The 144,179-nt window shown below is 43.8% G+C and overlaps 1 protein-coding gene across 4 annotated transcripts; it reads right to left on the minus strand.

Moving 5' to 3' along the window:
* Positions 1-28,313: 28,313 nt before the first annotated feature.
* Positions 28,314-110,843, minus strand: PHF3 (PHD finger protein 3). Of its 4 annotated transcripts, XM_083177310.1 has the most exons (17): positions 110,713-110,800; positions 104,629-104,755; positions 101,231-101,497; positions 88,169-88,327; positions 78,962-80,519; positions 71,142-71,451; positions 67,210-67,390; positions 66,005-66,155; positions 63,393-63,549; positions 62,530-62,646; positions 61,973-62,101; positions 49,465-49,597; positions 45,072-45,252; positions 38,612-38,768; positions 35,200-35,289; positions 33,103-33,298; positions 28,314-32,829 (listed from the first exon to the last, which is right to left on the minus strand). In XM_083177310.1, the coding sequence occupies exons 3-17, from the start codon at positions 101,472-101,474 to the stop codon at positions 30,776-30,778; spliced, it is 5,817 nt and encodes a 1,938-aa protein (XP_083033436.1). In that variant the 5' UTR covers positions 101,475-101,497; positions 104,629-104,755; positions 110,713-110,800; the 3' UTR covers positions 28,314-30,775. The 4 variants fall into 4 exon arrangements, with proteins under 4 accessions (XP_083033436.1, XP_083033438.1, XP_083033435.1 ...); XM_083177312.1 differs by lacking the exon at positions 104,629-104,755 and having other exon boundaries at positions 88,169-88,324; positions 110,713-110,843; XM_083177309.1 differs by lacking the exon at positions 104,629-104,755 and having other exon boundaries at positions 110,713-110,843.
* Positions 110,844-144,179: the final 33,336 nt, after the last annotated feature.

Below are 144,179 nucleotides of genomic sequence, written 5' to 3' on the forward strand. Positions count from 1 at the left end.
AGGCCGAAAAGGCAGAGCTTGAAACTGGAAAGGACGGTCACTGTCGGTGTTCCTGTTTGATGGGGATATGCAGATACGCATCCTGGATGTCCAGGGATGCCATTTAGTCCCCTGGTTGTAAGGCCAGAACAATGGACCTCAAGGTTTCCATCCTGAACTTCCATCCTGGAACCCTGACAACTTTGTTCAGGATGCGATGGAAAGATCCATTGGGCTTCCAAACCAAGAAGAGGCTGACATAAAAACCTGTGCCTCGCTGAGACATGGTAAGCTATGACCCCGGACAACAGTAGCTTCTGGATGGCCTGCTCCAGAGCTATGCTCTTTTTTAAGTCCGTCGGAGAACTTGTGTAAAAGAACAAGCTTGGTGGACAACGGCGAAAGGTTATGGAGTAGCCTTGGGAGACCACATCCCGAACCCATGTATCTGTCATGGATTCCAGCCAGATGCCTGAAAACCATAGCAGGTGAACCCCCACCCTGGGATCCCCCAGGAGGGGAGTCCTCAGACTTAGATTTAGGGCACCTGGTTGCCCAGGGACGTTTGCCCTTGGCCTTAGAGTACTTTGCGGGCTGGGGCTGTTGCAATAAAATATTATTCTTTGAACGAAGTCTACGTGATAATGTTGAAACATCGGAACTCTACTTCACACATTAAATGATTGTAATATCATGTTGATTGTATATACGGGCTAGGTGGTACTAATAGAGCGCACTACTGACAAACCCTCCTTCTACCATATATATATATATATATATATATATATACACATACATACTGACAGGCAGTGAGTTTTAAAACAGTATGAGAGACACAGCACACATACAAACGCATACAATGCAAATAAAAGACTGGCACTGAGCTCTGCAAAGTACTAACGCTGGCAGGAGCATAAAATACTGTAACCTGTGATCCTTGTAGGAGAGGTAAAGGGGGACTTACCCAAGTGGTCCGGCAGTGAAGAGGTGGAATCCCATAATGGCTGAGAGCTATTCGTGTACCTCTTGCATGAGCAGCAAGTCAGGCAGGAAGAGATCAGGGAAGGAGGCCCACGTGAGAATATCCTTCCTCCTGTCCCTAGGGGAGGGGCTGTGTGGGGAAAGCCCACTCCCCCTACTAGTAAATAGCCACCAGGGAATGATGATTCATGAGGCACTGGTAAAATGGCAGGGATCCGGTGTGCGCCGCTGCCCACACCATGTAGTCTCCCTGGTGGTCCAGCGGGACGGAAGGCGGACCTGTCCGGGTGCCTGCTAGTCCAGATCCCCCTCACCATGCTGTTACAGCCACTGTTCGTGTGCACTCCCAGCAGGGAGTGTGATTTTACCTTGTGTCCAGGTGTCCAGTCGCGGCTGTTGGTCCGCCAGTGCCCGGGGCCAGCCACGGTCATGCACCCGTGAGTTGTGTCGGGCTGCTGATCCCGGGTGATGGGGTGGCAGTGCAGGTGTCTAACTGACCCCCAGTGCTGCTGCCCTGTCACTGATAGGAGTCAGTGTAAAAAGAAGAAAACAAAATCTTTAAAATCAGAAGTAAGGCTGCATAAGGCAGCCCCTATTGTGCATATTGGCTCCTGCCAGCACATCTAAAAACTGAAAGTAGATGGTCCTGGAGGCGGGGTAGAGAAGGGGAGGAGCCTGGCTGACTGGGAGCAGCCAAGAAGTTTAACCTTTATAGTGTTGGAATGGGTCACTCATCCGCTCACTACCCATTGTAAGCCCTGTGGCCTCTGATGTCTCCCGAAGTCTGTTGTTTTTGGCTAGCCGGTCATCCTTTTATAGAGCAAAATTCTATAAGAACCTCTTATTGGCACTCATTCACTCCTGGAGCTTAGTTAGAAAGCAATATGTGATTGGTATGGTGTTCTTAGTATCCAGAGCTCAGTTCCTACAGTTAAATATCAATTGCATAGTGGTGGTAGACCAGTAATGACATCTATTTCATGCAGTGTTAGCATGTGCACTGAATAAAGAAAAAGTAGAATATAATTACAGTATCCTTTATTTAAATGGTTCCACAAGAGTTCTGCAACACCTAACAAAGAGGGTTATTCAGTCCTGATCAGTGCTCTGCTAAATTGCAGAGTCCTGCGATCAGGAAATTGCAGTCAGAGTGAAAATTAGCTGGATCAGATAACAGCTGCAAATCCATTCAATCAAATGATTTTTTCAGTGTGTGCAGTTTGTGCATAGCCCAGGACTTGCTTGGTGTTTGCAATAAAAGCAGTTGGGTCGGTGCTAGAGCTGACATTATACACACTCGCCTCAAATGCCTGGGCATGCCTACATTTTCCTTGACACTGCCAAAAAATGTCCAGATACCACCCACAAATGCTGGCTATCTTTAAATCAACTTCTGTACGAGTCAACAAGTTTATGTTGTTACAGATTGATCCTAAGATGTTATGTAAGAAACTGATATTTTACAGCATGCAGTGGGATCAGGAATTATTTTGGAGGAACTAATGAATATATTAATCCTAGAATGTCCAATTACACAATTTCCCTAAAAATCCCTTCTGGTTACCTCATAACCAACGAGGGACTCCCTACTTCAGCCAGTAGGCATTTATTCTGCACTTTTTTGTTGAAATGAATTTCACTTTTTTTGTTGGCACCTGAGCATTTGGACTCCAATTCATTGTAGCACATACCCTTACATGGCTCATTTCGCTCACCATGATTTGGGCTGGGTGCCTCTCTCCAGTACCACTGTGCTCCATACGCTTTACCATTCCCAAACTGAGCTCAGTATAAAAAAGTCCCACAAATTTAGAAATCATAAAAACTCATGTACATTTTTCATGTGTTGACCATAACCATGACAACCTTTTGCTTGTGTCAACCTTTTGTCAGTGTTCACATAGTGCATATTGACCCTTTGTCAATCTTGAAATTGTTCATTTTGACCGCATGTATGTGGCTTCATTCTGAGAAATCCACTGGCTAATGATTGAATCTGACAAGAATATTCAACTCCCTAAATCTAAATTCTATGATACTCATTGTGTGGTAACCTTCAAAACTGTCAAAACAGATAGAAAATTAGGTTGCACCAAGTGCTTTTGTGTCATTTGCTAATTTTGGTAGAATATTACAAATTTGCCATTACTTACACTGTAATTGATGCTTTGTAGTGTATCAAATCCTGTACCCCTGTGGGCTATCATATATTGGTAAAACAAAAGAAAACGTACAATACTAGCCAGTTTGCATTTCAGATATTCCATTATCACTGAGAGGAGGAAATACTGCTATTGCAGCGAGAACCTAAACTTCTTTGTGATCAGCAATATAGTAATATTACAATTCCTAGTAATACCATGTGAAGATCTGAACATGTTTTCCTTTGATAGCAGAACCTTTCTATATTGTACTTTACCAATATTTTGTTTAGTCACTTAGATGTTTTCTGTTATTTTGGCGATAGTGTGCAAAATTTGGATGTGCAGTGACTTCATCCAAAGTGCCACCAGCCAGGTGAGCACTTCCGGCTCCAGGAAACGGCCTTCACATGGTGGAGCACTTTTGGATAAACAAATCTATTTATTCACCCTTATAAAAGAACCAATGCATGCCTTTCGATAACCAAAATAAACTACAGTACCCCTAATTGCTTACTCAAGAGCAGCTATATAAACAAGTGTAGAAAAGGTCACCCAACCTTTAATTACAACATAGACTTAATAAACAAGTTATCATGAAGAACTTGTTTATTATCTCTTATTACCAGTTTCAGGCATTACACTTCGGCACCACGGGTATTTAACAAAGTCTTGGTAGTAATGATGTCACAACTGCACATTCAGGGAGTAGTTACTTGGTCTGCTCCTCAAGGCCCAGTTTGCCCACAGCATTGTATTGACACACAAGTTACTCATCCAACATGGCTGGATAATCAACTTCCCAGAGTCCTATTTGGAATCAATGCAACTTCTTCAATTTTTGGGAATGATTCTGGATACGATCCTTCAAAAAGTGTTCATTCTTCTGGACAAGGCTCAGTCCATGCAATAATTTTTCAGATTGGTGCTGTGTCCTCAGTTACCTTTGTATCCATCTACTAGGCTAGATGGTCCCTGCCTTTGAAGTTCTGCTTTATGGACGCTTCCACCCCAGAACCTTTTAGCTGCATCTCCCCTCCAAATGGACAGGGTCTCACCTGTACCTTCATCAGTTTGTCTCTCTCCCCAAGAGAGAATTTCTCTTTTATGGGGGTAGCAGACGGCTCAACTGCTGGAGAGTCATCACTTCAGAACATAAAATTTGGTGCGCTTGAAAATGGATGCCAGCCTGTGTGGCTGGGGAGGGGGGGGGGGGACAGTGACCATGAACGCTCACTTTCACTGCTTGTTGACACATGAGTCATGACTGCCGATAAACTCCTGGAGCTCAGAGTGATCTTCAATTCCTTGCTCCATGCATTCCCTGTCCTCTGAGGACAGGCAATCCAAGGTCAATCGGAACAAGCCACAGCAGTGGTTTACATAAGCTAACCAGGTAAAATGGGCAGCTCACCCATCTCCCTTGGCATGGGGAGCAAGGGGGTATGCAACAACAGTTAGCTTGCCATCAGGCAACTCAGATCAAGTTACGCTACTGCATCAGGTTCAGGGGGTAATAATTCATTATTGAAACTGTGGCAGAGACAGCATACCCCCACATTATAATAATGTGGAGCATCCAGACCAAGTTTTGGAGCAGGAGCAGAAGCAAGGTTGGGTAACCAGCAGCACCTGTGATCTCCTGATATGTGTTTCCAGGGAAAAGGGTAAATGTTCTTGATGGTGAATTAGCTGCCCAAATGATAGGCATGGGTGTGGGCTATGGTAGAGACCACTGGAGTATTTGCAAGTCTGTTCTATGCTGTGATTACATGTATGCTGCTGCCTATGCTGTGACCTGCTTTTCAAAATAAAGACCAAAAATGTCATCTGAATCCCCATGTTTGTGATCCTTGTCACAACACACAAAGCAGGACAAGCACACAGGGAGCTCAGTACAAGCTGGAGAACTGTCCGCCCGCACTACATCAATGCTTGGAAAGCCGCAGCCAAGGACTAAGTATTGGGGCATACAGAGACAGTGGAAAAAAGGCTGCTTACCTTCCGGACCTCAGCTGCAGCCAGCAGTGAAGATCGCAGCAGAGGCCCCTATACACAGACCCTAATAATTCCTTTCCTTTCTCTGCAGACAGGCTGCCCAAAGGCCCAGATCCCTTTTCAATAATAAGAGGGAAAGGGTATCTCCTGAGGTATGTCTAAAATTTAAGGAAAAAAATAAAACCTACTATGTGGCCCGTGCAAAAATCACAATCCTTTTTCTCCCTTACTTCCCCAAAATCGATAAATGAGGTACCATTTTAAAGATTAAGTTCTCCGCTTCTGATGAATTGTTAATTACAATTGCACATTGTCTTGTTTGCATAATAATGGAGGTTAAAAATTGAATGTTGGCCATACAGTCCTTTCCCTGGATGCGTCAATATGGATCAGTTGTGCTCAGCTACTCAAAATGGCAACAAATTAACCGGTTCTTTTCATCCTACTACAAACCTACCTATAAAATGAATCATATTTTATTTGCATGGAAAATGTTTGCATGGGCCACCTAGTGATTAATAAGTATGCTCACTGCATAAAAAGTAAACAAGGTACAAGTATGGAGCTATTTATACAGATCAGTGATTCTGAAACATGGTACTGCAGGGGATCTATGAGCAAATGGCCGAGTACCAAGAAAAATCATAAATATGTTGACAGGATTGAAAACATACAATATATTTGTTATTTCTATGGAGAAAATTTGCATGTGCATATGTATTTACCCCCTTTGCTATGAAGCCCCACAAAAGTTCTGGTGCAATGATGGGGGTAGTGAGAAAATTGATCTTAAAACATTGGATTAAGCACACTGCACCATCCATTTTAGAAAATGAGATTTATGTCTTACCTGGTAAATCTCTTTCTTCGAGGACATCAGGGGCCACAGCTTTACAGTGGGTAATAGGAGTGGGAGAGAGCTTCAGCACCCTAGAGGATAACTTTAACTGCCTCCCAGGCAGCCAGGCTCCTCCCCTCCTATACCCCGCCTCCAGGCCAAGGACCTCAGTTTTTTTAACAAGCCATGGCAGGAGACAAGAGAGAAGGAAGAGAAGCACCACACAGAGACACATTCTGAAACATGTTAGTACCCTCAACAGAGGAGTATTATAACCAGTGAAACGTAACTTTAACGTAACTGAAGCAGGCGCGGCAGGGAGGGATCCCTGTGGCCCCTGATGTCCTCGAAGAAAGAGATTTACCAGGTAAGACATAAATCTCATTTTCTCATTCGGGAGACATCAGGGGCCACAGCTTTACAGTGGGACGTCCTAAAGCAGCCACCTATGGGTGGGGACGCGCCTGTGCCGCAGCCAACACACTCTGCCCAAAGGCAGAGTCCTGGGAGGCAAACGTACCAAAAGCGTAAAAATGCAAGAAAGTAGCAGCTGATGACCATGTCGCAGCTCTGCAAATTTGCTCAGCTGTTGCACCGCCCCGAACATCCCAAGACGCCCCCACAGACCTGGTGGAATGTGCCCGGATACCAGCCGGAACCGGAAGGGAGGCGCCCAGGTATGCCTGCCTGATGACAGAACGAAGCCAGCGGGCAATAGTCTGTTTCGTGGCCGGCCATCCCTGCTTCTGAAAGCCATACAGCAAAAAGAGAGAGTCCGACTTGCAAAATGACCGAGAGCGGCGCACATAGATGCGCAATGCCCGGACAACATCCAAGGAGGATTGATCCGGAGATGCATCTGACCCCTGAAAGGCCGGAACCACGATTTCCTGGTTAACGTGGAAACTAGACACCACCTTTGGTAAGTGAGAAGGGACGGTACGAAGGACCGCCCGGTCATTATGTAAAACCAGGAAAGGGGACTTACAAGACAGTGCAGACAGATCGGACACCCTCTGAGCTGATGCTATTGCCAATAAGAAAACCTTTTTCCAGGTGAGCCAACACAGTCCACTGACCGCAAAGGCTCGAATGGTGGTTTCTGAAGCGCAGATAGCACAAGTGGAAGGTCCCAAGGAGCAACCGGGGGAACAAAGGGAGGCTGGATGTGCAAAACCCCCTGCAGGAATGTGTGGACATTCTGCAAAAGTGCTAATCTTCGGCGAAACAAGATGGACAAAGCCGAGACTTGAACCTTCAAGGTAGATAAGCGCAATCCAGCCTCCAGGCCCTTCTGTAAGAAAGATAGAATCCAAGCCAGGCGGTAAGACTTAGGATTAAAGTGGCGAGTCCTACACCAAAAAAAGTAGGCCCTCCAAACACGATGATAAGCCCTCGCCGAGGAAGCCTTCCTCGCTCTAAGCATGGTGGAGTTTACTCGCGCATTAAACCCCCTAGATCTCAAGAGGGAGGTTTCAATAGCCACCCCGTCAAAGCCAGGCACCTCAGATCTGGATGCAGACACGGACCCTGAGAGAGAAGGTCCAGGCGCGATGGCAGACGAATCGGGGGGGCCACCGACAGAGCCTGAAGATCTGAGAACCAGACTTGTCTGGGCCAATGCAGGGCCACCAGGATCAATATGCCCCCCTCCGCCTTCAGCTTACGAATCAGTCGCAATAGAAGGGAGAATGGTGGGAAGGCGTACATCAGCCTGAACGGCCACGGAGCGGAAAGGGCGTCCACCAAGATGGCGGCCGGTTCGCGAGCCCTGGATCCGTAAAGGGGAACCTTGTGGTTGTGTTGAGAGGCCATCAGGTCCACTTCGGGTAAGCCCCACCGACGTACCAGCATCTGGAACACCTCCTGATGGAGGGACCATTCGCCGGCATTCAGTGTTTGACGGCTTAGGAAGTCCGCTTCCCAATTCTGGACTCCTGGGATAAAGACCGCTGATAGAGCAGGAATCTTCTTCTCCGCCCACTGAAAGATGCGGGATGTTTCCACCATTGCTGCCCGGCTGCGGGTGCCACCCTGGTGGTTGATATAAGCCACCGTGGTCGCATTGTCCGACTGGACCTGCAACGGATGACCCTTCAGCCAGGGTTCTGCCAGGCAAAGAGCTCGGAAGACCGCCCTCAGTTCGAGGACATTGATTTGAAGCTTGGCCTCCGATGTAGACCAAAGGCCTTGGAATGACCTCTGGCAAGTGACCGCTCCCCAACCGCGGAGACTGGCATCCGTGGTAAAAAGGGTCCATTGGTGGATCCAAAATGGCCATCCCATCGTGAGGTTCTGGTCTAGGAGCCACCACGAGAGAGAGAGACGGGTTGCCAGCGATAAGGTTATGAGATCGGAGAGAAAGATAGGATCCTGACCACTTGGAGAGGATCTCCTTCTGAAGTGTGCGGGAGTGGAACTGGGCATATTCCGCCATGTCGAAGGTCGACACCATTGAACCCAGTACCTTCATGCAAGCATGCATGGACACCCGTCGGGGATTGAGGAGCTAACGAATTCGGGACTGCAGAGTCCTCCGGCAAGTAGATCCTCTGATGGATGGTGTCCAACCTGGCCCCCAGGTGAACCATCGACTGTGCCAGAATCAGTGAGGACTTGTCCCAATTGATGATCATGCCGTGTCATTCCAGGAGCTGTATCACCACAGTCAGGTGGTCCCGGAGAAGGTCTGCAGAAGGTGCGAGAACCAACAGGTCGTCCAGATATGGGAGAATCCGGATACCCTGGCTGCGCAGACTGCTGCCCATCACTGCCATAACCTTTGTGAACACACGGGGGGCAGTGGATAGACCAAATGGTAGTGCCCTGAACTGGAAATGTTGGTCCAGTATGGCAAAGCGCAGGAACCGCTGATGTTCCAGACGGATGGGGATGTGTAAGTACGCATCCTATATGTCCAAGGATGCCATGAAGTCCCCTGGCTGAAGGGCCAGGACAATGGAGCGCAGAGTCTCCATCCTGAACTTTGGAACACGAACAAACTTGTTCAGCTTCTTTAAGTTGAGTATGGGCCTGTAGGAACCGTTTGGTTTCCTGACCAGGAAGAGGCTGGCGTAAAACCCTGAACCCCTTTGGGCCCAGGGGACGGGTATGATGACTCCTGCTTAAAGCAAACGTTGAACTGCTTGTTCTAACGCTTTGCGCTTTTCCAGGTCTGATGGAAGACTCGTGGAAAAGAACGATGTCAGTGGGCGATGCCAAAAAGTTAAGGAGTAGCCCCGAGAGACCACCTCCTGAACCCACGTGTCTGTGGTGGATTCCAACCAGATGGGAGAAAACTCCAACAGACGACCGCCCACCTTGGGATCCCCCAGATGGGGGCCCACCCCGTCATGCGGCGGGCTTGTCCGCAGGCTTGGGGTCAGGGTGTCTGGTGGCCCAGGGACGCTTGCCTCTAGGGCGGGAGGATCTGCCCCCTGGGAAGATCTGGAGGAGAAGGCCTGTCCCCTACCACGACCCTGGAACCGAAAGGCCGGCCAGGGCCGTGTAGTCGGGGTGGATGGTAGAAAGGCAGTTTTTGAAGCTGCCACCGTAGCGACCATCCTATCCAGCACGGGACCGAATAAGAGGGAACCGTCGAATGGAAGAGCTTCCAAGGCCTTCTTAGAGTCCGTGTCAGCCTTCCAGGAACGCAGCCAAAGTGATCTGCGAGCGGCCACTGCTGAAGCGGACACCCTGGAGGAGAGCGTAGCGGAATCAAGAGCTGCCTCGCCTAAGTAGAGGGCAGCCTGATGTATCAACTCTATAGTCGGTAGTAGAGTTTCTGCTGGCGCCCCCTCAGACACCCCTGCTGTGAGGACAGCAGTCCATTTAGTTAGGGCCATAGCCACCCAGGCTGACGCCAGGGCAGGCCTGCCGGCTGCTCCAGCCGTGGTGTAGATAAGCTTCAGGAAGTTTTCCAACTTCCTATCCACCTGATCCTTAAGAGACGCTGTAGGGATTGGCAACAGAGAGGCTTTCACCAGTTTTGCCACATGAGCGTCTACCCTGGGGGCTGTCTCTTAGGGGGTCCTGTCCTCCTAAGGGGGAAAGGATAGAGGGAGGAGAAACGTTTGTGAATGACAAACCTCCTATTATGGACCTCCCAAGCTTCCTTAATGACCATGTCAAGATTATCCGACTTGGGAAATAGACTTAAGGAGCGTTTAGGGCGCTTAAATATACGGCCCGACTCCGCAGGCGGATCAGCGTGGTCGTCTATTAGAAGGACCTTCTTAACCGCTGTAATCAGGCCTGGTACATCAAGGCGAGACGGGGGATCCTCTCTATGAGATGGGGGGTCCTCTCTAACACAGGCATCCCCTATGTCAGCGGCGACGTCAATGGCGTCATTGACGGCCTCCTGCACATAGTCATCATCATCATCTTGATTGTCTTGCTCCTCCTCCTCATCATCATCTGAATCATGCATGAGGAGGGGCCGGAGTGCCGCCGGTCTTTTAACTAAAGACCTGCGTCTATCTGCGGGCAATGAACCCTCCCCCTGGGCATCCAATGCTGTGGGGGGTTGCACCCGCCGCCGATGAGGACGGCACGGGCCGCTGGGGCAGCGCAGCTGAGACTTTATCAACTAGCTGCGCCATCATCTGCACAAGGGATGAGGCCCAAGCAGGCTCCTGAGAGGAGGCCGTAGGCGTGGGCAGCGCCTGCACATTGTAGCAGCTTGCGCATAGGCTGTCCTGTACATAGTCCAGGGGAGATAGGCCCGCATTACAGGCTGTGCATGACAGCAATGCTGGGGCGTCCCCCTTCTTGGACTTGCCCTTGTTGGGCATAACTACTGTAAGTACAGGAGGGCTAAGTACAAAATGACACCAAATACACTGCAGCAGCTATTGGGTTAATAAGTACACATATACAGCAAACATACATAGGCATACAATGCAAATAGAAGGCAAATGGCACTAGGCTCTTTCAGCAGCTATGGCTGGCTGGAGCACTCAGTAAATGTGACCTGTGTCCCGCAGGAGAGGTACAGGGGGGACTTGCCCATGCCTCCTTGCAGTGAAAGAGTGGAACCCCGGGTGGCACTGGAGCTTCTCCGTGTCCCTCCTCACGTGCGGCCAGGCAGACAGGAAGGGATGTCGGTGGCGGGAACTCGCTGTGCGCCAAGCACAGTTCCCTGCCTACTGTCCCCGGGGGAGGGGCTAATGTGGGGGGAGCCACCTCCCCCTGCTAGCAAATGACCCTCCAGGGAAGAGGTCCTCATGCAGCGCTGGTAAAATGACGGGGATCCGGCGCGCGCCGGGCGGCCCCGCATACCAGCGCTGCTGCCCACAAACTAGAATCCCTGGTGGTCCACTTGCTAGCACAGCCGGTGGTCACCCCTCGCCGGCTGTAGCAGCCAGTCAGTGCGCCTCGCTGCGCTATCGCACACGCTCCCGGCGGGGAGCGTGTATTACTCACAGTGCGTCCCGGTTCTTCTGAAGGGGGCGCCTGTGGTTCCCGGCGTCCGGCTGTGGCTCCCCAGTGCCCGGGGGCCGCTGCAGGTCCCCACCAGCGGGTGGCGATGCAGCGCCGGACCCGGGTGTTGGAGCCAGCAGTGCAGGGGTCTATTGAGACCCCCAGCGCTGCTGCTCTGACACTTGATAGTGTAAAAAAAAAAAAAAAAATTAAAGTTATGGCTGCTAAATAGCAGCCCCTCTTTTGGGTGCATCTGGCTCCTGCCAGCACCCTAGAAAAACTGAGGTCCTTGGCCTGGAGGCGGGGTATAGGAGGGGAGGAGCCTGGCTGCCTGTTAAAGTTATCCTCTAGGGTGCTGGAGCTCTCTCCCACTCCTATTACCCACTGTAAAGCTGTGGAACCTGATGTCTCCCGTAGGAGAAACTGAAACTATGCTACTTAACACATTATATATGGAAAGGCAGGTCACCTTGCCTGATCTAGAAACAGGGGTGTCACACTTCTATAAAAAATGGGGCCCATATATTGAAACCCTACTTAGCGAGACCTAAACTCAGATATTACGTCTGTACGAAAACACTTCATGTCTTGTCTGTCTGTTTACCCTCTTTGTCATGTTTTTTTTATTTTTCATATTATGTTATTTGCATAACAAAATATTTAAACAAAAAGTTATTCTGCTCTCAAAGGAGATGACTTTATGGAATTTGCTAGATCTAACAGCGCCATATGACACTTTTGTGTAAAGTAATGCACATATGTGAACAATTGATTCTTTAAAGTCTATATCATTTATATTACTGTCACTCTGTATGAGACAAAGGGGCAGATGTATTAAGCTTTAACAAGAGATAAATCCAAAGGTGATAAAGGAGAGATAAACGTCCAGCCAATCACCTGCTAACTGCCATGTTACAGCCTGTGTTTGAAAAAAGTCAGTAAGGAGCTGATTGGCTGGACGTTTATCTCTCCTTATCACCCTTGCATATATCTCTTGTTAAGGCTTAATACATCTGCCCCAAATTGTCAACGGCTTGATGTCTATATCCTTGGATTGTATGATTGTGACTTATACAATAAAAAATGTGTTTGGGGGAAAAAAAAGTTATGGTGCAATCAATTACCTTCAGAAGTCACATAAATAGTGAAATGAAGTCCACCTGTGTGCAATCTAATAATCTGTCAGTATAAACACACCTTTTCTGAAAGGCCCCAGTGGCTGCAACACCACTAAGTAAGAGGCATCACACCATGAAGACCAAGGAACTCTCCAAACAGGTCAGGGGCAAAGTTGTTGAGAAGTACAAGTCAGGGGTGGGTTATAAAAAATCCAAATCTTTGATGATCCCCATGTACACCACCAAATCCATAGAACATGGTATCACAACAAACCTGCCAAGAGAGGACCGACCACCAAAACTCACAGACCAGGCAAGAAGGGCATTAATCAGAGACCAAAGTTACCAGTGAAGGAGCTGCAGAGTTCCACAGCAGACTACTGTGTCTGCACATGGGACCACAATAAGACATACACTCCATAGTGCTGGGCTTTATGGAAGAGTGGCCAGAAAAAGCCATTCATGTTAAAAATAAGAAGGCACATGTCAAGTTTGCCAAAAGGCATATACCTGTATAAAAGTAAAGTAGAAACACACCAGAACATAATTTGCAAACCATGGGTGTAACTAGGGTGATGCAAGCATGGGGCCACTTTTGGTAGCAGTGTATGGTAATGTCTTCTGCTGAACCTCTTTCTGGGTGCACACAGAATCCACCTGCTCTGACTCCACCTCTGGTCTGTGCTGTCCAGGGATGGATGAGAAAAGTGTGACTAAGTAGAGGAAGTAATTGTTGACCCAGCAGCAGTAGCACTAGAAATGGGGTATGGATGGTAAGTAGCCACTTGAGCCAATGTCACTGGGTGGGGTATCTGCAGTCCAGTGGCCTTGGAAAGTAGATATGGCTGGTGCTAGAGCTGATGGGAGGCATAATTACCATGGAAACTGAAAGCCTCCCTTGCCCAGAAAGCAGATGAAGGGTGGAGGTCCAGTCAAAAGTTCTGAGAGAGAACATATACTGTGTGTATCAATGTGTTGTGTGGCATGGAACAGTTTCCAGTTGCATGTGTCAGCTGTAAACACAAATTTTACATATCTTTGTTTCAATTTTTTTTCTTCAAACAGGTGGTTTCACACTTTCTTGATTCACAGAACCTCCATAGTCTCAATTTTTTCAGGGCTCCCAAAAGTCAAAAAAGTGCTCTACAGCACTTTCTTTTTATCTTTAGGTTTGATCATGTACTAGTGGACAAGGTTGTGCTTCGGTTTATCCATATATTTTATGTCTGGTAGCCACCAACACAGGAAATGCCTTGAACATTGGGCGTAAATAATGTTTGGGACTGGACCACTAATAATTTGTTTGGGACTAGGAATGGCAACTAAGCAAGTGCCACAGTGCCCAGTTTCTGACTCACTAGTTCACAATGTACTGCCTTTATTTATTTATTTACAGTTTCTTATATAGCGCAGCAGATTCCGTTGCGCTTTACAATAGTAGACAGTGATAAGACAAACTGGGTAACAGACAGACTTGGAGGTAGGAGGGCCCTGCTGCAAGCTTACAATCTATAGCCTTTACAACATAACTTATTTTATATCTTATTAAATAAAACATAAATAATCAGGAAAAAATAACTCAATAAAGAACTATGTAGAAAGAGTTATTTAAAGCTATAAATTCACTAGCTAAATTATAAGAAAAGGGATATTTTTAAATGTGAAAAACTGCTCAAGAAGATCCTTTAATAAATGATTAACATACATTTGGGAAAAGGACTATGGAACCATCAGCATGCATGGGACTATCTTTTGAACATTGGCCTTTGGACTCTGTTAGATCAGAAGACTTTCATATTCTAATAACTACAGTCACAGTAGCAAGGTAGTGCATCCTGGTCAATTGGACTGAGAAAACAGCGCCAACCCTGGACATTGCTAAGCGGAAACTCCTGCAGATATTATTTTTTGAAAGAAAGTATGCACGGTTGGAACAGCAGTCCGGAATGCAGAAGTTTTATTTAAAATGGCTACCATTTATAAACACAGTGGATGAAAAAACGAAATCACACATTATGTTTGACATAGAAAACTCTTAAAACGCAGTGTTTATAGATGCAGGTTTAAAGGAAAAGTAGCCATTATATTGCACTTGATAGTAGTACGGGTATGGGGACTTAAAAACCCCCTTTTACAGAGGGGCCTGGGAAGCTGCCCACAGCGACACCCCCCACCCCCGCACACCACCTCCCCCACCCGGCATGCACGATACACAGTGCAGCCTGCAGAACGCCAAGCCTAGGACACAGAGGGGCTCGGCGCTCTGCAGGCTGCACTGTAGTGTGCGCTCCTGAGGAGACGTGGGATGCTGCAGCTAGGTAAGTAAGTATGAATGAAGGTCAGTTCCGAAGAAGGGGGGGTGTGGGGTGGTGCCCGGACTGAAGGTTAGTCCCGGGCCCCAACATTACTAGTGGCGGCCCTGTCTGCAATGGAAAACACCAGGACATTCTCTGCATGTTAATAGCTTCAACTTTATCTTTTTCTGATTGACAGGTGCCTAACCAAATCTCTCACTCCTCATCTGCTAAACTATGATGAGCGGGCAGTAGTATTTGAAGGAGATGAACACCTTAAACATCTCTGCCATTTTACTTTTTTCTTATCCAATCAGGATCTTTAAGAATTATTCAATTGAGCTAATTAGTGTTTATTACCTCTAATTACCTACGGTTTCTGCTCTCTAGTTTGTCTCTCACTCTATGGTACAAAAACCCGGTGGTACTGCAATGTTCTACGCTATCAATACCACTGTCTAAATGTATATGAGCAGCAGAAGGAACCTTTACTATTTTTCAGAGCAAAACCATCTCCCTGACACTCATGTCTCTATCCTCTGATCCATGATAGAGGGAAAGCAGATATCGGAGGAGATTCGGTACTTATATATTATCTGGGCTCCCATGTTAAATGCATCCCATTTTTTCATACCCCTACTATCCAACTACGCATGGAGTTGATTTTATATAGTGTGGCGAGCGCAGCGACACACCGTGCCCGAAGCGTGGCGAGCGCACGCGGTCACATAAGAAAAACGGGAGCCCAGATATTACATAAGTACCGGAGATTCTTGCATAAAGCTCTCTGTCATTTATACTATTATTGCCAATCATCCGCTTGCAACAATACATAATTCTGCCAATGTGGATACAATGTGTTCCTCTGAAACTGCAACAGTAGTTCATTCAGCAATTCAGTATTGAGTTAAGCTATAATTAAGGACAGTTATCCTCTTAACTATCAGAGCTATTTTGGCAAACTAAGAAGGTCCATTTATTTTTAATTATTTGTGTCAGTGTGTGGTCAATGTATGCCAGCTTTATGTTTTATGTTTGTTGTCATTTTCTGTGATTTTGTTCTGTATGCAAGTCCTGAACCTATTTAAGCAAATTACATTATAGGTGATAATGGACCTTTTTCTAATTGATGAATTAAAAGTTATATTTTAAAACAATCACATCCAGTTATATTCACTGTGCCCCCAACACAAGTCTTCTTTCTCTATGTACAACTTCATTGTGAGAAAAATGTAAGGTTTTGCATTTAGGGGTTAAACATACAAAATGATGTGACATAAGTAGGGAAAATTATTAAATTTAATTGCTCTTGTTTTCATAAGAGCTCTGCAAGCACTATAGTTTTCATCTTTTAGGTAAAATTCTCACTTATTCTGTAGTCATTTTACACCATGCAATGGTTGGAACACTAGTGGTCACTGGACCTCAGCAACAGAAAAGTACACACCTTTAACTCTTGGCCCCCTTACACTTGTCCAACTTGTCTGAGGGACAAGTTGGACCTGATTGATTTGAGATTTATCCTATGTGCAGGACGATCAATCTCTTGGTTAGACCCAAGTCGCACGGGATACATCGTGTCCTACAGCATCAGGAATATCAGATTTTGTCAGACAGGCACATCCAATTTTGTCAGATAAATTGGCCCAATCCATCTGAATTGGGTCAAATCTAACAAAATCTCACAAGTGCAAGGGGGCCTTTTTTATTCTACTAAAACAGCATCCTGCTGCTCGCTCATCTGCCGTCCAATGCTATGCAAACAGTTTGACAGCGTACTGAGCATGGAAACTAGTGTGCCGGTTGTCTGTTCCATCCCTCAAAATTATAACCTCTCCAAATATACATTCATGAATAATTTCCAAATTGGTGATGCATGTTATGAATAGCAATTATATTTTAAGGCAACAACTACACACATTTCTGATTGCTCATATTACTTCAGTGCATTTTCCTTAATAAAGTCCTAAACAAATTATCTCTGATGCATGCTATGAACAACAATTATATCTGCCTGGAACAGTAAAGCACAATGATTGTACATGTTACGTGTATTTAATTAATATATATATGTTGAAAATACTGCGACCTGACGAGGAGGTCACCATTTTACTTTTTTCTTATCCAATCAGGATCTTTAAGAATTATTCAATTGAGCTAATTAGTGTTTATTACCTCTAATTACCTACGGTTTCTGCTCTCTAGTTCGTCTCTCACTCTATGGTACAAAAACCCGGTGGTACTGCAATGTTCTACGCTATCAATACCACTGTCTAAATGTATATGAGCAGCAGAAGGAACCTCTACTATTTTTCAGAGCAAAACCATCTCCCTGACACTCATGTCTCTATCCTCTGATCCATGATAGAGGGAAAGCAGATATCGGAGGAGATTCGGTACTTATATATTATCTGGGCTCCCATGTTAAATGCACCCCATTTTTTCATACCCCTACTATCCAACTACGCATGGAGTTGATTTTATATAGTGTGGCGAGCGCAGCGACACACCGTGCCCGAAGCGTGGCGAGCGCACGCGGTCACATAAGAAAAACGGGAGCCCAGATATTACATAAGTACCGGAGATTCTTGCATAAAGCTCTCTGTCATTTATACTATTATTGCCAATCATCCGCTTGCAACAATACATAATTCTGCCAATGTGGATACAATGTGTTCCTCTGAAACTGCAACAGTAGTTCATTCAGCAATTCAGTATTGAGTTAAGCTATAATTAAGGACAGTTATCCTCTTAACTATCAGAGCTATTTTGGCAAACTAAGAAGGTCCATTTATTTTTAATTATTTGTGTCAGTGTGTGGTCAATGTATGCCAGCTTTATGTTTTATGTTTGTTGTCATTTTCTGTGATTTTGTTCTGTATGCAAGTCCTGAACCTATTTAAGCAAATTACATTATAGGTGATAATGGACCTTTTTCTAATTGATGAATTAAAAGTTATATTTTAAAACAATCACATCCAGTTATATTCACTGTGCCCCCAACACAAGTCTTCTTTCTCTATGTACAACTTCATTGTGAGAAAAATGTAAGGTTTTGCATTTAGGGGTTAAACATACAAAATGATGTGACATAAGTGGGGAAAATTATTAAATTTAATTGCTCTTGTTTTCATAAGAGCTCTGCAAGCACTATAGTTTTCATCTTTTAGGTAAAATTCTCACTTATTCTGTAGTCATTTTACACCATGCAATGGTTGGAACACTAGTGGTCACTGGACCTCAGCAACAGAAAAGTACACACCTTTAACTCTTGGCCCCCTTACACTTGTCCAACTTGTCTGAGGGACAAGTTCGACCTGATTGATTTGAGATTTATCCTATGTGCAGGACGATCAATCTCTTGGTTAGACCCAAGTCGCACGGGATACATCGTGTCCTACAGCATCAGGAATATCAGATTTTGTCAGACAGGCACATCCAATTTTGTCAGATAAATTGGCCCAATCCATCTGAATTGGGTCAAATCTAACAAAATCTCACAAGTGCAAGGGGGCCTTTTTTATTCTACTAAAACAGCATCCTGCTGCTCGCTCATCTGCCGTCCAATGCTATGCAAACAGTTTGACAGCGTACTGAGCATGGAAACTAGTGTGCCGGTTGTCTGTTCCATCCCTCAAATTATAACCTCTCCAAATATACATTCATGAATAATTTCCAAATTGGTGATGCATGTTATGAATAGCAATTATATTTTAAGGCAACAACTACACACATTTCTGATTGCTCATATTACTTCAGTGCATTTTCCTTAATAAAGTCCTAAACAAATTATCTCTGATGCATGCTATGAACAACAATTATATCTGCCTGGAACAGTAAAGCACAATGATTGTACATGTTACGTGTATTTAATTAATATATATATGTTGAAAATACTGCGACCTGACGAGGAGGTACTCAGAGACTTTTTTCTTAGGTGAAACAGCAAACCCATTTATTATCTAGCACCTAGTGTGTAGTTTGTTCTATCTCATATGTACTATGAATATCAATTACATTTTATAAATCAGTCTTATTTTAGCATTACAACCAGATATGACAAACCAGGTTTTTCTATCATTCAGAATCTCAGATTGTGTCCATTTAAATACCAAGAAACAACAGCTACTCACTTTGACCTCAGTGATCTGGACAGATAGACTACAATTTCCATGGAGTGGTCAAAAATTGTTACATGATCGCAAGTTAATCACCTACAGTGATGTAAAATATATTTTAGACAGGTGGGTTTGTTATCAAACCCCACACTTCTGTTTGTAGGACATTCCCTTAATTAATTATTCTTCTACAGTCAGAACTTAAAAAAAAAACAACTACAATTTCCATAAGCCTTCGCAGCTTCTTCAGTATGGTTTTTCCTGCATTTCTGAATGTGTATACTCTTTAGAACTTTCAGTAGCCAGTGTTTTTTTTAATGAACTCCATAGATTTGTCTGTGGTGCTTTTCCATAGCACATTTATCCCTTATAATCTGTCTTTGCATAAACTACAATTTCCATAAGCCCCTGTGCCATTACTTCCAGACTTCTGCTTTTATTGATGTATTAAAACACACATTTTTATATCCTTACACTAGATATGCCACCACCAATATAATGAGTTTAATTTTCCAGTGGAACAACCTCACACAATTTAATAATATAATTATTAAAACATAATTTAAAACAATTAAGAGTCCTATACAGCGATCCATTATGCAGTATGTTCTTGATGGATAAGAACTTGAAACCCAATGCTCTTCATCACAATGACTTCATCAGGGGTGAGTATTCTAAACTGTCATATACTTAGGGCCTTATTGTAGTTCACTCTCTGACAAAATCCTTCTTAGATGGAAAAAACCATGTGCACTGCAGGGGGCAGATGTAAAATGTGCAGATATATTTAGATTTCGGTGAGTTATTTTGTTTCTGTGCAGGGTAAATACTGGCTGCTTTATTTTTACACTGCAATATAGATCTCACTTTGAAGTAAAACCCCACCGAAATCTAATTCTCTCTGCACAAGTTACATCTGCCCCACCTGCAGTGCACATGGTTTTGTCCATCTAAGAAGGATTTTGCCAGAAAGAGTGAATTAGAATGGAGGTGTTTCGGGCACCCTGCTGTCCCGGTTGCCTCCTGTGTACTAAGAATTCACCTTTAACAGTCACTTTCGAAGGGGGGACTATTTCCCTCCACACCACGGTACCGCCAGATCTTACGGGTGACAATGCTGCAGCAGTAGGCAAGGTGCTGAGAGGATTAGTACACACTCCGACTAACCGTATATAGGTGCAACAATGCACAAGGTGTTACCGTGGGAAATATCCCCAAAGACAGATCTACAGTATGTAACAATACACAAGATGGAAAGAGTACAATATAAAGAGGATGCAACAATGCAAGAAAGATGTTACCAAGATATATAGTACAGGAGGGAGTGCAGCACACTGACATGGATGATGGAGCACAGTGACTGAGACCAGGACACTGGGGAAGCAGGACGCTGATAGGCACACAGGATGCTGAGGTATAGAAACCATGAACATTCTGATGCAAAGCTGCAAACAGAACTATAACCGGTGTCTGTTCCCAGCAGATGCCGGCCTTATATTTAAAAGGTGTTGCATTCGGCCTGTGATGTCAGCTGCCCCCCCCCCCCCCGCTAGGAAGTTCGGTGGGTTGCTTAGCAACAGACACAACACTTCTACCCTGTATGCCCGGGTGATGCCAGAAGATGATGGCCGCCGCCCGCAGTCCCCAAACCTCCGGCACTGTCCCTGACAGCAGCGCTGCTGGAGGGGGAACCCGGGCAGCGGCGCACAGAGTGCCTAACACTTTGTATTAGATTTTCAGCTGTTAAGTAGGTCCCTTTAAATGGGCTCTTCAAATTTTAAAGTTGATTAAAATTCCAGTGGACTTGGTATAACGTAAAAACTAAGTAATGATGATGTCCTTGTGACGCAACATGTTGGGTTTCGAGTTCTTATCCATCAAAAACTGACTGCGTAATGGATCGCTGTATAAGGCTCTTCATGGTTTTAAATTATGTTTTAATAAATATGATTTATTTTACTTTCATTTTCTAAAAGCACTAATGGGGTAATGAGTAACTGGAACTTCTCAGGACATGATATGTAACTGCTACTAAATATGTGCAAGAAAATGATAGCGCAGCATTCAAATTCAGTGGCCGAGATAGTACATAAACTTTGTTTCAGGTTCTGAAAATTTGTTTCATGCACAAATAAAATATATTTCTTCTATGATCCCCATGGGAACCACTCCGGGATAATTCCGCTCCTCCTAATTGTAGACAGGTTGATTATTTTTCTCTCTGGGACCGCCCACCTCTGGTATTTAGTCCAGCTCCTCTCACAGCTGTCTTTTTTCCTGTCTCCTATGTTAGACAGGAGAGGTTGTTTGTTGCCAGGCTACCTGACGAGGACTTGGGGGGGGGGGGGGGGGGGAAGAAGTGATGATGGCCCTATATGATTTTCCTACCTCACTTAGATATGATCACTGTCCCCATCATGGATTTGGGAGGTGAGTGTAATCGCTGGTGCTGCAGCATTTCTTCCCTTCCTTGCTGTATCAATGGAAGTGCCAATGGAAGTGGCACCAGTTAGGTCATTATTTAGACACCTAAACTGAAGTTTAGTACAGCCCATTCAGTGAACTTCCAGTGCAATTAGTACTTCTGGGTTATGGATACCCTTATTAAATCCCTGAGCGCTGTTAAGCCCTGCAGGAGAGTGAAAATGGTGTTTGTTGGTGATTGTGAGCTCTTGCTGCTGGATCTATTATGGAGCCTTCCCCCCATAAGTCTGAGTCTGCCCAATCAAGGTAAGCCTGTGTTTTTATGGGCTAGAATTATTTTATTTTTTATAGTTATTAATTACAATATTACTTCTGTCAGTGTGTCTTCCTCACCACCCAAGAAGAGGGTTTGCAAGAAGAAAGGAGTCACTGGTAACTACGTGGTATGTGACAAGGTGTTACTGACCACTGCAAAAGGAAGCAGGTGTGAAGATTGAAGCAGACCGGTGGTAAGGATGATCAGAGAGAATCATCAGAAGAATGGCAAGCAGAGCAACCAGGCTCCTCCAGTGAAGAATCGGGAGAGATTCGCGAGGATAGGAGTTCGTATGATTTGTATCTGGTCGAGTGTATGTTAAAAAACATACACAAGGCAATTGATTACAAGGAAGCAGTAGAGCCAGTGGAGGCTTAAGACCGGCTGTTTGAAGATCGATCAAGGAAAGGTAGATGTTTTCCAGTACATCGAGTAATGAATGATCCAATTCTCAAAGAATGGAGTATGGTGTAGAAACGATTGGGTCGTCTCCCCAGAATCGAGAAGATGTACCCGTTGAGATGAACAATTCATGTCCTGGTGTTCAGTTCCAAAGGTTAATGCAGCAGTAGCTGAACTAACCTCCAAGAAAACCATACCACTAGAAGACGGAGCTTTGTTTTAAGGACGCTATGGACAAAGGAGCTGAGAATTCTCTGAAGAAGTTACATATGTCTTCTGCAGTATCATTAAAGGCAGGAGTGGCTATCGCATCATCATCATCGGCCAGAGCCCTAAGGTTGTGGAGCACAGATATGCAGAAGGATTTAGAAGACAGAATATCCAGACAGTATCTGTTGAAAAGTTTGGAAACTATGCAGAGAGCCATCAGCTCTATTTGCGAAGCATCACTGGATATGGTGGCTTTTTCGGCTAAGACTATGGTGGCAAGAGTAGTAGCAAGAAGAGCATAATGGCTAAAAATCTGGAATGCGGACATCCACTCAAAAAGTCGTCTAGCGTCTTTGCCCTTTGAAGGATCATTATTATTTGGTCAAAAGTTAGATGCCATGATACAGAAGAGCACAGGGGGTAAATCTGTTTGTCTACCTCAAGACAAAAGAAACAGCCAGTTTTCAAATAGATTTCCTGAGCCTATGTCTTCACGACAACAATTCAAAGAGGCTAGAAGCTACAGACCAGAACGTCAGTATGGCAGAAGGGGCACATCAGGATGGCAGTCTTTTCGCCAACAAGACAGAGGTTACCCAAGGCAATGACTATGCCAACAGGGCTCCGGTGGGAGCGAGGCTTCTGACTTTAACAGATGTGTGTCCAGAGTCTGTAAAGGACAGATGGTTAACGGATATAGTAAGAGACGGGTACAGGTTACAATTCCGTCACCAACCTCAAAGAGACAGCTTCATGATATCCAGTCCTCCCCAAGGGAGAGTGGAAAGAGAGGCATTAAGAGCCATCTTGGATCAACTGGTGGCTACAAAAGCCGTAGAAAAGGCCCCAAAATTTCAGTGGAGAAAAAGGTCCTACTCGAATATGTTTCTAGTGACAAAGCATACCGGAGGGTTCAGGTCTATCCTGGATCTCAGAAGGCTAAACTCGTTTTTGGAGAAGAGGTTCAGGATGGATACATTGGCTTATTACCACATACCTATTACCACATACCCATATGCCACAACAACAGGAAATTCCTATGGTTTTGCCTGTTCAAAGATCATTTCCAATTTAGAGGTCTACCAATCGGCCTAACCTCTTCACCAAGAGTCTTTTCAAAAGTACTTGTTACTCTGGTAGCAAAGTTACGGGAGAAAGGAATTCAAATTTTGCCTTACCTAGATGACTTGCTGATTGCGGGCGACTCGGAGGCAGAAGCAAGGAAGAGTCTGCAGATGGAGGTAGAATATCTTGAAACACATGGCTGGATAATCAACTGTCAGAAGAGCAAGTTAAAGCCATCTCAACGGATACAGTTCTTGGTTGTCTTGATCGACATAACCAAGTTCCAGGTGGCTTTATCACCAGAAAGATGTACAAAGATACAGGATCTTGCATTAAGTTGTATGAGACGCCAGCATATAACACTAGAGATGGGAATGCAGCTTCTGGGAATGACGGTCTCAGCAATCAACATTGTTCCCTGGGCACAGTGGAGGATGAGGAGTCTAGAATGGGAGCTCCTTCCACTGGTGAGAAGCAAGAAGCATAGGTTAGCAAAGATTCCAATGTATACAAGATTAAGAGAATCCCTAAGCTGGTGGTCAAAAGGACTGCAGACAAGACCGACGTCGCTTCATCTCCCACACTTCTTAAAACCGACAACAGATGCGAGCCAGACAGGATGGGGAGCCAATCTATTGGAACTATCGACTCAAGGAAACTTGTCTCGGAAGGAAAGTTTACTCTCCTCAAATATGGGGGAAACTTTAGCAGTTTGACAGGCCATATACCACTTCCAGAACCTGTTAAGACAGACACATCTGAGAGTCTTTTCGGACAATGTGACGGTGGTGGCCCACCGAATCATCAAGGGGGTACCCAAAGCAGACCCCTTATGAATCTGGCAGGAAAAATATTGAAGTGGGCAGAAAAAAACTTAAGGTCCCTGTCAGCGATTTTTGTTCCAGAAAAGGAAAACGTGGTGGCAGACTACCCAAGCAGAAAGAACATACTTCTGGGAGAATGGGAAATAAAACAAGAAGTATTCCAGATGGTAGTAGAGAACTTTGGGGTACCAGAAGTGGACCTGATGGCAACGCGAGGATATGCACTGAAACTAGAGGGAGGAAGATTCAGGGGAAATGTGAGGAAGAATTTTTTCACAGAAAGAGTAGTAGATAAGTGGAATAGCCTCCCAACAGAGGTGGTAGACGCAAATACAGTAGTATAATTTAAACATGCTTGGGATAAGCATGTTGATATCCTTACAAAAAAAAAAAGGATCAAATATGGTTTGAGGTAACATGTTTAAAAAAGGGGCAGACTAGATGGGCCAAGTGGTTCTTATCTGCCTTCAAATTCTATGTTTCTATGTAACGTAAGCCAATTGCAAGGTGAAGACATTTTACTCCAAATTTTATCTACCTGCGGCAGTGGCGGTCGATGCTCTGTCAGTTCAGTGGAACTTCCAGCTGGGTTATGTCTTCTCACCGATTCAACTCATAGGTCGAAATCTGAAGAAGCTACAAGAGGAACAGGTTGGCCAAGGAGACCGTGATTCCCAATGATGCTGAAGCTAGCGGTTCAAGAACCTCTGGTCTTACCAGTAACTCCACATATTCTGAGTCAAGGGCCAGTTTTCCATCCCAATCCAGAAATATTTTGTCTCAGGGCTTGGAAATTGAGTCAAGCTCTAAAACAAGGGCTATTGGATCAGGTGATCGAGATATTACTTCATGCAAGGAAACAGGTGTCATCATTGGCATACTTCAGAACCTGGAAGAAATTTCTCGCTTGGATGGATGGTCCAGTTGTCCTGAGAGACATTTCTGTGGCACAAGTGTTACAATTCCTATGCCATGGTTTTCAAATGGGATTATCAGTTTTCACTCTGAATGTCAAATCTCGGCGTTGAGTATGTGACTGGATTGTAAATTGGCAAAAGAGGAACTCATTGTCAGGTTTTGCAATGCTATTAAGAGACTTTGACCACAAAGGAAGTTAATGGTTTCCCCATGGGATCCTACTATGGTTCTGAAGGCCATTCGAACCAATGGAAGACACAGAACTGAAGTTCCTTACATGGAAAATTGTATTTCTGATATCAATTACATCGGCCAGAAGAATCAGCGAGATCCAGGCTCTATGGTCTGAGGAGCAATATCTGATGATATTTAAAGACATTATTAAGAACGCATCCGGATTTCTTGCCAAAAGTGGTATCTAAGTTCCATCTTAGTCAAGAAATCGTCCTCCCAGCCTTCATTTCAGAATCAAGGGATAACAAGGAAATTGATTGGCATTTGTTGGACCTGGTCAGAGCAATCACCATATACCTCAATAGAGTTCAAGGAATCAGGAAAACCTAGCATCTGTTTATTGTTCCTGAAGGTTCTAGAAAAGGTCTGGTTCACGCTAAACAGACATTAGCGAGATGAATCAGACTATTAATTTCCTACATTTATGAGAAAGAAGAGCGGACCGTACCACCGATCATTAAGGTACAACGGCAGCATCGTGGGCCAGGAAGGCACAAGCTTCAGTTGTTGACATCTGTAAAGCCGCTACTTGGTCTTCTATCAACACATTTACCAGACACTATGCCTTAGATGTGTCTCCTCATACATTTTGGGGAACAAGTGTTAAAATGAGCCTTGGATAAATTAATATTTTTGCATTACACTGTTTCCCATCCCTTGTTTTTGGCTTTGGTATGTCCCAGAGTGGCTGCCATGGGGATCGTAGAAGAAAGGTCTAATTATACTTACTGATAATTCCATTTCTTCTTAGAGATCCCATGGCAGCCGGTTACCCTCCCTATATGGTGTGATTTTGTTTCCTCTATATTATTGTAGGAGACAGTCAAAAGACACAGAGCTGTGGGAGGAGCTGGACTAAATATCAGAGGTGGGTGGTCCCAGAGAGAAAAAAATCAACCTGTCTACAAGTAGGAGGAGGGGAAATATCCCAGAGTGGCTGCCATGGGATCTCTAAGAAGAAATGGAATTATCGGTAAGTATAATTTGACCTTTTGTGTATTTTCATGTGTTTGTTGTATTTACACAACATAAATGCATTTTGGGTTTATGGATCCTGTCCTCAAGATACCTCAATGAAATATAAAAATATTCCAAAATATGGAATAATCCCTTATACAAAAAAGCTTCTGGTTCCTTGCGTTTTGGATAAAGGATACTCAACCTGCATATATGTCTTATAGAGAAATTTGGGTACAGTACTTGTGTAGTTTCACGGCGGCAGTTACGTAAATCAGCATAGCATCCCTGTCAGAATAAAGCATAGTCAGCAGCCCAGTCAGTATCAGCGTTGTATTCCCGTAGTTAGCGTCTCTGTCAGTATCAGCGTTATGTTCCCGCAGCCAGCATAGTCAGTACGTTCGTGGCTAGCCGGAGCTTAAGTAGTTAGCGTAGTCAGTCAGCGTGTAGTCAGCACATTCACGGCTAGCTGGAGCATACTTAGTGCAGTTAACACATGTCTCATTACTGTTTCAGATGGATGACATGACAAATGTGTACCTGAAACACCCCCACTATCCACGTGGAGTTGATTTTATAAAGTGTGGTGAGCGCAGCAAGCCACCGAGCCCGAACCATGGCGAGCGCAGCGAGCCCCATGAGGGGACTTGTATTACTTGACATGTATTCCGCATCCCATCGTGGGGCATGCTTCGGGCTCGCCCCACTTTATAAAATCAACTCCACGCCGACATGGATAGTGGGGGTATGAACAGGGCGGGAGGACGCGTACCGCGTTTACTCGCCACACTTCGGGCTGACGTGGATAGTGGGGGGGGGGGGGGGGTTTGAAATGGAGGCATTTGCCAGTATGTAACATGGAGCACTGGCAAATGCATCCTTTAATGTGCATGAGAAGCACTTGCGCACCGCACCCCCCCTTTTGTGCATGAGATGCAAGCGCTACCGAACCCCTAACCCTGTGCGTCTTCCTGAAGCGGACATGGGCAGGGTTGCCGTACCCTGCCACAAGAATTGCTGAGATGCACAAGTGTATGAGACGCTCATGCATCTCAGGCAGATGGAGCGTCTGCCGCTGTGAAACTACACAAGTACCGAAATTTGCCTTCATTGGTCAATAAAAATGTAGCATTTATGATAAAAAAATAGGTAAACCGTCCATACTTATTCATATAATAGATTCAAGTGTAAACACAACAAATACTGAAAAACCATAAATTAGTCAATTACTAAAATTTGTAACTCCTAAAATAAGATAACCATAACAAATCTCACTATATTAATGAGGTGATACAACACAACAAAGCAATACATTTTCTCATATGAAATTTCATAAAATAGTTTTTGCATATTGCACATAATTGAGTAAAGCCCACAATTACCAAGAAAACACCTCATCTGGCCATCTCTTCCCAGTAGAAAACTTTTACATTCTCTTCTAACTTGAAATGCAGGTCAACATGTTCGCCAATGAAATGGTAGAAGTTTTGGAAAAGTAAGCAGATTTTTTTTCAGCATGCTCAATGACCTTTAATGTTTCATAGCAATTGTACTGTATTGTACTAAGGTTGAGTTGAAACTTTACAGTATACTGGGCTAGAAATAGCTTTAAAAAAATCAAATACATTTGAACAGAATCGATTTTTACAAAGAAAACTACATTGAAAAGAAGCAGGTTTGATTTAAAATAATGACATTTTATGGCGTTTTATAATTTAATTAAAATGTATGTGAAAACTTCATGTTGAAAATGGAAAAGCAGAAACAGAACATTATATTTGATCATAAAGGTTAACAGAAATCTGCTGTTCTTAAATACTGTACAACTATTTACAACATTGATGGAATGCTTGACATGTTATGTTTATCTTCTCTGTAAAGCTTTATTTTGATGCCTCAATACAATAAAAATGTATTGAAAAAAAAAATGAAAAAAAATCTGCTGTTCACCACTGAAAATGACATTACAAAGTAATGAATGCCTAGGTAACAATATAACAACCCAAAGTAAATAAAACAGCTAATACCTTTTACTAATGTGTCAATATATAAAAAGCCAAAGAAGCATGAAGTACTTAAAATATTTTTAATAAAAATGTAATTTTCAAGTTCCTTTCCATATAAACATTACACTACAAATAGAATTTACATTATTGAATATAATCCATCTTAAAATTAAAATTTGTAAAACATGCATTGTGTCAAGTGAAGCAACTATATATTTATATTTGATGTTTACAACGACCATTTGGGGTGTATTTGCTGAAAATATCTGCTCACCACACATTTAAAAAAAAAATCATTAACAGAGTTATAATATAATCACACAAGGTTTCTAACACCATGGGTGGGATGTAACATCACCCAAATTCGCCGAAATTGCAGGGTGCCATGGGATCTCAGAACTATTTTTTAAAGTGCCATTTATTTAGAAGGCTTGGTTTTGCCTTGCAAATGATTTACACTTTAAGAAAAAAGTCTGAGTTCATCCAACACCCCACACCTTCGGCAAATTCAGATGCTATTACTTGCCGCAGATGTCTTTATTTCACCAAACAAGATAATGTAAGACTGTTTACAATACAAATATTACATTATGCTGAATATACTACTCATGTATAGTACTCTTTCCATTGTCATAACTCTTGTGATTAGGTCAGGTTAGTTAACTTAAAATACTTTTTAACAGCTGAAAGTTTGTGAAACGTAATAGCTAGCAATTTAGAAAAAAAATAATTTTACATGACAACGTTAAAGACCTACGGCATCAACCTAACATTCCTACAAAAGCTAGGGCACCTTTAAATTACTTATGGATCAGTATGATGATAAGCTTGAAAAATCACATTGAGAAAAAAATGCCATCGGAGGGCATGCTTAGAAAAATGTAATGCAGGATGCAACCAAATCAACCAAATTAATTTCTATAGTAATATGGTACTGCATTAACATTATTTAAACAGTAAGCAATATATAAATATATTTAGAACAGTCTAACATACGTCTATGTGTTGTTTTGAAATAAAATATAGAACAATACCATTATATATCTTACAATTAAAATAAGTATTTTTTGGTAATGTTAACTCAATTATGGTAAGAATAGTTTCAGATCTGAAAACTAATTTTGAAGGTGTCTGGTCATAACATCTTCTCAACCTTTTTTTAAAATGCAAAACACTGGAAGAATAGCTAGATTGTGTACATAATGAGTGACAACTGATACTATTCTAACTTTACAAGATAAATGCAAAATACTTCAATATTCTGTTATAAGACATAGCAGAGACATAGCTAATACAACTCAATTTCACCTCTTGTCCTGATTATGAGAAGATCAAGAGAATGTTTATGTATATTAAACAAAACAAGTCACCAGGCTGGGGATTGCGGTTTTATTTAATTATTATACAGTGGCTTATGCACTATACAATTAAGGGAAGAAAAATAAATGTGCCAGTCAGCCCCGGGATGAGAGTCTGTAAGGCCATCATTTCTTTTTCAGTAATTGCAAAACTGGAAAAATTGAAAACTTTTTAAAACAAAGGTGCTGTACATATAAACAGTTGTCCCATTATAATACTATTGAAGGTAACAATAAAAAGTGCATGTCCACAGTAATTAGGTATCACTAGACTTCAGTGAATTGCAACTCATGCAAATATAACAATAGGAGCTTTGACAGTCATTTATAAAAAGGGGCCTGAAAACTATTTTTGAGCACATTTAAATTGTATGTCATTGTTCAGTGTCAAAATAGACAAACCGAAAACAAGAATAGTAAAATTTACATTTGCAAAATCAAAAAGGATAAAAATAAATCTGAGCATGTAAAGCAAGAAATACTAAAACATTACTACCAGAATTAAACACAACATTTCATACACAGGAATGAGACAAAATAGGTTAGTTTTATCATCTTTAAAATCAAAATATTCCTTACAATATGTACATTTTACAGTATAAAAATAGCAAAACACAAGAATGTACAAGCAAAGATTTCAAGTATTTAAAGCACAAACAAGATTTGTAAATTTTTACAAAAAAAAAAAACTGAAGCTTGAAAGACTAAAATATATTTCCCCATTGGCAAGTGCATTTCAAAGATATAGTAACCAAACTGCTTGTACTTAATAATCCATGATATAATCAACTCTGATTTTTAGCCATATTCAGATTGGAGGAAATGTTTTTACATTAAACGTTTGCAAAAGTAAAGTTTACAGCTCTAAAAAGCTCTCTCCAAAGCATGTGATATAGATTCTTTAATGGTATTAAAACAGTGCAATTAAAAACATTTTGTGTTTAAAGAACTTTGTTTTAAAATGCTAATACCTTAAAATGCAATGACCAAATTTCTCCTTCACGCTGCAACATTTCCAACTAAATAAAATTGTATATTTAGTAAGAAATGTATTATATTAGATGTGTAGATGTGCAATATCAACTTGTTTCTGGATAAGATGATCCAGTGACAATTTAATTTATAGTGAAGGATGGCAGTGAGAAATAAAACTGCTAGCAAGAGCTGCATTTATCGTTTACTTTTACCACTATGGTCCCTGCTCCTGTCTTTGTGGTGCCTATCCCTCTCTTTTTCCTCTTCTCTGTCTCTGTTCTTATTTTTTTCTTTTTCATGAGCACGATCCTCGCTCTTAGATTTATCGCCGTTCCTTCCATCTTTACTAGATTTTTCAGAAGCTCGAGATCTTTCTTTTTCCCTATGTGACTCATCGCGACTTTTCCGATCTCGGTCATGACTTCTTTCTTTATCTCTATCCCTACGTCTGCTTCTTTCAGAGTCTCTGTCTCCATGCTTGTCGCCCCCAAATTCCTTTTCATGCCTCTTATCTCTTGAATGATGAGACTCACTATAAAATCTCTGTCTATGTTCACTTCTTCTTTCCCGACTGAGACTTCTTTCAGAAATACAATCTTGTTTATCCCACGGATCACTATGACGCCTTTCTTGACCTCTATGATCTTTAGGATACAGTTTTTGAGGTGACTGATACCTTACTTGTTCAGCACCCAAAAGTGGTCCAGTTGTAACATGTCCAAAAAAATTAGGTACTTGTCGAGCCAATTGAAGTGTTGGGTGCCAAGCAACTAATGGATTATGCATACTGGCTTCTGCTGAATAAAACCTTGGTGGTCTTGGAAAACCAATACCTAATGGTGTTGGTAGCAGAGGTGGTATATGAGGAGTATAAGGAAATATTGGATTGCCCTGTAGAGGAAAGCTGGCAGTGTGTTGGAATTGAAAAGCTGGAGGGTTGCTCTTTAAAGGTAGAAATGGAGGTGGTTGTAACCTTAATGCTGAGAAATTACCAGCAAATGCAGGAGCAGGAATTTTGCCTGAATTTTCTGAGTGTGAAGCTTCTGGTGCTTGTGACTTATTTGCAGCCAATGCTCGTCTAAATTGTTGTAGAGGGTCTGTCTCATCAATCAGTAGATCTGGAGGAAATGGTTTAGCAATTTCAGATTTTGATGCTTCACTCATTTCAGTTTCATTTTGTATAGGGGATGAAAATGGCAAACTGCTTTTTGACCTATCACTCTTATTGAAATCATTTTCTTCATGAGAATGTTTCTTTGTCTTATCTTTTTTATGTCTTGATGTGATCTCAGGAGATTGTTTATTTTCCTCGTTTTTGGTCAAATCAAAATCATTTAAATCAGAAGAGTTAGTCTGATGACTTCTTCCAGCAGCTTGTCTAGGGTCCCTTTTAACATGCATTAATTTGGGAGATTTCACAGGGCTTCCAGTAGCATCTACAGATGCTGATGTACTGTCATCAATATCGCTTTTAGTCAAATTAATTGGAGACAAATTTGGATTTGTGGTTTGAACCATGTCCTCTTCAACAACCACAGACTCTTTATCTATTATTTGTTCACTTGAACCAACATTTATTGTAGCTAAAAATGCTTCAGTAGAAACATCAGGAGGTTTACCTTTGAGTGAAAGAACTGATGATGTTCCAAGTGTGACTGTTCGCAAAGTTGAAATGGCTACTTCTTTAGTGTTGGTAACTGTGTCCATTTCTACATCATTATCAAGTGACTTTTCAGAAATTAATGGCTCATCATTTACTTGAACTTTAATCTCTTTTAATGGCTTATCAATATTTGCTGTAATACTTGTTGATTTATGTTCAAATGCATTTTCTGTAGTGCCTAAAAGAGACTGCAATATGTCATCATCAGGTAAGGGTTTGTTTGCTAGATCTAAAGTAGACTGCGGATTTTCCCATCCAACTAGTACACCTGGGAGAAACCGTAGTGGCTTTGGAGGCTCACGCTTTATTGCCTCTGGTACAGGTTCAACAACCACTTGAGGTTCCTCTGTATCTGAAAGCTGTGGCCGGTTTCTATTCTTGTGTAATACAGCAGTGAAGGAATTAAAAAAATCATTTTCATCATCATCTTCTTCATCATCATCATCCCCCGGCTCTATTCTATTCCTCTTTTCTGGAACACTAAGTAAACCTAAGTGTTCATCATCAGGGTTTGTACTGTGTTGCCTTTTCACTTTCTGACGAATTATCAAGGCCAAAAGTAGATTAGGTCTACGTGCTTCCAGACCTATATGAAAAATACAAATACCATCAGAAGGTTCAGAATCAAACAATTATAAAATACATAATTTCTAAATTAAATAGTTTCGAAACATTGAGATACTTAAGTAAAAAAATAAAATAAAAGCCATGAATATATGTCAATCCTCTCTTACAAATAAATGTTTGGATCCAGAGGCTAGGATATGCTAAAATGACACAATTCCGCTACTAGTTTTAAGCATGTGAGATAAAATGCAGATAAAATATTGTAAAATTGCTACAGAGTGTAAAAACATACCTGGTCCATCAAAGGGTACAAAAAAATGTGGAATTTTTTCTGAGGCACCTAATGGAATAAGATACATGTCTTTCACTAGCCTCATGTTGTTTGCTACTACACCATAGCGTTTCCGGCTACTAAAGTAGGAATATAACAATGTATATGATATCTGATCCTCCTCGGTCTCTGGACTGAATCGTATTACACACGTTTCCTAAACATGAAAACAAATTAAAAAAAAATTTGTAAATGCAGCTTAAAATATCGAATATAAAGCACAAATAAGTACAATTACAGTGCGGGGTGCGCTGTGATGACATCATCACCCACTGCCAGAGCAGTGCTGTGTGGAACCTGAGCTGTGTGCACACAGGGGTGGGTAGTTTATATAAGTATGTTTATTTCTTTTGTATTTTGTACTCTGATGAAGGATAAAAAATCCGAAACTGTTAGCACCTGAAAGCTGTGTGTGGTGTCAGCTTTATCTTCACTGAGGATACTTATATGTTAGTTGGGCGCCCACTAAGCTATTTGATAAGTTTTTTGCGTCCCCTCACCATGCTTCGGGCACGGTGGTTCACCACACTATATAAAATCAACTCCATGCCGACATGAATAGTGGGGGTATGAGCGTAGTAACTATAGTGGGCGCCCAACTAACATATAAGTACTATATATATATATATATATATATATATATATATATATATATATATATATATATATAGTTATTAAAGACTATATTTTGGGGCTACTTCTGAGTTTAAAATTTCTAATGTTTTATTAGGTATGCATTTAAACTTAATTGAACACTTTGTATGGTCAAAATAGATATAGGAAAAAAGCACTTGACTACTCTTAAGTGAATATAAATTGAATAAGTGTGTCAGTTTGGACACTTAATGTGCTCATGAGATAAGATTCCCAATAATCCTATAAGGCATTAAATGCTCCAACTGAAGTTTATGTGCACGTGACACATTGTGAAAATAGGTACATTTTGTAAACAAAGCAAAAATGTTATCACAGATGGGATACCACAATTATTTGATTGTAGGATCCTTTAATAGCCGCTCGGTATATCTCTTTAATTACATGAGTCGGCAGGGTGGCTAAGAAAATTTGAACAGGCCAGGAAAATAACCAGAGGAATACAACCAAATATTAAAACTAAACATATATAAATGTTGTAAAGTTGCCTAATCAAAAGACCTTAACTCCTCATAACTGTGAGAAATGCAACTACTGCTAACTATTGGTCCCATTTGTTCTGCAGCTGATTCAAGTGGAGCAATACTGCAAAGAAATATAGGAAAAAATGAATAGCGCCCAGTTGTCTAAAGCTGGTTGAGACAGATAGATTCGGGAGCTCTTTGAACTGCATTTATACCTTATATTTAAACAAGTGAGCTGACAACTTATTTAGTCAATAATTGCATTAACCCCTTGGGTGGTATGCCTGGAAATTTTTCGGCCTCAACTGCAGCATACCACTAATGTGTAATAGGTGCGCGCCAGTGGTGTCCAGGTGTGCACCACTGGCGCACAACCTCTAGAGGCCCCCCCCCCAAATATTACCTTTGTTCGGGCTATCGTACAGCAGAGCTTCCCTGACCCACTCTTCCCCAGCCGCCATGCAATTTCCTGCAGTGACATAGGCGGCAGGCTCGTGGATGTTCGGGACGGCTCGGGGGGGACTCGGGAGAGTTCAGGCGCCCGAGTCCTCCGAGCCGCCGAGAAACATCCCCAAACCTGCCGCCTGTGTGGTCAGTGATGACAGAAAGGGGGCAGGGAAGCTCCGGCGTACTAAAGCCGGAGCAGAGGTGAGAGGGGGTCCTGTGATCTGTGGTGGGTTTTGCTGGGGCAGGACAAACCTGCCCTGGTAGGTTTGTCCTGCCCCAGCAAAACCCACCACTCAAGAGGTAAAACAACATTATGGTTTGTTGTGTTATTTTAACTCAGTAGTAATCCAATTAAATGTCATGATGTAATAAAATTAGACCTGAAAAACATCAGAGGCTGTTATGTCCCAACATACAGTATGGAACATTCTTTAGATGCTTACAAATTCCAGCATATGATAGTTTAAACTTTGGCAACATTAGCTAATAATACCTTTGTTCCAGAGGCCTTTATCTTTTCTACATAATCCCAAACAGTCTGTGGAGAAATTCTTCCACCTACTTGGATGCTATCAGGAAGGTCCTACAAGAATGAAAACATTTTATTAGGATAAAAAATGAAGAGTTCATTTGGTAAAATGATAAAATACTGACATTCACATAGTATATTTTACAAACTAAATAATGTGTCAAAAAGTTTCCTTCTAAAATGTATATAATTTTTTATTTATTTACTTGCAACAAATTTATCCCAAATATAGAGCAGGCTTCATTTACAATGTACACTTAACACACCATAAAGCACCTTTGTTTTTCTACAGTGTGACTTGATTGTCCATTACTCTACTATGAACTTGGGAGAAAGAAGCCTTGATGTGTGGAAAATAAAAATATTTAATTGCTAGGTGTGTCAAAACACTTAATTTACCTGCTGTATAACCTCCTTCAAATTAATATTGTTTTCTCTTACTTCCCCTTAACTATGGCTTAGTTAAGAATCCTTTATGTTTTAATAAATTCAGAACAATGGCACATAGGCCTCTCTATTACCTGTCACTTTGTGTCAGTGAATCTAAATTGCATTTCTCGAAGTGAACCTATATTTGTATCCACACATGTTGTTGCGATGCTTATGCATAAACACACACAACACTACTCCTTTGTAGGCTACAAACGCTCGTACCCACTGGGTTTTCAATTTACAGTTCTGCATATTGATAACAGGTGCAAGTGTATGCATGCAGCTGGATTCCTGCGACACGCATGCCATGATGCGGCAACATCATAAGCGGACACATCTGTAGATATTTATTAGGGATGCCAATCCCGGGGCTTTTTTTCAATCCCAGGATTGGGTTCATCAATATAATGACGAATTTTAGTCCCCCTCCGGTACCCCCCAAACCCAGTCTCACTCACCCAGCCATTGGTGCAGGAGCCGGGCAGTGGTGTTTAGAGGCCGGCGGCTTTGATTGGGGGCCGTGTGGGGGTGGTCTGGAAGCAGGAGTTGTGTGGGAGCCGGGGAAACGGTGGTCTGGAGGTGGACGGCGGTGCAGGAGAGGGGCAGCATTGATGGCTCGGGTACCGGGCGATGGGTGTGCATAAAGCTGCTGACGGGCTGTGCAGCGTGACCTCTGACATCAGGTCACGGCTGCACGCAGCCGCAGAGCAGCGCACCGGGGTTTGGAAGCAGACGGGCAGCGCCTGAGCTGGTCTCACCGCTGCCCAACATTAGATTTGCGCATGCGCATGCCAATCCCCAAATCCCGGGATTGGAAGCTCCAATCCCGGGATTCAAATCCCGACGTTTTTAGGGCCAAATCCCAGGATCCCGCCGATCCCGGGATTGGCCACCCTAAAATTTATATATATCAAAAATATTTAAATGTATTAACCTTTCCAAGTGCAAAGTGAATTTGTCAAAATAGGTGTGAAAATTGCAAAAGCAAACCTTTTAATTCATCATAATGACCTGTAATGTTAACCTTATATAGGAAATATAATGTTTCACACAACATTTTTTATTTGAATTCATAAAACAAATATGAGCGGCACTGGCATTTTAAGCGGATATTTTTCACATCGTTTACAGAGATGTTGGCACTCAAAGGGTTAAAAACAGTAACAGTAAATGTTACTGAAACAGTAAATGTTAAAACGAATATTAAATGTGCAAGAAAACATTTGCAGGTGCACTTACCCAACATATTATAATAATTGTAATACTCCTTAATCAGTGCAGGTACTAGGCTGCCAGGGGTATATCTTTTTGTCCAAACAGTGAGTGCAGTACTGTTGCTTCGATACAGGAATCTTGTATGTGGACTATGGGTCAGTTGCACTAAGCTTCAAAAAGTAATTCAATAGAGAGTGATAAACAACCAGCTTTTAACTATCATTTTTCAAACCAGCCTGTAACATGACAGTTAGAAGCTGGTGGTTTATCACTCTTCACTTTGTCACGTTATCAAGCTTAGAGGGTTTTTTTCTTGTGAGGGGAGACCCACTCTCTCAAGAGCTCCGGCGCTAATTAGTATATGCATAAATATATGTAAATAGTTTTTAGTGTAATTCGAACCTTAGATGGCTGCTGCAGGTGTGAAGAGTCTTGTAAATTCCAAAAAGAATTTCTTGAAGCAAGTGTTTTTTGGGGGGTACACACCGCGCTGTCAATAAGGTAATAGATTGGTATAATCTTGACCCCGGTGAACATTCTCATGAGTTGAAAAAGGAATGCTGGGAGGGCATATCTATATAATATTACGGTACTTATGTAGTATCTGGGCGCCCGATTTTTTGATTGTATGCCTTAAGTTAAGGCATACAATCAGATGCGATGCGATATCGCATCGCATGAGACCATCGGATGCGATGACCCGATTTTTCCATAGGAATCAATGTTAAAATGGACTGAGTCCATTTTAACATGGAATTCAATGGGAAAAAGGGGTCCTTTTCATACCCCTACTATCCAAGTGGGCATGGAGTTGGATATAAACCTGTGGCGAGCGTAGCGAGCACCGAGCCCGAACGTGACGAGCGAAGCGTGCCCCGCGAGGGGACGGTATTCTGTGTCCTCTCGCTACGCTCGCCACAGGTTTATATCCAACTCCATGCCCACTTGGATAGTAGGGGTATGAAAATGACCCCTTTTTCCCATTGAATTCCATGTTAAAATGGACTCAGTCCATTTTAACATTGATTCCTATAGAAAAATCGGGTCATCGCATCGCATCCAATGCGATGTGCCCGATCCGACCCGATTTCTAAATCGGACGCCCAGATACTACATAAGTACCAATATTACATATGTATATTACCCTAATAGAGATTACAATGTATATTCCCTAACACATGTGTACACACACATATTAAGCATAAGGAAGTGTAGTGTGCATATATTGCCTGACTTTTATATCTTCATTCACTTATAGTGTACTAATTATTTAAGGTCTTTTTGCAAACATATGGGGCACAGACAAACTGCCCACAGATATGAGGACACCCAGACCATGCTAAGATCACCGAGATCTTCATCAATGATGTAATTAATATGCCGATAGAGGGTCTATTCCCCCTCTTGGGGATCCACCGCAGTGTGGCGAGCCAGCTTTGGACCTCACTGCATTCTCCCACTGCCGGCATTTTAGGTATCGGGATTGTGAGAGCCATAATCCTTACTGTTGGGAAATCATACTGAACTCCTTCATTATGACCCATTGTACTGCTAATGTTTGACTAGAGATACTGCATGTCTGTATGCCTTATTGTATGCACTTATTAGGAGTAGGAGTTGATGAAATTTGCCAAACACTAAGCAGAAGGTGTGTACACATACTGCCAGCTTATAATATTTCAAACACTATAATGGCTACTATTAATGTTTCAAACAAAACATTTTTTACCTCTGTTAAATGCTCTAAAGATCCAGAAACGGGGTAAGCCTTGATGAGAAATTTTGCAACAGAAGGCATGTTAAGAAACCCTTTCCAAATGTAATTTAACCGAGCCAAGAAGGTAGATTCATCTTCAGCTGTGTCAGTAATATTAAATGGTTCAGAGCTGAAAAACAATTAATGAATTTTTTTTGAGCATTATAGTTTTAAAAACAGCTATTAAACTTTCAGTGGTAGTCTAATTATGCTAAAATTTTAGAGTACTATTATTATCAATTTTTTTACTTTTCAAAATTAATATATTTTGCATTATTTGGGAAAGGCAAACAAACATTGAATCCATCAAATAACACATATATTCATCACATTCTGCCAGTGGACTAGACAAGTGGTTCCTAAACTGGGTGCCCTTTGCCCCTTGGGGTTCCTCTGGAACTTATAAGGGTGTCTGGGTTGGTGGTCTAGGACCAATTCAAATTATTACGGTCGGTGTAACAAGCAAAACCAGTGTTTGTGGCCTCCAATCATGGGTAAGACTGCAAAATAGTTCAGCAATCTGGGGTGCCAGACAAGGGGAATGTGCTTTGGAACACAACCCCAATTATAGTCCAAGGGTATCCACCACCGCTTCAGTGGGGGATGTCAGGCACTCGCCTTTATAATACAGAAATCAAACTGTTTATAAAATCCAATTTAGGCTTTATTGTATCCAATGCATTTCAATCAGCGAATAATCACAATATTTGTGTTCCATATCTGCCCCGACGTTTCGGTCCATGTAGAAGCGGACCTTTATCAAGGAGCCTATGAACATATGGAAATGGCATTTTAGGGACCTAAACACAAGGTACCAAAATGCAAAACAAAACATTGCTTATACACAAAAAGGTAAAAAAGTTATACATTACTTGGTCAGGTAAATACTTCGGCAATCAACGGTGCAATAAATGGAGACCCATGTTGAGAGGAGCAGCAGCTACCTCACACTGCCCGGGCACGGCATTTATACCCACCACACTGATTAAACAAACGAGGACGCCGCCTCCTGCTCAGCTGAGCCACGCTTCCGGCGTCACCGGAAGTTCGGGACCCGGAAGTGCCGGCTTTTGACACGCATAGGTGGAACGCACAGGTTTCCGGGTTTCCCGGCTGCTGTGGCGTTGCTAGGTTACACAGACTCTGCAGCTGAGCCACAGCTGAGCCGCAGAGAACGCTGATACTACGTTATAATGAAGGTTAATCTTTAAACTACACAAATAACGGAACAAAGTCTTTATATTTTTAATCATTAAGGCTTCTGTTTACTATATGCTATTTGCTAAGGCAGTTTTTACAGTGTGTGGGTGAGCCGGGGTTGTGAACCTGGCACCTGGTGGCACAGTACTTGTCTGTATAATACTGCAGACAATTTATAGGTTAATGATCAACATTTATTAGAATGCACTATAAGAACCACCTAAAAGAATACAGTTACTGTGCCAAACTCTGGCCAGATATGGGAATGTCATAATCGGACATATTACTCCTTGAAGGTATAAAGTATTAACCATGGATGGAACATTTTATTTGGACCCTGTATCAGGATCTCCATGGTTTACAGGAGTATAGGTTCAAGTAATCTATTTATCTTGAATCTGCTTTTATTTCTATTTTGATATTGTATTTTATTTTAGTTTTTATTTTTATTATTTTTTATTATTTGTTTATTTTTATCTTTATCTACTCTGGAGGAACAGGTGGTTTTTTTTTGAAAAACAACATATACTAACAAGGGCTTCTGAGAACACACAGAATATTCAAAAGGGCGTATATGGAGAAAAATATATAAAAAATGTATACGTACATATTTAAGTGTGTTTACAAAAAAGTGCACACACATGTGTACTTAAGAACAACATGGCAAAAAAAGGGGGAAAAAAGGAATAGAGACTCCATTCTAAGAGAGCCATAGATTTAGACCAGGGTATCAATGATCCATTATTTGAGAAAGATGTTCAATGGGTTGTTTTTATTTAGGCCTCTAGGGGCCAATGTCCCAAGTTGATAGATCCATCGGCTCTCTTTTCTCTTTAGTAGTAGACTCCGGTCTCCTCCTCGAGGGGGTGGTGGAACCCAATCTATCAGACGACAACGTAGTGTAGATATTTGGTGATTGGCTTGTAGGAAATGCCTTGGTATTGGCAATTCGGCTTTCCCAGTCTTCAGTGCCGCACGCACAGAGTTGCAGTGATTTGCCATGCGTTCCCGAAACTTACGGGTAGTCATCCCCACGTAAGCGAGACCGCATGGACAGTTTAGTAAATATATCACATAGTCCATTTGGCAATGCAGCCGATGTTTAATTTTTATAGCTTTGCCTGAGTGCGGATGTGGGAATGTAGCACCTTGGGTCATACTATTGCACGTTGTGCAACCCGTGCAACGAAAGCACCCTGGTGCAACCAGGTGGTGTTTTGTTTGATGGTTGGGGTGGCCATTGGCCTCATTAATATTTCCTTTAAATTCAGGCCTTTCCTAAATGCCAACATAGGTGGTCCATATCTTTGCAACTTCAGGGCATTGTCAGTTGCCAGAATGGGCCAATGCTTCTTTATGCTCTTTTGGATATTAGGCGAGGCATGATCGTATGTATTCACAAAGATCATTCTCGGTGTTGTTTTTGGTCGTACTGAGGCATCCACTACATGTTGGTCTCTATTCATGTTTCGTCGTGCTTTTTGAAGACATCTGTCAAGTGTTGTTCTTGAATACCCTCTTTCAAGGAATCTTGACGTCATTTCTGCCAGTTGCTCTTCCGTCCTGGTTGGCATGGTGTTGTTCCTAATGACCCTCATATACTGTGATATGGGCAGGTTCTCTTTAAGGGCCGGGGGGTGCTGGCTTTCTACTGATAATAAGGTGTTACGGTCCGTTGGTTTCCGGAACACACTTGTCTGCAGCGCAACGTCATTGAGAGTTACTGTGATGTCCAGGAAGTGGATCTCTCTGGTTTCAATTTGGTTTGTCAGTCGGATTGGGTGCTCCAGACCATTCAAGTCTTGTATCATAGCTTGAATTGATCTTTTGAACCAGACCATAGCACGAAGATGTCATCTATAAAACGTTTGTAGTATCTGATGTGTTCTTTATACTTTATCAGTATGTGGGTGCTCTCATAGTCGACCATATATAGTCCTGCGTATGCTGGGGCTAGATTTAAGCCCATGGCGGTGCCTGACACCTGGACGTAATATTTGTTGTCATAAAGAAAATGATTGCAACTTAAGATCAAGGCCGCCATATCAACCAAAAAAGCTGTTGGAGGTTCCTGGAGAGCTCTTTCATTTAACTTCTCTTCCATGGTTAATACTTTATACCTTTAAGGAGTAATATGTCCGATTACGTCATTCCCATATCTGGCCAGAGTTTGGCACAGTAACTGTATTCTTTTAGGTTGTTCTTATAGTGCATTCTAATAAATTTTGATCATTAACCTATAAATTGTCTGCAGTATTATACAGACAAGTACTGTGCCACCAGGTGCCAGGTTCACAACCCTGGCTCACCCACACACTGTAAAAACTGCCTTAGCAAATAGCATATAGTAAACAGAAGCCTTAATGATTAAAAATATAAAGACTTTGTTCCGTTATTTGTGTAGTTTAAAGATTAACTTTTCCGCGCACACCCCCTTCATTATAACGTAGTATCAGCGTTCTCTGCGGCTCAGCTGTGGCTCAGCTGCAGAGTCTGTGTAACCTAGCAACGCCACAGCAGCTGGGAAATCCGGAAACCTGTGCGTTCCACCTATGCGTGTCAAAAGCCGGCACTTCCGGGTCCCGAACTTCCGGTGAAGCCGGAAGCGTGGCTCAGCTGAGCAGGAGGCGGCGTCCTCGTTTGTTTAATCAGTGTGGTGGGTATAAATGCCGGGCCCGGGCAGTGTGAGGTAGCTGCTGCTCCTCTCACCATGGGTCTCCATTTATTGCACCGTTGATTGCCGAAGTATTTACCTGACCAAGTAATGTATAACTTTTTTACCTTTTTGTGTATAAGCAATGTTTTGTTTTGCATTTTGGTACCTTGTGTTTAGGTCACTAAAATGCCATTTCCATATGTTCATATGCTCCTTGATAAAGGTCCGCTTCTACATGGACCGAAACGTCGGGGCACATATGGAACACAAATATTGTGATTATTCGCTGATTGAAATGCATTGGATACAATAAAGCCCAAATTGGATTTTATAAACAGTTTGATTTCTGTATTATAAAGGCGAGTGCCTGACATCCCCCACTGAAGCGGTGGTGGATACCCTTGGAATATATATATATATATATATATATATATATATATATATATATATATATATATATATATATATATATATATATATATATATATATATATATATATATATGTACTTGTTTCCTAGCACGGCCACACCGATTTACATCGGGGTGGTCGTGTCGGAAAAATCGGGTCGATCGCATCGCATGCGATTTGGTCGCATGCGATGCGATCGACGCGACCGACCCGATTTTGGACCCGATTTTTTTATTTAATGAAATGTAAATCGGGTCCCTGGGACCCGATTTTACATTGGATTCAATGTAAAATGTTCCCTAGACCCCCAAATTTAACGACGTAAACCCCACCCCACGATAGACGCCAACCCGAAGCGTGGCGAGCGCAGCGAGCCCGCGAGGGGCGGCGGTGCGCGTCCTCCGACCTTTTCATTCCCCTACTATCCACTAGGGCGTGGAGTGAGAATAGAATAGTGTGGCGAGCGCAGCGAGCCACCGAGCCCGAAGCGTGGCGAGCGCAGCGAGCCCCGCGAGGGGACGCGGATACCTGTGAAGCCCGCGAAGGGACGCGTTTACCTGTGAAGGTACACTATTCTATTCTCACTCCACGCCCTAGTGGATAGTAGGGGAATGAAAAGGTCGGAGGACGCGCACCGCCGCCCCTCGCGGGCTCGCTGCGCTCGCCACGCTTCGGGTTGGCGTCTATCGTGGGGTGACGACGGGGACATCTATAATGTGAAATGGGTCATATTGGCCCATTTCACATTTTTCACATTTTTTTAAAGGTGAGATGGACTTAATCAAGTCCATCTCATCTTGTGCCATTATAATGGCACAAGACCGACGCGATCCTCACGATTTCAATGTTAAAAAATATTTTAACATTGAAGCCTATGGGGAAATCGGGGGCATCGCGTCGGGACCAATGTTAATTGTCCCGACCGACGCGATGCCCCCGATATTGTGACTTAGCCGGCAAAATGGACCTGATTTCAAAGGAAATCGGGTCCATCGTGTGGATCGTGTACCTTAACTTAAAGGTACACGATCCATAAGATTGTGGCCGTGCTAGGAAACAAGTACCTATATATATATATATATATATAAATTTTGTTTATTTTTTTTATTTATCAATAAGAAACTTTTGGTCTAGGAGCGCCGTAAGAAAAGTCTGATGCTCTAGGGTTCATTGACTTTGAGGGAACCACTGAAGTAGACTTGAAGGAAAGACTTATGGTGTGAACAAACGCGTGAGTACCATGAGATGCTATCCCAACACGATCAGATCGCATCGGGATCGCATTGCCCGGCATGCATGCAATCTGCATACAACTTTGACTATATAGTGCAGATCTGCACTATATAGTCAATGCAGCAAAGACATTCTGCTTGCGATAAGTGAACGTGCATCGGGATCGCAAGGGTTAAAAACCCATGCGATTGGCATGCGATCCCGATTATATAGTCAAAATCTCATGCTGATTGTACCCATGTGTACACACCATTAGTTATACACATAGTGCAAAGAGCCTAGTACAGGCAAAAACACATAAAAGGTATGCACATGGCAAGCCTATAGCACAAAAAGACTTGGATAACACGGAGACCGTTTTGGGCAATACTCCTTTAACTTAACAAAACCATGTAAATTGTGATCTGCACAATACTTACTGTATATCAATTTTCTCAAACATTTTCATTAGTTGTGTCCCCAACATTTGTAAAATCAATACATTTGGAATGATTAGTATTGCTACTGGGAAGAAACATTTATGTATTGTTACAGTATATGCAAAGCAATAAATAATATTTTATTAAAAAACAAGACTGTACATAAAAAATAATCTGGAGATTCAATTGGCTGCTGTAATTTACTGCAGCTAATTTATTTGCCAAGGCTATTCAATTATACACAGCGCTTATCAGGGATTATGGTTTGGGTGTTTTAATAACCCAAAGCATAATCCAGGAAAAGCAGCACTCGGAACTATGACAACACATGGGATCAGTAAATCCCACGTGTTATCTCCTGGAAAAAAAAATTGGTACGAAAAGAAAAAATCAGCCTACTTTTTCGGATAAAAATGTTTGGAGCTAATTAAATACAGCCCTATGATGTACTGTATGCGTGCGTGTGTGTGTGTGTTGAGGTCATACTGTACATTGAAAAGACACGTAACTATTACCTTGCAGATGAAAATAATGTTTCCTTTGGAGAATCAGGTTTGTCTGCTTCCAATATATTTATAGCATTAGTGGATGATGCATCTGTTGTGTTATCTGTTTCTTCTGATTGCTTACGCATAATATCCATAGATACTTTCACTTTCTTAGGTGACAGATCTTCAGCTGGAGGTGCCATTCGACCTGGACATAAAATGTAAACCAAAACTTATTTTACTTGCCGTTACAGAAATATAATATCTGAATTAATACATATTAAAAATTCAAGAACAAAGTATTCCTTATTTTAGTACTCATTTTGGTTTGCAGACTTTCTGCTATCCCTGTAATAACAAAGAGTGTGTGCATTGTGCCATATTTTGGCCAGCAATACTCTAAGGGCCTTATTCTAGTTCACTGTTTCTGACAAAATCCTCCTTAGATGGACAAAACCATGTGCACTGCAGGTGGGGCAAATGTTACTTATGCAGAGAGAATTGGATTTGGGTGGGGTTTTACTTCAAAGTGAGATCTATATTGCAGTGTAAAAATAAAGCAGCCAGTATTTACCCTGCACAGAAACAAAATAACTCAGCCGAATCTAATTATCTCTGCACATTTTACATCTGCCCCCCTGCAGTGCACATGGTTTTGTCCTTCTAAGGATTTTGTCAGAAAGAGTGAACTAGAATAAGGATTAAGTGCCTATTGTCAAGGAAATACTTTTTTGTATTGAAATATATGTATATTCCTCAACTAACTTCAAAATTAACAGTAATGATAATTTATATTTATTATGGTACGGTAAAGTAATCCCTTGTTTGTGGAGCATAGTTATTATTACCATGGCTCTATGGCCCTTATTCTGGTTCACTCACAAAGGCAAATCCCTTCTTAAATGGATAAAACCACATGAACTGCAGGTGGGGCAGATGTAACGGTTATAGGGGCCGACTGCAACGGTCTAGGAGCCGCCAGTTGTGCAGTCAAATCTCATATGGCCTGTGTCAAATTAGAATCTTGAAAAAGATCCTTATCAATCGAAACGGGTTCATGCTGACTACAGGGAGTGAGGGACCTCATCTGTTGGAGGAAGGAGTATCAGCTGCTTGTGAACGGGGCCCCGTTTTATCTACCTACAAACTACTGGACTCCTGAAACTTTTAAGAGGAGTAACCTGCTCCCTCCCTTTTTTACTACATGTATTAGTGTCCAATAAAGATATCCTTTTACCCTAGCGAACCTTGTCATCTATTACACCAGATGAGAAATTGAGCATTTGAGGAGATCACTGACACGCCTGCATTTAATCTAATTTTGTGAGTAATCTGTAAGGGGGGATCCCCGAAATGAACATATTCAAGCTAGTTATATTGCTTTGTTTCGAAATATAAAGGAACCATACTTCTGAGTCCATATACCATACCAGTATTACACGGGGTCTGTGGCACCTCTCTGTTTTTCTTCTCATTTCATAGTAAAAGAAGGAACCAGAAAATAAGTACATGTCCCAGGAGAGTAACATTTTATTGTATTAGCGCTTTTTGCACTCAGGTGTAGGGGTTCTTTCCACACAGCGATCACAAATGCCACAATGACCGAGTCAGTGAATAAAAAAAGAGCTTCTACACCATATTGTGGTGTGATATTACCCTTGGCGATTATTTCCTTAGAATAAGAAGGGGGTTTATCCTAAAGCAGTGGTTCCCAAACTGTGTGCCGTAGGACACTTGCAGGGGTGCCCTGGTCCAGGACCAATTCAAATTATTAATGGCTAATTATTTATGAGCAAAACAAGTGCTGGTGGTTGCCAATTATAAAATGTGTATAAACAGAAGCAAATCCTGGCCTTTACCAAATAACTGACCCTAAGAATCACATATAAACCCAATCTAATAAATAAAAATTTGGCCTAGGGGTGCCGTGAAAATGTTTTTGATACTCTAGGGTGCCGTGAATCAAAAAAGATTGGGAACCCCTGTCCTAAAGAACATTACATTCTGGTCCTATCAATTTTGTCTTATTGACAAGGTTCAAATCTCAATATTAGGAAAGGGAGTTTTTCCAAAGACCACTTCAATCTGGTCGCATTCTCACTACCTTTTTGGTTTCAAATTGATTTTAAGCATTCTTAGTGTAAAGCACACTCTTCAATGTACTGACCTCATTATAAGGTATTTTTCGCCACGCTCCTGATTAAGTTGTTTTGACGAAATGCGTTGCAATTCGTTTTGAACATATATAGACATCGAACATATGAAGTATGATTGTTCCATTACGTTTTTATGATACTAGATTATTGGATAATATTAGGTGATACTTGTTGAGCACACTCAGACAACATTTGATTATATATATATATATATATATATATACATACATACACACATATATATATACACATTGTAGGGGCTCTGCACACACTAAATAAATAGTAGGGATTTGGTTCATGAATTGATCAATGCATTTAAGCCTTCAGCCCCCTTCACGGGACCCCACTTTTCTGCAGGTCCTAACACTATCGCTCAAAATGGCTTCAATACACATAGCTATCACATCAAGGCATGCTATCTGGTCTAAAGCTCACAGTAGACTGCTTTTATAGGTGAGCAGTTACCAACACACCTGTCACTAATCATCTAGGGAAATGGTTAACATAAGCTATGCACTATAGGTTAAAACAGGGTGCATGAGAGAATGTGACCACAATAAGACTAATTAAAAAAAATAATCTAATAAACCATTTTGAGCGATAGTGTTAGGACCTGCAGAAAAGTGAGGTCCCGTAAAGGGGGCTGCAGGCTTAAATGCATTGATCAATTCATGAACCAAATCTCCACTATTTATTTTCAGTTAATTTATTGTGTGCAGAGCCCCTACAATGTCTGTTTAAACAATGTGGTCACAAGCCATAGGGCACCCCAAAACTAGGAAAGGTGAGTGCCTATGTTTAGTACTATAATATTTACAGAGACCAGTGAACGTTCTTTTAGCTCGTTCGGGAGCCCTAGATAACCCGGACTTTTATATAATTGAATAATGATAAGATGCACTCTACCATCGGTATTTATACCGCTCTAATTTTTTCATTGAATTATAGGGAAAGTATCATTCCCTTTTTTATGTATTAAGGCTCTTTTTTCTGCCACCCAGAGTTTATTCTCACCCTGATGAAGTCCAATTAACGAAACGCGTCAGGTTATGACGACTACTATATGATTTTTCTGGATCAAATTATGCTGCAAAAGAATCTTGCATGATTGTTCATTCTCAAAGATTTTTATTATAATGCCTGTAAAATTGTATCTCAATTGATTTATGTGATTGATACTTACCATTGAATCCTGAGGTGGTGGTGATACACTAAGAGGCGCACTATATATATATATTTGTGTCTTTCTTAATACTTATCTAAGCTGATAATAAGTCTGATTGCATGCTACACTAAGGATCACAAGCACCGGACCCGTTGCTGATATAACCACTGAGTGCAGGACCTATTGTTCATATATATAAATACATGTTTCTTATATAGAGCAGCACATTCCGTTGCACTTTACAATTGAAAATTGTGTCCTTGAAAATCTACAAGTAGATATAATATTGACTTTCTATAGGATACCTCTATATTAAGATTATAAACTTTACTATACGTTAATATCAAATATAAATGTTTCTACGCGCGAGGAACATCACAGGTAATAAGAATACACTTAGCAGGGTAATATACTATTGTCCAAAGTTAACTCTAGGGCAAGAAAGTTATTGCACCTCTAATTATATATTAATTAGGCTATTGGGAGCAGCCTTTGATTCTATTGTTTAGGACAAGGTCTAAATCAAATACCCTTACTTGTCTCTGCAATATGTGATCTAAAAGGCTATGTTAATTATTTAACAGTACAATATTAGTTACATTGCATGTCTAGGAAACTGGTGTATTTACTGGGGAAGGTGATGTAAGCATAAAATAAAAAAATTATATTTAGTCTTTTTTATAGTGAAAAATATCTGAGGCAAGTTGGGGAGACATTTGTCAGGGCAGTTTGAGAGACTTGTGTGTTTGCCGTACTATGCAGGAATCTAAGTTTCTTTATTGCAGAGTGGCCTGTTTTCAGTAAGCCAAGTCAGGAGACATGAGCTGGTATGGTCGTTTATTGCATGGGATTAAGAAATGCTATCAATGACCTTACAATTTACCTACCCGTGGACACTAATCTGCAGGACACCGTTGCACTCTTATATTTAAAAACTTGCTGTTTTACTCTGCAGTGTAAATGTACACTGTCAGCACTAATACAATGGTTTTAAACATGCACCTGGTATCTGTCTGAGTAATCTAAAGACCAAGGTTAAAGACTTATATTAAGTAGATAGTATTTTACTCGTTTACTTTACTTGCAATACAATAAATACCTGTACAGATTTTGCAATTCAAGTCAAAAAGATGATTTTTGTGCTGTGTTGTTGTGTCTGATGTACTTTCAACAGGTATGTCTGTGTCTTTTTGCAGTTCTTCCTCCTTTTCTACTGGTTTAACAACAGATTCCTAAAATGACACAGTATAAGGCTTTTAAAACAATGAAAATTAAATAGTTAGATACCAGTTTAAATGATTTTACCTACAAAACAAGTCATTATTAAACACAATAATCATAAGCAGTATATATATTTATATATATATATATATATATATATATATAAAAATTGTTCTTACAAGTAAATTACTTTGTTGCAAAATGTTCATAATGATAGTCCTATATGGTACCGTATTAAGTGAACTTTATTGCGCACGCTTCTAGTTAGTAAAATAAATATTCACTAGGTTGTAATCTGGATGGTGAGTATCCCAACCAAGGGTTTATAACAGGGGTGGGGAGCCTTTTTTCTATCAAGGGCCATTTGGATATTTATAAAATCCTTTGGGGGCCATATAAAAATTATCAACTTAAAAATTACATTATACACACAGGCAGCGGCATATACATGTGGGCATTATACACACAGCAGCGGCATATACATGCGGGCATTGGCATATACATGTGGGCATTATACACACGGCAGCGGCATATACATGCGGGCATTATACACATGGGCAGCAGCATATACATGCGGGCATTATACACACGGGCAGCAGCATATAGTAGTAGTAGTAGTACGTTTATTTATAAGGCGCCGCAAAGTGTCCGCAGCGCCGTACATAGCAAACAAAAAAAACAAATTACAAGGTAACGTACAGGGTGTGTTGAAAGATACAGTATAAATAGGGGTATAGCTGGTAGAACTAAAATCAGCATCAGTTCAGAAGTAGGTGTCAAAATTGTCAAGGAGACTGAAGATGAAGTAGAGGAAGGGAAGAACAGGACAGGAGCACAGGTGAGGTAATGAGGTAGGGTGAGTACGTGAGGAAGGAGGGCCCTGCTCATAAGAGTTAACATACTAAAAATAGGTGGGTGGACGAACGAAATACAATAGGATAAGTAGGAACGGAGGCAGGATAGGAGGATCAAAAGAGGTTAGGAGGAGGGATAGGCTAGTCGAAAAAGTGGGTTTTGAGGGAGCGCTTGAAGGAGGTAAGGGAATCAGATAGCCTGATGGGTGGCGGGAGGTTGTTCCAGTGCAGGGGGGCAGCGCGAGAGAAATCTTGGACACGGGAGTGGGAGGAGGTGATTAGGTGAGAGGTCAGTCGGCGGTCAGCGAAGGAGCGAAGAGGACGGGAGGGAGTGTGGATAGAGATCAGTGAAGAGAGGTAGGGAGCTGTGGAGGAGGAGAGAGCCTTGTAGGTGGTGGTGAGGAGTTTAAAGAGAACTCGGAAAGGAATGGGGAGCCAGTGAAGAGATAAACAGAGGGGGGAGGTGGAGGTAGAGCGGCGGGAGAGGAAGATGAGCCTAGCAGCAGCGTTAAGAATGGATTGGAGAGGTGCGAGGCGGGTGAGAGGTAGCCCAGAGAGAAGGATGTTGCAGTAGTCAAGGCGGGAGATGATAAGAGAGTGAATGAGAATTTTAGTCGCGTCAGTGGAGAGGAATGGTCTGATGTGTGAGATGTTGCGTAGGTGAAAGCAGCAAGACTGTGAGAGAGCACGAATGTGGGGGGTGAAAGAGAGGGAGGAGTCAATGATGACACCGAGGCAGCGCGTTTGGTCGGTGGACGTGATCTCGGTTTCACCAATGCTGATGGAGATAGTGGGAGAAGAGGGGATGTTCGGGGGATGGAAGATTAGAAGTTCAGTTTTAGCCATGTTTAGTTTCAGGAAGCGTTGGGTCATCCAGGCTAAGATGGACGTGAGGCATTCGGAGACCTTGGACAGGAGTGATGGGGATAAGTCGGGGGAGGAGAGATAGATTAGGGTATCATCAGCATAAAGGTGGTAATGAAAACCATAGGAGCTGATGAGGGTGCCCAGAGAGGTGGTGTAGAGGGAGAAGAGGAGAGGGCCAAGGACTGACCCTTGGGGAACACCGACTGGCTGGGGGGTAGTAGGAGAGGAGGAGCTCGGAGTGGAGACGGAGAAGGAGCGATCGGAGAGGTATGAGGTGAACCAGGAGAAGACCGTGCCAGTGATGCCAAAGGAGCGGAGGGTGTTGAGCAGGAGAGGGTGGTCAACAGTGTCAAAGGCAGCCGACAGATCAAGCTGGATGAGGATAGAGAAGAGGCCTTTGGATTTAGCCGATAGTAGATCATTAGTGACTTTGGTCAGGGCAGTTTCAGTGGAATGTAAAGGGCGGAACCCGGATTGGAGGGGGTCTAGAATGGAGTTAGCAGTAAGGTGGCTTAGGAGACGATTATAGGTCAGACGTTCTAGGAGTTTGGAGGCAAAAGGGAGGAGGGAGATGGGCCTGTAGTTGGATGGAGAGTTGGGGTCCAGATTTGTTTTTTTGAGAATTGGGGAGACAAGAGCGTGTTTGAAGGAGGAAGGGAAGATCCCAGAGGATAGAAAAAGATTAAAGAGGTGAGCCAGGTGAGAGCAGACTGATGGACTGAGACGACGGATAATATTGAAGGGGATAGGATCGAGCGGGCAGGTGGAGGGAGAAGCGGATTGAAGGATAGAGTGGACTTCAGCAGCAGTGGTGGGGTAAAATGAGGACAGGGGTTGGAAGGAGGGGAGTGGAGATGTAGGAGGGGAGGAGGGAGAGGGTGAGGTCATGGCAGCAGTGATGGCAGTCCTGAGAGAGGAGATTTTGGTTGAAAAGTAGGTAGCAAAATCAGCGGCTACGATGGAGGACGGAAGAGCTGGAGGAGGGGGGGAGAGCAAGGAGTTGAAGGTGGCGAAGAGCCTGCAGGGATTGGATGATTGGGAAAGGATGAGGGACTTAAAGTAGGATTCCTTGGCCAGAGCAAGGGCAGAGCTGAAGGAGGAAAGAATGAATTTGAAATGGAGATAATCCGCAAGGGAGCGTGATTTCTTCCAGAAGCGCTCAGCAGTGCGAGAGCACTTTTTAAGGAATCGGGTGATAGGTGAGTGCCACGGTTGGGGGTTGGAGCATCGAAGGGGGATAGAGGAGGGAGGGCAGGCAGAGTCCAATGCCGAAGATAGGGTGTCATTATAGAGGGAGGCAGCGAGGTTCGGGCAGGACATGAGGGCGATTGGGGCGAGAAGAGGACACAGCGTGTTTGAGAAGGCAGCAAGATCAAGTGTGTTGACGTTATGCCGTGAGACAATGCGCTTGGGAGGGGGGGTGGGAGAGGGGGAAGCAGTGAGGGAGAAGGAGATGAGGTGATGGTCAGAAAGAGGAAAAGCTGAGATAGTGTAGTCAGTAAGGGAACAAGAGCGAGAGAAGACGAGATCGAGGGAGTGTCCTTGGATGTGGGTGGGAGAGGTAGTCCACTGAGATAGGCCAAGAGAGGAGCAGAGAGAGAGGAGTTTGGAGGTGCCAGGATCAGCGGGGTTATCCAAGGGGATGTTAAAGTCACCAAGAATGACAGATGGCAGGTCGGAGGAGAGGAAGTGTGGAAGCCAGGCGGCGAAGTTGTCAAGAAATTGGGAGATAGGGCCAGGGGGGCGGTAGATTGCAGCGACACGGAGGTGGTAGGGGTAGTATAGACGGATAGAGTGAGACTCAAAGGAGGAGAAAAGGAGAGAGGGTTCAGGGTGAATGACACTGTGGGTGCATGAGGCTGAGAGGAGAAAACCCACACCGCCACATTTGGGCATTATAACCACGGGCAGCGGTATATACATGTGGGCATTATACACACAGGCAGCGGCATATACATGCGGGCATCATACACACGGGCAGCGGCATATACATGTGGGCATTACACACACGGCAGCGGCATATACATGCGGGCATTATACACATGGGCAGCGGTATATACATGCGGGCATTATACACACGGGCAGCGGCATATACATTTGGGCATTATACACACGGGCAGCGGCATATACATGCGGGCATTATACAGACAGGCAGCGGCATATAAAAGTGGGCATTATACACATGGGCATTGGCATATACATGCGGGCATTATACACACATGCAGCGGCATATACATGCAGGCATTATACACATGGGCAGTGGCATATATATGCGGGCATTATACACACTGGCAGCGGCATATACATGCGGGCATTATACACACAGGCAGCGGCGTAAACATATGGGCATTATACACACGGGCAGTGGCATATACATGTGGGCATTATACACACAGGCAGCGGCATATACATGCAGGCATTATACACATGGGCATCGTTCTATACATGTGGGCATAAAAAGTGACAGTGTGGAGGAAGGGGGGGGGGGGGTTGTTACCCCCAAACAGGTTTATGTGATTATGTCTGATTATGCAGCACTGGGGAAGGGAGGTCGTCATGAGTGAGGCTGCCAGTCACTGGGTGGTTGGGACAAGAAGCAGCCATGGACAGCAGGGAAAGGAGGTGCCCCTTAACGCCGTCCACCATTTACCTTCTTAAAAGGCATTAGCTCCGGCGGTGATGGCGGCTGCCGGACTCCTCTTGCAATGCTCCCGCCCATGCAGTGCATGGCGCCAGTGGGCGCATCACAACACTTGCGAGAGCTTCCTAGTTCCTTCCCACCGCCCACAGTAATTGGCAGACGCCAGGCGCCGCACACGTCACCTCCACAGCCCGCGTCACCTCCACATATCTCCCCCTTATCTCGCTGGCGCATCACCTCAGGCTCACATATAATGAAGGCAGGTATGCGGGCAGGCGTGCCGGGCAAACTGGCTGCGGGGGCCAGATCCGGCCCGCGGGCCAGAGGTTCCCCACCCCTGGTTTATAAGCATCATACAGGAACAATTTGCTGTTCCAAGTGCAGACTGTTTAAGGGCATACAGTGCACTGAAGGGGACCATACACTGCTGCAGCTTCTTGCAGCAACCCAATCTGTCGGAATTCGGTGAAATTGGGCCAAATGCTTGGTATTTAATTTCACTGGTCTTTAGGCAAATTAAAAGTTTAATCAGCGCAGTAATATTTATAATTAATTATCTATTGAGAGATCAGCAATCACCTCTTAATTCACTTCTCCAGCTTAGGTGATCACTTGTGCCTATCATGTGCTTGGTGATTTGTTTATTAAAAACAATTAAGGAGCAGCATTACCACGCACCAAACACCCAATGCTGTAATCTAACCTGAGGTGATATCACTGTTCTTTGCTCAGACTGGAGTCACGAGGTTACAGATTGCACATTTTCTCAGCTCAATATTCAAGTTTTGTCTGGACGTCTTAAATATATTATGAACAACCCAAACTTGATATATGATCCTTGCTAATTATAAATGGCTATATTTTAGATTAGATCTGTGCTCTACTGCTGACAAAAAGGGGATTTTTGTAAGAACATACCTTTTGAACCCTTTCTCCGAGTCCAGTCCGGAGACACAGCTAACCTTGGGATGTCGGAAGGTCTGCAGGAGCCAAGGCACCTATGCTGGAAAGCATTTCCCCTGGATGCAGGCTCCTCCCCTTCTGCATCCCATCATGCTTAAGTTCAACTTAAAAAGCACACTAGGATACACAACTCAGTACAATTCCCGATATCTTATATGCACAATCATTTAACCATAACATGACACACATGAACGGTATGACTTACTGAGCGTAGGGGAGGGATCGCTGTGTCACCAGACTGGACTCAGAGAAAGGGGTTCGATCGGTAAGTTCTTACAAAAATCCCCTGGTCTCTTTCGTCCAGTCCGGTGACACAGTTAACCTTGGGACGTTCACGAGCCGGTACTATGGGAGGGTACGCTCAGACTGCCAGTTCTCATCCCTGCCCGTCCGAATGAAGTGTCCTCCGGCGCAAACTTTTGGAACCTGTAAAATTTGGTAAAGGTGTGAACAGAGGACCAAGTAGCAGCCCTGCACAACTGCTCCGCTGTAGGTCCATGACGCACAGCCTAAGAGGAAGCAACTGACCTAGTGGTATGTGCATTAATTTGAGAAGGAACAAGTCTACCTACCTTGGTGTAAGAAAAGGCAATCACTGACCTTAGCCACCTGACAATGGACTGCTTAGAAGCAGGCCAACCTCTCTTATGCACATCATACAGAACCAACAACAGATCTGTTTTGCGGATGTCCTTTAACCTTTCCTCGTAGATTCGCAAAGCGCGAACTACGTCCAACTTCCTTAATTTGGCCCTATTTTTTGCCCCTTCTGGAGGGGAAAACACTGGGAGCACAATCTCTTGGTTTAAATGAAAGGAAGAAACCACTTTTAGTAAAAACTAAGGTACTGTTCGAAGCACAGCCCTATCTTCATGAAAAATTAAATGTGGAGATTTACAGGACAAAGCTCCCAACTCCGAAACACGTCTAGCCGAAGCAATGGCTAACAAAAAGGCAAGTTTCCAAGAAACATACTTAAGGTCGGCCGACCTTAAAGGCTCAAAAGGAGGGTTCTGTAAGACAGACAGAACCAAAGATAAATCCCAAGGTGCCACCGGCTGCCTATATGGGGGTTTTAACCTGGTAACACCCTGTAAAAAGGTTAGAACTTCAGGCAAAAAAGCTATCCTTTTTTGACGTTCACACCACCTGATGTAAATCTTCCAGACTCGATGATAATGAGCAGCAGAACCTGGCTTATGAGCCCTAAGCATAGTCTGGATAACTGCATCAGACAGACCCTTCTACTTTAAGAAGGAGGTCTCATAAGCCAGGCCGTGAAACTGAGCCGAGCTAGGTCCAGGAGCAGATATGGCCCTTGTTTTAGAAGGTCCCGACGAAGAGGAAGGGGCTAAGATTCCACTGACAACCTCAGAATGTCCGAATACCATGACCTCTTGGGCCAGTCTGGAGCAATCAGAATGGCCCGTGCTTGCTGAGACTTCACTCTTCTCAAAACCCGTGGTATCATTGGGAACAAAGGAAAAATGTAGACCAGGTGAAAGTGCCATGGAACCGTCATGGCATCCACCGCTAAGGCGGTCGGATCTCTGGTCCTGGAACAGAATTTCGGAACCAGACAGTTGCTCCTGGATGCCTTTAGATCCACCTCTGGGAGCACCCATCGACTCACAATCTCCCGGAATACCTCCGGATGTAATGACCATTCAACCTCCAGCAGGTCCTCCCTGCTGAGAAAATCCGCCTCCACATTCCGAATCCCCGGAATGAATACAGCAGACAGAACCGGAATGTTGATTTCTGCCCAGGTGAAGATCCGCAAGACTTCCTGCATCGCCATTGTGCTGCGAGTCCCGCCCTGATGATTCAGGTAAGCCACAGCTGTGGCGTTGTCCGACGGTATTCTGATCGGAAGGTCCTTCAGCCAACCCTCGACCTGTTGGAGAATCTCCATGACTGCTCGAAGTTCCAAGATATTTATAGGAAGTCTGGATTCCTGTTTGGACCACAGACCCTGCAATCGAAGGTGAAGGGCAACCGCCCCCCAACCCCTGAGACTGGCATCGGTCGTTATCACCACCCAGTCCCAAGAGCGTAGTGACCGCCCCAGCTGCAAGGTCTCTATGTCCATCCACCAGAGTAAGGACTCCTTTGTCTCCTGAGAGAAATCTTTCCTGTTTCATGGTTTTCATGGTTTTCCATTGAAACTTTCTGGAATGAAACCTGGCAAACTGAAGCGTCTCGAAAGTCGCCACCATCTTGCCGAGGAGCTTCACCCCTAGCCAGACAGTAGGCCTTGAAGCCTGTAGTAACAGCAGAACTAACTGCCTGATGTCCCTTGCTTTGGACTCTGGAAGGAATACTCAGTGTAAATGGGTGTCCAGGATTACTCCCAGAAACTGCAAACTCTGAGAGGGGTTCAAATGGGATTTGGGTAGATTGAGCACCCAACCCATGTCCTGCAAGAACTGAGTTGCCACTGGTAAGTAATGCAGTAACTTCTTTTCTGACTCTGCTTTGAATAACAGATCGTCCAGGTAGGGGATGATCACTATCCCCCTTAGCCTCAGTGACGCAGCCATAACCGCCATCACCTTTGTGAATACCCTTGGTGCTGTGGCCAGACCAAAGGGTAGGGCCTGGAACTGTAAATGGGTTTCCCCTATCACAAAGCAAAGTAAAGACTGATGTTCCTTGCAAATGGGTATGTGCAGATATGCATCCTGAATGTCTATGGATGCTAATAATTCCCCTGGCTCTATGTTGCCAAGCACTGAGCGCAGGGACTCCATGTGGAAGTGATCCACCCGAAGGTGTTGATTTAAAGATTTCAAGTTTAGTATGGGTCTGACTGACCCGTCTGGTTTGTCCTCGACCTCGAGTGAACTGGCTGCCCTCGGTAAGGGGGTTGGAAGAAATCTCTGTGGAGGATTCCCCCTGAGATTTATCTGATAACCTTGGCCCTTATTCTGGTTGGTGCGGCCGGAGCCGCATATGCGGCTCCGACCGTGCAGGCGAATCCCCGCCTTCCATACGGATCGCCACGGCCGTCCGTACGCCATGTGGCGGTCCGCATGAAAATGGCGGGGGATACGCCTCCACCATCTTGGAGCAGCCCCCTGCATTCGATGGTCGCCGACCATCGAAGGCAGGGCCGCACGCTCCACCAGATCCCGCACCCATAGACCTCACGGACACTTGTCCGTGTGAAAGCATGTATGGGGGCGGGCAGCTGACATCCGGCGATGTCAGATGGCCGCCCCCAACACATGCGTCACAGCCTCATTACCATGCGTACGCCCCGCGTTTGCATGGGAACGCCCATGAAACGCGGGGCGTATGCATAGGGAAATGAGGCTAAGTAGCCCCTATCCACCCCCTTTGCGCCGGTAAAAAAAAATGTGCGGCGATTTCGCCTGCACATGCGCAGAGTGCCCTCTGCACATGCGCAGAGCGAAAACATCGGCGGAACGGCCGCAAGCGGCCGTTACCGCTTAGATCAGAATAAGGGCCCTTGTGACAATAGAAAGGACAAAGGGATACATATTTGCATATCTCTTGGACATAGACACCTTTTTATCAGGGACTTTCCAAGCTTCCCCCAACAAGGAGACCATACCGGCATCCAAAGGAAAAGTCACAGATTCTCTGTGCATTCTCTTAAAAATACAATGAGCCTGTACTTTGTCCTCCTCTGACAAATCCAAAGCCTGTTTTTCAGCCAGGATTAAATCCTCAATCCCTGGGACAGAAGCATCAGCCTCTTCCCTCAGATCCCCAGATAAATCATCTGTACAAACACCATCATCATCTGAATCTACAGGTAACAGAGGAGGTGTAGCTGAAGGCCACAAGGAGGAAGGGCACTCAGGGGTTTTTGCTAATTTTTCCATAAGTGCATTCATTTTATGTATCCCCTGTGCAGTGTCCTGTATGACCTGCAGTAATAAGGGGTCCCCTTGCGCAGGAGCAATGGATCCCATAGAATTTTGGGAGGAAGAGCTAGAGCAAGGAGACTTTATGAAGGTATCCTTTTGCCTATTAAGAGCCTCTACCAAGGCATTGATAGACTTCCCTAATGCTGCAGCCCACGCTGGCTCCGGTTGCTCAGACCCCTGGGCATGCACTTTGCTGGACACAGATTCACAAGCAGGGCAAAGGTCTCCTTGGTCCATCTGTTACAATGATAAATTAACCCTGCAAACACTGCATTTTAATAACATGACCCATGCCCCCCCCCCCCCCCCACACACACACACACAGCAGCAGCATTATCACCCGTGTGAGTCATTTTAAAACCAAGGTGTACAATGTCAGGCAGAGTACAAGGCAGTATATACATTGTACTTATCTGTCTTGCTTGCTGTAGGCGAATCAGCATCAGCGGGGATAGCGCTTCCAGGAGAAATGCTCTCTCTGTACTTGAGAAAGCTTAGCCAGGCTTCAGCTCCGCAGCTGTGGTGAGAAAATGGCGCCCACACACAGAGCAGGAAGGGACAAAGTCCCTGCTTCAGTGGGGTAGAAAGCCAGTGTTGGCGCCTTTTCCCCCTTTAGCCGCTCCTACAGTAGTTACTCCTAACCTCCTTGTGCCTCCCCCTCTTGCCGGGATCACTTGGAGTCGTCCAGCTATGCTGGACACCTGTAACAGACTTCACTTTCCTGCAGGGATTCAGTCTGCTAAAAACTCTTCCAAGATGGCGCTTGCCATAGCGGGGAGGTTCTTCCCCCACGATCCCCTTCTAGACAAGGACCCGGTTTCAGACGCTCCCAGGGCCCAGGCAAAAGTGCTGTGCAGTGGGTGCAGACAGCCCACCCATGCACACAGAGCGCTGACAGGACGCGCTTCTGTCAGCCGCTGCTGCGCTCTCAGTGTGCAGTGCTTCTTGTCAGAAGCAGCACACTGGAGAAAAAACCTGCACTAATCACTAAGTTAATAAAATAAGAAAAACCTAGAAAATATAATCCAGAAAAAAACGATCAGCATAACACCCACTCCTGTGGGCACCTACAACAATCTGCAGCATGATGGGATCCCGGAAGGGGAGGAGCCTGCGTCCAGGGAAAAAGCTTTCCAGCATAGGTGCCTTGCCTCCTGCGGACCCTCCTACATCCCAAGGTTAGCTGTGTCACCGGACTGGACGAAAGAGAAATCTTCTTCTAGCATAAATATTATACATATACAAATAAGTTAAAGGAGAGGGAAATTACAGTTGTGACCTGGAATTTGTGGTATTAAATGTTTTTCTGAAAACCACCTCGGTTTAGCGGTCAAAACTTGTTGTTAAATGTGTTCCTAATTTAAAGCTGGGTACACAATAGGTGATGTCAGAGTGTGTCCGATGGGACGACAGTAGATTAATTAAAGCATGCTAAGACTATGCATATGATTATCTTTAAAAAATAAAAGGGTTAAAATTATACCTAAAGGATATTAAAAAGGGCAGACTAGATGTGCCAAGTGGTTCTTATCTGCAATCAAATTCTGGGTTCCTATGTTTACCTGTACACAGATGCTTTCTGCAAAGCTTTTATTTTGGATACATTTCAACCTTGCCTGTAGCGTCTGCACTTGGTATTTGCTGGAGCGAGGCTTTGACAACACACTTTTAACGCTCTGTTAAATGTATGTACAAAGTATGTTTTATCTCCATAAACAATGAAAATAAATTATAAAGGCTAAGTTAAAAAGGGATCTCCCCTTTGCATGCACTGCCATATTTCTATGTTCTTCAGGACTGACAACATTCACAATGATGTTTGATTTAATTATAAAACTTTGAATTAAACAGACAGGCCATTGTAATCATAACTAGCTAAGTAAATGAGGGAGTTGCAAAATGAGCAGTATTTATTCAGGGGAATGGAGAATGTAAACTACGAGGAGAGATTGAGCACTTTGGGACTATTTACACTAGAGGAGAGATGTTTAAGGGGGACATGCTCAACATGTACAAATATATCAGGGGCCAATATAAGGAACTGTCAAGCACCCTTTTTACTGCAAGAAAGGAATCTAGGACACGAAGGCACGAGTTTAGATTAGAAAAAAGAAGATTTTGTTCCCTCAAAATAATTTTTTTTTTTACGGTCAGAGCAGTCAAACTGTGGAACTCTCTTCCTGGAGAAGTGGTGTCGGCAGACACAATAAATACGTTCAAAATAAGGTTGGACAAACATTTATTGGATAAAAACCTCCAAGGGTACTAATAAGAGTCATATTCTGTCTTTTACAAGGGATAAGCTATTAAAACCCAGGTTGAACTCGATGGACGCAAGTCTTTATTCAGCCTTATCTACTATGTAACTATTCAATGCTCCCAGTTTGCAGGGTTTTGCCGGCGTGGATCGCTTTTTTTAGCAAGAAGGTCAGTCCTCTCCTATTCAAAGCTCCCGGTTCCCCAAAAATGAACAGCAAACTTTGCCTGTTCACCACTGGGTCCTTGCCATTGTTTCCTTATGAGAAAAATTGTGCGTTTGTGTATTCAATGCTAAAACAGAAAATACTGTTCGCTTTTTTTGTAGGTATGCCTCTACATTTTGCGCTCAGCATTTTTTTGTAGGTGAACTCAACTTACGTTTTGGTGTCTATAAGTCTATTTCTTTTTATTATTTGAAGGATCCATATTATATTTTTTTCTTTAGAAGCACCACATTAATACATTTAAATTTTTTTGTGGTCATTTTATTTCACCCCATGATGCATTTTTTTTATCAGTGTTTATTCTACCCATGATTCACCTCTTCTACATCACTCCTTCGTTTGGCCTTTGAGGAGATACACACAGCATTAGCAGTCTGCTGATTTGGAATTTTTTTTAGGCTAATTTGTGTTTTTCAGCATTTCTCTGCAATATTTGAACACTGCCTACAAATGGAGCCATTTGCTCCTCGTACACCATATTGGTGAATGCTCACCATCAGGGGAGGAAAGCAGCTGACGCATTGAATAGGGTGAGCGGAAGACATGGCGACAGGTGGAAAAAAGGGCACATGCATGGCAAGCACACGGCGATTGTAAAACGGTGTACGTTGTGCTGCGCTCGCCGGAGCACTGAATACTGCCCAATGAAAACACAATGTGCAAAATGTCCAATTATTACCTCAGTGTCCATGACTTCGGGTTCTTTCATAGGAGCATCACTTTCGATTTCGATTTCACCTTTATGTGTAATTTTAGTGATTGGCCGTCGCTCGACTTCACGCTGTTCTTTTTCAATCATTTCAATGGTCTATAGATGGAATACAGAACATATGACAATGCTTTATCAGCATAATACATAGCAATTGCATAATATTGTGGTCATTAATCAAAAACTATTAAAATATTATATTTTACGATGATTATCACTCTCAGAAAATGTAGTCACTATTGGCCTATGTGCAATCATCTTCCAGCAGCAGAAACATTGTCAAATAGGACAGTGATCCGTTCTTTGTAACTGTACATGATCAGTCATATGTGTAATTCATTTTAGTTGATGTAAAAACAGATCTAATACATATCTGCAATATAAAAAAAAATTATGTGAGAAGGAATTTCAAAAGTGAAAAAGGTGTTCCAAGGAAAAATGGAACACCACATCATCAAAATGCATTTACCTGGTCTGTAATTAAAATAAGGGAATGTAAACTTAACATAACAGTAGCAATATATTACATGTCTATTTTCCCTTTGTCTCCAAGCTGCCAGTTCCCTAGAAGCCAACTCCTCTGGAGTCATCTTAATGAGATGTTCAGGGGTGATATCGCCTCTCAGTACTCTTTTGTATAATACCTAGAAAACAAAGTTAAAACAGATTATATTTTATGATTATTTCAATATATACCAGACAATTAATATGTTGAAATAATCAACATAAAGTTTGTACAGGTTAAGTATGCATTATCCAAAATGCTTGGGAACAGAAGCATTTTGGATAATGGATTATTCCGTATTTATTTTTATATTTTTACAGTTTAATGAGGTTATCTTGCATTTCTGTTGTATAAACACATCAAACATATGACATTACACAAGTATATTTTGTTTGTGCATGAAACAAAGTTTCAAAACATGAAACAAAAGTTTTGTACTATCTCAGGCACTGAATTTAAATGCGAAGCAATCATTTTCTTGCACATATTTAGTGCCAGTTACATATCATGTCCCCAGTAGTGCCAGTTAAGGTGCCCATACACTTACAAATATTGTATACAATATCACATCTCATCGCATCTCGGTTTTGCGATGAGATGAGATCTAGTACAGAAAGTATGTGCAGCACATACTTTTTGTACTAGATCTCATCGCAAAACCGAGATGCGATATTGTATACAATAATTGTACCGTGAATGGGCACCTTTACAGAGGTCATCAGTAGAGTCAGTTACATTTCATTTCCCCAGTAGTGGCAGTTACAGATGTAGCCAGTAGGTTTTTAGCAAAAAATAAAAAAGTACATTATGAAAACTATGGTTTTCAGAATAATTTGGATAATAGATATTTGGATACACAACATGTATTTTTTTTTTCAAACTTACATTGTTTTTAGGATCTTTCAGGTTAAACATTAAGCTTCGGTACTTATTTTTATACTTTGAATCTGTATCTCGATAAAATGAAAATAATTCCTTTTCAATTTTGGCTGATACTTTTGTAGCTCTTTCAGCAGGAATCTTTGAAGTTGATTCTGAAAGCCTGATCAAAGAAATAGCAATAAATCAATCTTTAGATGTGTCCTACTGATTACAAGACAGAAAAGTTCCTTAGAAGTGGAACAAAGATTCAAAATGCACAGAGAAACCATATTTCAAATATTAATGGTGTTATAAACGGTGAACTGTAGATTTTATAGGACAAGAGGTAGATAAGTAAATGGTGAAAGGGTCTTCCTCCAGAATGACATAACTTTTTCAAAAATATTGTAATAGCAGAGCACCACCATAAGTTTAAGCAGACCTGTTGTGAACTATTATGAAATGCAAGTACATAATACTAATGAGGGGTAGGCTTGTGAGTGACTAAAAAAATGAATTGTAGGTCACAGTAGCCAAAGAATATGGTAGGTTATTAACTGTTAAACACTGGTAACTATCAAACCCAGAAACAAGTACTATAATGGGGCTGCTGACACATCTATAAAAGGCATAAAGACCCTTGTGTATGGTTGGGAGATCTGCTTATGATCGGCTTTCCATCAATACATTTAGGAATTGTATATAAAAGAATAATTAAGTACGCACAAAAGCCAGAGTGAACTCACAAAAACATGCTTGATCATGATGAAAAGTAATTATCCTCCTTTGAGATGGGACCTCTGGACCTAAATTTTGAGGTCATCTAGAGAGTAGTTCACGATCGCTCTTTATAACCTTAGGTCGCGAAAATCAGATTTGACCCACAAATCTCTCTTATGCCCATAACAATATTAGTGAACAAGAAATTGGAAAGAACTGTCAGAACTTCAAATTCTTAAAAGGTTTTACATAACACTAGCTGTGACGTTGGTGGGCCCAGTCCACCCCCCGGCGCCCTGCCCGCTGACCATCCTAGAGTGAACACTATAAAAGCTAGGGTACATAAATTGATATCCAGTTCCTTGCTGATTATTTCTATTAGGCCATTATTTTGGGGTTACAATCTGAAAATAAGGGAACTTTTGAAAACAATCTAGACATTGGTAGAAGATTTTTTGCAAAAGTGACATCTGCAGACAACCTGGGTGTAAAAACATCATTAAAAGAAAAATGTCTAAAATTAACACAAAAAAAAACCCAAGAGGGATGCAAATCTATTATAAAGACCACTGAAAGATGGCAAATGAGCTTGATCATGAAATGAGGTACTCAATGGGTTAAGAATAGCTGTAGTATTGAAGTACATATTCAAAAAAAAGACTTTTTCATTTTATCTTGTTGAAGCATCCTTATCTCGTTATATACAATACCACTAGGGTGTAACTGTAGCCAATTAATACTGTACCTACAGATAGGATAAATTGTATTTATATTGTTAAAAGAGTTGAATCCTGTTGGAATAATATAATTACCTCAAGGAGTATTACCATCTGTTCAAAAATAAAGTGCTCATGTTTGTTCCTGAATGGCCCAAAACAATAGTAAGGTTCAAAGTAAAGACACTAGTTTCTATAAACTTTGGCCTCAAAAGATTTATTACGTGCAGACATGAGCTTAAAAAACAAGACATTAAAAAATCTTCTATAAAGCTAATGAAGCTTAAGCATCAGGGCCCTGTAATCCCAGAGAGACCCTGGAGCAACTTTTCTGTTTAAGGATTTTATGTTATTAAAATAAGTTTAGTGTCAGAATCATCACTTGACTCACTGGTGCATTTTAACACCAAATTTCATATGTTCACCTCTTGCTATTATGTACTGTATGGTTATTGCTAGTCACCAGGTCCATGAAAACCAAGCTTCTAGTACAGCATAGCTGCTATTACAGCTTGCATGCCTGTCATTTAATTCCACAAGAGCTGTTGGGGGTTATAGTCTAGTTTTGTGAACTGAGCTCAGTAAATAGCATGGATCTGTCTTTATGACATTGGCGGAGCATGAGAGGTCTTGTCCTAAGGTGAGAAAGAGCATGGGATAAGAAGATGACGAATGTAATCTTCCTGGTGCTGAGCGGCAACACTGCTCAACGCCAGCAAAAGTGCCTTACCAGAAGTCACATTGCGTGTGATCTGATGTTTAGTGAAGAGGGGCAGACCATGCTGTGTGGTGTGTAATCAAGTGGGGCTTTTGTGAAGTGATTATTGAAGAGAGCTCTGTAGGGTGATTTTTTTTTTTTTTTGGGGGGGGGAGGGGTATATTTTTACATGCATTTTAAAAAACAATGTGAACAAATCTAACACTGAAACCTATTGTCAAAATCACACATGAACTGAACTTTAAATATCAATAAACTTGCTTCAAAGACATCTTTATATCTCCAACCTTTGACAATATAAATTCACTTTATGCCTGTAAAAAGCAATTCCTCACCCAGCAATCTAACTTTAGCATCAGCATTATGATCTATGTAAGCTTGGTTACATTGCAACTACTGTACATTATTTTCACACACCAATGTGCTTATGCAGAGATCTACTGAAAAAGAATGCTTCTGCCTTACATTTTAGATATGTATACCTTTTTACGAATAGGTCTTTTAAAGACTGACGAACACTTTGTCTTATTTGGTCAACAGATGGCTTTGGTGCAGATGAAGAAGTAGGTACACCAGATGATGAACCCTTTCTTTCTGGTTTCTTTCTTTTAATATCTTGCTTTTCATTAACACCTGCATCAAGACAGAAATGTAATATATGGGGAATGTTGGTAAGGTAAAAATACTAGATATTTAAACTAGATGACATGGAATACACGGCTAAGACTAACGTACTAATGTTCAACTTCAAAAATCAAAACTGCCAAATTCTAAGTTACATGTTTTATTAGAAGATAAATATTATTTGCATTAAATACATTATAACTTATTACTTATAATTCTCAGTTTATAATTGTGGTGTCTTGTGTGTTTTGTGTAATTTATGTATTGGTGTGGATGTAAAAAAAAAAGTACAACGGTCTTAATACTGCAATAATATTGAATATTGCTTGTGTTATATGAAAGGCACAATGATTCTATTGGTACAATTAATGCGTGCAAGAAACTTATTTACAGATGAGATTCCCCAGGAGATAAATATGTTTACCTACATACACTGGGGTGGGCGAGATGCTTTAAAACGGTAGTGTCTCCCTGGAGGAGTATAAGGTTTGTCAGTAAAATAAAGGCCCATACACACTGGGCAACTTTGAGCTGAAAGCAGCTCAATTTACTTGTTTGAGCTGCTTTCAGCTTAAAAGCCAACCAGTGTGTACAGGGCAGGGATGAATGGTGAGCGCTGATGCACGCTCCCGCATTATCGCTGGCCCTGCCAGGTCCTGCTATGAAAAGTCGTCCATCCTGGGGAAAACCCGCTAAAACAGGCGAAAAATGCTCAGTGTGTATGGACCTTTAGTCATCTCCTTGAGAGGACCATAACATACTATCCATAACATACTTTCACAGCAATTTGTGAATTAATAATGGTCTACTGTGGCCAGATTTACCCACTATACTGTGTTTTATATTGTTTCAGATCACATGAACCAGTGCAATGTTAATTTGTAAAAAAAAAAAAAAAAAAAAGGGACAAAAGTTGTTTAAATTCAAAAGTGATTGCAAATTTGCAAATCTCATGTAAAACTAGTAAAAATGTTACATAGATTGCTAAAAGGTCAGATTCTAAGAAACACAATATATAATTTAAGAATTAATAGCATATAGAGAAACATAAAGGTCATATTACCAGACTTTGTAGTCTTTTCTTCATGACATGAAGGCGTAGAAGACTCCTTTGAAGACTTATCACGTCTCTCATCAGATACACGGTGGACAACAGTGGCAGACTGCAAAGTCTTACGGCTAGAAGTATGTTTCTTATTTTCTGAATCCTTGCTTTCAGAGACATGCCTACCATCTTTAGAGATCTAAACCGGAAATAATTTCGGAAATAAATACAAAAACAAACATTTTTATCAAGTTACTCTTGTATTACCAAAATATATTTAAAAAGGAAAAAAAACTTCAGGTGGTTAACTCCAAGATATAAGAACAGAAAGTAAATAGGTTTTATTGTGATTTGACATTTCATTGTAGAATCGCTTGAGTGTGACAGGTGAACAATGTTTCCTTTTCATGATATGCTGACTGTGTTAATGAACAACAATTAATGCAAATGCCAATTTTCTGGTAAGAAATTTAATGCACTGTAAAAAGTACTGCTCTGCCACTGCCCACTCTACAGAATGGAAGACATGATAACTGTTGGATATACGACTAGTTATAAAAAGGATTGTTAAGATAATTCAACAATACAAATAACATATTCTTGCTTTACAATCCGTACATGTTCCTAGCTATAAATAGATTTAGGCCTGAATTCAATTGGCTTCAAACTTCAAAATTAGCCATGACTGAGTGCCTGAGGCTTTTCAATTGCAGCCGATGGGGTAAATTTCTCTATACCTCCTACTGCTGAGGGAGGCTCAAACAGAAAGCTGAGTTAGGTTGGTCTTTCTGCCCTAATGCAAAAGGCATTACCAACCATGGATCTCAAGGCACATCGACAATCAAGACATCCATGCTTCTGGACTATTAGTGTGCCTTTAAGACCAAGGTTGGGACTGCCTGTGTTAACCCATAGCTTTGGGTACTTATCCAGGAATCCTTTAGTAAATGTGGATAGGCCCTGTGAGACCCATTAGCTGCTGCTAATACCATACACCATTTTGCAAGACAGTAAAACTTGCAGTGAAATGGGGTCCATGAAATGGTCTGCAAGCTTAAATACATTGATCAATTTATGACCTAAAACCCCACTGGTTATTATGGTGATTTATTTTACGTTGAGGGCTGTTATTTTTTAGTTATACAATGTAGTCATACCACTTGCATCGCAATCCTGGATTAATATTTTATATAATAAAAACAAGCACGGTGAGTATTTGTGATGAGTGCTTATATATATATATATATATATATATATATATATATATATATATATATAATATATATATATATATATATATATATATAAAAAGAAACAGGAAAGAGCGCAAATGAATCAAGTGCATTAGGAAAATTTTATGTATAGAAAAGAAACAGGAGAGAGCGCAAATGAATCAAGTGCATTAGGAAAATTTTATGTATAGAAATACATCAGCTTGCCAGCAAAGAGTATCGGGCATCCAACGGTCCTATAGAGTGGAGACACCCCACTGACGAAGTCCAATAGATGACGAAACGCGTTGGTGTGGCTTACAGTGACGTTTCTCTGACATGGACCAAGGACTGTTCTGCGGCACGCTGGTAGCTGTGCGGCTCCGGGACCATTGGATGCCCGATACTCGTTGCTGGCAAGCTCATGTATTTTTACTGAGCTGTATGTGATTCATTTTATTACATAAAATTACTAATACACTTGATTCAATTGCGCTCGCTCCTGTTTCTTCCTATGTATTCCTACTAAAGCTGTGGGCTCAACTTAAAGGAGAAAAAGTTGCACCATACATCCACTTACTTATTGGACCAAACTAAAAGATCAGCGCGCTCTTTTTCTTATATATCTCCGATGTGCGGGCCGGCACTCAGTCCTTATGAATACGTCTACTACGGTGCCTTCCAATGAAAATGGGTACAGACCTAGGTCTTTGTATGCACTACGAAATGCCTATATAAAAATAACATCCTTTTTTTTTTTATCAGTCTACGAGTGCCACCTTTCTTCAACTGTTTATATATATATATATATATATATATATATATATATATATATATATATATATATATATATATATATATATATATATATATATATATATATATATATATATATATATATATATATATATATATATAGAAATTTGCATACGGGCAGCACTCCAAATTAGCAGTACAAGCAATAAGATGAGGTGCCCTCCGTGGAACACAGTGAGTGGAGAACAAACTGCGGACATAGACGCTGTGATGGCGGCACTCTGCTTTTAGAAAATAAGACACAGGAGACCTTGTAGTTCCCAACTACAAGGTCTCCTGTGTCTTATTTTCTAAAAGCAGAGTGCCGCCATCACAGCGTATATATAGAGATAGAAGAGAGAGAGAGAGAGAGAGAGAGAGAGAGAGAGAGAGAGAGAGAGAGAGAGAGAGAGAGAGAGAGAGAGAGAGAGAGAGAGAGAGAGAGAGAGAGAGAGAGAGAGAGAGAGAGAGAGATGTGGTTTGTAGGATGGCACTCCTGGTCTTATGTAGATTAGGGATATAAGAAAACTCCCAAGATATCAAAGTTCATTTCAACGTTTCGATTTTATTAATCTTCATCAGGAATCCTGATGAAGATTAATAAAATCGAAACGTTGAAATGAACTTTGATATCTTGGGAGTTTTCTTATATCCCTAATCTACATAAGACCAGGAGTGCCATCCTACAAACCACATCTATCCATATCCTTGGAGAGGCACCGGGCGCATCAACTATTTAAACTACTAACTGAATACTGGAGTGCCGAGCGCTGGAACGAATATATATATATATATAGCCAGGAGGCTCCGCACTCACATCCAAATGTCAGGACCAAACACGGGGTGCACAGCAAAAAGTCATCCAATCCAGATGGCCAATTATATTTCCAAGTGCTTAATGAAAAGCGAGGGCACTCACCATAACAGCAAAAGTCAGCCAATTTTAATGGTCATACATAATAGTCGACGTTTCGACCCACATGGGGCCTTTGTCAAGACACACAGGGTAAGTCCAAAGGTACACCAGAGAAGGTGGTTACTTTGCCTTCTCTGGTGTACCTTTGGACTTACCCTGTGTGGCTGACTGTGTGGCTGACTTTTGCTGTTATGGTGAGTGCCCTCGCTTTTCATTAAGCACTTGGAAATATATATATATATATATATATATCTTAAACATTTACCCTGGGAGCAAAGCCAAACAGCGAGAGATGTAAAACAAGGCTAATTGAATTTATAGAGAAGTTGCCCATAGCGGCCAGTCAGCTTCGACCTATTATTTTATAGAATGTACTTCATAAATACTACCTCAAAGCTGGTTGTTAAGGACATTTTCACATGTCCACTTCTCCACTCTATTCATTGGGGGAAATTTACTAATATGTGTATTCTACTTCACATGTGATGTTGCTATGGGCAACCAATCTGAATCTACTACTTATTTATTTAGCTCCCTCTAGAAGATAGCAGACAGGATCTGATTAGTTGCCCATAGCAACATCACATGTGAAGTAGAATACACATTTTAGTAAATTTCCCCCATTGTTTGATATTCAGTATATACCCATTGCTAAAAAGCTGCAGTGGTGCAACAAATAAAGGTGCTTGACAGACTATCCTTTTTTGACTACCAAGATAAAGCAAAATATATCTGAGGGGCAGATTTATTAAGCTCGGTGAAGTGATAATGTGGCTGGTAATTTATCACCGGCCAATCAGCTCCCAACTGTGAATTTACAGGCTTGGTTTGAAAAATGACAGGTAGGAGCTGATTGGCCGGTGATAAAGACCAGACACTTTATCACTTCACCAAGCTTAATAAATCTACTCCTGAGTATTTACAACTCTACATACTGTATGTACTATAGAAAATGGTAAATTCATTTTTAATCAGAGAAAATAAAGAAAAGTATACAATAACATTTGGGTTACAATATAGTACAGTACCTTTTTAGAAATCTTAACTTTGTGTTTTATGGGATCATCCACAACTTTGGATTTTTCGTGCATTAAGCTTGGGCTTCCTGTCATAACTGGTTTATCAGTGTCCAAGGTTTTAAGATCTTCGGGTGCTTCTATGTTTTGATTAGCCCCAGAAACAATTGTCTCTACAGTATCTAGCTTTTCTTCTTCTGCACAACATTTAGCACATATGTACTCTTTGTCATCCACTTCCATTTGCTGTGCTTGTGCAAGGCTTAAGCCAACACATTCGCCATGAAACCAATCCTCACATCTTCCACAACCGACCATGAACCTGATTAATAACACCATATGTCATTAAAGTAATATACATTTATAATAAATTATAGTAAAGTGATTGTCCACTTTTAGATAAGAACATACATGTATATTTGTAAAACAGGATTCCATTTTATTATGGCTACCACTGCTACTGCTTTTAAAAATATCACAGCATGATAGGCACTTATTAATGTTGATAGTAGATAGCTCAGTTCTCCCTTAAACAAGAGTATTTCCGGTATAAGAAGAGGTAAACTGAAAAACCTGCACCGTTTCTTTTTACACTGAATGGACATATGCTGCAGTATACACACACACAAATAAATACATACATACATACACTCACATTTTATAATAGGATTGTAATACCTACCGGTAAATCCTTTTCACGAAGTTCATATGGTATACTGGGTTCTCAATACATTGGGGAAGAAGAGGCACACAGAACTCTTTACAGTGGGTCTACTGGCTCCTCCCCTCTACTTCCTCCTCCACATCCTCAGTTAAGGAAAAACTGTGCCCGAGAAGAATGAATGGATGTGAGGTAAGGATATAAGTATATGTAAGTGCGGTGAGATTCATACCAGCACATCCTTAAACATTTATAACTGGTAAATAAAACAGTTAACAACTTGTAGAACACTACAAGCAAACATCACCTAAGTGACAACCTAGGCAACAGGCCAAAATACGTCACACCTTGAAGTGACCACCAGATGCAGTAGAACTCCGCACAGAGGCGGGTTCCCAGGTACACCATATGAACTTCGTGAAAAGGATTTACCGGTAGGTATTAAACTCCTATTTTCACTATCATTCATATGGTATACTGGGTTCTATATACATTGGAGATGTCCCAAAGCTTCCAGAAAGGGGGGGGGGGGGGTACGTGCGTAGACTGCTGCAGCACCGCCTGCCCAAACTTAGTATCCTCTTTGGCCAGGGCGTCAAATTTGTAAAACTTTACAAAAGTGTGTTGAGCCGACCAAGTAGCAGCTCTTCATAATTGCAGATCTGACACACCCTGAGCAGCCACCCAGGATGCGCCCACCACTCTCGTGGAAGGAGTCTTCAAAAAAGGTGGAACCGGTAAGTCAGCCGCTCCATAAGCCTGACTTGACCAAATCCAACGGGCAATAGATTGTTTTGAGGCCGGTAAACCCTTTTTATGGGCATCATAAAGCACAAAAAGACAATCAGTCTTGCGTAGCCTGGCCGTTCTACCAACATGGCCTTAAGCGCTCAAACCACATACAGGGATTCCGGAAATCCAAAGTGACTAGATGGAACCACAATAGCCTGGTTCCGATGGAAAGCCGAAACCACCTTCGGCAAGAACTGCTGTTTTGTTCTCAGTTCTGCCCTATCTGCGTGAAACACCAGATAAGGACTCCTGCAAGATAAAGCACCTAACTCTGACATTCGTCTAGACGATGTCAGAGCCAAAATCCTTTAAATCAGTTGACGCCAGTGGTTCAAATCAAGACGACTGCAGGAACTGTAAGACCACATCAAGGTCCCAGGGAGCCGTAGGTGGCACAAAGGGGATTGAATCCTCAAAACCCCCTGGAGAAAGGTCTGTTCCTCTGGAATATTAGCCAATTTCCTTTGAAAAAAAATAGAAAGACAAAATCTTTACCTTCAAGGAACCTAGGCGTAGGCCCTGGTCCAAGCCTGACTGCAGAAATCGCATACTTTCTCCAGATCTTATGTTAATGGGAAGCCGTCACAGGTTTCCTAGCCTGGGTCATGGTGGAAATTACAGAAGCATGAAGACCTTTTCTGGCTAAAATCTGCCTCTCAACCTCCAGGCTGTCAAATGAAGCCACCCTGGCAAACGAAGGGCCCCTGAGTGAGCAAGTCGACTACAAGAGGTAGATGCCACAGGATCCCTACGACCATGGCCTGAAGATCTTCATACCACGTCCTTTGAGGCCAGTCCGGGGCCACCAGAATTGCAAGGGAATGGGAGGAAACAGGTAAACCAGGTTAAATGACCAAATCGTTGTTAGTGCATTGACTGCCACTGCCTGAGGGTCCCTGGACCTAGAGCAATACTTGTCCACCTTTTTGTTGATCCTGCCCGCCAAGAGGTTCTGCGGGTGAAGCCAACACTGCAAGGACAAGCCTTGCCTGGGCCGACAGACGTATCCACCTGTGCATCTGCAGGTGGGAACCTGACCATTTGGCCAAAAGATCCAACTGGAGTGGAACCTCCTGAACTGGAGCGCCTCAAAGGAGGCCACCATTTTGCAAGGACTGCCATTACCAGCAGTTGAATGGCTACCATCTTTTCCTCGGGCAGGAACACTTTGTTCCACAGTATCCAGAATCACCCCCAAGAACTGGAGACACCTGAATGGGGTCAGTGAGGACTTTTGCAGGTTCAAAATCTACCCGTGCAAAGACAGTACCTGCATTGTGGTGGTGATATCCTCTCTCAACAGTTCCTCTGTTCTCGCCTTTATCAGCAGATCATCCAGGTATGGGATAACATTTACCCCTTGAGCCCTTAGCAAGGACATAATTTCCGCCATCACCTTGGTAAAGACGTGCGGAGCCGTGGACAGGCCGAAAGGCAAGGCATGGAACTGGAAATGCTCCTCCTCAGAGTCAGGCTCTACAGCAGCTAAATCACATTTGCGTGACAACACACCCGCGGGAGTGAGAATGTCTACCCTTGCAGAAAGGATAGTTAAATCCTGCTGCACTCTCTGTGTCTGCAGGGAATTTGTAGTTAGTAGTGGACACAGATTCCAGCATACTTTTAATGCTGCTTGCCCAGGCAGGTTCCTGAGAGTACCCCTGTGATCCTCCACACAATTGTGTGGGGATACCAATGAGCTGTGGAGACACCCACTAGTCTGGGATGACATACAGTGTTCACAAGTAACTTGTGAAGTGGATGCAGGAACAAAACTTAGTGCCGCAAATCATACAGGTTAACTTTCTAAACATTTTAGAAAATGTATCACCCCACAACACACACACAGTCTCTAATACTTATATGTGTGCCCAGAATGCTTAACAAGCAAGTGGGGAAAGGACTCCGAGATATTGGGGGAACCAGCACACCCTTAACCTGAGCTCCCAGATTGAGGAGCTGGTTAGCAGTAATAGATATAAATACACAGAGTAAGTATGTGCAAGGCTATAAACATTGTAATGAGCATTTTATAAGCTCAATTTCACTTGCGGTCTCTGCTGAAGTTCTCTTCCACCCAGTCTGGAGCTGCCAGCACCGCCGAGGAGTGTCTGCTGCTGTAAAATGGCGCCCAAAGCATGCAGAGAGAAGCAGGAAATTGGTACCAGAGAGCTGTGTCCCCACTCTGAGTTAAGCCCTGCCCCTTACAATGGTGCTTTTACTAATCTTTATACTGGCGCTGTTGCTATTCCTAGCAAACACATTAACACCTGCCCTGATGGTCCAGAGGCAGTGTAACGCATCCAGTGTGGACAGGGGGCTGTGCGGTTCCCGTGCAGGGACACCGCCGTTGCCACCGCCATCATGCCGCACATCAACTGGGGTACCCCACTAGAGGGGACCCCGGGTAACACTCACAGCAGACGTCTTCGGACTGAGCCAGGGGTGTGCAGCAAGCTGGGGATGTGAAGCGCTGCAGCGCAATGCCTGCCACAATTACCCACACAGGACAGTGGTCCTGCAGCAGGGACACAGTTCAGTACCTTGAAAGGCCAGCAACTGTAACCCTCCCCTGGCTTCCCACGAAGCAGGGAGATGTTTAGTCCAAAACAGGGTCCCTAAAATAACAAACAAAATTAAATTAAGAAAAACTGTTCAGGAGCTCTGTAAGTGCAGCCTCTCTGAGGGCACATTTTTCTAAACTGAGAATGTGGAGGAGGAAGTAGAGGGGAGGAGCCAGTACACCCACTGTAAAGAGTTCTATGTGCCGGTCTCCTGCGGAGGACCTCTTCTTCCCCAATGTATTGAGAACCCAGTATACCATATGAATGATAGTGAAATTATTATATATACATACATACATACACACATCTACACATTTTTTTCATAACCCTTGCCTAACAGTAACCTGCAGCTACTATAAAACATCCAAACAAAGAAAATATTCATGTCTTAATCCTTTGAGTGCCAACATATCTGTGAGAGATGTGCAAATTATCTTCTAAAAATGCCAGTGTCGCTCACATTTGTTGTGTAAAAAAATATTATATTTCCTATATAAGGTAAACATTACAGGACATTATGATGAATATAAATGTTTTCTTGGCAATTTTCACACCAATTTTGATCAATTTGCTTGCCATTCAAATGGTTAAATTGATTCTGCTGGACCCACTGCCTGAACTTATAAATGGAGCTCTAATACAAAAAGAGTCGCAAACTAAAGCTAGTGAATAATATGATGGGTGTTCTTGAATTAGTTCATATTAAACTTGGTGGAACTGTTTTGCTGAAGTACCTGATTTCAATTCAACAGACATACCTACAGATGTTGCCACTCATTTAGCCCGCGATACATACGCACCATTGCAGGACTGGCTTATAGCAGCCAGCTTTTGACTATTCACACTCGCAATTAGATTATGCATTGTCTAAGAACCACGGGTGCAATTATTTGCATGTGTATACATACACGCACAAACCTAAATGTGAGTGCAAGGAGAATGGGTAAAATTTGTACATGAGAAGACTGAGCAGACCACCCATCCCAAGGACAATGATGGCTATAACCAGAAAAACGTTAATGCTTCCGCAGCTCCCAATCAACTTCAAAATAAGACTTGTAAGATAAAGATGAAGAATCAGCCTTTGCAATAGCCTACAATAGCATATACAACTAGACTGCCAGAGGCCAGTCTTCCACTAATGACAATTTGTTTACTAGAATGAACGAGGATCTTTTTCTAGAGCAGGCATGTCCAAACTATGAAATTACAAGTCCAATCATGCTTTGCCACAGTTTTGCTATTGGAGAATGCTAAAAATATGGACAGGCATGCTGGGAGGTGTAGTTTCACAACAGCTGGAGGGCCACAGTTTGGACATGCCTGGTCTAGAGGGTAGAATCATGGTTTATAAAGAGTTTGATCTGCTTCTTAGTTGCACACTTCTTAGTCACGTAAGAGATCTTTTGGTGGTTCACACCAACTGGGTACGGTGAAGCAAGTGGATTTTCTTGTGTATGTGTTTTCATATAAAGCATCCATGCAATGTTGTCATGTGCCATCTTGTCCATGAAACAGTTACTGTATCTACTATTGAGGAAACATTCCCAATAAATGAAGACCTGTGCAAACATGCATCTTGCTTTGAGATTAGACTGAGGGGATTCGGCATGAAAAGCCGGCGGTCGGGATCCCGGCGTTCAAAATCCCGACGCCGGAATCCCGACAAGGGGGGGGACGTGGATCGCCCCCCCTTGCGGGCTCGCTACGCTCGGCACACTAATTTATTCTCCCTCCGAGGGTGTCGTGGACACCCACGGGGGGAGAAAGTGTCGGGATTTCGGCGTTCGGAATTTTGAACGCCGGGATTTAAACTGCATACCGACTGAGGCTACCAATACCTGCATTTTAATGCATCTTTCCTCACACAGCAGTACGGTATTATTAAGGAATGGAGTAAAGGTGCCCATACACGTTACAATTATTGTATACAATATTGTACGCAATATCGCATCTCGGTTTTGCAAGAAGATGAGATCTAGTACAAAAAGTATGTGTTGCACATATTATACAATAATTGTAACATGTATGGGCACCTTTAAAGTGACTCTTTTCCCAATTTAAGACCTAACCATGGTCTTACAAAAAAATATATAACTCAAATATCTCTGGTCTTTACTTTTCTGGAAAATTCTGTAATCCATAGAGCTAAAAAATATGGCCATATTATTATCTTGTTTCCTTAAACCTACAATAATATAGAAAGCAGCTTTTTTAAATGTTTTTTGGTAATGCTGAACAACCAAGCAGGAAGCACGAAAACAGATAATTGTTGCCTAGGACACAACCTCAGATAAAGTTACATGTGGTGTTGCATATACAAATAAGTTTCTTGGATGTCTTTGGAGGTGAGGAATTCAACTTTATTTATTCTCATCAGAATTGACCTAATTGTTTTAATAAAAAAAAGTACTTGTTTAACATACCTAATACAAATCCGAAAGTCTTTTAATGTATGCTAACCAGCAATAGACGTGAAAACATGTTACACTCTGCACTTCTTTCAAACTGTTCTGTGTTCTATAATTCTGTGATATAAGAGACTGAGGGGCAGATTTATTAAGCTCGGTGAAGTGATAATGTGGCTGGTACTTTATCACCAGCCAATCAGCTCCTACCTGTGAAGTTACAGGCTTAGTTTGAAAAAGGACAGGTAGGAGCTGATTGACCGGTGATAAAATCCAATCAGCTCCTACCTGTCCTTTTTCAAACCAAGCCTGTAACTTCACAGGTAAGAGCTGATTGGCTGGTGATAAAATCCAGACACTTTATCACTTCACCGAGCTTAATAAATCTACCCCAGTTTTCATGGGATCTTCTGTGAGAGATCATCCATTACATTGTCCTAAACAGACAATTGCCTTTTTTCTTTTTTTTTAGTAGTCTTCTCGGGTGCCGGACGGGGTCCCGACAGTCGGGATCCTGACAGTCATTTACCCGACGTCCGGATCCCGACAGTCAAAACACAGACACACGGGTGCCCGACGGCCACCGCCTATTCTCCCTCGTGGGGGTCCACGACCCCCATAGAGGGAGAATAGAATAGGTGGTGAGCCTAGCGAGCCAACGTGCCCGCAAGGGGCTTTGTTGTGCTCCCCATGCTGTCTGGGTCCGGCTACCACACCCGTCTTCCCCTACACGGTCACAGAAAGAACACATGTGTGCGAAATCGCACAAAGTGCCCCCAAGCCACAGCATGATTTACATGCTGCAGTTGTTTAGTGTCAGGATGGGGAAGGCAACTGATATTGTTTTACAAAACAGGAATTCCTGTTTTTTCCACCACTTCCCATTACCACCCCCAAAACGGTTCCTATCAGTCACTTTGTGAATAAATCCTATCTGTGTCTGTCATTGCAACACCAGATGTGTCTTAGAAGCATCTGCAATTGGTCATAATAGCCTGACTGCTAACAAATCGGGTTTGCATGCATCTCTGAATAAGGAACTAAATAAAGTGGCCAAATATCTGTGGACCTGCACTAATGTAGAAATGCACTCTCAACAAGTGCTCCTTTTTATATATATGTACATCATATTAACCTTCAATAAAGCCTGACATAATTGTACCTATGTAGAAAAATTATTTTGATCTTAAAACTGGTCTGAATCTAATATTTTCTTTAAATGAACTTTCATTTCAACACATGAGAATTACAGTACAACATTAATTGTAAATGTGATGTTGTGCTGGTCATATATTGGCAAAAAAAAATGATCAATGGAACCAACATAATGAACATATACTGCTCATGAAGAGGCTACACTCTTCTGGTCAAAAACAATGGGCAATATAGAATTCATAAGAGCCCTACCTGTTTCCATGAAGTTTTCTGCAAGAATTGCAATGCCTGGTTGGATTCCAAACATACTTGTCAGTTGGAGAAGTTACTTCTGTCCCTTCTTTTTTTACAGTAGGAATATTATCTGGAATAAATAATGGTGGCTCATCAACAGATATACTTTTACTACTCCTCCTTTGGCGAGGCGGGAGAGACTTTTTTAGTTTGTTTTTTTCTTCTGAATGCTCAATTACTTCTTTATGTTCTCCACCATCCTTTGCCTGATTGCTGGGTTTTGACAAAACATGTTTAGTGACAGACTTGTCACAAGAATGGGACAAGTTCTTAGAATGTACATGAGATGTCACTTGTAGAGTTTCCTTTACATTTCTTTGATTATCTCTTAATGCATCATCCAGTTGTTTTAACAGTGCAGAAGAATTACTTTTTTTACCAGCTGAAAAGGGTTTCTTTTTTAATTTAGTCTTTAGAGGAACATTAGCAACATTTGTACTTTCAGGTCTTTTTTTCTTTACTTTAACCACTTTCAGTGTTTCAGATTGACTCTCAGATTTAGGAATGGGAATTGGATTTGGTTTAATTCTACCCTTATGGGATTTAGAATTAAAGCTGCTATCTTTTGAAACAATGTTTTTGGGCATATTTTTTGCAGCTATTACCAATTTAGCCGAATTAGATTTGATTTTTTTTGCACCTTTTCGCTTACGATTGACTTTTCTGCAAACATCATTCACGACTGATATTGCATTTTCTGTAGCAGATACTTCATCAGGTTCCAAGCTTTCTGTATTATTTTGAACATTTCTTTCTAAAATGGGCACTTCTGTGTCAGAAGTAAATTTATTATTAGGATTTAAAACTTCAGAAGATATGCAAGACATTTCTGCATCACTGCTCTCTTGGATAGAAGTACCAGCAGTATTTTGCAACACACATTCATCATTAATTTCTGAATGCATCAATGGTTTAACACCCAGGTTACATTCAACAACTCCAGATAGAAGTGCAAGTTCCTGATGGACTTGATCATAAATGACATCTGTTTTGCTGTGTGCAGTTTGGAACATTTCATTATTCAATACTTTTTCTTCAACAGGTGCTTCTAATACCTGATCTGCTGTTTGACCTACTTGTGAATTATTTATCTCATGTTTTGTATATTCCTCAATTGCTTTATTAGCATCAGGTAAAATAAGAGAACCTTCATTTAAAATGTCAGACTGCTCTTCTCTATTTATTATTACACTATCTGTATTGGATACAATTTCATTCACTGTACTAGAACACTCTTCATTTATTGAAATGTTTCCATCTGTAATTACTGTATCCTTAAGTTCCTTTTTTGCTATTCTTGTTGATCTTCTTGAATTTACAGGAGTAATGCTTATTTGTTCTAATTGAATAATTTCTTTGCTTTTATCATTAGTCTCCATGTGCAGTATATGCTCCTTCACTGTCACTTCCTCAGTTGCTTTATCTGGTCTGGAAGAGGCAGATTTTTTTGGACTCGAAACTTTTACCGAATTTAAAGACTTCTCAATAGTACTTTGTCTCATGATTCTTGAGGGTTCTGTTGAAAAATAAATAGATAAAAAGGTCATAAAAACATCCATCACTATTAACAATACATTTAGATGTATTTAAAACAAAGAATACCCACTTGGTAAAGCATATCAGCAATTTTGCATTACTTAGAACTACCTGTAAACTCTGGCAAGTCAGGTGTGAGGCTCTGCTATGGTTGGGCTTTTTTTTTGTATCGAAAATGTATCTTAAGCCGTGTACACATGGCAGCGATATTGTCTGAAATCGCTGGCGACCATATTGCCAGTGACGGGAGTGTGCCCCGGCGATAAATCGCCAGGTGCACACTTCAGTTTTCAGCAAAGTTCTAATCGCTGGTCGCAGGAGCTTGCTCCTGCGACCAGCTGATTACCTCTGCGGCTCCGCCGGCAGAGGTTTCTTTTCATCAGCGCCCATCTCTGGACGCCAATGAAAAGGAGACATTGAGCGATATATCGCTCGGTGATATATCGCCCCGTGTGTACACACCTTTATTCGCAACACTATGGGTAGAATTTAATTGTTTTTCACCAGCATTTCAGCTCGCTATCACCGGGTGTGGTGAGCTGAAATGCAGGACTAAACCTGTCCATAATGAGTGCGATATGCACAAAACTAAATAAATAGAACAATGAATAATGCTCCATGATATCCCATTACATTAGACAGTTTCACTAACCTAAGTGTTTTGGTTAGTAAAATGAGAAACATTGGGAAAAATTGGAATTTAATACCTACCGGTAAATCCTTATGGGATACTGGGAAACATCTTAAGACCTTGGGGTATCAGAGGGTATCCGCAGGAGACAGGCACATATAAAATTTTGAACTGGGTGTACTGAACTCCTCCCCTCTGAATCCCCACCCACGAACCAGTTAAGGAAAAACTGTGCCCGAAGGAGGATGAAACATATGAGAGAAGGATATGTTAATATCAATATCTTAACCAACATATGTGTAATAAGTGGTGAGACAGCACACCGTTCATACAACAAAAAACAAACGACCATGTTAGTGGAACAGTATGAACTACTCAACGGAGTAATCAAATCCAGTAAGACCCCACACTGCGGCAGGCACCCAGTATCCTATAAAGACTTTGTGAAAAGGAATTACCGGTAGGTATTAAATTCCTATTTTCACTATCATCTTTTTTGGGATACTGGGAAACGTCTTAAGACCTTGGGGAAGTCCCAAAGCTTCCAGAAGGGGCGGGAACGTGCAGAGACTGCAGCATTACAAGGGAATCGGTATATCTATCAGAGCAGACTTAGGTCTACAGTCATTAGGTCAACCCCGGAAGGTCGACTGGCCCCAAGGTCGACAGGGTTAAAGGTCGACATGGGCCACGGTCGACATGGGTTTAGGTCGACATGCGTTTTTCACTGTTTTTTTCCCCCCGTATGTCGACATGGACACTGTTGAAGTTGAACCGCAGCCGCTCGCATTGCTTCGGGCACTATTTTATTCTCCCACCACGCCCTAGTGGATGGTAGGGCATGAAATACCACCTGTCGGCACATGTCGGCTCAAAAAACAGTGAAAAACTCATGTTGACCTAATGACTGTCGACCTAAACCCATGTCAACCTTAAGTCATGTCAACCTTGACCCATGTCGACCTTAGGGACAGTCGACCTTCCGGGGTCGACCTAATGACTGTCGACCTAAGTGTGATCTGACAGATGATCGTTTCCCCTTACAAGACAGGGCCCCTAACTCCAAGACTCTGCGAGCCGAGGCCAACGCCAAAAGCATAACAGTCTTCCAGGTGAGATACTTCATATTCACCGATGACAAGGGTTCAAACCAAGAGGACTGTAAAAACAATAGGACCACATCCAAAGTCCATGGAGCTTTTGGTGGTACAAAAAGGGTTTGAATATGAAGAACTCCCTGCAAAAACGTCTGTACCTCTGGTAATACAGCCAACTTTCTTTGGAAAAGTATCGACAAAGCCGAGATCTAGACTTTTAAAGAGCCCAAGCGGAGGCCTGAATCCAGTCCTGCCTGCAAGTATCTAAGAAACCTGTTCAGGTTAAATTCAGCAGGAGGAAAGTTGTATTTTTCACACCACCCAACATATTTTCTCCAAATATGGTGGTAGTGATTTGCTGTGACTGGTTTTCTAGCTTGTGTCATGGTGGTAATGACTGAAGCATGCAAGCCCTTGTGTGCTAATATTTGCCGCTCAACCTCCAGGCCGTTAAACGAAGCCTTCCTAAGTCCTGGTAAACGCAGGGACCTTGAGTGAGCAGGTCGCTTCTGAGAGGCAGACACAACGGATCTTCTACTAACAGGGCTTGAAGATCCACATACCACGTACCACGCCCTTCTTGGCCAGTCTGTTGCTACTATGATGGCTTCCACCCTTTGGTTTCTTACTCTTTTGATTACCTTTGCCAGTAGCGGAAGAGAAGGGAACAAGTACACTAGGTCGTAGGACCAGCTCATCGTCAGGGCATCCACAGCCTGGTGATGTAGTAGGGATTGAGCCTGGAGGATCGCATAATATATTGCCCTCAACTCCAAGACATTGATGTGCAGTTTCGATTCCCACAAGGTCCATCGGCCCTGATAGGACCTCCCCAACGTCACCACACCCTATCCCAACAGACTGGCATCTGTTGACAGGAGTATTCAGTCCTGTATCCCAAATCTCTTTCCTGCCAACAGGTTTGGAGCGGGAGTGTCTGGCTTGACTGGACAAGAATAGCTTCTTGTGCATTTGAAGGTGTGAGTCTGACCCTTTCCTCAGCAGGTCTAGCTGGAAGGGTCTGGAGCGAAACCTCCCAAATTGGAGTGCTTCGAAAGTGGCTACCATTTTTCCCAGCAACTGAATGCATTGGTGAACAGACACCTGAGTCCTGGCTAGGACATCCAGGACCAGAGTCCAAATGTCCTCCACTTTCTCCTGGGGAAAAAACGCCTTCTGGTTTTCTGTATCCAGTATCATTCCCAAAAAGAGAAGACGTTTTGTTGGTGTCAAGGAGGATTTCTGTAAATTGAGAATCCATCCGTGGGACGTCAGGACATGTTTGGCCGTGACAATATATTGCAGGAGCACCTGTTCTGATCCTGCCTTGATCAGCAGGTCGTCGAGGTAGGGGATAATGTTTACCCCCATCCTTCTGAGCAGCATCATCATTTCCGCCATTACCTTGGTAAATATGCGTGGGGCCGTTGAGAGGCGAATGGCAGGGCTCTGAATTGGAAATGCTGGTCTTTCAGAGCAAATCTCAGAAACTCGTATAGAAATATAGAAATGTGGAGATAGGCGTCCTTCACGTCCAAGGAGCCATAAATTCTCCCACTTCCAAACTGGCCATCACTGCTCTTAAGGACTCCATTCTGAATTTGTACACCTTTAGCTAAAGGTTCAATGTCTTTAAATTCAGAATGGGGCGTACCGACACGTCCGGTTTCGGTAGAACGAACAGGTTGGAGTAATAACCCTTTCCCTGTTCCGTCACTGGGAGCGGGCCTTTGACCATAGATTTTACCAGCTTGTTTACTGTTTGTTTCAGTATTACCTGATCCTCTGCAGCTGCTGGTAATCCTGAACCTGTGAGGGGGCGGACCTGCAAACTCCAGCCTGTAGTCGTTGGAAATAAGATCCCTCACCCATGAATCCAGGTGAGAGGCATCCCATATATGACTGAAATATGCCAATCGACCCCCCCACCTCGAGGCTGTCTCGCGTGGGGGACTGCAAGTCAGGCTTAAGGCTTTGAGGACGTCGAAGCAGAGGCACGCTCCTGTGTGGCTGTAGCCGGAGCTCTCCTGTATTTTCCTCTAACGCCTCTGGCTGCAGAGGAGGCCCCTCTCGCCCTTTGTTTAGGCTTGGAAGGCCGAAAGGACTGCTGCGATGGACCTGTAAAGGGGCGTCTGGTCTGTGTGGCTGTGGTAGGAAGGAAAGAGCATTTCCCCACCGTTCCCTTGGAAATGAGATCATCTAACTCACTGCAAAACAACTTATCTCCCTGAAATGGGAGACTTTCCACACTACGCTTGGAATCAACGTCTGCCACCCACAGGGACCTGCGTCCTGACACCACCAAGGAGCGAGCGTTAATGGCCCCCAGCTCCTTCTGCGCCTCACAAAGTACCTTATCAGTGTCTTGTATATGGTGTAATTTTTCAGTAACTTCTGCTGTGGACATTTCTGCTAACATGCCCTCCTGGATCTGAGTCGCCCAAGTATGAATGGACTTAGCCATCCAGCAACTGGCGAGGACTGGCCTCTGAGATGCTGGCCATATAAATGGCTTTAAGGGTGGTATCCAACTTCTTATCTGAACTGTCTTTCAGAGTGGCGGACACTGAGACTGGGAGTACCACCTTTTTGGATAACCTGGATACCGAGGCATCCACTACTGGAGGCTCCTCTCACACATTTTTCTGCTCGCAGGGTCAAAGGGGAATGTGGACTTAAATCTCTTGGACAACTGAAAACGCATTTTTCTGTCTGTTTCCAGGCTTCTTTGAATGTGTCCTCTAAATCTGACTGTTCAGGAAAAACTATATTTTGCTTTTTCTGAGACATAAAAAATGTAATCGCCCTCCTGTGCCTCAGCCAGGGGAAGATTCAAAACCTCTCTCATAGCCATGATGAGAGGGTTCTGGGCCTCGCAGAGATGAATGAGTGTCTACTTAAGGTATCTCATCATCATCATCAGCTCCCTGCGAATCTGCGTCAGAGTCAGGCAAAATGGCGGCTGAAGCGCACTTGCGTGACTGGCCTGCAGTGGAGGTTATATTATCCACCCTTGCGGACAGGACAGATAGGTCCTGCTGCACTTTTTTGGTCTGCACAGTATTTGCAGCCAATTAAGAAGACACATTCTGCAGCATAGCTTTAATACCGGACGCCCACGCAGGCTCCTGGGAGTCTGATTGTGGGGTCCCACTAAGCTGGGGTGATGCACCCAGTTGTGGAGACATACATTGTTCACAGGTAATCTGTGAAGTGGACCCAGGTACAAACTTTGCACTGCAAATCACACAGGTTATTTTTCTCACCATTCTTGCTGAACAACCTTCCCACAACACACAGTAAACACACACAGAATATACAATAAATCAGTGTGAAGTGTACAGAAACTATGTGCGAGCTTCCTAACACTGATATGTGTGTATAGTTTAACCAGCCTGTGGGGGACGCTCAGAGATACTGAGGGAAAACCGGCACACCCTTAACGTGAACTCCCTTTTTAGGAGTTGGTTTAATTATATATATATATATATATATATATATATATATATATATATATATATATATATATATATACATACATACACACACATACATACACATATATATATATATATATACATACATACATACTTACGATAGCGATTTTATAGCGCTAAAAACACTTGCTTATCTGCTGCAGATGTCCCTCTAGGAAACCTGCCTGGAGACAATAATGGCACCATAGGGAGAAGCAGGAAGCAGTGTTGGCGCTTACAGGGTTCTTTGGTCCCGCTCTGAGCAAGCCCCGCCCTCTCTAATGGCAGTGGGCTTATGCTAATATTTATACTGGCGCTGGCTGTCAGTATCGCCCGCCTGAACAGCGCTTTTTATGGGAACTGCCCTGGTCACCTAGCATCCAGTCTGTGATGGGGGGATCTGCGCAGCCCCTGTGCAGGGACGCCAAGTCTGCCGCCATCTTGCAGCACAAATGAACCGGGGTACCCCACTGTGCAGCATGCTGGTGGTGTGTAACGCTGCAGCCCAATGCCTACGATGACAACAACCCACTCAGAACAGTGGTCCTGCAGCAGGGACAGCTCGGTACCTTTAGAGGCCTTCAACTTAACCTTTCTCCTGACTTCCCAACGAGGCAGGAATGCTGTGAAGTCCAACACAGCAAACCCCAAAAAATAAATAAATGAAACTGAAGACAAACTCTCTGGAGCTCCAGCAGTGTGCATCCTCTCCTGAGGGCACATTTTTCTAAACTGGTTCGTGGGTGGGGATTCAGTGGGGAGGAGCCAGTACACCCAGTTCAAAGTTTTATATGTGCCTGTCTCCTGCGGATACCCTCTGATACCCCAAGGTCTTAAGACGCTTCCCGGTATCCCACAAAGATGATAGTGAAAATACAAAAATATATTTCTACTGAGCTAATTAGATACTGCAAAAAATTGGGAGATTAAGAGGGCTTATGGCAAAAGCCAAAAGAACTCCTCAATCAAATACCTGGCGCTTTAATAGTTTTATGATAAAAAATAAATAATTTCTTAAAGTGGTAATGGGTCGCTGCAGCAATGTGATCAGGAGTTGCCGTTACTCACAAAAGAAAAACAAACCAAAGAAATTTTTAGAGACACATTGCGCTGCTGGCATAAAAATTAATCAGAGTGGTGGATGCTGTGCACAAAGACAGCAGACACACTGATCAAATAAACATTTTTATGTAATCAAATTCCATTAAACATAGACATCACATTTATATCAATAACAATGAAAAATATATACGTTTAAAAAAATCACATCAAATTCAAATGGTTACTGTGAAAATAATTTCAACTATTTGATGCAGATAACTCCCACTTGATGCCTATAGTAAATTAGGCCACCTGGATAGAATGGGTAAAAAAAGCTCAAGTCCCTTTCCTGCTGAATTAGTATGTAAACAGACACGCAAAAGCACAGTTCAAGCAGCAGTTGAAGAGGGGTTAATAAGCAAGTAAAGCAGTTATTTAACTTGATAAACTTGATAATGTAATAGTTCACCCGATGGTTGTAATAATGTATCTCCTTTCCACGCACTATTTATTGTGCCAGAGACAAAATGAAAGCGTAATTGCAAGTGGCTGATAATATCCCATTGATGCCAGACGCCCTTCTGTCTTGGGGAGCCGGAGAATCACCTCATTGGCAGCCAGATCAGGCAGCTGGCTGATAGACGTGCAGTGGCAGTGGTCGTATAAGCCGCACGCTTGAAGAGGCTGAAGAGGTCTGCCACATTGGCAGGTATTCAATGCTGTTTGCGAGTGGTGACAGCGAGCAGGGCTTCCTGCTCGCTGTCACCACTCACCCTGACAGTATTCAACACACCCTCCGCATACGCCAATTCCCCCTCGCTCCGTTTTTTGAGCGAGGGAGAATTGGCGGATGCGGCTCCAGAAGCAGCGAGACTTGCGGCTAAAAACAGAGCGTTTTCTGCAGTAGCCGCGGGTCTCGCTGTTTTGGGGAATTCTCGCCGTCCTGTGACGGCGAGGATTTCCCCAGAACGTTGAATAGAGCGAGCGGCCGGCGCGGGGGTTAAACAGCGAGGATCGCTGGTTTTCTGCAATCCTCGCTGTTTAACCCCCTCGCCGGCCGCTCGCTGCAGCATTGAATACCCCCCATTGCGGGGAGGCGGTCTGCCAGGAAGCCGATAAACTGGCTTTCAATATCTCTGATTAGATACTACACAATAAACCGATATTTGCTGTCCAATATCATTTATTTTAGTCTTATGAATCATAGCACACCTCCCCACAATCACAAGTTTACCTTAAATAACTCCAGTACTGATAAGTTCCTGGATCCATATATATGAATGAAATTAACAGTTCTTTTAGGGGCTTTAAAAAACAAAATATTGTAACCCTAAACTTTGACTTGTGTAACTTGTATAAAAAAAAAAAAAAAACAGTGACTTACCATGTGCTTTCAAACGTGGGGATTTCCTTACAGATTTTATAGAAGGTTCATCCAATTTGTTAACATCCTTGTTTGGTAGAATAAGTCCCACTTCATCATTGACATCAACACCAGTTACTTTATCTACACCAACATCCATTATATCATCAAGACTGACTCCTCAGAAAAAAAAATAAAAAAATATATATAAAATTACAATTTGTTTTAGAGGGAGAATCCAATCAGCAGTAGTAATTAACCAGAGCTAAAAAAAATAGGATTTTGGGTACCTACCGGTAAATCCTGTTCTCGTAGTCCATATGGGATACTGGGTTATACTATGGAGATAGAGATCCTCCGCAGGAGAGACAGGCACATTAAAGCTTTCAGTGTGGGTGCACTGGCTCCTCCCCTCTATTTCCCTCCACTAGTCAGTTAATGAAAAACTGTGCCGAAGGAGAGCTATGTGAGGAGGTATGTGAACAATAACGTAGTGAGATTTTCACAGCACACCCAAACCAAAATAATAAACATAAAATAACAAAGAGGTGAATCATAACAACTTCTGAGTTCACCATAATCCTTGAAGAAGGTCAATATATGACAACAAGGCAACAAGCCCTAACCGTGTTAGTAACAGTGTCGTTACAGCAGAAAGCCGCACAGAGGCGGGCTCCCAGTATCCCATATGGACTACGAGAAAAGGATTTACCGGTAGGTACCCAAAATCCTATTTTCTCTACCGTCCAATGGGATACTGGGTTATACTATGGGGAGGTCCCAAAGCTACCAGAACGGGGGGGGGAACGTGCGGAGTCTGCTGTAGAACCGCTTGTCCGAACTGGGAATCCTCCCTGGCCAGAGTGTCAAATCTGTAAAACTTGACAAACGTGTTACTCCCTGACCAAGTTGCGGCCTTGCACAGCTGCAGAGCCGAAACCCCTCGGGCAGCCACCCAAGAAGTCCCAACAGATCTTGTGGAATGGGCCTTCAACGCTGGAGGAAGGGACAACCCAGCCGATGCATAGGATTGTTGTATCGTGCATCGAATCCACCGGGCTATGGTCCTTGTAGATGCAGGAGAGCCCTTCTTTTACGCATCATACAAACAAACTATCCGACTTCCGGATTCTAGCCGTACGTTTAACATACGCCTTGAGGGTATGTACCACATCCAAAGAGAGAGGGATATCAGGATGTACCGCACTGGAAGGAACCACAATAGGCTGGTTCAGATGGAATGCGGACACAACCTTTGGCAGAAACTGCGGCCTGGTCCTGAGCTTTGCCCAATCCTCGTGGAATACCAGGTAAGGGCTTTTACAAGACAATGCCCCAAGCTCAGACACCCGCCTGGCTGAGGCTAAGGCCAGCAGGACAACAGTCTTCCAAGTAAGATGTTTCAACTCCAATTTTTCCAAAGGAACGAACCAAGAAGACTTAAGGAAGGTGAGGACCACATCCAAGTCCCAAGGCGCGGTGGGTGGTACAAAGGGAGGCTGAATCCTAAGCACCCCTTGCAGGAAGGTGTGGATCTGCGGCAACAGCGCCAGTTTCTTCTGAAAAAATACTGACAGAGCCGAGATCTGTACCTTCAAGGACCCCAACCGGAGGCCCAAGTCCAGACCGGCTTGAAGGAATCTTAACAGATTGTTAAGACGAAATACTGCTGGTGGCAAAGCATTTTTCTCACACCAGGCTATGTACTTCTTCCATATCACATGGTAGTGAGAAGCCGTGACTGGTTTCCTGGCACGCGTCATGGTTGTAATTACAGAGGGATGTAGTCCCTTGAGGCCTAATATCTGCCGCTCAACCTCCAGGCCATTAAACGCAGCCGCGGTAAGTCCTGAAAGACAAACGGTCCCTGGAGGAGAAGATCTTTTCTTAGAGGAAGACGCCACGGATATTCTACCTGCATGGCCTGAATGTCCCCGTACCAGGCCCTTCGAGGCCAGTCTGGAGCCACTAGAATGGCTTCTACTCTCTGGTGTCGAATCCTCTTTAGCACCCGTGCCAGCAACGGGAGCGGTGGGAACAGATACACCAGCTGAAAATCCCACGTCCAAGTCAGGGCATCAACTGCTGTTGCCCCTGGATCCCTTTCCCGGGCACAGTACCTGTCCAGCTTGTGGTTCAACTGTGAGGCCATAAGGTCGATCTGAGGGAGCCCCCAAAGATCTACCAGGTCCTGGAACACCTGAGGGTGAAGTCCCCACTCCCTGGGGTGGAGATCGTGACGACTGAGGAAATCCGCCTCCCAGTTGTCGACTCCTGGTATAAAGATGGCCGACAGGGCTTTTACATGGCGTTCCGCCCAGGAGAATATCCTGGTGGTTTCCCTCATACAGGGCATGCTCCTTGTCCCTCCTTGGCGGTTGATGTAGGCAACCGTAGTTGCATTGTCCGACTGGACTTGTACCGACCCGCCCTGCAGCATAGGCTCCGCCTGTAATAGGGCATAGTATACAGCCCTCAGTTCGAGGTTGTTTATATGCAGCATGGATTCCATCGGAGACCAACGGCCCTGCAGGCGGACTCCCTGTATCACGGCTCCCCAGCCTCTGAGACTGGCATCTGTGGTAATCAGAAGCCAGTCCTGTATCTGGAAGCAGCGACCCGCCAATAGATTTGGCGAATCTAGCCACCACTGCAGGGAGAGTTTGGTCTGCGCAGACAGGCAAATCCTCCTGTGCATTTGCCGGGGGGATCCTGACCATTTCGTGAGGATATCCAGCTGAAAAGTCCTGGAGTGGAACCTGGCATACTGGATGGCTTCGAATGAAGCATCCATCTTGCCCAAGAGCCTCAGGCAGAGATGCACCGAGACCCAAGGGTTTGATAGGACCTCTCTTACCAATTCCTGTAAAGCTGACGCCTTTTCGGCCGGCAGGAACACCTTCTGCTCCATCATGTCCAGAGTCATACCCAGGAACACCATTCTCCGGCTCGGGAGCAACAAAGATTTTGGTATGTTTAAAATCCACCCGTGGTCTCTCAACACCTACATAGTCAGATTTAACGCACTTCTCAGGGCCTCCTCCGATCCTGCCTTGATCAGCAGATCGTCCAGGTAGGGTATGACATTCATCCGCTGGAGCCTGAGAAGGACCATCATTTCTGCCATGAGCTTGGTAAAGATGCGCGGGGCAGTTGACAGCCCGAAGGGTAGCGCCTGAAACTGGTAATGGCTGTTTCCCACCGCAAATCTTAGAAAGACTTGATGGGGAGGCCAAATTGGGACGTGTAAATAGGCGTCCTTGACGTCTACAGAGGCCAGAAATTCCCCTTTTTCCAGGGAGGCAATCACAGACCTGAGCGACTCCATTTTGAATTTGAACACCTGCAGAAAGGGGTTCAGCGACTTCAGATTCAAAATGGGCCTTACTGAACCGTCCGGTTTGGGGACAAGGAACAGGTTTGAATAGTAACCCTGGCCTTGCTCCTGTCTTGGTACAGGTAGGATTACTTTGGACAGGAAGAGCTTGTGAATTGCTCCCTGAAGGAGCAACTGATCCTCCACTGAGGCTGGGAGGGCCGACTTGAAGTAGCGTCGAGGAGGGGGCCTGGCAAACTCCAACCTGTAACCTAGCAAAATAAGACTCCTGGCACAGGAATCTAGGCACGAGGCGTCCCACACCTTGCTGAAGTGTAACAGCCGGGCCCCCACCTTGAGACAGTCTCGTGGTGGGTGCACCCCGTCATGCTGCCGGCTTGGAAGCGGAACTTGGACCCACGAAAGGACTGCTGGGAGGGACCAGTGAAAGGGCGTTTTGCCGGAGTGGGTGCTGATGGGAGGAACGTGGATTTCCCTGCAGTAGCCTTAGAAATCCAGTCGTCCAGCTCACTACCAAAGAGCCTTTCCCCTGTGAAAGGTATGCTTTCCACACTCTTCTTGGAATCCACATCAGCCACCCACTGGCGCAACCACAGAGCCCGCCTAGCCGACATGGCCATTGCAGAATTCCGCACGTTTATAGCGCCCAATTCCTTCTGTGCCTCACCCGTGTCGTGTCCTGAATGTGACGCAGGTTTTCACCTATCTGAGCCACGGACATGTCCCCCAACAAACCCTCTTGGATCTGCGTGGACCAAGTATAAATGGCCTTAGCCATCCAGCAACTGGCCAATACCGGGCGTTGTAATGCCCAACTGGCCGTGAACATAGACTTAAGTGTTGCTTCAAGTCTCCTATCTGCACTATGCTTGAGGGTAGACACCCCAGGAACTGGTAACAGCACCTTCTTTGAAAGGCGGGAAACAGAGGAATCCACCTCTGGCGGTTCCTCCCACTTCTTCCTACCAACAGGATCAAAGGGATACGCATTTGTGAACCTCTTTGAAAGCTGGAACCTCTTTTCAGGGTTCTGCCAAGCACCTTTAAAAGCACTTTCTAATTCAGCCTGTTCTGGGAAATACACCGGCTGTTTTTTCTGGGTCATGAAAAAGGAATCTCCCTCAGAGGGTTCCTCCATAGGAAGCTCTAACACTTCCCTAATGGCCTTAATTAAAGCCTCAGAACAATGAACTAAAGACTGCTCCTGAACAGTATCCTGTTCATTTGCCCCATCTCCCACTTCAAGGATGTCATCATCATCATCAGAGTCAGGGGCCATTGCAGTAGCAGGCCGCTTTGGAGGCTGAGCAGGGGGAGGGGTGAGAATATCAACCCTGGCAGACAACATGGCTAATTCCCTTTACACCCTCTGCGTCTGCTGTGTATTTGCAGAGAGCTGGGAAGCAACAGAGTCCATCAGCCTTTTTATGCTGCTGGCCCAGGCAGGCTCTTGACTATCAGCCTGTGACCCATCCACAAGTTGTGGGGGCACCCCACTGACCTGAGGCAGCATACACGGCTCACAGGTAACCTGTGACTGTGAAGCTGGAATAAACTTTGTGCTGCACACCATGCATGTTTTCACCATGATGAAGCAACAGGACACCCCCAGCAGCGCACACACACACACACACACACACACACACAACACCCACACCTGATGTACTGTAACTCTACACAGTATAAGTGTAATACACCTCTGTATTACAGACTATGGTGTGTGTACAAGTGGTTAACTAGCCAGTGGGGTAGACTCAGAGCAATATGAGGAGACCAGTACACCCTAAACCTTAACTCATGGATTTGAGTAAGCTGGTAACGCAGAAAACACACAGTGATATGTCATACACAGTGTAAATAACACAGCTAAGCAACGCTGCTGCGCTGTTATAACTTGCTGTCTCTGCCGCTGCAGCAATGAATCAAATCCACCACGCCGCTGAGGAGCTGTAATGGTGACCTCTGGATGCGTGAAGAAGCAGGAAGCAGAGACAGGGCGCGCCCAGCAGAGCCTGGTCCCGCACTGAGCGAAGCCCCGCCCCCTTTACACGGAGCTGGCGCTTCCAGTATATTTAAACTGGCATAAGAAGCGCTTTTCACATAAAATTGCTTAAAAAACGCCCTGGGCATCCCTGGTGGTCCAGCGGCATCACCCTATGCCAGTGTGATGAGGGAGGGAGGGAGGGAGGGAGGGGGGGGGAGAGGGAGGGGTTTGGGTCGCGCGGTCCCTGCGAGAGGGCCGCTGCTACTGCCGCCGCCATCTTGCCGCACGGAACGGTTTGGGGTATCCCCTTGTGGGACCCCCAACCTGTACTCACCACAGACGTCTTCGGACCAGTCAGGGGGTGTGCGGCAGCTGGGGGGCCTGCTCGCTACAGCGCAATGCTGTGCGGTGACAGGCCCCACTCAGGACAGATTACCCTGCAGCAGGGGTCAGCTCTGCACCTTAAGAGGTCGGGGACTGACCCTACCCCTGACACCCTCGAAGTAGGACAGCTGCCTGGTCAAAGCAGCCCCCCAAAATAATAAACTAAATAAAATTTGAAGAAAAAGTCTGGAGCATCCAGAAAGCACTGCCTCTCCTGAGGCACATTTTTCTAAACTGACTAGTGGAGGGAGATAGAGGGGAGGAGCCAGTGCACGCACACTGAAAGCTTTAATGTGCCTGTCTCTCCTGCGGAGGATCTCTATCTCCATAGTATAACCCAGTATCCCATTGGACGGTAGAGAAATAAGTTGTAACCCACAGGTTTTAACGCCCAGGTTATTCAATTATGGCCCATTTTTCTGTAGATAGATTGTTTGTGTTTACACTAGGCTGTGTCCCTTTAGCAGCACCCTACTAAAACAGCCTGCCCATGCCTTTATTGCAGCCACGTGAATAGATGCCATGTGCATGCGTATGCTTCTATTCACATAAACCAGAAAGCTTGGGGAAGGCCCAGCACATTGGTAAGTGCACACCAACCCCCATCAGTGCTGCCCTGATTACATTGGTCATGCCGGCAGTACCAAATCAACCACATCGCTCTGCACTCATGCTTCCTCTGGGAATCAATAGGTTGCCCTGTTAACATGCATTAACCCATAGGTCTGGCAAAATATTCTGGATTCTATGAGTTAACGTGTTCCTAATGCTGTAAACAGGCCATTTAACGCATATTCTACTCCAGAAAATAAATAATGGAAAATAATCGTGGCTAATTGAATTTCCCACTCAGTCATCTTTACTGTTTCTGTGACTGGAGGCATATTTTCTCATATGTACAACACAAGGAATAAAGTAAAACAGTACTTCCTCATTTTTGCGGCCACCGCTTACACCAGTTATGTGAATCACAACTATCCCCTTGAGGGCTCGCTTCGCTCGCCTCAACTTTACTAAGGGTAATGGATGGTGGCATGGACACGGGAGGGTGGCGTGGACCTCGCGGCTCGCCGTATGCTATGTAAGTTCCACAGGGTAGGCAGTAGCTGCAAAGATGAAAAAGTACCAGTAAAACTGCACATACAAGGAGCGATTTCGATCAACAATTTGGAATATGTACAGTTGTGATGCCAAAATAATCAACAATAACACTTAAGATTTTATCAACTAAGCATTGGGTTCTAAAAGCTGGCTCTTCTGATTAGGTTTAGTGTTCGATATTTAAAAAGTTAATGCTTATCCCTAGTAAAAATATGGCTAATAATTGCATTGCTCTTTTAAATGTCGGGCATAAACACAATCAGAAACTTCAGGTTTCATAACCCGAAGATTAGTAAATAAAGCCATAACTTTGATTGAAAATAACCAGCTGTTGGTTAGAACAATAATCTTTTAAATGTATGCATATTCAGTGGGCCCACATTATATTTGCTTGGCTTGAAATTTTGAGCAATTGTATCGATCCAACTGAAAGCACATTGATATAGCCAAACTTGAAAAAGATGTTTGCTACCAGTCAGAATAGCCAAATCTGCCATATATTTTTTTCTCTTTTAAACAGAGACAAAACACACATACCACAAGAGAAAAATACAAGATAACATAGTGTGTAGGATTAAAAATTGATTATTTTTCATGGTGGCTGTAAGGCGTCATATGCAACCTCCGTGACAGGAAACATGGCGGCAATGCACCTACCTATGCAACCAGGCAGAGCAGGTAGAGTTTGACATTAAGGGGGAAATTTACTAAAGGAAATTTGTAAACAAATAGGTGTATTTGTATCCAGAAATGCACTTGTTTTTGACAATTACTATCCTGAAAATATGGCAATTCGTATTCGTATTGATGTGCTAGCATTACGAATACGAATTGCCGTATTTTCGGGATAGTAAATGTCAAAAATAAGTGTATTTCTGGATACAAATACACCTATTTTTTACAAATTTCCTTTAGTAAATTTCCCCCTAAATCACTGTGATAATGGCGATTCCTCCAATGCAGTCACAATTAGATTGCGATCATACCACCATATCACTGGGTGGCTTTGCCTTGTGCTGGGCAGACCCCAATATGCAACCGAAAGCAGTAGCACATTCTGCTATTTAGCAGAATCTGCTTCGGATACGGACTAAGGCCCTATGTCGTTAATGATGCACGCTTCAGTGAGTTGTTATCGACCCCCTCAGTTTTCTGTACATGCAGTAAAATCCAGATTATATCATCAACGACATCATTCTCATGGATGTAGCTACTGAAAGATATAGTTTGCAATATTGTTTCATTTGTATTCACTACAAAAATTTTAAAAAATAAAAGACAAGGACCGGCGAATTTGACAATTTAGCGGTCGCGTACAACAATGCAGATTCAACTTTTAAAGTAGTGAAATCTGCAGCAGCGAGGAGGTCCTGGACGATATTTCTGTCTATCGAAAATATCAGCCAGGGTTGAATAACACCCCCCCAACTCGTGAGGGTGATAAAGAAAGCTGCTTCACTTAATACCATAAAAGGTGCCTCCTGTCCAGCCTAATGCGCGTGTTGGGATTTGAGGGGGGTATATTTCTGCGGAATGGGATCATTCGTCAGACTGCATTTAGGTCTACAGTCATTAGGTCGACCCCACTAGGTCGACTGGCAGGAAGGTCGACCTGACTTAAGGTCGACATGGGCCAAGGTCGACATGACTTAAGGTCGAATTTGCATAAAGGTCGACATGAGGAAGGTCGACTGGTCATAAGGTCGACATGGGTTTTTCACAGTTTTTTGATCCGAATGTCGACACAGACATGGACACAGTTGGCAATGAGAATCGGACGCTCGCGATGCTTCGGGCACGGTGCCTCGCTGCGCTCGGCACACTATTTTATTCTCCCACCACGCCCTAGTGGATGGTAGGGCATGAAATACCGCCTGTCGGCACATGTCGGCTCAAAAAACAGTGAAAAACCCATGTCGACCTTATGATCAGTCGACCTTCCTCATGTCGACCTTTATGCAAATTCGACCTTAAGTCATGTCGACCTTGGCCCATGTCGACCTTAAGTCAGGTCGACCTTCCTGCCAGTCGACCTAGTGGGGTCGACCTAATGACTGTAGACCTAAATGCAGTCTGACGAATGACCGCATCCCATTTCTGCAGACTGAGTTCAACACTTCTAGCAATTAGTGTTTGACAAATTTCTTACCAAAAACCTTGTATGCAGGGATACGTATGTCCTATGTAGTATGTTTACATTGTGGTGTAGGAAGAATAGGGTAAGAAAGCGCATGCCTTAGCATGAGATCGAAGTAGATCAATTGCCGATACTTTAGAGCATTGATAGTAATCCAAGGGGTAAGACTTGTAGAAGAGTTTTCAGGTATAATGCTGGAGCAGAAAGTAGTTAAAATTGTTGAAGTTGTTCAACCTGTTGGGGGAAGACCTTGTAAAATTGTATCTAATAGATTATCCCAGTCTAAGGTTTATAGAGCCCACATGACAGAGAATATAATGCTGGGCTTGTGATAATGCCAATGTCAGAAAATGCTCCCTAGCATTCTGGAACGTAAAAGACCCTTTGGTGTATCTATTGACTAGCAAGCCCTCAGTATCCTCCACCAAATGGTGAGGCCTGACCATTGTTAAAATCAGGGTAAGAAAGAAAGGGAAGGTAAAAGGATTTATCTGCGTTCAACTGAAATGTGTGAAACTATATTTCCCACGTCTTCTGTGTGTGCCAAAGGTTATCTTGCAACACTAGTGGGATTTCCTGATGAGGAATACAATACTTTGCAGGGCAGTGTTTACATATAGGTCTCCGTCACACAGCCAGTCCTTAAGATACTGAAGTAAGCATCATAAGAGTACACCTACTGAAGTAAGCATCATAAGAGTACACCTACTGATGTAGCCGTTCTCATCGGCTCTGCTGGCATGTCAGACTCCCGTATCTGGTGGCTGGCACGCCAGTTTGCCCGTCCATTGCCGGGAATGGGGCATGCGAGCATCCCCAAGGTACAAGCACCACATTTGCTACGTGGTGCCTGACTCAATCTGTAGATACTGTGGAAATTAATTCCCCTATGGGCTTTAGTTTGTTGCAACTTATTTAGTCCAATTTTCCATTCCAAATAAACTTCCTAAAAGTGTAATAAATTAGCAGCACATCTTTATTCAATTGCCCATTTGGTGCCACCTGCTGGCTGCCAGCGAAAAGAAACACAATCAAGAAGGGTCTTCTACAGATGAAACATAACTACATATCTACTAATATCAGGGAAAACAGGGGCACCCTTCCTAGAGTAAGGGATTCGGTGACCCAAATTAAAAATATACTATGGCCATTAATAAGCAATAAAACAGCTGAAGCCACTGAATAAAGGTGGGCCATTTCATAAATGATATTGTCGCAATCCATGAAAACAGAATGCACAATCACGTTGTGTGCCAGCATTATGTATAACATATCTACACTTCTAATTAAACAGGTGGACTAGTTGAGCATGAAGCCCATTTGAGAAGTGTGCACTGGAAACAGTATAAGGGTGACATTCTATGGGATGAGATAAATGCGCGTTTTTTTTATCGCACCACTTCGCCCTTTTTCAAATCGCAAGATTGGCCCGTTTTTCGCATATTTAATGAGATGCGAAAAACGGGCCAAATAGTGCGAATAGGTGCGAGGTGGTGCGATGTCTTTAGTCCTGAAAATGTGCGATTTTCATGTCTGAAAATCGCACGTTTGCAGGAAAGCGCAAATAAAAAAATAAAAAAACACGCCAGAGCACAACCAGCCCCGGGCTCATTGAGCCGGTGCTGGTAAAATTAGGGTCCCCGACAAATAGGGGTCCCCTTGATTTAATGAAACCAGCACCAGGCTCAAGGTCCGGCGCTGGTTCCCAAAATACGGGGGACAAAATGACTAGGGGTCCCCCGTATTTTAAGAACCAGCACCGGACCCAACCAGCCAGCAGGGTAATGCCACAGCCGGGGGACACTTATTATATAAGGTCCCGCGGCCAAAGCATTATCCCCGTGGCTGGTCAGCATGGGCAGGGGTCCTGGGGAAGTGGGGACCCCCCCAATGAAGGGGTCCCCCCCCTCCACGACTTACCAGCCCATGCTGAAAGTCCGGGGCGGTCCCCGATGCCCCTGGGCGGTGGGCATCGGGCTTATGTAAAGTGTAAAAAAAAGGAAGATAAACTATTGTCTTATGCTGAAGAACTATGAGTCCCAGCAAGCCTACCCCGCATGCTGGGACTTGGAGAACCACAAGTCCCAGCATGCGGGGCATTAAAGGGCCCGCTGGTACTTATAGTTCCATAGTACAAGAAATAGTTAAATAAAACACACTGACACCCTGAAAAATAAAAGTTTAATACATACACAGCCCACACACACTGATACTTACCTACCTTGAGCCCGTAGGTCGGTCCCTGGATCCTGGGTCCGGGGCTCCAGGGCAGAAGAGTCCGGTTCCGGGGCTGGTCCGGGGTCCAGGATCCGATGAAGTCCACAGGGGTACCTGAGGAAGGAAATCCTACTCACCTGGTCCCCGGCGACGACATCGGCATCCTCTCCGGCAGACGCGCTGCTCCCGGCTGCTGTGGTACCCGCTCTCGGACTGGAGAGGCGAAGAGATTTTCATCTTCCGCGCCTTTCCTCCGGATGATTCTATGGGCCGCCTAGCGGCCAATCAGGAGCCAACTTTCTCGATGGAATCATTCTGAGAAGAGGCGCGGAAGATGAAACATCTCTGCGCCTCTTCAGTCCGAGAGCGGGTACCACAGCAGCCGGGAGCAGCGCGTCTGCCGGAGAGGATGCCGATGTCGTCGCCGGGCACCAGGTGAGTAGGATTTCCTTCCTCAGGTACCCCTGTGGACTTCATCGGATCCTGGACCCCGGACCAAGGCCCCGGAACCGGACTCTTCTGCCCTGGAGCCCGGACCCAGGATCCAGGGACCGACCTACGGGCTCAAGGTAGGTAAGTATCAGTGTGTGTGGGCTGTGTATGTATTCAACTTTTATTTTTCAGGGTGTCAGTGTGTTTTATTTAACTATTTCTTGTACTATGGAACTTCAAGTACCAGCGGGCCCTTTAATGCCACGCATGCTGGGACTTGTGGTTCTCCAAGTCCCAGCATGCGGGGTAGGATAAATCCAAGGGAAATCCAAGGGTAATGAGGAGAGATAAACGTCCAGCCAATCACATCCTAACTGCCATGTTACAGGCTGTGTTTGAAAAGTCAGTAAGGAGCTGATTGGCTGGGCATTTATCTCTCCTTATCACCCTTGGATTTATCTCGTTAAGGATTAATACATATGCCCCATTGTTCTTCAGCATAAGACAATAGTTTATCTTCCTTTTTTTTTACACTTTACATCAGCCCGATGCCAACCGCCCAGGGGCATCGGGGACAGCCCCGGACTTTCAGCATGGGCTGGTAAGTCCTGGAGGGGGGGGACCCCTTCATTGGGGGGGTCCCCACTTCCCCAGGACCCCTGCCCATGCTGACCAGCCACGGGGATAATGCTTTGGCCACGGGACCTTATATAATAAGTGTCCCCCGGCTGTGGCATTACCCTGCTGGCTGGTTGGGTCCGGTGCTGGTTCTTAAAATACGGGGGACCCCTAGTCATTTTGTCCCCCGTATTTTGGGAACCAGCGCCGGACCTTGAGCCTGGTGCTGGTTTCATTAAATCAAGGGGACCCCTATTTGTCGGGGACCCTGATTTTATGTCACCAGCACCGGCTCAATGAGCCCGGGGCTGGTTATGCTCTGGCGGGGGACCCCGCGCTCGTTTTTTTTTTATTTTAACTGTTTTTTTTTTTTTTTTTACACCAGAACCCTGCACAGAACATTGCGATCTGTGCAGGGTTCTGGCTAATTCGCCCATCAGAACCTGGTATGATTTTTGGGCGAATTATAGACACACTTTATACAAATCGCATACCATTAAATATGCGATTTGTATACTTTTCCATGTGAAAACATCTGGATGCGATGTGCTGCGAAAAGCAGCCATCGCATTTCCAGTGTGTCCAACTTGTTGGCAAAAATCGCATTTTTTTTCACATTTTCGGAGCTCATTAAAAATGCGAAAATGGGAAAAAATGCGATTTCGGACGTTTTTGCGAAAAAATTCGCAAAAGTCTATTTATTTCACCCCATAGAATGTCACCCTAAGTTTGTTAAGGCACAATACCAATAACACGTGTTGCAGCAATCTCTGACTACAGTCTCAAAGGGAAACATGTTCTGCATTATAAATGACTACTAGGAATGTGGAAAAATTCCTAAAATCACATTAAAGTTCAAAAACATTAACAAACCTGTTGATGGTGGTATTTGAAAATTGGGTTCAGTATTGTCCAAAACTGGTAAACAGAATTGGGTGCTTGCAGATCCAAGCATGGGATCCTTGTCACTGAGCATGTTCTTCAAGGAGTCTTCTATGACATGTTGGCTTGTGGCAAATTCGTCACAGCCTTCACTTTCCAGGTTAGTGACTAAAAATAGGGCATCATCTAAGTGTTCAGTAGGGATTAAATGGTTGAATGTGTCAACTATATCCATGAAGAATTCTGTATATTTCAATCCTATAAAATAAAAAAATAAAAACATTTCATTGCACTGATTTAACATATCTAAGGTATCAAAAAGTGTTCACATATGTAGAATTACTAAACATTTTTAAGTATTTAGGTGCATGTCCAAATAATTTTGAGAAAAGTATTTTATTCTTACTATGGGGGTTATTCTGATTCACGCGGAAAGGCACAATCACTCTATAATGGACAAAACCATATGCACTGCAGGTGGGGCTGATATAACATGTGCAGAGAGAGTAAAGCTGTGTACACACGGGGCGATTTCAGCACATATAGCTGGCAATATGGTCGATGAGCAACCATATTGCCAGTGATTTCATGTGCTGTTGGAGATAAATTGCTAGGAGCGCGCTCCTGCTGACAGCCCTTCATGGTCGCTGGTCGCAGGAGCAAGCTCCTCCGATTATGGCTAAAAATTGCTGGTCGCTGGTGCACAATGCACTGTACACCAGCGACTAGCAATTTCTAGTCAAAATGAGGCAGAATAGCTTGCAATTTTCAGCCAAAATCGCTGGTCACTGATAAAAACAATATACTGAGCAATAGGTACTTATATATTAGTTGGGCGCCCACTATAGTTACTACGCTCATACCCCCACTATCCATGTCGGCATGGAGTTGATATTATATAGTGTGGCGAGCACAGCGAGCCCGAAGCGTGGCGAGCCCAGCGAGGGGCCGCGCAAAACTAAGCAAATAGCTTAGTGGGCGTCCAACTAACATATAAGTAAAACATATAAATATATATATTGGAAGTACACTGAGCAATATATATTGCTGAGCGATTTTATGCCAAAATGGCTCAGTGATCAAATCATACCGTGTGTACACAGCTTTAGATTTGGGTGGGGGGGGGGGGGTGGGGGGGGGGGGGGAGTACTTCTAACTTCTATCTATATTGCAATGTAAAAATAAAGCATCCAATATTTACCCTGCGCAGAAACAATAAAACACCCAAATCTAACTCTCTCTTCACATGTTACAGGTGAGTTAGCTGCTGGCTTCACAGGTCAGATCGGGAGATTGCATTTTATGAATAATCTCTCCTGCAAGCTGTCAAGGGACTGTCTTTCTACCCCACAAAACACATCCCAGTGTGTTCCACAAACCAAGGTGATGGTACTTCTATACAGCTGCATCCATTTGTGTTCTTCCTCCCAAACACTCCCTTCTTATTTCCTCCATTGAGGTCCACTGATTCTCTCTTATGTCTCGCTCATATGCCGTACTATCCCTCCTGGTCTCATCCTATTTGCTCAACAATTTTGGGTCCTATCTACCACACCTTCTCTCTCATATAGTTCAATTTCAATATCTTTATATAGTGTTCCCTCTAAGCTTCTTTTGCAGGGTGCCGCACCTTGCCCGTTTTTAAAACCTCAAAATGCACCCTGCCCGTTTTGTGTGTGCCACTGTGCGCCCTTACGCTGCCCCCACCATGCTGACATGCCACTGAGAACTTTCGGTGTGTGTGCCATCAAATGTAAAAGGTATTACAGTGTGTGGTGTAATGTGTAGGAGGCATTACAGTGTGTTGTCTTTACGACAGAATATGTCATGGGCATAGCAGACTATGACAATGTTTAATGGGCGTAATCCTAGTGCAGTGTGCAATTTTTTAGATCTATTTTATTTTTATTTTTTTTGTTTCTAATGTAAGCTTCTAATCTAAAATGTGCCCTCCCGATTGAAAAAAGTGCCATGCCTGGTGGTCAGCACCCTACCCTAAAAATAGAGTGAACACTATTAATATACAGGAAAAAAATGAAAATTCATAGCGCTGTCTGCACCAAAAAAAAAATTGTTTTATTAAAGCAACAATATTAAAAATAAATGTCTTTCCTCCTCAATAGGCAACAATAGTATCAATAAAATTCCCTAACTAGACATGTAAACATTAGATCATACACTGTATTGAAATATGAGCACTATGTAACAATAACCACCTCATGCTGTGTACACACGGTACAAATTGACATTTGATTTTGACATTTGATTTTGACTATATAGTCAAAATCGCATCGGGAAAGCATAGACATTGAATTGAGATATAACATGTTTTTAAGCTCTTCCTATCCTGATTTGATGCCAATGTGCGCACTACTTTAGCTGAAATTGAAAAGCCAAATAAACAGTGCAGCAATGACTATATAGTGCAGATTGAATGTAGGTAGTATGAATTGTATGTAAATCGCACATGAGTTAGCAAAGATTGCACAGCAATAGAATCTTAAATCGAATAGCAAAGGAATCTCTCCATGTGCACACACCACTAGAGAAGCTTAACTGAAAATCTCCTAGAAGTACAGCCAAAATCTCCCTATTTTTCTCGTGCTTAGTCAGTATTGTCTAGCATTTTGGCTGAAAATCGGCCAGTGTGTATGCCCCGAAGATTGCCGACTAGCGATGATGCGCGCTCCCGCATCATCGCTAGTAACGTGGCTCATCTGCTGGTTTTAAAAGGGTACAAACGCATAGGAAGCCATTGATTGGCTGAGACCTCTCTCAGCCAATCGCTAATTGGCTGAGAGAGGTCTCAGCCAATCAATGGCTTCCTATGCGTTTGTATCGGCTTTTTTTTTTTTTTTAAGTGTTCTGCTCCCGAGTCCCGCGTCTTCTCCTGCCCAGCTCTCTGGTACTCTGCGCCGCCCCCCCCCCCCCCCCTGCTCCGGCTGACGGCAGTGGCTTCTTGAACGGCTCCCTGCGCCCCAGCCCGGCCAGCTAAGTGCTCCGGGACCCGCCACACTGCTCCCCCTGATCACTGGCGCCCCCCTGCCCCCTGCTCCTCACCACCCGCTGCAGCTCCCCGTTACACGTGGTAAATCGCAAGCGATTTATCACATGTAAAATTTGGCTAAACAAGTGACAAATTGTATGTGAGCCTCCCGGGGAGCTGCCGGGCGGCTCACAGGAGAATTGGGTCCGACTTGTCCTAAGGACAAGTCGGCCTAACGTATGGGGGCCTTTACTGACTTTTTTCAAACACAGCCTGTAATATGGCAGTTAGCAGGTCATTGGCTGGACGTTTATCTCCCCTTATCACCCTTGGATTTATCTCTTGTTAAAGCTTAATACATCTGCCCCATTGTTCCTTAAGCTTAAGCTAGAGATGTCCATACCAGTTTACAGCTACCACCAGTTCAACTATTATTCACTTGTCTCTTCCTGCTCCAATCCTGTCTTTGGGCCTTATTCTAGTTCACTCTTTCCGACAAAATCCTTCTTAGATGGACAAAACCATGTGCACTGCAGGGGGGCAGATGTAAAATGTGCAGAGAGAATTAGATTTGGGTGAGTTATTTTGTTTGTGCGCAGGGTAAATACTGGCTGCTTTATTTTTACACTGCAATATAGATCTCACTTTGAAGTAAAACCCCCACCAAAACCTAACTTTCTCTGCACAAGTAACATCTGCCCCACCTTCAATGCACATGGTTTTGTCCATCTAAGAAGGGTTTTTGTCAGAAAGAGTGAACTAGAATAAGGCCCTTTGTGTCCTGGACATATGAGACCAGAGTTTCTGACATCAGTGGGTCCAAATCTAGATGCTGGGTTACCAGATGTCCTCTGGTCATTTACATTAGTCGACAGCAGCTGTTGTTGTTGTTGTTTTTCCCTCTCTCACATCGGTGGTATCAGTGGCAGTCCTAGTGTCCAGGCACAAGGGTTCATTGCTTAAGAAGCTGGAAGGAGACTGCATAGGGCATGAATCGGATTTAGAGATAAGTCACAGCGAGTTAGGCAAGGAGCTGTCCGGGTATCATGCTGTTAGACTAGCTCCCTAGGAGAACATAATGGCAGCTAGACAGTGACTTGTATAGTGTTCACATGAGGGCATTTAGAACTCTACCCCATGGGACACTACACACTCAAGACAATTGGCATTAGCATAAGGTCCATCCCTTGTTCTGCAAGTAAATGAGCTTGATGTGATTTGTGAGGGAGGGGATGGGAAGGGAGGGGGAGAATTCACGGTCATCTGATATGGTATGTTCAATAACGTTACTGGGATTTCTGTCATGATAAAAAAATAAACTTTCTATGAAGTCCAACAACCGACTGATGACCGATCGTGAGAATACTTAAAACCTAATGATAACCTAAAACCTGCCTAGGAAAATGACCTACACAATAATGAAAACCGCTTCTCAACTGGTGCCTAACTGACTTTCATATATATTATTATATTTTTTCTTATTATTATTATTAATGTGAAAGTCTATGAAATTGAACACTGCAACCCCAGTAGATAGTGTTTAATTGGAAGCATTTTTAAAATTTTACAAATATTACACAGGGTAAAAAGGCAATGAAAAAAAATATACAAAAAAGTTGTCACAATTAAGTTGTCCACAGTACACAAAATGCCATAGATATTAGTAGAGACAAGGAAATGAAAAACAAAATTAAAGTTTTAACAACTGTAACAGCATGCAAAAGGCTTTAAGTTTATGTTTACTTATATTGCTCTAGATCAGGGTTCCTCAAACCATTTTGCTCTGGGACTACATCAAACAATACTAACAACGACAGGACCTCAGCAAGTTATTACAGAAGGTCATCACATAACATGTGTAGTAAGCAGATAGCATATGCATGGCAGAATTGGGAGGAATCTAAAAGAACAGACAATTCAACAGATTTTTCAGACTCCTAAAATCAGTGACTGAGATTAGAAAAGTCATCAGCCTGATGGTCAGCAACATGGAGTCGCGACCCCATGCTTAGGTCGGGACCCACAGTTTGAGAGCCGCTGTACTATATAAATAGTGTTCCCGCTAGGCTGTTTTAGCGGGGCGCTGCGCCCTGCCCGATTTTTAAAGGGTAAAATGCGCCCTGCCCCTCTAGCAGCACCCCGCTAAAACAGCCTGGTGCCTGCCCGACTCCTTGCATGGGGAAGCCCAGCGCCACCTTAGACGGCAATGCCCGGCGCTTCCCCGGCATCAAGGCACCTTCCCCCGTGGTGACGGCATCTTCGGCGGGGCCAGGCCCGCCCCCTGTACTGAGGTTGGCGGCTGGGCCCGCCCTCTTCAGTGACCCGCCCACTTTAGTGACGTCTGCGGTCTGGGACCGCCCACAAGTGTGCCGTCGGTGGCTCCGGACCGCCCCCCTGGCAAAATTTCTAGAGTGAACACTAATAAATATCAACTTTAAAAAGGTGACCATACACAGGTCTGATTTGGGCCGATTTCACTGAACGCCGAAGGATCGCGCCAATATATTGGGTGAAATGTAATCGGTGACATGTAATCGGATCCAATGGACGGACGTTCCTGTGTGCATCAGGGTACCTTTAGTATTCCCTAAAATCATTACCATGATAAGAAACAAGACTTTTTATGACAAATGAATTTGCATACTACAAATAAGCACAGGTGTATTTCAATTTCATTGCAGTCCCAAGAATATATTAATACGCTGAAGTAGGTAATACTTTAGTCACTTTCTATGTTCATTAAACATATTTAATATTTTTTTTATACAAAATCTAATTTATTAATTGATTATTTTATATTGCACTTTAGTTTTAATTTCCCTTTTTAAAGACGTTATCAATACAGTGTTCTCCACAGAATTTTTTTTAGCCGGGTGGCATCAAGAAGTAGCAGGGTGGGGCCTTCACAATAATAGTTTATATTGATTTAAACTTGAGATTTGAATGCTAAGCAACTCCCAGATATTGCCATAACTCTTAAACAGCTCCCAGAGTATAATACACACAGAGAGACACTGAAAACATGTTCACTGCTGTTTAGTCAGGCGACTGTTCCCACCTGAACAGCGCACCCTGGCTTTTGTTCAGGGGGAGGATCTCAATCCTCCACTCTGACGCCACTGTGCATTGTGATAGGCCATGCACCCACCCATGACACTGTCCTTGCAGCCCCAGAGTCCATCCCCTGACTCCTGGCATTCTAACCAATTAGATTTGGTTACAAGTGGATACTGATTGCAGATGGAGCAGCTACCAGAAAGATCATGTGACCCTAACTTCAGCATAGCTCAGCACAGTCACATGATCTTACCATCAAGTGGTTCATCCAGAATCAGCATCCTCCTGAAACAATGTCTAATTGGTGAGAGAGTGCCATCGGCGTCCGCCTGCAACAAAGTCTACTTGGTGAGAGTGCTGGATGTCAAGGAACTCTGAGTCTTGCCGACTTCTCTGCAGCCCTTTGCGGGGGGAGAGCAGCTTGTTACAATAAATAGGGGGAGTGGAAGCTCTCAAATGTATGGCTTGCAAATGGGGTGGGCCATGGGCGGAGCTATTCAAATTACATTTTAGTGTGTACTGTAGCACTACATTTTTTAGTGTGGGGGGAGGAGGGGGACATCCTGAGGAACCCTATTAAAAAAATTTGAGGGAAGCAGCCAGCCGCAAGCTTACCATCTGATCTGGAGCGCTGCCCTCTGCTGCTCCCGATCCCGCCCCATGCTGCGCTGCCAATGTCGCTGCCAGGGCAATGGCAGTCCGGTCCAGCAGAACCCCCGGCCGGCTTTTAACAGGACAGCGGTGAGGTCGCAGTCAGCCCCTGCACTATGTGACTTGCGCATGCGCAGTCACTCATTTGTTTTTTCCCAAGCATGCTAAAAAGCGGGAGGATCCAACATATTTCCGTGAGACTGGGAAATAGCATCAAAATGCGGGAGGGTCGGCAACCCTGCATTGGTGGCAATGGGCATATAAATATATGAACATTGATGGACAGTGATGGTGGTAATGGATACATTGCTGGCCTGCGCAATAACTAAATATACATTAGTGGGCAGTGTTGGCGCTAATTTATGCATTGCTGGCAGCTGGGATCCTCCTACGCCATCGGACACACTGGGGGCAAGCCTATCACCTGGGAAAGCTGCGGGGCTGCCCCCAGCCTCTGTCTGAAGTGAAAGGGTGCTGTACACATACAGAATATAGCAGATGGCAGCAGAGACTGTATGTGCCCCCTGCCCAAACTCTGGATTGACCGCAGGAAGCTGCTGTCGGGAAGTATGCCCCCCTCCGCCTTGGTGTAAAAAAGTCCTTGGTTGGAGGACCCACGTTATCCATTTACACTGCTCCTGAACACTGGTCTTACCCGTGTTCAATGCAGAACATTTCCTTGTTTGAATTGCGACCCGGGTTATTTTTAAGAGGCCCATTTACACGGAGCCCCGACCTGGCAATAACCTGGGAAATGTTCTTGATGTAAAAGAGGTATTAGTCACATTTGGACCTGTTTCTTTGTATCAAACTAATGTATACTTTATGCTAGACCATAGAATTGAATCTTTGGTAATTTGTCAGTGAGTATAGCCCTCTTCAGAATGTTTCAATGTTGCCATGCAGTTCAAGTGAATATTTGTCTTTTCTTCATTTTGAGAGTGTTATGGTTATTACTACAGTGTTCTTCACAAGCTTAAATTGGGACTAAGTAAAAACCGGACCCGGATAAGACACCGGAACGCCGGGCCAGACATCAAACTCTGCATTCCGGAGCTTATAGTGTCTGGTCCGAGGGGTGTCCCATGCGGGGGGTGTCTTGTCCGGGGGGATGCCTGTGATTGCTCACACCAGGGACATGGGGAAGGGGAGATTACAGCCTCCCCGTGTGGTCTGGACCGTTCCAGTTTTTATTACACCCCCGGACCATGCGGTGAGGCTGTATTCTCCCCCCTCTCCTCTCCCAGGTGACAGGTGCAAGAGCAGCCTCATCAGATGGAGCACCCCCGGACAGGACACCCCCGGACCGGATACTACAAGCTCCGGAATGCAGAGTTTGATGTCCAGTCCGGCATTCCGGTGTCTTATCCGATTCCGGATTTTACCCATACCCGCTTAAATTTTTGGGAGGTGCACCCGGCAAGTATGTATCAATGTATATATGTGACCACTGGAAGAAAAATCCAGCCCATTTATAATGAAAGATTTTCAGCAAAGTCTTTCGCCTCCTGAAAATCTCTTGTTCTTTGGGGGAAATAGCTCAGTGTGTACACACTATTTTGTGATAGATATATCCATCACAGATTTTGGCAAAGTCTTTTGAAATGAAAATCTTCTAGTGTGTATGGGCCTTTAAGGTGTGACTAGCAACCCAATACAAGTTGGCAAGTGATTTATGGGATGCCCCCACTCTGTAAATTTGCATTCCAAATTCTGTCTAGAGGTGACTTTAGATATAGGCCAAGCAAGTTCATGTGCAGTAATTCTGAAGGAACTACTGTTGTCAGGTTGCAGTGCACACATAAGAATGCCAAGAGGAATCCAGCTGGAAAGCTGCTGAGGGACAGTAGAACTTCAAGTCCCCTTCAGTCACACATTATGAAAAAGTTTAAAGACACTTCTAGGAGAGAGGATTTAAGGAAGTGTTAATCATTCTAAACCATTTAACTATTTAAGTAGTCAGCACAGGTTGTGTGGAGTGTGTAATAAGTACTGTAGGAGTAGAATAGATAGGAGGGCTGACTTAGCAGTTGCAGTAGTTTAAAAAAATAAAAATAAATAATGAATAGCATCAATTCCAGGAACGTTATGTGTAGAGTCCCTACCAATCTCTAGTACACAGAGAACAGCACACTGCAGCAGAGATTAGCATCTAGTCATGTGCACAAGTCCTATTACTGTGCACACTGACACACACACACACACACAGGTAAATAACAGTGCATGGAGCGAGCAGCCCTGTGATCTAGGAAGCCCCAGCAGCTACAGTGTAGCACTATAGAGATACAATACACGCTGAAACAGAGGGACAGGAGCAACACACACCATGATGTGTACTAGTATACGGATGACCAGGCCCTCAGCAAGATAAGAACACGCATGTGCGTCCATCTATAACCATGGGGACATTGGCATACATGACACAGAACGAGACGTCGCCATGTGTATTCCACCATCATGCATGTACACAAAACACAAGGAGAAATAAGCTGATATCCATTCCTCAGCGCGGCTACACAGAACAGCCCCTTGTAACACGGAATAACATACAAGAGCAGCACACAGTGCTCCACACAACGTGACACCCAGCAGCAGCACTACACACACATACACACACACACCCAGAAGTTGGGAGGACGGGCAATCGCCTGACGAGGCCTGCGGTCATTGCAGCGATAGTGGCCGCAAACACAACTTCAACCGCCGATACTGAGCCCATACAGTGAGTGTGTGGGCTGGTGCCTCTTATTTATGTCCCCCCCGCCTGCAGGTCACTTACCGAGGTGGGGGCGGTCACGGGTGACGAGCAGCTCATGTCTACGGCCTGTTTCCTCGCGCGTTGCTAATCGCGAGCCAGTGCGCGTGCACACAGGCCTCTCTACCCAGCTCACGTGACTCGCTGGCTGCGCGTACAGCGGCTGCTGCTGCTGCACAGCCACAGACAGACTCGGCCCACGGTGCGCTGCGCGCGGCCGGGTGCCAGAGAGCGGAGCTACCGTGTGCGCGCAGCCGCTCTCTCTGCTTTTATATAAATCTTAATCTTTATTATGGAGGGAGCTGAAGTTCTTAGCTAAAGGGCTGTGTCTCCGCCCTGTAATACATAGGGCGCGAGCTATGTCGGCTCTGCAATACACAGCAGTAAAAAACTGTGACCCAGTGTAGTAACTCATGGTGTGCCATCGCTGGCTGCCTTCACGTGTCTAGCTTGCGCATGTGTACACATACCGTGCGCATGCATAGTCATCCTTTAATTAGCAGGGCAGCAAATTAGCAGCCCTGCGTCCAAGTCTGAATTGGGCCCTTGGCACCATATTCGGATTTACTAGACCTCATGGGGCCCTAGGCAAGATACCGGTTTGAGCCCTCCTCCCTCCAACAATCCATAGGGAAGCGGTCATCTATTAGAATGAACTTAGGTCTATAGTCATTAGGTCGACCCCACTAGGTCGACTGGCAGGAAGGTCGACCTGACTTAAGGTCGACATGGGCCAAGGTCGACATGACAGCGAAGCCGCGCGCGCTCCTGAAAAGGGGGCGTGGCCTCCAGAAAAGGGGGCGTGGCCTCACGGGATGACGCCGGCCACGCCCCCGTTTTCGCCGCTCGTCGTCGCTGAATAGACGCTGTGCGCATTGTCTATTCTCGGCAAGCTGGGGGGGCTCCCAACTGTCCCCCCCACCGCGGGACAATGGCGGCCCCGGGCGGGACGGTCCCTGAATATCGGGACTTTCCCGCGGTAATCGGGACAGTTGGGAGGTATGCTTAAGGTCGAATTTGCATAAAGGTCGACATGAGGAAGGTCGACTGGTCATAAGGTCGACATGGGTTTTTCACTGTTTTTTGAGCCGACATGTGCCGACAGGCGGTATTTCATGCCCTACCATCCACTAGGGCGTGGTGGGAGAATAAAATAGTGTGCCGAGCGCAGCGAGGCACCGTGCCTGAAGCATAGCGAAGCGAGGGTCCGATTCTCATTGCCAACTGTGTCCATGTCGACTGTGTCGACATTCGGATAAAAAAAAACAGTGAAAAACCCATGTCGACCTTATGACCAGTCGACCTTCCTCATGTCGACCTTTATGCAAATTCGACCTTAAGTCATGTCGACCTTGGCCCATGTCGACCTTAAGTCAGGTCGACCTTTCTGCCAGTCAACCCAGTGGGGTCGACCTAATGACTGTAGACCTAAGTTCATTCTGACAGATGTCCCGATTCCCAATCCATAGCACTATATTTTTGCTGCCGGCATCAATAGAATAGCTTTGTGTAAAAAGTCTACTAATAAATGCTGAGCTGCGTGAACATCAGCATTGTGCACAAGTCTAAATCAGACTCTAGGGGCCAAATGTAATAGGGTGAGAGTTTCAGAAAATGAGAGATTTTGGGACAGTTTTCCCATGTTTTTTAAAGCAGCAATCAATTACACTGCAAAACCAGGTTGATTTTGCCATGTAATTGATTGCTGTTTTAAAAAGCATGGGAAAACTCTCCCAAAATCTCTCACTTTCTGAAACTCTCACCCCATTACATTTGGCCCCTAGGTCTTTTTGAAAAGGCTTAATACTTGTGTCACGTTTAAAGTAAACTGACAACCCTCATACACTGCATTATATACTTTTGTGTGTCCACTTTTTTTTTTATTATATGAAAGAACATTATAGGGAATTTGGGAGTGTGGGCAGGTTCATGTGATGTCATGATGTCACGCGGCATACCCACTAACTACCCGTTTAGCCGGTATTATACCATTTTTTAACGGTCTGTACCTACTAAAACCCCCTGCACCGATTGTACCATTTTTTAGCCTCAGTACAACGATGACAGGCAGCCAGGGCCAGCTCTACCACTAGGCAGCTTTAGGCAGCTGCCTAGGGCGCCAGGATCTGGGTGGCGCCACCAAGTCTACAAATCAAAAAATCAAGGATGTCTATGAGGATCCTTTTTGTACTTAATGCAGGTGGCGGCTGTGGAACTTGTAGGACCTCACCTCTATACTTTCCCTTGAGTCATACTTCCTACATTGGGCGGTATTCAATGAGCCAGAATCGCCAAGTTTTATGGCGATTCTGTGTTTTTTTCATGTGTGCCGGCGATTTTATGAGCTGTATAAGCGAATCACCCTATTCAATGACCTATAATCGCCGTTGAGGACCGGTGAATGAAGCACCAATCGCCAAATGTAATTCTCTAAAAATCGCCGTTTTTAGTCTATAGGATTTTGCATGGGGAATCGACGGTAGTCGAGGGGAATCGCCAAAAGTGTATTCAATGTGAAGTTGGCGATTCCTTTTTCTTGTTACATATCGCCGTTCCTCACCGAGTGTCCCTCGTCATTTTTTTCTGGTGAACTTTGATAGGAACATGTCAAATAATTGGTTTTAAGTGTTCTATTTAACTGTGCAAGTGTAATGTATTATTATTTGCTGCCCTTGTGTGATGTGTCGTAGAAGTGCTATACAAATATATATTTAATTTTTTGAGGTATTTTTTTTTTCTCCCACAAAGCACTGTTCTTACCCATGGTGCACCTCACTTACCCATGATTCTCCTCCCCACCTCACTCCTTCGTTTGCCCTTTGTGCAGATTACCCCGATTTTGCCGTCTGCAGTATTGGAAGCGTTTATTCAGGGTAATTTGCATTTCTCTTGCATTTCACTGCATTTTTTTAAACACTGACGACATTACTGACGCTGTTTTGGGAAACGCAGGGTTGGCTGAGAATCGCCGTTAGGGCCGGCGATTCTCAGCCACGTTGAATAGGGTGACTCGGCGACTCCACACGAATCCCCATGCATGGCGATTGGCAGCAAAAAAACGGCGATTGGCTGGCGAATGAAAAAACTGAATCGCTGTGACAAACGATTCAGCTCATTGAATACCGCCCATTGCTGCCCCCTCCTCCTTGTACTCTGTTGTGGGTGGCAAAGGGGAGGGTGCAGAGGACCTCTAGGAAAAGCAGGGGACTTGGCCACCTTCCTGGGGGGGAGGTCACGGGGATTGGATGACCACATGATCTAAAAACAAATTGGGGCGGGGGGAGTTGGTTGACATTTTGCCTAGGGTGCTGAGAAGCTTTGCACCGGCCCTGCAGGCAGCTCCTTCATTTACATTGTTCCAAAGCATGCTGGTGAGGCAGTGGCCACATCATGCTCTGCATACCCAGTGCTGCAGACGTCGTCTTTGCAGCCCTCGAAGTTAGAGCTCAGCCGGGAAGGATGAGGATATGTGAGCTGTGATGGGGAGAACATTGTGGCAGAAGCGCTGATCCTGGCAGATGTGTGTGGTGTGTCCTGCATGAGGCAGGTGTCGGGAATCACAGTGTGCGTCCGCGGCCGCGTCTCTTACCTGTACACTGGTGCGAGTGGTGTTGTTCTCGGGTGTAGTCCATGGCTGGATGTCTCCTGCGGTCTCCATAGGGGGGTATAAAACACCCCGTACTGACACCCACCACCCCACCCCCTGGGGGAATAGCATGCACTGACTGCCGGGCATTGTCTTGGCAACCGAACTAAACAATACACCACGTGATATAGCATCCAAGGTCTGTGAAATAAATAACAAATAATGATAAAAAAATTTTATGTTCTAATAATCGAACCTGTAGATAAAGGGAAAATATATTTTTAAATACATATAGGGGGAAATTTACTAAGCAAAATACTTTAGGAATTGGCGTATTGGTATTTGGGCACGTATTCATATTTTTGTAAATTACTAATGTGAAATAACGTTAGTATTTTGTATTTTAGGACCGTAACAACCTGTCATATTCGTATTTTTACAAAAATACGAATGAATACACCAGCGAAAGAATACCCCTTGAATTTTACATTACTCCATGTCATTTTGAAATTAACTATCAAGTCGTATTTCAAAATATGAACTTATACAAGTCATATTCTAGTACAAGTTGTAAAAAAATACTCCCAAAAATAACACCTTAATTTGCAGGTGTATTTCACAAAATCAGACTTTTAACATGTTTATACTAGGCCAAAGGTTTTCCAAACTTTTTTGAATCACGCCCCCTAGAGTATCAAAATTTCTTTACGGGACCCCTAGGCCATAAGTTTCTTATTGAGAAATTAAAAGAAATTTATTACATTAAGTAAATTGTGTTTTAGATGTCATCCTTGAGTTCAATTATGTGGTGAAGGACAGGATTCACTTGTGTTTGTCCACATATGTTATAATTGGAAGTCATAAGCATTGGGTTTGCCTGTTACATTGGCCCTTATTCAGATCTGATCTCAGTACAAATTTGTTCTCAAAATGGGCAAAACCATTTGCACTGCAGGTGGGGCAGATGTAACATGTGCAGAGAGAGTTACATTTGGGTGGGGTGTGTTGAAACTGAAATCTAAATTGCATTGTAAAAATAATGCAGCCAGTATTTACCCTGTACAGAAACAAAATAACTCACACAAATCTAACTCTCTCTGCACATGTTACATCTGCCCCCCCTGCAGTGCACATGGTTTTGCCTATTTTGAGAACAAATTTGTACTACGATCAGATCTGAATAAGGGCTATTGACACTAAATAATTTTAATTGGTCCTGGACCACCAACCCAGGGCACCCCTGCCAGTGTCCCAAGGCACCCCAGGGTGCCACGACACACAGTTTGGGAAGCACTGTACTAGGCGTATTTTAGTACAAGTTGCAAAAAAAATACGACTCCATACGAATCTCAAAAATACGACTCCTTTGTATATTATGCTCCAGAATACGAATGTGTAAATTAAATACTCCACCAATAACAGTTGTATTCCGTCGTATACAAAATATTAATAAGACTAAAACATAGTCGTATTCTTAGTAAATTTTGCCCATAATGTAATAATTAATGCAATAATAAAACTAAAAAGGGTCTGTTGCAACCACTTATTGTTAAAACTATGGTTGAATATACTATACTGCTGCTTCCTAATAGCCCTCCTGGAAATAGCTAGGAGATTGGAGCCTAAATATATGTGTTTTAATAAAAAATATTATATTATCCCAAGTTTTAAACACACTCCACGGCATTTTATCATTAAGACCTGAAGGATGTACAGTTTTAAGTTAAAAATCCATTGTGCTTCTGTTTGCAGTAGTTTAGTAGCTCTTTCGCGTCCTTTACGATTAATGGGAACATGGTCAATGTTTTGTTTGCAAAGATCGCTGATGGAATGTGGCTTTAATAGCCGACTGATGTAGGGGCATTCTGTCCCGAAGAGGGCGCATGTTTTGACCCACGTATACTAGCCCATAATGGCATGTAAGTAGGTATATGATATACAATGAGGTACACATGAGTACATGGTTGATTCTGTATGTTTTCAATGAGGATGGATTTTTGAACATAGGACCTGTAACCACGGTTTTGCAAGTGATACATTAGATACACTTGTAGCATCCTGGAGCTTTCTTCAAAAAAGTTGACTTGGGATTATCTGGTCTGATGTTTTTCCCAAGCCCTGCAGCATCAGTGTGCATCTGATGTAGCATGTCATAGGCCTTTTGCTTTTGAAACACGGTAAACTCTGGGCAGTTGTAATAAATGGCCATAATGCTCTGGTAACCCTCGTAATCACAGGACTGTATTTGTTATAGTTTCTGGTCCAGGGAATGACCTTGTTAATGCATGTCTTAGGGGTCAACAGCAATTCCCTGGGGAGCTAAAGAAATTCCCCTTTTTTGTCTCCTTAATACTGTCGGGTCATAACCCCACTGGATGAATCTATCTACCACTTTATTATGTTCCCCTTTGAGACTGGCAGGGTCATTTGATCATCTTGCACTATGGATAAGTTGCAACTTCGGCGGTCCTGCTTTGAGAGTCTTGGGGTGATGGCTTCAGGCTTTAAGAAACATGTTTTTATTCGAGGGCTTGTAATAAACAGATGTCTGGAGATGTACAGTAAATCTGTACATCCAAATGATTAATGGACTCCTGGCTGACTTGGTGTTGTTAGGTGGTATGGTCGTCGCTTCCACTGCTCTCCCACCTCCAGCACCGCTGCTGTCAGTGACAGCGCCAGAGGCTCTGGGTTGCAGCAGGCGGCGGCCATGTTCCCCGGCAGCAGCCAGGCAGGCAGGGCGGAAGTGACTGGTCCATAAGCAATGGCCCAAACTTCCGTCCTGTACAAACGGCCGCACGCATCAGGGGGGTGGTGGCTGAAGTCACATGCTGCAGGGCGACGTGTTTTAAATATAAGGCCGGCGTCTGCTGGGCACAGACGCTGGTTATAGTTCTGCCTTTGGGATCAGAGTGTTCCCGGTTCCCAGACTTTCTCTGCCAGCGTTCACTGTGCCTGTCCTGTGCTGCCCAGCAGTCAGCTTGTTTCAGATTCCAGCTACAGCCTGTCAGTCTGCCTACCCCTCAACTTCCTGTGGATTTCCATCACCCAGATAAATCAGGGGTTCCCTGCATTTATTATCTTTTCAGTGTCATCTTGTGCATTGTTGCATCACAGCTCTTGTAATTTCTTTTATTTCCTATCTTGTGTATTGTTACACCTAGTATTTGATATTTAGTGTGTCACCTTTTTGCATTGTTGCTTTCCCTGGGGTCTTGGGGAGACTGCTTCCAGATCCCTCTTGGGGGTTCATAGACTCTGGGGGTATCCCATCCTGTTCGTTCCTTAGTTAGTCATCCTCTTGCTCTCTCTCAGTCTCGGTGGACACGTTGTCTCACGTAAGACCTGGCAGCATCGGGGTTGGAGCCAGCATAACCAGCTCCTTTGAACGCAGCTGTTAAAGGTGAAGCTTAGCACCGCACATGTCCACCGATCCCGGGTAAAGGCAATAGAGTTAGGGTTCAGGTTCGGTGGTGCCTTCCAGAGTTGTGTTGCTTTAATTGGTGAACTTCTGGCATGGATGAAAGATACCATATTTTGTAAAGAGGCTAAGTCGTCCGACCAACATATGAATACATTTTACTGTATTGAGGTTGGAAAAAACATGACATTCTATATGGAGCATAAATACATTTGCGAACAATGGAGAGACGTTGCTCTCCATTGCTCTCCCGCTTGTTTGTTGAAAAAAATTGGCATCAAAGACGAAGTAGTTCCTCTTTAAGGTCCAGTACAAATTTTCCCTTTGCGTTACTCAAAGTAACGCAAAGGGAAAATTTGCTTTAACTTATGTTTTTCATTTTCATGTTTTTCACATTTGATTGCACTTTTATGATAAAGATTAAATTTACTATTTATTGCACAAGTCGTTTTGAACTCCTTAGGTTTTATGCACTTTTCCCTTAGTGCCTGCTTCCTTCCCGCCTGGAGTCCCAGCAGGTCACTTCCTGGCTCAAACCGGAAGTTGTCATCGGCATCCCCGGACGGAGGATGGAGCAGCACGGAGGATCTTCTAATTGTAAATTATTATTTAAACACTGTACACTGTTTTGATCACTGTTTGTGTTGGTCCTGTTGATGGGTGGAAGCCCGAAGCGGCGTTGACCGTAGCACATTTAAGATGTTACACTGTTGGGGGTGTGGCTTGGCGGCCATTCGAGGAGGCAGTGATTCGTGTCAGCTCCCGGACTTGGAGATAGTGGCACCCCCCAATCCACCCTCCCCCTGCTTCTACATCGCCTCCGGCACGCGTTGGAAGACTCCGGGCGTCGGGCTGAGCCGGCCACAGAGCCGGGGAGAGCTTCAATACTCTCCTGCGGGTTGCGGCCTGGTGCAGCCGGAAACGTCGGGACCTAGATTTCGCAGGCCGCAGACGGCTGATTGCAGCTGCTCGCCACTGACTGAGAGAGGGACCCGGACGCCTGGAGGGGTCGGTCGTGGTGCCAGGGAAACGGACACTGTCCTCCCGAATGCTGCCTGCTGTGCTCAGGTGAGCCGGGGACTCCATTTTGCGGCACTAGTGGGGGGTGCGCGCGGACACCTGCGGCCGTCGGCCACTACACCTCAGGTAGGGAGACCAGCAGGAGGGACCCATCTCCACCCCTCAGCACCCTTCCTACCCTCATACCGTGACAACAACTCAGGTACCCTAGACAGGAGGGGCCCAAATCCCCTGGATTAAGGAGACCTACAGTTACCTTGAATAGAGTGGGCTGCCTGGTTTCATCATTAACCCTGACTATCCCCCCTTCCTTTGCCAGAGGAAAGACAGACCTAGCTTCTTTATTTGGTTTCAGGGACACCCTGTATATCTGGCACTGGATACCAGTTGTTGCTAGCCACTTGCCACTGCAATTTATAACCAGAAGCTGACTATATCACTGAGCACATTGCCTGTAATTGTCATCTATAGGCTGTTTTCTTAGGGGCCGCCCCCCTTCAATACACAGCTAATTCCGTCCATCTCTCTTCCTCTATTAGAGAGAAGTGCTGTGTATATCTGTTACTTACTCCTACAAAACTCACTCAGCATTGGCACCCGAGCTGCCCACCTGGATACTGCTTTTTGTTGTATACTACACTAAAGAATTAGACTCTGATCTATATAGCAGATGCTGTTACGGATCCATGCTACACACTCCTGTTATTATAACCATTGAAATGTGACTGGTCACCAATATTCATTCACACTTGCAACCTCTCATTTGCTAGTCCCTGCAGCTGTCCACACTTTTCACATATTTCTGTCGTAACCTGTATATGGAAAAATACTTAGTGCCTCTCTCGATGTCCTCTGCTGGTTCTTCTTGAGTCCTGCCTACCGACTCTCAGTGTGGTTACTCTTCAGACTCTCACCGCTCAGTTACTCGACTAGCTTCGCAGATGAAACGCAAAGCAACAAACACACCGCGATCATCTAAAATGAAGCTGGCGGATGTTGCTACGGTTATCGGTCCTCTGCTAGACGAAAAACTAGCAGGTCTCAAAACGGCTCTACCCTTGCTCAACTCACCCAACACTCCCAACGCCTAGATACTGCTGAGCAAAGCATCTCTTCTCTTGAAGACGAGCTGCACGAGGCTCAGCGTACGGTGGCATTGCACTCCAAGGATATCCTTACATTGACAGAGAAGTTAGATGATTTGGAAAATCGCAGTTGTCGTAATAACTTGCGGGTAGTTGGCATACCTGAATCAGTCCGGGGACATGAGCTTATGGATCTCCTGACCTCTTGGATCCCGGAGCAACTGGCCCTAGACCTCAAGGGAACCCCGTTGGCAATAGAGAGGGTACAAAGGATTGGACTGGACAGGCCTAACCCGACTGGCAGACCAAGACCTGTCATCATGCGCATCCTTAATTACGCCGACAAGGTTAAAGTCCCAGAACACTACAGGAAAACCGACAGTCTTACATACAAAGGGGATCATCCCCTCATCTTCCAAGACTTTTCTAACCTGGTGGCCTCTAAACGCAGGGACTTTGCCCCTATATGCAAACATCTTACTGATTCTAAAGTTAAATTTTTACTGTTGTACCCGGCTCGTCTCCGCATGTTCAAGGATGGTCAGCCACTCTTTTTTGATGATCCTGCTAGCGCTAGGGCTCATTTTTCCATCCCTGAGACCTGAGCATGGAATCTATAGTCCTTAGATGCTCGGAGACTTGTTGATTTCCTTACATGGTTACACTCTACCGACCGTTAGGCATTTGCTAGGTCTACTTTATGACTTGTTTGTTCTTTTTTCAAATTTTTATACTGTTTTATGTAGTTGCCCGTCCTCCTGCCGGACCTCCCGCAGGAATGGGTTGATATAGCTAATCAACCACCCCCCCGCTAGTGTATCAAGGGAAGACACCCCACTCCTTACTTTTAATATTATTACATGGAATGTTGAAGGCTTAAATCACCCTGTTAAGCGCAAAAAGGTACTCTCTCAATTTCAATGCATGAATCCCCATATTGTCTTCCTGCAAAAGATACATTGGGTTGAAGGTTCTCACCCATCATTTAACACCCCATGGGTGGGAGAATGCATATCTGCTTCCTTTAGTAACAAGAGGAGTAGCTATTTTACTTAGGAATCTGCAATATTCTATTGTTAGACGGTTCTTGGATCTGGAGGGTAGATTCACTCTCATTGATGTGCTTATAGATAACATGGTACTTATGTATTATCTGGGCTGCCATGTTAAATGCACCCCATTTTTTCCATACCCCTACTATCCAACTACGCATGGAGTTGATTTTATATAGTGTGGCGAGCGCAGCGAGCCACCGTGCCCGAAGCGTGGCGAGCGCAGCGAGCCCTGCGAGGGGACACGGTCTCATAAGAAAACCGGGAGTCCAGATATTACATAAGTACCGATAACATTACATATACTCTATTGAATTTTTATGTACCGACTAGTCCTGATTCTTCCTTTTTTGCTATGCTCCTACAGAAGATGTTGTCTTGGGGATACTCCAAACTCATTTTTGGGGGTGACCTTAACACAGTCATGGATCCACCCATGGACAGATCCGGGGTAAGTGTTAACAGATCCCAGTTCGGTAACAAATCTGGGAAACTCCTAGCAAATTTAATTAAGGGCCCACCCGCCCGCACATTGGTCAAGGCTATTGACCATGCCGGCACCCTTCTCACCGACCCTAATGCTATCTGTAGTGAATTTCTGAATTTCTATAGTTCCCTAAGGAGCCTTCAGACACTCTTGAAAGTGAGGCATTCCTCACAGCTGCCAAACTGCCCAAATTAACACAAGAGGAAAGGGAGATATTAGATCGCCCTGTTACGGAGGAAGAAGTCCTCGACACAATAAAATCCTTGCCTAATGGCAAGAGCCCTGGACCAGAAGGCTTTGGTGCTGAATCTTATAAATTCTTAAAGGTAGAAATTGCACCCACTTTAACATCACTTTATAACCACTTAATAACACCAGGGGAAATGCCCCTCAGGTTCAACGAGGCAAAAATTATAGTTTTAGCTAAGCCTGGTAAGGACCCCACTTTGGTAGGCTCCTATCGCCCAATATCCCTCTTGAATCAAGACTTTAAAATATTAACTAAGTTGATGGCTAACCGTTTACAGCAATGTTTACCTCGTTTGATTTCGCCTGCACAATTGGGTTTTGTGAAAGGTAGACAATCGGTGATAGGCGTTCGTGCGGCCATAGCTGCAATAACCCACAGCCGTCTTCACAATCTCCAAAATAAAATTTTAATTAATCTTGATGCCGAAAAGGCTTTTGATAAAATTGCTTGGTCACACCTCCACAATGTACTTGTTCAGCAGCTATTTGGAGAATCCTTTCGCGGGCTTATTCAGACGATGTACTCTTCCCCAACCGCCCAAGTGATGGTTAATGGTATTGCCTCCTCCTCTTTTTGCCTCGAGCGAGGTACATGACAGGGATGCCCTCTTTCCCATTTACTTTTTAATTTGGCTCTTGAACCACTCATACGCTATATATTATCCTCCTCCAATATCTCGGGTATAACAATAGGTAATAGAGAATTACGTGTTGTGGCCTTTGCAGACGATATTCTTCTCTTCTTATCTGACCCGAAACACTCTGTCCCTTTTCTCATAGATGCTATCACACGTTTTTCTTCTTTTGCTGGCTTCTCTATCAACTTCCATAAGTCAGAAGCCTTGGCTATATACAGTCCGGTGAGGTTAGATTGGTCCTATAACTTCCCTTTTAAATGGGCCTCCACTTTTATCACTTATTTAGGCATAGCTCTACCGCCTCATCCACATAACATTTACAACAATATCAACCCGGTCATCCTAAAGATAAAAACAGAACTTAATTTGTGGCAGAACTTACCACTCAATCTATTAGGTCGATGTAACTTATATAAAATGGCCAGCTTCCCGAAATTACTCTATATATTGCAAATGACTCCCATTTTGCTCTCTAAATCGGACATCTCCTCACTTCATTCCATGCTTAACAAATTTATTTGGATTTCTAAAAAGCCTAGGATCAGCCTCCACACATTTTCACAGACCACCTACCGAGGCGGAGTCAATTTCCCAACATTAAACATTACAACCTAGCCTGTATTCTCCGCTTTGCAGTAGACTGAGTCAACAATTCCACTGTTTTCACTGATGCTGCCCTAGATTCACAGCTATGTGCCCCTCTCTCTCTTAGCTTCCTTTTACATGCGCGTCCATCTCAATTAAAAGTACCTCAATTTGATAATCCTTTACTGACCTCTACTATATACTCTTGGCGACGTGCAAGAAAATCCCTTCATTTGCGATATTTCCATTACTTATCCCTCCCCTTGGTCGGGGACCTGGAGTTCCAAGATGGTAAAGCCGGGCCGCCTTTTACGGCGTGGCGATCTTCTGGAATCCTATGTTTACGACACTTGCTTAACACTTCTAATGTCCCACTCATATTTGATGAAGCTATGCAACGTTATGATCTTCCTCCTAGCCACGCTTTCCATTATTTTCAAGCTACCCATTATCTGTAATCAATCCTAGCTAAATTACATCCCCAGGATATTATGAACCGTCTTGATTCGGTAATCCGTATTAAAACACACTCTATCTCCACCAGTGGTCGAAGTGGAAATTTAGAAGTGGGGTATGCAAAAGTTAAGGATAAACACCCCTAACCGGACCCCATTCTCTCCCCCATCCCTGCCTGTCCTGCCTCCGGATCCCCCTTAGTGCCCGGTGGTGTCGACTGCGGAGCCGGGGAGAGTCTCCTCACTCTCCTGCAGGTTGCGGCCTGACGCGCCGTATAGGCAGGGGACTATATTTCACCGAGACCCGCGGCGGTGTGCGGGCACCGCCGGACGGTGCCTGTTGCTCCACAAAGACCTCACCTGCACCTCCAAATGGGGACACTGGCGACCGTGGCTTGCGTGCTGTGAGCCGAGAGGGAGCCGCTGCTTGGCCGGTGCTTCGCTCACTTCCGGTCCCGGAGCTCTGCAGCTCCCCCTTGTGGGTGAACAGGGGAGCTGCAGTTAAAAAAAAAACAGTGCTCGAAGGAAGTGCCGGTATGCTATACCGTTTTATACCGTCCCACTTCGAGCACTGATCTCCACTATATATGATCGCATTCGCCCAGAATTAGACCCTGAAACTGAACTCCCAGCTCTTGCTAAATGGACATCACACATCCCCTCACTTGACTCTGAAGCCATTTTAGATACCTTTTGAATTAACCTCAAACTTATCCCAGCTAGTTCCTATCAGGAAATGCTTAATAAAATATTCCATAGAGCTTATTTTTCACCTAAACGCTGCTATTTGATGGGCACGGCGGAGAGATCTGACTGTTCCAAATGTCATATAACAGACGCCGACCTTTTCCACTGCCTCTGGCAATGTCCACACATACACGCCTTCTGGCAAACATTACACTATTATGCCACGATCACTCTGCGGTTATCATTCCAATGTACTGACTCATGGGCACTATTTGGTTACATTGCAGACCAACCTAGGGATGGCCATCGGCACATCCCCCATCAATGGTTGCCATCGATGGCTTCTAGAGCAGGAACCATCGATGGCTATAAACCATTCTATCTCACACCACCGATGGTTCCTGCCATCGCTTAGCCGCGCAAGTCCTCACTCCATAAAGAATTATTGACTCCAAAGTTATTTAATTGCTGAGATAGATTTATTCAAACTTTACCCTCTCATACTAAGCTGGCGATTCGGTGTTGCTTCCAGAATACATTGTGGTACTCCCTTCAACTCCTACAAAACACTCCTCCTATTACTATATAAATTGACTTCCAAGCTATACTTAATATTCAGCTTCCACTTAGTCTCTTTCCTTAATTTTCCTTACCTACTCCATACTTCTCTGTCTTCCCTTTACCTAATTCCTGCTGAATGGCTGGATCTGTCCATGGATGGGCCGGGGGCCCGGGGCGGTTGTCAGGTGTTTTTCATTTATTTTATTGTTATGTTTTCATTTGTATTTTAACACTACAGTGTTTATATGCTCATGCTGAGTATTTTATTTTACAAATTTTTATCCATTTAGAGATATTTTCTCCTTCTAATTTCTTGGGAGCTGGGGAAAGTACCTCCCGTCCCTGTTTTATTTGGATAGGACATAACTATTTCATTTATTCTATTCCAGTGTTATTTGTTTAGAAAATGTTGAAAAAGGGTTTTGATCCTCATTCAATGCTCTATATATCATCATCCACTGTTTGATGTATTTTTTCTGCTTATTGAGGCTCAATAAAATATATTTGAAAAAAAGAAATAAAAAAAGAAGCTACACTGTTGAATCCAGACCCGGAGTGACGCCTGTTATTTCTACTATTATATATACAAACTGGGGGAGAACCAACACTCAGGTCTTATTTGTGCTAGCAAGGCTGCAATCCTTGCTAGGGGTTAATTCCTCTAATACACAGAGGGAATGAAGTGGCACATTGAGACTGTAAGGCAAGTAAAAGTGGGACAAACTTTAATCCATAGCTTTAGCAGCTATCATCTATGTTTTGGGGTCGTCACACCCCGTCTTCTGTATATAGTACAGTCTATGAGTCTGGCACTCTAAAAAGACACAGATGAGTTCCACTCTGGGTCTTAGTGCAAAAAGATAATATAAGGGTTCAAAATGCTGTCCCTGTGGGCGTGACCAGAATGTCACTAGTAGAGGAAGGAGGAAGCTCTCCACTGCAAGCTGCAGGAGAATCAAGGACACCGAGCTGTGAAAGCACTGACGGGATGGCAAATGAGGCTTAAGTTTAAGCAACTAAAAGTTTTGCGCCCCCCTCCCCCCCTCCCACCGAAATTTTGTCAGCGCCCTCCCACAGTTAACCCCCCACAGTAAAGGTACTGTCTTACCCAGAGTCGTAGGGAGGGCGGAGCCACCGGAGCTCATGCTCCGGGCGGCGATTGGTTGACTGGCGCCGCCGGCCCGCCCCCCCCTCCGCAAATGATCCCTGCAAGCAGGGCTGGATTAACAATGGACCTGATGGAGCTACAGCTCCAGGCCCACTCTCCAAATAGTCCCATTTTGTAGCTGAGGGCCAGGGCTTTCCAATGAGCCCCGCCCTGTCTTGCTAGCCCCCAGGGAACCAGAGATACCGCCAGGCAAACCTGGAACGTCGTCCCCATAGGATAACATGGGACCCGCTAATTCCGACCTCCACCCGGTTCCAACGGCTGCCAGTTCCCACTCCGGCATCACAGAAGCTCGAGGTTGATCTCAGTCTAACCCAAATCACTGGGCCTTCAATCTGATACCTGGTCCATATGGGTTAATTGGTTCTAGAGATATTGTGGGTAAACCAATTTTTTTTTTCATTTCTGAAATGTAATTTCATGGCTGTTCATCTTGTTTGAGGACAGATTTCTCTGGAACCAAATAGCCCAGTTTCACTGGACCAAAATCATTCGAAGCCTACATGTAAATGGGTCAGTTGGTTCCGAAGATATAGCTGTTTGTTCAAAGGGGGGTGGTTTTCTCTCCCCCTCACACCATAAAATGCAGGGATTAGGCTTGTGTAAAAGGGGCCAGTCCGAGAATGTCCCTGCATGATCCTGGGACCATATTCCCGGGTAAGTCCCTGCATTTTCTGGTGTGAAAGGGGTATTATTTCAAATAGCCGGGACATGCAGTGCTCTGAATACAGCCGGGCAGCCTCCTGCTCTCTGCCCGTCTGTCAATAAGTGCCAGATTAAGCCTTCGGGGGACCTGGGGCACTTTAGACAGGGGGACCCCCTTGCACTTGTCATTACTGGCCACAAACTGCATGAGAGAATATTATACTGTCAAAACACAGAGTAAAGTGAGTATAAACTTGGTCAATGGGTGACTGCTTACTCTGTAGGAGACCTCACAGTGTCAGTGCTGCCTCAGATTAAAAACCCTCCCATGACTAGGCTGCTGCTGCTGCTGCTGCTGTCCTCCATAGGCCTGAGAAGCATTTAACGAGCTCCACCACTCAGATCTCAGCATAAACCTCTCAGCCTCTGCCCTCTTGTGCAAAGTGTCATGGGACTTAGTCAACTCCCAGTAATGCACTGCACACTTCATGCAATGCCCCTATTTATGAAGAATATTGTGCATTATTGCTTAATCTGTTTGGTATAGTGCAGGCATGTCCAAACTATGGCCCTCCAGCTGTTGTGAAACTACAAGTCCCACCATGCATTGCCACAGTTTTGCTATTAGGGAATGCTAAAACTATGTCAAGGCATGCTGGGACATGTAGTTTCACAACAGCAGGAGGGCCACTGTTTGGACATACCTGGTATAGTGTGCATTTTGGCTCAATCTATGTGGCAAAATGTGAATTTTGTCTTAATCTGTGTGGCATAATGTGAATTTTGATTCAATCTGTGTGCCATAGTGTGAATTTTGGCTCAATCGGTGTGAATTTTGGCTCATTCCATATGTCATAATTTGTCAGAGGCAAGTACAGTATAAGGGGGTTACTATTGTGTTGCATGATTTGTATAAGGGGTATATGGTGTGGTAAACTAAGGTGACCACATGAAAGGTGCTGAAATGTTGTCTACCAAGTTTCGGCTTTCAGTATTTTTTTTATGACTGGAGTGCTGCCTCACCCCGCAAGTATCTTAGGACATCGGCATCCTGATATATATATATATATATCTCCGTGCATTTTTCTTATGCCAGCCCCCTGCCTTTTCCAGGCATATATAATTAGTTGAAAGCATTTAAACAAACACAGACACACCCATGAGCAGACCACCCAAACAGAACACTGGTTACGCCTCCCAAATTATTAGGTGCTGGCCACAACCCCTATTATTGCGCATAATAGGCCCTTGATCATTTTCAGCTCCAGGCCCATTTAGACCTTAATCTGGCTCTGCCTGCAAGTGAAGTGTCTGCATAAGTAACGGCCCGGGCAGCGTGTGCAGCGCCGGCGGCTGCCCTGCCCGGCGCCTGCCTCCTGCCCTGCTCGCCCGGTCCCTGCCTCAAAGCGTTATGGGCGGTGTGGCCGGGCGGCGGGCTGACACCGAGTCGGACCTAGGCTAAGTCCTCCGGCTCCTCCTGTTTCTGAATTGCTGCTGCTGCTCGGTCCGGCTTCCGGGCAGCGCAGGCAGCGTAGCAGCACTGACAGTGACACACTGTACAGACCAGTCCCAGCGGCAACCAGAGTCACCTGTCTCTGACCCCCTCCCTGGCTACAGCAGAGTCACTCATCAGCCTTCCCAAGTGCTGGCTGTAGCCTGGAGGAGGAGAAGGTGTCTTGCTGGCTGCCGCCCGTGCCTTATCTTGTTATTTAAGGTATTTATTTATTTTACAGCTAAAAAGGGGGGGGAGGGGGAGGGGAGAGTGAATCTCTGGCTTCTGCTGCTGCCCTCGCCTGCTGTGCTGTATATATCTTTATTTATGCTGTATATATCTATCTTTATTTATTTTTCTTTATTTACAGCTGTCAGCATGTTATATAGCGCAGCAGATTCTGTTACAGTGTCTTATATAGCACAGCAGCTTCCGTTACAGTGTCTTATATATTGCAGCAGCTTCCATTACAGCTTATTATATAGCGCAGCAGATTCCGTTACAGTGTCTTATATAGCGCAGCAGATTCCGTTCAAGGTTGTTATATAGCGCAGCAGATTCCGTAACAGCGTCTTATATAGCGCAGCAGATTCCGTTACAGCGTCTTATATAGCGCAGCAGATTCCGTTACAGTGTCTTATATAGCGCAGCAGATTCTGTTACAGCGTCTTATATAGCGCAGCAGATTCCGTTACAGTGTCTTATATAGCGCAGCAGGTTCCGTTAAAGCATTTTATATAGCGCAGCAGATTCCGTTACATCGTCTTATATAGCGCAGCAGATTCCGTTACAGTGTCTTATATAGCGCAGCAGATTCCGTTAAAGCATCTTATATAGCGCAAATGAGGGAGTAATTTTTTGTATATACCACATCTGAAGAAGGACTATTGATCCGAAACATGTTATGAGGATGCCAACACGCTGACGGGAGGACAACATTTGAAAGATCTGGGTCTCCATCTAAGCCTGTGTGGTGGTGCGCACCTTTATGCTATATCCCGGGACATACCATCTATAGCACCACAGCCCACCGCACCACCTTGGAATGGTGAGATTGAGCCGATATTGCCCCCGTCATACTATGGTTGTATAACAATATAATATTATAACAACCCATCGCATTTGCACTTTATTGAAAAAAGTTTTATCTTTGTGTGTAAAGTGTTCTTTGTTTTGATGTTTTAAGTGTCTAATAAATTTTTTTCTGGTATATACAAAAAATTACTCCCTCATTTGGGTCCAGAAAAAAAGGTATATCCACTGATCCAGTGTAAGCGCCATTCAGGGTGACCACCTCTTTTCTCTTTGTATCTATTTGAAGAGTGGGTGTGTACTCTTTCTAGGCCACCAGGAGGCTGCTACACTAGGATTAGGTGAATAGTGCGCACAGTGGCGTAACTATAAATTTTGCTCCCCCCTGCCAAAATGTTTTTAGCGCCCCCCCCCCAAGGCATAACGGAGAAGCTGAAGCAGGAGAGAGGAAGAGAGACCAGCAGACACTGCTGCTTCTTTTGGCTCCGACACATCCCAGGCCGCCCTAGCACGCCCATCCGTCCGCCCATCCAGTACACAGTAGCCAATAGTTGGCTCTGTGTACAGTCAATTGAATCAGTGGGGGGGTTGTCGTCTCTGCCATGGCCGCACCTGCGCTGCGACTGACTCGCCTCCGGTGCTCGGCCAGTGGGCAGCGGCAGGCAGCAGCATATCAGTGCGTTGAGCAGGTGCTGGCGCCCACACAGAGCCTGCTGCCACTTGCTCCCCCAAGCGGCAGCTGGGGCTGCCTTACAGTAGTTACGCCACTGAGTGCGCAAAGACCCCGTACACCCTTTTTTCTGTCCATCTTATATAGCGCAGCAGATTCCGTTACAGACAGTGTCTTATATAGCACAGCAGATTCTGTTACAGTGTCTTATATAGCGCAGCAGATTACGTTACAGTGTCTTATATAGCGCAGCAGATTACGTTACTGTGTTTCTTAAGTTATTTCTTTTTAAATGTGACATGCCAACACATGTTAGCCACGCCCCCAATTCATTACCGGGGGGGGGGGCGAAATATGCCATTGCTCCGGGCACCATGGCGCCTAGCTACACCGCTGGTCTTACCCCTCCAAAAGCTGCTGTTGCAGGTTCCCGGCTCCCATGTCCGCTCCTGGCTCCAGCGTCTAATGAAAACAGACCATCACAAAATGTCCACCTCATACAGCAGACAGTTTTCTGCTGTATGGGTCCGGACATTTTGTGATGGTCCGTTTAGATTAGAAGCAGAAGCCAGGAGGGTCCAGGGGAGCCTGGACCGCAGACAAATTTTCTGTGAGTCCCAGGCTCCGGCCACAGACGCGGCAGGTGAGCTCCTGGCAGGCAGCAGCGGCATTACAATAGCCCTGCAGACCCCCGGCACCCACACCTACACATCGCCTCCCCACCAGCATGGGGTCTGCAGGGCTATTGGTACACCACTGAGTTGAAGGAAGAGAGCTGACAGGAGCCAGCGGCAGCATGGAGTGGCTCCAGTGACGCTGCAGGACGGGCAGGCAGAGAGGACATCCCAAGCCCTAACACCAGGCCGCTACTCTGCCTCACACAATTCCAGGCAAAGATGAATACCGGCAACTGGGCAGCGGTGAGAAGCCTTAAGTGTGGTGGGGGTAGGCTCCCACTGCACTGGCTACTAAAAGCTGCTCCTGGATGTATCCTGGAAGGAGCCTAAAAGTAGCAAGGGACAGGGGCTGGCGGTGGTATGAGGGGCAGTTTAAAAAGAGGTCCCAGCATAAATTAGGTTGGTGGACAATAGAAAGAAATAGTAAATGAATTGTTAAAATGTGCCCTTACAATTCTGAAGAAGCCATGTGAAAATATTAAATATGGAGAGTGACTTTCCTACCATCATATTATAGCAGTACCATCTCTTTTTCTTTTTAGACCCACCTGATATGTAATATATACTAGAGGACTCTATTAGCAGTATAAACTGTAAAGCTGCTTGAATCCATTATTAACAGGAGCCTGTTAATTGATGGACAGAGCTAACATGATATTCTATTTATGGGCCTAAGTGGTATCCAAGAAATATGCCTATTAAAATAACAACAAAAATGTGGTTAACACAACAGCAAGTATTTTTTTTTTTCATCAATAAGTTTTTATTAATACAATTTTTCAATATGGGGTACCAAAAGATAAAGGGGACATTCAGGGGGAGGGGGGGGGGGGAGTTAAGGGTATCAAATATAATCAAGACATATGACAGTATGAAAGACAATATAAAATATAAAATTAAACATAAAATGAAATGTGTCGCTACGCAGAGCGATCAGTATGGCTATAGAATTTTATAGGATGTGACCTGTGATGGCGCACTGCTGCCTGTGAACTGTACTAACCCCTGGTTATCACCAAATAACCTTTACAATACCATACAATCACACAAAAATAGGGATTTCCAACCACGGGCGCAAGGAGGATTAGAATGTAGGTAGGTGTATGACAAAGAGAAATGGGCGTACCCCACTTACGGTAAGTAGGGCAGTGTAAAGACCCGTAGCAGTTTCTTTCTGTTCCTTTGATGTTTTCCTTTTCCAGGTAAGTTTTCTCGTCGTGAATGGATGTGCAAGAAAAAGATATATACGGAATCAATATATAAATTTGAACTGTGTTAACTGTTTTTTTTCAAAAATAACCCCGTGAACTTGATATCAGGTAGGAAGAAGTGTGAAGTCGTACCTTACTCACCAAAAGATAAAGCAAGGTACACACATAAAGGTTTATTTTCTTATGTTAAAGGTGATTATTTCATATGGAGATCAACAATGGATAAGCGTACCCCAACTCACGTGGAAAGATGTTATCTTTATACACGTAGCGTGTTCTTTAAGTGGGTTCAATTGCGATCAGCAGACCATTGTTTTCTCCAAGGATGTGATTGTGAATAAAACGATATGACAAAAAATTGTGTCAGATTATTTCATAATATTAAAATGCCTCTTTAGAATAAAGGTGGCATATATGACAGAAAGTGACTGTGTGCTTTAATTATTTATAGTGGCTATAAGGTACTGGTCTCGTACCATAACTCACACTGAACAGTGCAGATAAACACCCATAAAGGTATCTTTGACAGGAGATAGATTCCCTTCACCTTGTGGTAATTTATGAGAAAACTTTATACCAGGAGACTATGATCTTTGAGGATACTAAATTTGCGTACCCAACTCACAATTCTAAGAGTATTACACCGCCCATCAAGGTATCTTTGTCTTTAGATAGGGATCCCTTGTGGTTAATATTTTTCTTTTTCTTTGGAATAAATTTTTCAAAAATTGTGCTTTTATTATACAATAAGAAACAGATAAAAATCCTCCATCCCAACAATGGAAGGATCCCGATACATCCAAGTAAAATCCAAGTTCAATCCCAGAAAAATAGACAAAAAAATTGTAACAAAAAAAATAAAATTTAAAAAATGTTTTTAAAATACATACAATCGGTCCAAAAGGTATCCAGAGGGGAAAGGATGATGGCTGCTCACTCTCCACAGTATTTGTCAACGCGTTTCGGTGTTTACAACACCTTTTTCAAGACATATCTGTGGAGGGTGAGTGTCCATCTTTTATAGTGAGAGCAGCCTATCAGAATACACAGGAAATGAGAGCAACGTGGCATATATGATTCATCATTAAAAACGTGTATGTACAACCTTGAAAAATACTATACATATATTCAAAGTCCATCTAATAATCCAAAATGTAGAAATTCATGCCATAAGTCCATATGTGGCATAGAAGAAAGCTCCGGTATTTTGGCAACATAAACGGTCGCCATGGCAACCCACATATTGCTTCCGGTGTCAGGGAAGTTTAACCTTAATGGAACAACAAATAATGGTAATATATACATGGATCGGGAGAGGGGGTTCCGATCCATCCAACCATAGTTGGTAAGGGAAATAGCGCGCGGTCCGTCATTATTCATAACAGTGGAGCTTCCGGTCGCTGGACCGCAGACTATGGAAGCTCCAGGTGTTCAAATGGTCAGGCCGGACCGCTGCTGCCGGGTGTTTGAACCGCAAAATGCGGAAGTAGCTGATATGCATCGTACAGGGGTAGGGGAAATAGCGCACGGTCCGTCATTATTCATAACAGTGGAGCTTCCGGTCGCTGGACCGCAGACTACGGAAGCTCCCAGTGTTCAAATGGTCAGGCCGGACCGCTGCTTCCGGGTGTTTGAACCGCAAAATGCGGAAGTAGCTGATATGCATCGTACAATGTGTGTTGTCATGGCGAATCCGCTTGTCTAATACAAAAGAGAAAAACAGAAATTAGGATTGCACAAAGGGTCACAAAGACTCTAATATTATGGGCTTGATAGTAAATAAACAATTTTTTCGTATCACAATAAGTATATATTCAATATGGTATTTATACATATGTAGTTAGTAAAGCCCGTATGATGGATGGCTATTATACTCCATTGTGACAATATTATTGATCATACAATTTCCAAGATAGTAAATGAGATGGAAAAGATCATGAGATGAAACAAAGATGAAAAAAGAGAAAATGATCATTAAAACAGCGATTTTGAGCCCACATGACTGGTTACAAGAACCATTTTAGCTCAAAATCACTGTTTAAACCTCCCGGCAATAAAGTGTTACAGTTAAAGATGAGGTTCATCTCCATTCTTGCCAAGGGGGTGATAGTGTCATTGTGTCTCAAATTTTTTCTTGAGACCCTAAGGCCACAGAAAGAAACTATTTCAGATGGGGAGCAATTATGTATACTTTTGAAATGTGATGATAATGCATGGGATTCAAAACCGTTTTTTATGTTTCTAATGTGCTCACCCAATCTTGTCTTTAATGCCCTTGTGGTACGACCTATATAGTGTTTGTTACAGCTACATTTTATAGTATATATTACATTTTTTACATTGCATGTAATGAAATCTTTGATATCTATTTTATAGTCATTTATTACATATTCTGTAATTTTACTGGTACCGTTCCCTTTTATATTTCTGCACCCCACACAGCTACCACATCTAAAAAAAACCTTTGTACTAATTATTGACATGGGTGGTTTAGTAGTATAGGCACTTTTGACTAGGGCTGATCTAATGTTAGGGGCTTTACGATATATGTGCTTTGGAAATTCTGGAATCAGATCTTTCAGTATGGAATCACATAGTAGTACTTTCCAATGTTTTTTGAAAATTTTCTCTATCCTTTTGTGTTCCTGTGTATATGTGGACACAAAGGCAAACGTAAAGTTATCTTTTTTTGACCCTTTAGTACTCTTAGTCTCATGGTTGGGGGTATCTTTGGTTTTTAATGTCTCTATCTCCCTCTCCAATTTTTCTCTTTCATACCCACATGCAATGATTTTAGTCTTCATGTCTGAGGCTTGCTCTAAGAATATCTTGTCATCGGAGCAATTTCTCCTCAAACGTTTGAATTGCCCTTTTGGGACTGAATTAAGCCATTGGCTATGATGGCAACTTGATGATGCAATATAAGTACCGGAGTCTGTGGGTTTACGAAAGTTTTTATGTTTCAAAACCCCGTCCTCCACATAGACTGTAACATCAAGAAAATTGATGCTCTCCTCCTCTATTTCAAAGGTTAGCTTTATGTTGCGGTCATTATTATTTAGATGGTCGCAAAAAGTTTGGAGGGTCTCTTTATCCCCCTCCCAAACTAAAAAAATGTTGTCTATATATCGCGCGTAGGACACCAGACTCACCCCAAGTGGGTTATTGGCCCAGATGTTATTGAGCTCCCATGCCCCCATGAAAAGGTTGGCATAACGGGGCGAATCTGGTGCCCATCGCGGTGCCTGTCCGCTGGATATAAAACTCTTCATTGAAGAGGAAAAAATTGTTTTGTAGAATGAAAGATATTCCTTCTAAGACGAATTCTTGGAGACCTTGTGGTTCCTCTGACAATGAGAGAAAATATTTTGAACTCTGTATCCCTATTAAGACATTTGGTAAAATATAGTAGTTATGGATCATACTGTAGGACAAGATATAACTATTTGTAGCCACAAGGGTATACCAGGATATAGAAATGGTGGAAATATGGAGGTGCAGATGGCTCTATTGTTGTTGAGCCTCCGGGGGTTCATTCATACTGAACTGCAGCGGGTCTGTGGGGAAAGCGGGGGAGAGGAATTTAGCGCCCTCTCCTTCTGTAGCGTAGGTGTGCCATGGAAGCCAGCGTATATGGGGGGAGGTGAGTGTGGATGAGAAAGGGATGAAGTTGGTTTCCATAAGGAAATGGTGGTTTGTTTTCAGAATGACTTGCAGTAATGATGGGGGGGAGGGTTGCTTCCATTGCTGGGCTAAGTTCGCTCGGGCTGCAATGAGTATGTGGCCTAGGACAAATCTTTTCTCTGTTGAGGCTTCTGGGGGGTAGAGATGAAATAAAGCAATGGACGGATCAGGAGTAATAGTGAACTTAAGGACAGTAGAGATTAGGTTAAAGACTTCAGCCCAGTATTTTAGGATTTTGGGGCAAGACCAGAAAATGTGATATATGCCACCTATGCAGCCGCACTATCTCCAGCACAGGTTGGTACAAAATGGCCAGAAGGTGTGTAGGCGATGCGGGGTCAGATAGAGTCTGTTGATGAGTTTTATGTGCATCTCTGTGTGGTTTAGGCAGCGAGACATTGTATATGAGGAGAGGAAGATCTGGTGCCATTGTGCTGGAGTAAATGATCTGCTTCCCATTTCACATGGGAGGACGACTTGGTAAATTCAGAGGGGGTTACTAAAGTTTTATACCAAAAAGAGATATCGCCTCTGGTATTTACCAAAAAGGGTCTGGAGAGTACTGACTGGGATGTAGCGTCTGAGGGGAAATAATTAGTGAAATTAGTTTTCCACCAGTGATCTATTTGTAGGTAGTGAAAGTATTCAGATGGGGTAGTGAGAATGAGCATTGTAGGGAAACGAAAGGGAGTAGAAATTGGGCATCCAGTACGTCTCCCAGAGAGATGATACCTCGGGCCTTCCAGATTTTTAAGTTAAGATTGGGTATTAACTGTGCTACAGTGGTAATAGATATGTTAGCAATGGTGGTCGTCAGGGCGGGTAAAGTGGCTAGAAGCTTGTCCCAAGCCTGCAGGGTTGCTTTAGTGGATGGAAGCAGACTCGGTTGAGCTGGTCTGACATGTTTCGGAATTCTAATTAGGTCTGATAGAGGGATGCGAGGGATCTGAGTTTGTTCAATGTTAACCCAGCCTGTAGGTGAATTAGGCTCCGTGTAATATTTAATTGGGGCCAGGAGACATGCCGAGTGGTAGTGGAATAAGTCGGGAAGGTCCAGTCCATCAAAGGCCCTAGGGAGTGACATTTTAGAACGGGCCATAGCTGGGTGTTTGGTCGACCAAACATATTTTGTCACCATGGAGGTGGCAAGATGTAAAGATCTCTTGGGGAAGGTGTAGGGGATGGTGCGGAACAGATACATTAGTTTGGGAAGTAAAGACATTTTGAATGCTGCCATGCGTCCCATCCAGGATATATCATATGAAAGCCAGGATTTGGATAGGGTAGTCAGAGTAAGAAGGAGTGGGGAGAGGTTGACGTTAAAGACATTTGCTGTGTTTGGGGGATATGAATACCCAAATATTTTATTAAATCTGTTTGCCAGTTATATTTATAGGTTGACTGTAGGTAGGGAAGGGATCTGGTGAGGTTAATCAGTAGGGCATCTGTTTTGGTGGTATTAAGTTTATAATAGGAGGCTGTGCTATAGGAGGTAAGTGTAGCGTGGAGGAAGGGTTCTAGAGGGGTTAGTCACAAAGAGCAATACATCATCGCCAAAAAGACTAAGTTTATGACGGAGTGGACCTTTTTGTAGACCAGGGAAATTAGTGTCGTTGCTTATAGTGATGGCTAGTGGTTCTATAGAGAGAACAAAAATTAAGAGAGATAGGGGGCATCCCTGTTTTGTGCCATTCGAGATCTTGAAAGATTCAGATAGGAAGCCGTTGCTGAACACCCGGGCCGAGGGGGAGCTGTAAAGCGCTAGGATCGAGGTGAGAATTCGATCTTTGAAACCAAAGCGAGAGAGCACTTCTTGCATATATTGCCAGTTCAATCTGTCAAATGCTTTTTCAGCATCAAGGGATAGGAGAAGAAGGTCCTGTTCCTCAGACAAGGAATCAATTAGATTGAATACCCTTCTGGTATTGTCGGAGGCTTGTCTTCCCGGAACAAACCCTGTCTAGCCCGGGTGCACCAGCAACGGGAGGTATTGATTGATGCGAAGTGCCATCAGTTTGGCGAACAATTTAATGTCACAGTTTAATAGCACTATAGAGCGGTAGTTTTGGCAGAAGGCTGGGTCCTTTCCTGGTTTGGGAATGGTCACTATACGGGCTTCTAGTAATTCTGAAGGAGCGGAGCCTGATGCAGAAAGCTAATTGAAGAGCTCTGTTAAGTGCGGGGACAGGAGATCACTAAATGTAATATAGAAGTCGGTGATGAACCCATCGGGGCCTGGTGCCTTATTACGTGGTAGTGATTTAATGGCCGACTGGATCTCCAATTGTGACCATGGTGCATTTAGGGAGTCTAGTTGTTCTGGCGTAAGGGATGGGATCTGTAATTTGTCCAAAAAGATGGAGATTGTTTCTTTGGTGGGCTGCCGTGTGGAGGGGTCAGAAGATAAGTTGTATAGCTGGGAATAATATTGTGCAAATTGATTCACTATGTCTTTGGGGTTGATAAGTTTTTCTTTATTCGGGTTGATAATATGTTTAATTCTGTTTCTAGCCTGTTGGGCCCGTAGTTTACGGGCAAGCATTCTGCCAGATCTATTTCTTGAGAGGTAGAATTTGTGCCTTAATCTATTCAGGGCTGATTGGGTACGGGCTAAAAGAAGCTTCTGTAACTGGCTGCGTACACTTGCGATCTCCCTCTTCAAATATCTAGCAGGGGACTTTTTATTTTGGGTCTCAAGGGCTACTAAGGTAGATTCTAAGTCCTGTTGGGTTTTGAGGACCCTACATTTTAGATTAGCTCCTGCTTGTATAGCTGCACCTCTCGTGACCGCTTTAAGGGCACACCAATGATTTATTATGGACGTGTCCTGTGGGGAGTTGTTAGATATGTAGTAGGTGATGGAGTTTAGTATAGTTTCTTTAGCTACAGTGTCTTTTAGTAAATGAGGGAAAAGTCGTCACGGTCTTGGGGGGGGGGGGGGGGGGTTTGGATGGATTTAAGTTCCATTTCCATATAACAGGAGCATGGTCAGACCATGTGATTGGAAGAATATCGACATCCTTGGTATATTGTAGAGTCCACTTGTCACAGAGCATGTAGTCTATTCTGGAGTATGTGTTGTGTACTGGGGAATAGAAGGTGTATTCGCGACCCGATGGGTAGGTAGTCCTCCATGTGTCATAGAGGTAAATTCTAACAGGAGGTTATGAAAAGCTAAAGATGGGTTGGACAGTGAGGAAAGGCCGGAGGAAGATTGTTGGGATTTGTCCAATTTGGGGTCTAGGGTTAAGTTAAAGTCTCCAAGTATTATCAAAGAGAGGATTTCTGAATGAGGAGAAACAATTTGCGTAGGAAGGGGATTTGGTTCGAGTTAGGTGCGTATAAACACACGATAGTTGTCAGTTTGTCCTCAAGGCGACCAGTCAATGTCAAATATCTACCGTTTTTATCTGTGATTTGGGATTGGTGAACAAAGGATGTATGCTTATTAAATGGCGACTCCATTCCGTTTGAATGGTCCATTGGCATAGTAACCTATGGGGTAGTTTGAGTCTTTGAAGGTCGGGGGACTGGAGGAAGTGAAATGTGTTTCCTGCATAGCTACTACGTCTGCCTTCTGCTTATGGAAGTAGGAGAGAGCTAGTCTGCGCTTATTCGGGGAGTTCAGCCCTTTTACATTTTAGGAGAAAAAATGAGGCATTGTAAGCTTGTAAGCTGGGATGACATGATGGGGAGGGCTGAAGCGTCAACATGAGGGGTACTATGTGTAGCGTAGTTGTGTATCATCAATGGTTGTTGAAGTCCAGTAGGTCGATTTGGGGGGAGTAGGGAAACATGGGTGAAGGAGGGAGACAGGGGCATGGGAAATAAAGAGTGCAAAGGGAAAAATAAAACAAAAAGGTCCAGTAAATAGGACCTGCATGACTACTGCAGGGGAAATAGGGTTTGTGCAGTAGTATGTATAGGGTTGGGGGGTGGCTAGGCTTATAAATGGAGAGAAAGAGCAGCCACTCACTTATTTGAATATAAGTAATAAGCAATAAGTAAACCTAGTAACAAATGAAAAAATACATTCTGAGCCAGTATAGTTGTGACCCAATTATTAGTGCAGGTGTATATAACCTTAAGTAAGAAACTTAAACATTAAATTCTAGCATATTGAACTGGTTGCCTAGAGCCTTGCTTTACTAAACAGACAATATAAACAATACTTATCACGTGGACCTCATCCCGGTGGAGAGGGAAGCAAGGCTGGAGACGGCAAAGTTCTCAAAACAGGAGTGAATAGACATCTGGTTCATTGTGTGATCTTCAGGTGTTAGACCATTCTTGTTGCAGGGTCTGTGGACATTTCGGTTCCTGTGGTCTCGTGACCAATATGTCCCAGTCCATTAGGAGTTTAGTTTCTTCGTAGTAAATGATTAGTTTAACTGGGAACCCCCCAGCGGTACCGGATGTCATGTGAACGGAGTGCAGCGGTGATCGGAGTGTAAGCTCTTTTGCTGGCGATGGTTGCCGGAGAAAAAGATTTGGAGGCTGCACAATGGCCCTTATTCTGATCGGTGCGTACTTTCCCGAATTCTTACGGTGCGGGCCGCCATCCGTAGAAACGCCCACGTGTCCTCCGCATTCGGACGGACTCACTCTTTAAGAACAGGGCGTGTGTGCGGACGACATACAAACCTTGCGTGTGCGGTGGACACGTACAGATTCTGCACGGTCTTACAGCGTAAGCACAGTCTTACCGCATCAGAACGGACGGGAATCTGGCCGTACGCACTGATGCAGAGTATTTACGCTAAATCCAACACTATTTCTCTGAGCACACACAGCGATCACATGATCCACTTATGCAATTAGGCAACCTGATTAAAAAGGGATTGTTATCTATTTGAATCAATTAAATCCTAATATATACTGAAACACATTCATTACACACAGTAACCCTTACATCATGTGAACCTAACATAACATCTATATACAGTATGTACATTTTACACATTTAAAAAATCTAAACAATTTACACATATACTGTTTCATGTAAAAAAAAAACACACAGACAACTTCGAACTATTGGCAACTATTTATTATTAATTATTTTAATTTTTTTTTCAAATATTAAACAAAAATTAAGTTAGCAGGGGCACTGACCACTTGTGACTGCAGGCCGGCTCTACCACTAGCCAGCTTTAGGCAGCTGCCTAAGGTGCCAGGATCTAGGGGGGCACCACCAAGTCTGCCTAGGGAAAAATCAAGGATGTCTGTGAGGATCCTTGTTGTACTTAATGCAGGAGGTTGCTGTGGAACATCTACGACCTCACCTCCATACTTCCTCTTGAGGCATACTTTCTTATTTTGCTACCTTCTCTTCCTGTACTCTGTTGTGGGTGGCAAAGGGGAGGGTGCTGGGGGCCTCCAGAGAAAACAGGGGTCTTTCTCAACTACCAGAGGGGATGGGCAGACCACTCAATTGTGGGTGGCTCCCTGCCATTACTGAATGTTAGGCAAGTATGCATTGATGTTGGAATATGGTTATTGGTGGCATTATGGGGGGGGGGGAAGGGCAGTAGTTTGAACTTTTGGCTAGGGTGATGAGAAGCCTTAGACCGGCCCTGTGTGACTCCATTATAAGCCACGCCTGTCCATTTATGCCATACTTAATCTTGTTTAGAAATAACATTCCACTATAAACTCTATTCACCTATATGAGGCTACAGATTGCACGCTTGCAGCAGGGCCCTCTAACCCTAAAGTCACCAACTCATCCCTTTAATCCAGGATACCGATGACATACACAGGATCTGTGGCAGTTTCAATGGTGCTGAAAGCCATCCCCCAAACCTGTGTCATTAAGATGTGTCCCGGATTAAATGGATGCCTTGGTCACCCTATCTAACCCCTAAGTGTGTATGTTGTTACCCACTTTGTTTTTTTACTGAATACTATAGTAATACACAATTGATTCTGCAGTGCTACATTACAAATAATTGTTCTACTAATTATTAGTGATGCATTATGTATACCTACCACTTTCAGCCACCTGCACCTCACAGGCCTCCTCCTCCGTCAGCACCTCCTCTCCCACTTCCTCCTCTGCAAACTCCACCTCTGCAGCCTCCTCCTCCACAAGCACCTCTGCAGCCTCCTCCTCCACAAGCACCTCTGCAGCCTCCTCCTCCACAATATATTCCTCTGGCACCTCCTCCTGGCCCTGCTCCTCCTCGGCCTCCTCCCGGCCCTGCTCCTCCTCGGCCTCCTCCCGGGCCTGTCTTGCGCGTTCACGTGCTGTAAAAATAAATAAAAATAAAGAGTGTTAATGAAGGCACATGATTTTTACATGCATCATTCCATAAAAAAAAATACATATACCTACATTACAGCATGTCAAACAGGAAGTCACACATATATAGTGAATGATTTTTCTAATCATTACCAGCCATTTACCCACATTAACTGAAATAATCTATTAAAAACATTCACTGGTTAATATGTAATATTTGCATTAAAACTTACATCTTGCGATCTGTCGCCTGAGGCGTTGCAGTAGCTCAGGTTGCCGCCGCCGCAGATCTGACCACCTTCGCTCCAATTGTGCCACGGACCTCCGCACCTGTGTGCGTGCGAAGATCCGTCTGCGGGCTGTCCGATAGGCCTGGCGCTTTTGGGCATTTGTAATAAAGGGCCCCGCACGCCCTAGCCTGGTCTCCATTACAGACACCAGGACCCTTAGCTCAGCAGTACAGAATGGTGCTGCACGATGGGAGGTCGCCATTTTCCCAATGGGGCACCACAAGCAATCATGGACTGTCATTGGTTGGGAAGATTGTTATTTGGTATTAACTTTATTGTTCATTTTTACAGTAACAGCGTGTATGCGCCAGAACAGACGGCTAACCCTTTGCATCGCAAACCCACACTTGCTGTACCTTTGCATAGTTTAGCAAACCATTATATATAATCTATAACATTCACCAAACATGGCTATAAGCAACAGGTGAAATAGTCTGCATCACTAGCCACTTACACCTAACTCAACACGGTACTAAACAGCTATTTTATAATGAAAGCTATGCAGCAGAAACATAGCAAATAGTGCCAGACCTTTTACCAATATTAGGCCATGCTGCCATGTGTACACTTACCTTCTACAGGCCCATACTAGAGAGGTAGAATGAAATGAAGCTAGCATCAAGGCTGAATTTGGAGAGCTTTCACATGTGTTTTGGATGCTAGCACTGATTACTTGTGCCTAAGTGGTGGACTGGATTTACATATGGAATGTGTATTGTCATTTCTACTACATACCAAACAAGTGCACAGTACAGATGTACATTCACATATACATTTCATGTCTGAACTCAGTTTTATTTGGTCATTGGTGTACTAATCTGCATTTACCTAGTAAATCAGACTTACTCAGTCTGCCTGGTTTTATTTCAATTTTTGCTCGCAGCAGGGGGCGTGGCCTATGCGCCGCACGGTTGACGCTGCCGTACAGAACGTGGCCGTACGGAATGCGGCCATTCGGAACGCAGGGTGGCGCTGATGTACGCCGATTACAGAAATAGTATATAAAGGTGTGTGTGCCAAATGCAATGTGGTTGCACACATGTCTGCATCTGCATCTGAGGAAGAGCAGGAGTTGCAGGCCCTATTTGCTCAGATGGACTCCAGCACCACCTATGTCCCCATCAACCCTGAACAGCCATTGGGGGAAGAGCAGCCAGATGGGCCATCGACATCAGGCCAATCGGCAGCTGGCCCATCCTCAGCATCAGCAGAATCATTGGGAACACAGCAGGTGGCTTCCCAACAGAGTAGCCTGGCCAGCACTTCAAGTACAGCAACCGGTGGCCGTGGCCGTGGCAGTGGCCGTGCCAGTGGTCGTGGCCGTGGCGGTGCCAGTGGCGGTGCCAGTGGTCGTGGCCGTGGCCGCAATCGGGCAACAGAGGAACCAACCACCAGAAACATGGCATATGAACCGCAGGAGCTTGCCATCCTGGTGACCCGGGCACAGGATTTGATCGAGTGCCCACCGGAAAAGTTGACACACACAAGGAGATGGAAGATCTGGGAGGAGATAACGGCGGAGATTAATACGGTGGCTCCACAAGTTCGTGAGGCGGAGCACGTTAAGAAGAGGCAAGTTCATGTGTGTTACATTTGAGCAGTACAAGTCCAGTAATGTTTACATTAGATATTAGATGGAGTTGGTCAATGGGTGGTCACGTTGCTTGGAGGCACAGACATGTTTGCCATGTCATTGAATTGATAGTTATTGTAGGGTGAGTGTGATTGTATCTTCTAAGGGTTGTTTTTCAAAATGATTATAATCTAAGTTTGGTGTCAGGAGGCACATGTTGTATTATGTTTCAGATTGCAATGGGTGCTACAGCAAACATGAGGAGTGACATGTATTAATATGTACACTTTGATTGCAGGTGGCACGACTTCAAAGGGAACCTCAAAAAGAAATTGACCCAGCGGTGGGAACACAGCCACACCTCTGGGGCTGGCCCCATGCCATCAAAGCTGCAGCTCACTCCCCTGGAAGAGATGGCAGAGTGCTGCATTGCAGTGGAGGAGGTCCAGGGGGTGAGCACCATAGACAGCGAGTCCCCAGCGGAAGTGATGGCTTCTTTGCTTGAAAGTAATTATTTGCCAGGCCATAAGTAGATGTTTTGAATTTTGCATGGAATGTGTGGTAATTGGTATTTTCTCTTTCAACAGCATCCCCACCGCTTGGTCAACAATCTCTTGAGGAGGTTGTGGAGTCTGTGCCACCTGGCCCCAGTAGCAGGCCCGTGCAGCAGCAGGCGGCAATGTCCGCGGCTGAATTGGCCACGTGGGGGCATGTGCTTGAAAATATTGTGCAGCAGGGAGAGTCGGCATCAGAGCGGGTGCGTAGGGCCGAGGAGGTGCTGCAGGGTTTGACCACCAGCCAGCAGAGTATTGCTGCGAGCCTGCAGGCTATGAGTGCCAACCAGCAATCTATTGCTGCGAGCCTGCAGGCTATGAGTGCCAGCCAGCAATCTATTGCTGCTAGCCTGCAGGTGCTGGCTGATCAAGCCCTGCGGCAAAATGAACTCCTCCTCCGCCATAATGATCTTATGGTGGAGCTAGTT

The sequence above is a fragment of the Crinia signifera genome, chromosome 3 (assembly GCF_055691185.1).
Source record: "Crinia signifera chromosome 3, ASM5569118v1, whole genome shotgun sequence".
NCBI lineage: Eukaryota > Metazoa > Chordata > Amphibia > Anura > Myobatrachidae > Crinia > Crinia signifera.

Excerpts from the sequence above, each read along its gene's own strand:
- PHF3 (XM_083177309.1), bottom strand. The coding sequence starts at position 101,474 with ATGGATATAGTTGACACATTCAACCATTTAATCCCTACTGAACACTTA. Across the intron at positions 62,102-62,529 it reads GACAAAGGGAAAATAGACAT|ACCATTGAAATGATTGAAAA; the intron begins GTAATATATTGC and ends TTCCATCTATAG. Across the intron at positions 49,598-61,972 it reads CCGAAGTCATGGACACTGAG|GAATCTGTTGTTAAACCAGT; the intron begins GTAATAATTGGA and ends GTGTCATTTTAG.